This window comes from Asterias rubens, chromosome 2, assembly GCF_902459465.1.
Source record: "Asterias rubens chromosome 2, eAstRub1.3, whole genome shotgun sequence".
In the NCBI taxonomy this organism is placed as follows: Eukaryota; Metazoa; Echinodermata; class Asteroidea; order Forcipulatida; family Asteriidae; genus Asterias; species Asterias rubens.
The window spans coordinates 22,536,567-22,654,500 of NC_047063.1; the positions used below are offsets into that span (position 1 = coordinate 22,536,567).

Consider the following 117,934-nt stretch of genomic DNA (forward strand, 5'->3'; position numbering starts at 1 on the left):
TGCTAATGCCAGGCATGCAACTGCCCATTGAAAAAAAAAAAGAGGAAACTTTTCACAGGCACAAGGCAAGTGCGGAGCTAGGCAGCCGAAACGCCACGGGATAGGATACCCACAATGGTAGAAAATCATGAGGTTTATAATGCTCTTAGGTGCAGTTTTAGGCTTATTTTACATGATTGTAGTTGTACACTGTTAATGCCAGGCATATATTAGGCTAAATAAAAAAAAAACGAAATATACGTTTTTTTTTTCACGTTAAAAACAAAATAAAAACGCGGAATTCTGCGGAAACGCGAAAGAGTTGCATGCCTGTAATGCTAAGTACTCCAAAGTCATCCACAGTCTCCTGAATAGATATCAGATAATATTTTGCGGACAACTAAACTTGTTTGTTCTATACCTACATAATGTTTGCGGCTACGCCAAAGTGAGAGCAATTTGAGGAAACGAGGTGAGCATCAAGATGGTGCGCGATGTTGTCTTTTCTGTAATCTGAGACATTTTTGGAAGACAATGTGCGGAATAATCATAGCAAATCGTCTCAACACAATATCAACAGCTCATCACAATCATTGTACATGTACAAAATGGTATCGAACCTGTAACCTGAAACATCTTTGTCTTTCTCGCTAGTTCGACCGTCGAAGTAAAGAGTACACTCTACACCCCCCCCCCCCCCACCACCACTAACATTACTGTTTCTATAGATGTAATGTTAAACAGAAATAAATCACTCTGCTCTCAAGAACTTTCTGGATTAAATAACCTGTTTTAATTATAGATAAGAAATTTAGACACTTATTTGGACAGTTTTTAGTACATAATTAAGAAAGTGTAAGTTTCTACCAAGTTTACATGCGCATTGATTTCATCAAAGCTTGTGTAGTACATCATTACAGAGATAAACAAACTGCAAATACACTGCACATTTGTATGGATTGATTATAACATTTATATTCTCGTGACGAAAAATAAATCGAGGAAAATGTAGAGTATTACGACAGAACAACATAAATGAAATCCAAGTGCATGGTACTGCGTGTTTGTATCAAAGTATTTAAACACAAATATTTAAACATCTTAATTTTTGTAACTGAGAAATTAAATTTACACCTTTGCCCAATCAGTATATTATTAATTAGACTATGTGAAAAGAACCATAATTTTAATTGAATGGGCCTGCTTGAAAATGCTACAGTTATTGTTAATTTTGTCCACTCAATTTGTTTTGTGTTTTTTTAGGCGATATTAGTTTTTTACTCAGTTCTACTACTTTAGAACAACTACATAAAATCACCAATCCTGGAATTCAATTGCATTTTTAAACGAATCTCAATTGTTTGGCGAGTTGACTTGAAATCAAAAAGCCACATACAGACAACTGGAAGAATTACATGTACATGTATGCACATTGTCTGTGGAAAATGTTCTATATTATATTCCCCCTGAAGTATTTGACAAGACAGCCACACGAAGGCCCATAAACCTAATTTCATAGCACTGCTTTGAGTGATAGAAATATTGCTGAAAGGCAGTGGACACTATTGGTAATTACTCAAAATAATTATTAGCATAAAACCTTTCTTGGTGACGAGTAACACTGCTTTGAGTGATAGAAATATTGCTTAAAGGCAGTGGACACTATTGGTAATTACTCAAAATAATTATTAGCATAAAACCTTTCTTGGTGACGAGTAATGGGGGAGAGGTTGATGGTATAGAACATTGTGAGAAAAAGCTCCCTCTGAAGTAGTCGAGAAAGAAGTAGTTTTCCACGAATTTGATTTCGAGACCTCAGATTTAGAACTTGAGGTCTCGAAATCAACCATCTAAATGCATACAACTTGGTGTGACAAGGGTGTTTTCTTCTTTCATTATCTCGCAACTTTGATGATCGATTGAGCTCAAATTTTCACAGGGTAGTTATTTTATGCATATGTTGAGATACACCAACTGCGAAGGCAAGCCTTTGACAATTACCAATAGTGTCCACTGCCTTTAACGATTTCCCATTATTTAAAGCCATTATACACTTTCGGAACAGAAAAAAAAAAAGTTCACAGATTTACAAATAATTGACAGGGTTTACAGAAGGTAATGGTAAAAGACTTCTCTTGAAATATTATTCCATGAAATGCTTTACTTTTTGAGAAAACATTAAAACAATTATCAATTCTCGACAATGAGAATAACTGATTTAAAGTAAACACATGTCATGACAAGGCGAAACGTGCGGAAACAAGGGTGGGTTTTCCCATTATTTTCTCCCAACTCTGATGACCGATTGAGCCTAAATTTCCACAGGTTTGTTATTTTATATAAGTTTTGATACACCAAGTGTGGGCCTTGGACAACACCGTTTACCGAAAGTGTCCACTGGCTTTAAGCAAAAATGAGCAGTCAGGACACCAATCACATACATGTATGGAACATTTGACATTAAATTTTGGCCGGTAACCCGTCTTCTGGTAAGCACATATTTTTGTCAGGCTTGGTAATTTTGTGTGCTAAGCAGCAGCTCAAGAAAATTAGGCCTTAGTATTTGAAAAGCCAACATCTGCTTTCAATTCTGCCAACATTTGCTTTCAATTCTGCCAACATTTGCTTTCAATTCTGCCAACATTTGTTTTCAATAGCATAGCGAGTATTTTGCTTACCAGAAATTGGCATCTTACCAAAACATCATAGTATTAAATTGTGGTGACTGGTACAGTACAGTGACATCACAAACACTGATTCACATCTCTACTTCTTTCTCAAAAACTACGTCATTTCAGAGGGAGCCGTTTCTCACAATGTTTTCTTCTATCAACCTCTCCCCATTACTCGTAATCAAGAAAGGTTTTATGATAATAATTATTATAACCAAAGGCGCCCTTACAAATTTATAAATAACAAAATAGCTTAACTTTTGAAAACAAGCTGCAGAATTCAGTTTTCTCACAAGGGTCATAAAAAGAAAAATTTACTAGAGCAGGACTTGAACCAGCGGACTCTGGATTAACGTGATGGTGCTCAACTGAGCTATCTAGCCCTAAATGCTGTTGATCTCAATGATAGAAGTAATAATTAATTGTAGTCTTCTTTTAAAAATACTACATGTAAACTAACCACTGTTGTTTAACAGTGTGAATAATTAACCCAATTTGCTTGGAGGAATGGAGTAGTTGGAGATCTCAAGTTAACTTATGTAGTCACCTGATGTAAAATTACTAAAACTGTAAACATAACGATCGAATGAATTATCAAGATCTTATAATGGTCTACTTGAGACCATGTGACTAGGTTTTGGAAAGATACGTACACTACTATTCATTTGCAAACATTGGATGAAATTAAGCTAGTCGAGACGAAGTAAAGCGTCAAGTTCCTCGGTAGCACATCAGCTTCTTATTCTGCCTCCTCGTTGATGATAACAGACGAAATAACAATCAGAGAGAAGGGGAGACAAGAACAGTGTCATGAAACAGTGACGAGGCAGTTGTTCGAAAACCACTTGACAATATTGAAGAGACGTTATTCTTGAAATCAATGGCTGGAAAGTTTTTACCTGCAATAATCAAAGCTTGAGGTCAACTCCAGATGGATGGATTGATCAAGGGTTAAATGACTATCACAAATAAGCAGTGTGTAGCTCAACGAAGTTTCTGAACACCGACATGAGAGCTTTGAGAAGTCTTTGCGGGAACTTTGGAACTTTGTCTGTAACCTGCAGTGTGTTCACCATCAAACTTAAACGAGGAAACTATGGAAATGTTTGGGGACCGATCAGCGTGGTCATCTTTAGCATGGTGGAAACATCAAAAATAGGAGACAGTTTTTAGTTGGTTTAGTTATTTGAAATGCCAAGATTTTGATGAAGGATTTTATGGACGAAAAAAACCCTTTTCCTGCATCATCAATGTACATGGACTTATTCAATTTATCAAATATCCCAATTCATCAGCCGGTCACTGATCACTAGCACTACAAATTCTTTATGTACAAATCAATTGAGTTAAGCTCGCAGAAACACAAGCAAGAACCGTGAAGAAATCTTTCATAAAATGCCGAGTTAGTTTCCAGTGTCGTTGACATTGTGCGTTGAAATTGAAACATCATTGGATGGGATGGGATGGATGTAGGGTCGATCCATGTCCATTCAACTGTCTTTTCAAGTTCAATCTTGGAATGGATTCTGTCTGGCTCTTTTTCACTCGCTGTCTCGCTCGGTCATTCCAAAAGAACATGCAAGATGGAGTCATGTCCATAGGTAGTTCTTCTGGTAGTTCTTGCTGTGTACTCAAATAAAAGTTAATTCTTGGTCCAGTTCAGTGGTTAGGTGGTGGTGGCCATGCAAGCCAGCCGATGGGATGGGGGAGCCATCAGCCAGTCGATGGGGAGTTACGCCTCCAGCCGGCCACCGCCATCTCTCCCATAGCTCAACGTTACAGATTACCACCAGATCTCTTCCGGGCGTAGCACCCTAAACAAGCGCAAATCCCAAGGATACCGAATATTAGCCCAAATATGAGGGCTATGGCATCGCCTGCATCAAATGCAGAGACGACAGGGAGGCACATTACCATCATTATAAAAGCGAGTTGCCATGTTTCAGCCATTTTCACGGATAGTTTTTTCACTTCGTTGTGTGAAAAATCGCAATTACTGTGCAATTAATCGCTAAATACGTAGAGTAGTCCGGTTTACGATCCGTAATTACAGATGGTAGATCTGAGGCGAGAAACAGACGGAACTCGTGATGAGCAGGACAAATAGACTGGTACTTTGGGAAAGTGTACAAGTATAGGGGCATACGCTGTATGTTACCAGCTAGGCTTACCAGCTGGACCTAATGGAGGGCGCGCTTCAGTTTCTCGGCGTGAAATCTGGGAAGGCACTAAATAGTTTACTCCACAGCGGTTCGGCCCATCGGAGAATACCCGAGCGAGAATGACCTTATGACGTCATTTTGCATATGCTTGCATCTTTTAGACATGAAAATATTAACAACCAGGTCCTAGTGGTTAGTCCACTCTTATGTAACAACTTCCCAAACCTGCTGCTACAAATGTACTTGAATAAAGAGGTCTGAAGCAGTACTTGCATCTTTTAGATATAGACATGAAATCATTAACAACCAGGTCCTAGTGGTTAGTCCACAACTCCCCAAACCTGCTGCGTGGGGGATCGTTGCGAACCGTGCCGGAATGTTCCGAGAGCACACGAAAAGTTCCGAACCGCTGTAGAGGTTAGTTTTTAGTGGGAATGTGCCTGGGTGATGCACAACCCTAATGTTTAGTGTTAACTACAAAATAAATTTCAAAATTTCTCAGCCTCTTGAAAACTAATTAGATTTCTTTTAAATTTTTGGTAAGTCAACCATTTAGAACTTTTGCTAATAACCGCCCCACCCCAAAAATGTGTTTTTTCTCCCAAGTTAAATTCCCAGCGAGACAAGACAGGACAAATCCGATCTTCTCAAAAATTGAAACACAGAACCCCTGGTTTGTGATACTGATAGATTTTTTAAATTTATATTACACAATTTTGTTAATTGCATGACCACGAAAACATTATTCAAAAGTAACTGTGGGTTTAAAAAAATAAAATAATAGCCAATAGGCCAAATGAAATCACAGGAAAGCCGGGAATTTTTTTTTACTTAGTTATTAAACTATTTCAAGATCTTTTTACATGATATCAGCACAACGGTTGTTTTACACATGGTCTTGTATTTGTAGAAAAAACATTACTTAAAAAAATACTTACAGTCAGAGTAAAAAACATTGTACATTGAGTTACAGGCAGTGGACACTATTGGTAATTACTCAAAATAAATATATTAGCATAAAACTGATTTGAAAGGGCGTTGTTTAATGCCTTTTAGGTTGAAATATACATGCTTTGATGCTTTACCATCACAGCATACAAGTCTGGCAAAGGTCTGGTTTAACAAAAATATTACCGATGACAGACGTCACCAAACACACTTTTACTAGATGACGTAATCATGCTCTTTTGACAGTTTTTGCAATTTGAATCATTTATTACAAATCTGGCAAACAAAGCAATTGTAATATTAGTTTTTTAATCCAGGCTTTTACTCCCGCAAACCAAACACTCGAGTTCTTTAAATCGATAGTGTTACATTTTCTTTTCTCAATTGTTAGCCAAGCATAACCTGTGTGCATGCATGATGTTTGAAAAACAGTAAGCGGAAAATGGTGATCATAAGCACAGAGTTTGGTGGTTAAGAGTTCAGTTAAATCCACTCGTACTACTACTAACTAGATCAGACATCAAACCACCGACCAAGTCACATGACAATGGACTCTAAAAATACAGTCATGAACTCAAGAAACTAACAAATCAAACAATCCTTTTACAAGTTTTTACATTTATTCAACTTTTTAATTGAACTTTTGGTGATAAGCAATTCAGCTGAACATTATTTGCCTTAAAAAAGAAAGGAGATGTTGATACCACTCATCTTATATACCGCCCTCTATTGACAAGTTATAGTGGAAATCTTTGCAGCACCATATCTCAAGAAGTACACGACCAATTTTTAAACTCATTGGGGCATGGAGATTAATTTTGAAAACCTTGACCTCACCTTCCGGGTCAACCGGAAGTGAGACCATATCTCAAGAAATATACAACCTATTTTCAATTGTTTCAGTTATAGACTCCTTGGTCATTTTAGCACATGATCCAAGCAAAAGAACACGGAACAGCTTTGTGTTTGTTCACAAACACCTAATGTCTAGTTTATTATTATTACTAATTGTTAACATATTATTAATATTAATATTATTTTTTTTTTTTGGGGGGGGGGGGGGGCAAATGAAAGAAATTACACGTGACATTGGCGCAATAAACGCAGGAGAGGGTTGAAATTTGTATTAATTGAAGGCTCATGAAATGTTATCAACACGGACACGCATCTATGTATAGACAATAGGTGTCGGAATATACGTGTGTAACCAATAGTGTCCACTGCCTTTAATAGTGACATGAGTTAGAATTACTCATCAATCAATTAGGGGAGCCGTTTCTCACAAAGTTTTTTTTTTTACCATCAACAGCTCCCCCATTACTCGTTACCAAGTAAGGTTTTGGAGAAACAAAATAATTTTAATTACCAACATGACCACTACCTTTAATAATTTGCGTACTTTATTATTTAAAAAATTTTTATTTTATTTTCTGCCTTCATTATTGTGCCTTGTGTAATTTTACTGTTTTTGTTTAAAGGCAGTGGACACTATTGGTAATTACTCAAAATTATTATCATCATACAACCTTTTCTTGATTACGAGTAATGGGAGAGGTTGATAGACTCAAGTATAAAACATTGTGAGAAACAGCTCCCTCTGAAGTGACGCAGTTTTCGAGAAGAAGTAATTTTCCACGAATTTGATTTCGAGACATCAAGTTTAGAATTCGAGGTCTCGAAATCAAGCATCACAAAGCACACAACTTCGTGTGACAAGGGTGTTTTTTTTTTCACTATTATCTCGCAACTTTGACGACCGATTGAGCCCAAATTTTCACCGGTTAACTTATTCATATGTTGTGATACACCAACTGTGCAGACTAGTCTTTGACAATTACCAATAGTGTCAACTGCATTTCATTTTTTTTGTATTAGCTTCCCTGTTTATCTTTTTGACTTGATGCACAAAATGTCCCCAATTCAGCCTTTGGCTACCATGATACACTTTTAATGAATATATGAATGAATGAATGAATGAATGAATGAATGGACGAATGAATGAATGAGAAACATCTTATTACTATCTTTAAATAAACAGGGTTTGAAAATAGCTGGTGATATAACAACTATTGTCCCACTCTACTAACACCAACCTTTCCTGTAAAAATAGTTGGTGGTCTTTCAACGTTCCGACCTAGCAGTCTTTCTTGAACACTTGTCTCTGAGAAAGACTCTACACTAGGCTCGTCAGGTCCTGCAACAGCCGTCTCAATTTTCTCACCACTTTTCTTAAAAGATGTTAATTTTGCATCGAGAATAATATACAACATAATTTGTTTTTACCCTTACACCGATTTGTATTAAAGACACTGGACACTATTGGTAATTGTCAAAGACTAGTCTTCACAGTTGGTGTATCTCAACATATGCATAAAATATCAAACCGGTGAAAATTTGAGCTCAATCGGTCGTCAAAGTTGCGAGATATTACTGACAGAAAAAACACCCTTGTCGCACCACGGTCACACGAAGTTGTGTGCTTTCAGATGCTTGATTGATTTCGAGACCTCGAAATCAACTCGTGGAAAATTACTTCTTTCTCGAAAACTACGTCACTTCAGAGGGAGCCGTTTCTCACAATGTTTTATACTATCAACCTCTCCCCATAACTCGTAATCAAGAAGGGTTTTATGAAAATAATTATTTTGAGTAATTACCATTAGTGTCTACTGCCTTTAAGCACTGTACAACTTGGTACTTTTCCCGAGTTCTGTGAAAAAAAGATTGACAGACTCCCTCTTAACCCTTCATCACATGATAATAATAATAATAATAAAGAACACTTAATTGAGCGCCGGTATCCGCCTCAGGAAGGCGCTCATGGCGCTTGAGGAGAGAACATGAGCACTGCCCTTCTTTCCATTTCTCAACAATGCAAAGTTACAAGCTCTGGATATACATATATTTATACTTGATATTCTTATTTAATAGTTTTTTTTATCAATCTGTTTTTTGCTTAGTTTTATAAACTTCTTAGTGTTTTTGTTTGTACTGTTTGAATCAAGGCAAGTTTTAACTTCCCCAGTGAGGGATAATAAAGTTCTTATCTTATCCTATCATTTCTTATTTTACATAATATATATATATAATTAAACGTTAACCAATTAATTCTAATAACTCAGGTCTTGCATTTTTTGCTTGACCAGCTACTAAAGGCCCATCAGCTGCCAATATTACCTCCCCACAATTTTTACAAGCCCTTGTAATATTGATTGGTGATACTGATACTGCATATATTCAGATTGTGGTAACACTATAGGCCTTTTGACTAAAATGCCCACTTCACTAAAAAAACGCACAGTAACATTGACCACAAAATGGCGCATCCAAGATTATTCTGATGATGACGTCAGGTGAATCGGGTCAATATCTCCTTGAACGACTCTACACCATGGTGTTACTAGGCACTACCTAAACACATTGATACCTCACCATGCTATGCCTCAAAACACAGACACTGATACCAACACAGAAAAAAAATGCCGTTTCAAGGCAGGCAGTAAACTTTTGACCAGAAGCAAGTTTGGCCAGGTTCGAACTAACAGCTGGCATGGCTGGGCTGGACTAGTCTGGACATACAGGTCTTGATTTTCAGAGAGAAATCCACAAGACCGAAGGGTTTGTAGCTCAAAATAATAACTGGACCAAAATTGTTTGAACAAGACCAGTATCACAATGAAAGAAAGTGACTGAATCTTGGCAACATGCATTTAAACAAACTATGGCCCTTTTTCAAAACCACTGCTTCGGACTTGGATTCGACTTGGATTCGACTTAGGCTAGCTTGGCTCCACGGTTGTTTTTGGCGCAATCATTAAGGGCTTCAGACGAGAGAACACAGAGCCTGAAGCTGAATTCAAAGTCAAAGCCGTGGATTCAAAAAGGGCCTATGACATCTGTGATGACGTTTTGTCTGTCTTTTGAGGTTACTCTCAATAGAACAAAGACCCAAGGTCGACATTTTAACATCTGTTTCTGTTCAAGATATTAAAGTGAGGTACATGTATAGTTATTCAATTGAAAGAGCACAAGACCGCCGAAACAATCCAATCTAAAGTCCACTTGCCCAGCAATGAAACCAGTGGCCTTGGGCCTGCGGTCCAGTGCAACCTTCAAGCCCTGCTGGATCAAAACGCAATCGGCCTTTTTGAGATGTGGCGGACACAATGCTACAACACTGTAAGGTTTGGGTAAATTTGTGTGTATACACCCAAACCAAACAGTACACTCCTATAACGTCCGCCATACCTGAAAAAGGCTTATGACACATAGGATGCCCACAGTAAACACTCTCAGCAACAGCTGCATCCATATCTACAGCCGTAGCCACTGATTTGTCCTACACCCCGGCTTGTGCTGTGTCATCAATTTTCGAACAGTGTACATTTTGCACGGTGTTTCCAACATCAAGCGGAGACCTGAAGCCGGAGCCAAAGCTACGGTTTAAAGAAAGCCCTAGGATTCTTGACAGTTGTTTTGTTGGTTCAGTCCAGTTGCGGATTTCTCTGATGTAGACCCATTGCACAACGCGCAGCGCACTTGCACGCGCAAAAGGATGGTAAACATGTTAACATCATAGATATAGAACAGAATAACTAGATCTGCCGCGCGTACATACGCGGGTTCTGGCATGGGGGTCATCTCCTGAGTACATTTTCTGTGCAATGCCGTCAGCACGTGACTTTTTGCCGTCAGCACGTGACATTTAGCGCGCCAAAGGCCTATCTCCCGTGTTCATTTCCGCGCATTGCCTTTCGAACGTGAAATTTTTACCGCGTCCATGGCGTACAAAAACTTTTGCTCACAGGCAATGGCGCGTATGTACGTGCGATCTAGTTATTTTAATTCTATATCTATGGTTAACATGTGGATTGGCGCGTAAACATGTGTAGTGTCCTTTTGTGCAAATTTTAACCCCCAAAATGGCAGACAGGAGACGTGCCTGTGTGCGCGCTGCATGTTGTGCAGTGGGGTCTATAGCAAAGCTAGTCTGAGCAGTTCAATTAATGGAAGTGATGCTCTCACTGTCACTAAATTCTAGAATCTGAAATAAAAGCAGATGGCAATCATTAATTGTGGAGTGTGGTCGAGCAAGGTTTATTTCAAGTTTTATTTAGTTTTCACAGCACATTGAGCTTTTACAAGCAATAATATGTATACAAGTTTCAATATTATAACAGTTTAACAAGTAGGTTTTTATGCTAATACATTTTATTTACCAAGCATGTCCAGTGCCTTTAAAACCATGACTCAAGGTAGTCGTAGTTTTAACTATAGCACGATTAAAAGTAGCCAATATTTGTTTTATAGCACAGCCAAAACACATATTTTGCCTAGGCGCAAATGGTAATGTACATTGGTTGCTAAGGGTGTAGTACATGTAAATTTCTAGTGAAAATAAGACATATCATGTGACCCTCCACAAAACAATCAAAATCTATCTACTTACGTCACAATTCTCAGTTTCTAAGTGTAGCTTAGTCAGTCCAGTCAGGTCCTCCAGATAGTGGGGTTGGTTGAAAGCACGCAGCAGGAATTCAAATCCTTCTGTCTCGTAGTGTCTTAGTACAGTGGAGGAGCAAGCTGTACACATGTCAAATGCGAAGCTGGATGGAAGGAGGCTATGGTAGCGAGAGAGAAATCCACGAATCTGGTACGGGGGAAAACCATAGAGTTATATATAAGAACTAGAGGGTGCTTCGTGCACAAACGCCACGGGACTGCAAGATGACAAGCGCGTCATTCTGCACGCGCGTTGAATATGAAAAACACGTTTGAGGTTTTTTTTATTGAACGCTCACGCGATGCTGTTTGTTCAACTTACAAAATGGCAGCACAAACACACGCTGTTACAAGCTCTATGAAATCTGGCCCTTGGCCCATGTTCAAATAGCAAGTAAAAGGTACTTTATAGGGAAGGTACACGTTTGGTAATTACTCAAAACAAATATTAACTTAAAAACTGACTTGGTAACGAGCATTGGAAAGCTGTTGATAGTATAAAACATTGTGGGAAACGACTCGCTCTGCGGTAGCGTAGTTTTTGACAAAGAGGTATTTTCTCACTAAAATAATAAAAGACTTCTAGCTAGAAGTCTTTTATTCCTATCTGAAAGCACACAAATTCGTCCAACAAGGGTATTTTTTCTTTCATAATTTTCTCGCAACTCCGATGACCAATTGAGCTCAAATTTTCACAGGTTTGTTATTTTATGCTTATGTTGAGACACACCAAGTGAGAACACTGGTCTTTGACAATAACCAATAGTGTCCAGTGCTTTTAACTTTCAAGTGCTTACAGTAAGCAATTGTCTGAGCAACGCCAGGGTTTAATGCGCAGCCTGGCCAAACAATTCACTAGTAAGACTGTGAAGCAGAAATAATGTGCGTATTTGGTGGTTACCACTCTGACTGTAGCTGTCACCAAGTATGTTGCACCCTAAGTGCATTTCTTGATCTAAACCCCCCCCCCCACTCCATAATATCCCGTATTCGTAACTGCCAAAGCCTGAAACCCTTCTCCCAACAGTAGTCTGGGGCTTGCTTCACCACCTTACTGGAATGCCCTCCTTACCTGGTGTGGTACTAGACCCAGAGGAGAGATTAGAGATGTAGTCAGGTGATCATCTTTTGCACTGGTGTCTGCTGATGCATAACCCCTGTAACAACATAACACAGCATTTCAGTAATATGGATTTCAATCCTGTTATTCATTGTACAATAATGCACATTATTATGTTGGTGAACTACCCAAGTTATACAGTAGCATGAGATATGAAATATATTTTGTGCACAATCTGCAGATAAATTACAACATTTTGGTGTAAGGTGAAGCAAAATGCTTTTGCACCTTAACATAATGGACAAACAAACATTCAACCAGGGAAACGTAACAGGACAAAGGACAAATGAAGCAAGAAAGACAAGACAAGGCCAACACAACTTACAAGTTACACCTGTTTATTAGCTTATGAATAAGATTCAAGGAACTGAGTTCTAAGGGCATCTCAAAGCACTTCGAACATTAGTGCCCCTGGCCATTGAATTAATTCCTTAAACAATCTCAGCTCCCTGGGGAGTATACAGCCTGTGCAACAAATATGTGCTACACGGCTAAATCAATCACAAGAACCATCTCGGCCCTAATTTACCCCTGGGTGGAGAGAAGCAATCATAGTTAAGTATCTTGTTCAGGGACACAAGTATCATGACTGGGACTCGAACCCCTGCTCGTCACAAATTAGCTTACCCTTGTGGGTGTTGCAATAAGCTGACCAATAGCTCTACTACCAGTGCAGCTGCTACCATAGACAGACCTGGTCTAGAGACAGTACACTGCTGGTCCAATGTCCGATCCTTGGTCGACTGGTAAAATGACAGTGGGGTGGAATAAATTGTTATCAATATAAATCAACAAGCAGGGCCTAATTTCATAGTGATGCTTAACAGTAAGCAAATTTTCATGCTAAGTGTAGCAGAAAAAAATTGTTCAAGCATAAGCGTATTTCACGTATTTTAGCATAAGCGTATTTTGCATAAGCATATGTGGAAGTGTCGTGGCCGAGCGGTTAAGAGCACCGAATTCAAACTCTGGGGTTTCTGATCAGCAGAGTGTGGGTTCGAATCCCCAGCCGCGACACCTATGTCCTTAAGCAAGACGCTTAACCATTGCTTCGTCCTTTTGGATGGGACGTAAAGCCGTTGGTCCCATGTGTTGTGTAACGCATGTAAAAGAACCCAGCGCACTTTTCGAAAAGAGAAGGGGTTCGCCCCGGTGTTCCTGGCTGTGGCTGCTGTATGCCCCGTAGCACCTTGTAAACCCTTATAAGGTGCTAAATAATTGGGTCTCAAAATTCATCACTGCAATTACCTATCTTTCTGAAAGTTTGTATATACTAGGCGCCTTGAGTACCTTGTTTGGTAGATACGTGCGCTATATAAGACTTCGATATTATTATTATTATTATTCACAGGTTAGCATGAAAAACAGGTGGCCATCTTGCGCGTTCACCATGGATTTGCATTGTGACGTCATTCGTTCCTGTGCAGTGTACATAAGCACCGGAAGGTTAGCATGCACTTCCATGTGCTAACGGATAGCAGTGCTACATGGGATGGAAATCGCACAGAAGGCACAAAATCAGCTGTTAAGCAGCTCTATTGGGCCCTTGTCTTGAAGGTCCCTCTTGAAGGGGCACCATGGTAGAGGGCACCCCTATCAGGAAAATCTAACTTTGTATTGGAACGTTGTAGGTGCTATGGGTTATTTTGAGGAACTAACAACATTTAATAAGGAAGACCGCCAGTAAAGATAAAACTTCAGTATCCCTCACTTGGACACTTATAAATGGCCTCAACAAAGAACTGTAAGTAGATACAATACTAACGATTAGTAGCGAAAGGTTACAACTTTAAAAGATAGCCCAGTTGGTAGAGCGCCGACAAATTAATCCGGAGGTCGTTGGTTCAAATCCCACTCCAGTCACTAGAAGCTACGCTGGTAAAGCAGAATGCACTATCTTCCCAAAATGTTATCATGGTGAAGTGCCTTGCTCCAGGGCACAAGTGTCATGACTTGAAGCCCAAACTCTGCTGCTGACAACACTAGACTGCTAGAACGCTCGGGCCAGACACGCCCCCCCCCCCCCCCAATAAGAGGTTGTTTTGGCTGTTGGAGCTTAGCCACATGTTCCTTGTAGACATCTCCATGAAATTAGTCCCAGTGTTGTCAAAACATACTTACATCCCCGGGGGCAACCACGTCATTGCAGAAATAGCAACCCAACATCTCTCCTGGAATACAGTTAAGCGATGGTGCGCTGTCTGCTCCACCGGAGGATGCTGCTGATGCACCAGCGGCAACATTCTCATCAGAGCCATCTTTTGGCGGTTTGAGACCGTGTCTGACAACCATGTACGTGTCGAAGCCCAGCGCTGCATTCATGACCATCTGTTGCAAAAATTAGCAAAAATGGAGTAGAAATTATCCAAAAACAACATTTTGCTTCAGGTCGACAGCACATATAAGTATCACACCTAATTTTTAAAGGTGACATGTTTGGTAATTGTCAAAGACCAGTATGCACCCAAGGTATATACTGTACAAACATAATGTATGCATACAATAACAAATCTGTGAAAATTTGGGCTCATCTGGTCCCATCAAAGTCGTAAGAAAATAATGAAATAATAAATAACCATGTTGCACAAGTTTGTGTACTTTCAGATGCCTGAGAAAGGTTTCAGGCCTGGAAGTCTCTTTTAGATTCAATTATTTTAGTGAGAAATTACCTCCTTCTCAAAACTATGATACTTATTAGGTTTTATGAAATTGGGCCCTATAGGCAAGTGGGCCTATCGAGTAAGGTTTTTCGACAAATAAGTCAATAATAAACTTCCAAGTAGAATGTTTTTAACCCTTTAAAAGGATACTGTTGGTCTTTAGACATTAGAATAGTCTTTGTACTGCAAAATTCAAGTCTCTTCTCAAAACTTATCTTATGTCACAGGTTTTCAATGACTAATTTTGTTGTGTCTGTTTTGCTTTGTGTTATGTTTTGTTTTTGTTTTGTTTTTGTTTTGTTTTTGGTTTTACTGTGCCTTGAACACCAGCAGGGTGGATATGTGCGCATTACAAGTCTTATATATTATTATTATTATCCCATGATTTTTCTCTCAATGTTTGGTTATTTCACTTATATTTGGTGATTAGGTACCATACCAAATCATGTTAGTTACTTTGCCCGTTGCGCATCCATGTAACACCGAAAGAAAAATGTGATTCTAAGGGAAAACCTGAGGAAGGATACGGCTGTGCCTCATAGCTGCTTGGAGTGTCACAGGTCTAGGGGTCAAGTCCCAATGAGGACCATTTGATTTTTCTCTCATCCCAGGTTTAGCAAATTGTGGGTCGCATTTAAAGATGGAGTATGTCTTTAGCAACGGATAGCTGTTGATAGTATAAAACATTGTGAAAAACGACTCCCTCTGAAGTAACATGGTACAACAAATTTGTGCAACAAAGGTGTTTTTCTTTCATTCTTTTCTTGCAACTTTGATGATCAATTGAGCCAAAATGTTCACAGAATGCAATTGCTGGGTCAGGCCTGATCTTCACGAGGGCAATGAAGGCGTGTCCCTCCATGTCCCCCTGGTCGATGCCTCGGTGCCCTTGAAATGTTCCAGTAGAAGTGTACAATTTCCTCATAGGGCGCCCTTTACCGAGAGAAAATGCCTTGGTGTCGTTACCCTTTCAAAAACGAAGCAAACAGGCGAGCTGTGGACACACCTAGAGAGAATACTGGTCTTTGACATTAACCAAACGTGTCCAGTGCCTTTATTGATATAAAAAGTTTTCACAAAGTGAAATATGCATACCTTTCTTTTGCTTGCACCAATGACAGTTGGTAACCAGCGACTTTCTCTGGTGTCCATGAGGAGGAACACGACATCATGTGCATCGATCAACTCCTCCAGCTTTGCTACATCTTCCTTGGTTTGCTTAAGAATCTCCTCTGTAATTAACACACAACCATCAACCAGGGCCCAATAAGTCGTTTGTGAGTTAGATTTGAATAATACCCAGGCCCAACTTCATAGCGCTGCTTAACGGTAAGCACATTTTCGTGCTTACTGCAGCAGAAAAATTTGTGCAAGCGTGTTTCATAGTTTAGCAGAAAAATTAGGCAGCCATGAATTGCGCATTCACTATGGATAATGCATTGTGATGTCATTTAATTTACTGCAGTAACACGAGTAAGCACCAAAAAAGTTAGCACGCATTTCAGGTGCTTTTTGTTAGCAGCGCTATGAAATAGAAATCGCACAGTAAGCACAAAATCGGCCGCTAAGCAGCTCTATGAAATTGGTTTGGTTAATATAACAGATGCTGTGTTTTGTTTTCTTCATTTACCTGATGAGCCGATTGCGTGTCCAGGCATTGGAATGGATAAGGAGAGCCCTGTTGCATTCTGCAGTGGAAATAAATAAAGGAATGTTACTGTCCACTTAACAGTTATCCACTTATTAATCCACAAAGAATCAGGCCTTGAACTTCCATAATTTTGTATAGACCTTATGCACATAACATAATTTGAGTAGGGCGCCCTCGTCTACATGTAGATGTCAAAAGGTAGCTCATTTGCCCATCCTGCGCGCCGCGCGTGCATAGATGTGCGTTAGCCATTGTTGAGTCATCGTTTTACCTCCTAGATGGCGGCGTAATGACCTTGCAGAGGGCACCACAGCAAAATCACAGGGCACCACAGCAATTTGAGGTGAATGCCGTGGGTTATTTCGAGGTCTGGAGCAAAGTTCGTCCACTACAGGGTTATAGCCTTTTGTCAAACCCCTCAATGTTGGTATTTCCGTTGCTGCCATTGTGAACCAAACCAGCTTTGACCTACAATATCATTGTGCCATCTTACAATGCTCCAAATTTTAGAGTTACAAGGCCTTGGTCCTGGGTTCGAATCCCACCCGTATAATATGCCTGTGATTTTTGTTCACAGAACTTGGGAGTATACCAAGTATACAGTGCACATCCATGTAAGGGCAGGGTAAAACCAAATTAATATTCCTATTCCCCAGTGCAAATTTAACAACTATTTAATCTGAACTGCTCTGTTGTCAAGGGTGTTTTGAAAGGAAAGTGCACATCCTGACTCATGACAGATATTACTCTAAAGTTATTCCTGAATACGACTTACCACTCCAGGAAAGATTAACTTCAGTCTATTGGCAGCAGTCTGTGCCTTGGGTTTGCCGCCCTCTAGTGAGTCTTCAAACTCAAAGAGACTCTGCCTGACTGGGTTCGAGTACGACACGTTGGAGTTATCCACCAAAGTGATGGTCCGCACACCCCAACCCTGGGTCATGTGCATAATGCAAAAGGCGTCATGTATGATTGGCAAAGTGAAAATGTAAAGAAATAGAACACTGTTTTTTTTTTATTATAAAGTCGCCATTGGTTATTGCAGCGAGCAGTGAGTTGGGAAAACGTTTATACCTCACTTGCAATGTTTATTTGATACTTTTTTCGAAGCTAATAAGCTTTGCTGATGTTGAAGAGATAGATTGGCAAAAATTGAAAAAAAAAAAAAAATTGTTGTATATTTTCTAACTGGAAATTCTGAGTCCATGAGTAATAACTGCCTTAACGACTATGTCAATCGGGAATGTCTGTGAGTAGAACCTGATTGGCTCCCCCACCCACTCCCCTATGAGCTCTAACAAATATATTGCCGAAATAGAGAGACTAACAACACACGGCACAGAGCACAGGAACAAAAAATCGGAGAGTTAACCCTAAAATTTATTTATAAATACCCGGTTAGTTTCCCTTGTAGCTTATTACTTTGGAAAACAAAAATGTATTTTTTTGTTATACAAGAAATATGTAAACAGTTCCTCAATCAAATTTACTGGAATCTTGTGGTCTGGGAGACAGAGTGTTAGAACCCTGGCATGGTAGGTGCTATGTCTGAAGTTCACACTCACCATGAGGCATCTGGCCACATTGCAGCCGAGGGTTCCGGATCCCAGCAGAAGGCACTTCGTCTGGGCTACCTTATCCAGATCAAGCGAGGGCAGCAAGCGCCATCTCATCAGCTTCAGATTTAGATCTACTGACGACTCTGCCAGTCTGAAAGATATGAGTAGAATATTGCAATCCTCTACACTTGGGCGGTCTCATTTGGGCAATCTGTTTGAATGTTTCTTTTCATACTTTAAAGGAACGTTACAGAATTAAAAATTGCGAAGATCACAGATTTACATAAAACTTACAAGGTGTAATGATATGATAGTAGAAAACATCCCTTGAAACATTTCTGTCGGAAATCGCATATTTGATGAGTAATAAATAATCTAATTTCGTGTTTGGAGTTTACAGCTCAGTGAGCGTTTTATTCATTTTTGTTTTGGCATCGATGCAATGCAAAATTTGTAATCGGTTTTTCACTATTCTCTCGTGACCCAGATGGCCGATCGATCTCAAACTTCTACAGGTTTGTCAGTTTATGTATATGATGGATTACATAAAGTGCTCACATTGCCAGCAACTGTTGTTAGAAAAAAACAATTCTGTAATGTTCCTATAAGAAAGTGCTTATTCTGGAAGCCTAAAGTGTAAGAAAACTGTAGACCACTAAGGCGGTTTCATTAAGGCAATCTGTTTGATTGTAAGCCTTCTCTTTATGCTTTAAGAAACAACTTTTTTTGTTTATCAAAGCCTACAAATTACAAAACTGAAGTACATGCAACAAGCATTCCCGTCGAACCTCAGTAACAGATTGAAAAGTTTTATTGTTGGAGAACAAATCACGAGATATACAAAGGCAATATAACACAAGTGAACAGTTTGCAAGCTCAAGTAAAGGTGGACAGATGGACTTTGTGCCGTGATAATTTAGTAAACATACTTTGTTGGGTCCATACTGGCGCTGAGGTCAACTTTTCGTGGCGCCATCTTGTTCTTGTTCTTTTCCCATCCAACGCATTTAGGACATTCTGAGTGGAGAGATAAAAAACGAATAATAGCCAATCAGCATGAGGATAGCTTAACTGCTCTATAATATAATATATTTATAATTTATTTTAAATATATTTTCACAGTCGTTCATGGTGGTCTGTTTCTGTTCCCTATTTTATTTTACTTAATCTTCAAAGTATGCTTTAATTTTCTTTCCTAAGATGATTCTATTTTAATTGTTAACTTTGTACATATCAGATTGTTTTTATATAGGCTATATGAATATTTCTTATTGTTCTTTTTTGGTATCCTTTCCTGTAATTGGCGGTTCGTCCGCTGTTGGTTTGGTCAATAAATATATAAATATATATATAAATAAGCGCACTGCTGGGTTATTTTATGCGAATTATACATCAAGTTGTTATCAAGCCATTTTGTGGCAAGTAGAGCTGTCAAAGAGCACCAGACTCAAGCTCTGGTGTTGTTGATCAGCAGAGTGTGGATTTGAGTCCCGGTCAGGGATACCAACTTAAGTTCAAATCCCTTCATGTTATTTCTGTTAATCTATTTGATTCTTCTTCAGGAAATAACGGCGGGCCCTTTCACACTTGAACCACTTCACCCCTGATTCACCCCAGCAAATGGGCAAACTCCAGGGAATAGCCACCCCTTAATCTGAAGTAGGGGTAATAGTTAAAACTCCAGGGTATTCTTGAAATGTACGGCCGGAACCACGTGGAATAGAGGACTTAGGTGGGAACAGTGCGAAAGTGCGGCGGGGGTAACCATGGGGTAAAAAACTCCTACAGCCTCCCGAGGGTTGTATTCCTCGAGGATAAGATATCAATAAACTGGGCAAATTTTTAAATGGTTTTTGGGGTTGAACAAAGAATTGACTAGAGTGAGATTTGAACCAACGAACCAGCGCTCTACCAACTTAGCTATCTAGCCCTAAATTGGCAGTCTCCCTATTTGTCAGTATCCGTGTTTGGGGGTGCCAGTCAGAAGCCATACAACCGTTCTGAAACAAAAAAGTCGCATCTCCTTAAGGTGACCCGTTAATCCGGAGGTCGTCGGTTGGAATCCCACTCTCTAGTCAATTCTTTGTTTAACCCCCAAAAAACTCAAGGATAAGAGATGCAGGGTGAAAAGGGCTCAAGATGTACCGGACAAAGACTTGATTGACGGCAGCTGGATGTCTAACACCAGACTATGATCTGTGCTACGGACTCCCTCCCTAGTCCTATCTCTCAAACATAACACTTGGAGGCTTGGAAGCTCATCAGCCCTGCAAAATTCATAAAAAAAAGATAGAAGCATTATGAAGAAAATATGAAAGGATGGAACATGTTTATTCTCTTTAAAAACCGTTACAAATTAAATCTGTAATAATGGAACGATGTTATACTCTGTTATGAACAAAATCTGTACCGCTGGAACAATTTTATACTGGGGAGATTGTTCCTTTTTACATGCTGGACCATGGGAAAACTCTCTTGAGCTTGGGATTGTAAAAACTCACAGGACTCGATACGTACTGAGTATACAGTGCTAACATACACCGGTGTATGGGTTAAAACCAAAATTATGCACATTTAACATATGTTTGTTCAGTCTTGGCTTTAAAAGTACCGTCATTAGCAAGAGTTCCAATTCTGTGCGCAAGGAGTTTTTCTGACAGATTAGGTATATGGTGCACTACAAATGGCATTGTTTTTATTAGTAAAGAACTATTACAAATGTAATGTGCAATAATGAAACAATGTTATACCAAAGAACTATTATAAATAAACTATTGTACTAACAGAAAGCTGTTGCACTATGCTCGATTTATCGCAAAATGACGTCACTTGAAGCAGGCCAAGACGACAATACTTACCAGTGGTATGCTGCCAAACACAAGAAGTTTCTTAGCGGCCATCCTGGGTACTGATCCAGAGTGCATGGGTCGCAAAAACCAAGCATCACCTGCATATAATATTACCATAATATTTACATAAGTTTTAAAATTAGTAAGTTGTAACCCTGACCAAACTGTGTTTTTTTAGGTTGAACACAATTACATATGGCCAGAGATCATTTTCATACATCATCGCTCCAGAACTCTGGAACCGGCTTCCAACACATGTTAGGAATGCAACTTAAAGGATTCACTTAAAGAGTTCACTTAAAGGATTCGGGTACTTTTTCAAAATGTCAACAGATTTTCATTAAACTTAATACACAGTTTGAAGACAATGATAGTTGAACACTTCCCTTCAAATATTACTTACTGAGGTGCTGTAGTTTTTGAGAAATGAGTAAAACAAGTCATAATTTTTATTTTTGTTCCCCCAGTAAGACAAAAATTATTTTAGCATGTAAATCGTACTAACCAGTTATGATACCATACCATAACCGGTTAATACGTTTTTTACATGCTGAAACTGAGATGAAAATTATTTTTGTTTTACTCATTTCTTAAAAACTACACCACCTACATGTACATGTAAGTAATATTTCAAGGGAATCTTTCCACTATCTTTATTTTCAAACTGTGTAAGTTTAATGGAAATCTGTGGATATTGTGTGTTGTGTTACATAGACCCTATACAAACCAATCTGCTGAGCATGTGACTTTAAAACATTTCTCCTGCCAGTTGTTTTCACTTCATCTCAAGAACTTATAGTCATGCGTTTTTGTACAATAATGTATTAAAGAATTGTTGACGTTCTTTAAAGTAGGATTTGAAACTTTGCATGGTGGAAATAGGATAAAGTAAGGTTTGCGGTAACACCATGTAATGAAAAAATGATAATCTGTAAATGAGTTGGGGTGGTTCTGAAAAGAACCGTTGGTTTCAACTTGACGTTTTAATCAGTATGCTCTGGTCTTCTTCTGGAGTAAGTTGTACTCTGATGCTGCATGCTGCTTTAGTACTAATGATGCAGATCAGCTTTGGGATGCATGCCTCAGTTTCATGCCTGTACAGTGCATTGGGGTCTTGCTATAGACGGAATGCGCTTTACAATAATTTATTATTAATATTAGGTTACAAGTGTATTTTGCTTCACAAAGTATTATTTCTATATTGTATTGTGTAATTTTGATTTACATTTTGTATTACACGCGTACCTGTGACTTGTCTGAGAGCAAGTCCCAGTCACTGAGTTGAAACACTGTGAGGAGATCATCTTTCTTCTGCACCAGGAAGAATGCCAGCCCTTTGTGATTGTCCACAACTGCATCGTACGACTCCTGCAAAGACTGAATCTACAAACAAAATGATAGGAACATTGATAATACCTAGGAGTTTTTTGTTCTAAAATGCCGAAAAAAGGGGAAAAAAATTGCTCAACATTAAGAAATGTAGCCACTGCTTCCCAATAAAATAATAAAAAAATAAAAAAAATTGAAGAACACATTGTAGACAAACATGGATAGAGGTGAGTCTTAAGAGCTTTACGAAATATACATGTAAATAACGGATTCCATAATGACAGGAGGAAGATTGTTCCAACTCATTGATCAAGCTACACTAAATGCTCTGTCATAGCTTTGTTTGCTCAAACGCCCTCACGCAGTCAAAAACACAGCAAATTGATGTGTTGCTGTGCCATGAGCATCTCAACATGCCTAACATGGCATGTCGTAGCCGAGACGTTAAGGTCACCAGACTCAAGCTCTGGTATTTCTGATAAGCAGAGTGTGGGTTCGAGAGTCATGACACTTCGGATGGGACGTAAAGCCGTTGGTCCCGTGCGTTGTGTTATGCACGTAAAAGATCCCAGTAACACTTATCGCTCTGAGAAGGCGTTCACTCAGGTGTTCTGGCAGTGGCTGTTGAATGCGCCAAATAATACCTTGTTAACCCTTAAAAGGTGTCGAAATTGGGTATCAAAATTCAATAACCTATTACCTGTTGTTCATTGAAGCATTGGTTAAGATGCCGAGTCTGATTGATGACAACGTTTTCTGGACTGCAAAGCGCCGGGAAGGCAAACCAGAACAAAAAGTGGTACTTCTTAAGGTCCTGAATAAGCAAAAGAAAAATACATGTAGTAAACTGAGGGACCTTGTCAAATTTAGTAACTGTAAGATGAGTCTTATGCGGTAAGAACTGACTCCGCGGTTAGGACTTATGATCCTAAAAGCTAAAGTAGTAGTCCAAGCCAATTTTCTGTACCTTCCGCCCGGGTAGTAGTTAAAAAGCAGGAACGTTCTTTACAGAATTGAGAAGTCTCCTGAACTCTCCAATAAATCTACTGCGCAGCAGCATAGAATCAAGAAAGACAGTTCTCTAAAGAACAAACTCTACCTGTCAAGTACATTGTAGATACACATATGGTGTTACCACACAACAAATATAAATTGTTACCTCACCATGCAATGCCTCAAATCATAAGATGAATCTTACCGCATAAGTCAACAGTAGAAACCTAGACAGCAGTGAGGGATCAGAGATTGCTGCTCCAGACGTGATATCTCTCCAGATCTAATGGAATCAAAATCAATTTTTTTTAGTAAATTATTATTTTACACTTAAAGGCACTGTACACATTTGGCAATTACTCAAAATATATATTAGCATAAAGCCTTACTTGGTAACAAGCAACGGAGAGCTGTTAATAGTATAAAACATTGTGAGACCCAACTTCCTCTGAAGTAGTTTTTGACAAAGAGGTAATTTCTCACTAAAATAATAAAATACTTCTTGCTGGAGCCTTTTATTTCTATCTGAAAGCCGATGTTTAGTACAACAAGGATGTTTTTTCTTTCATCATTTTCTTGCAACTTCAATGTCCAATTGATCAGTTCAAATTTTCACAGGCTTGTTATTTTACGCATATGTTGGGATACACCAGGCGAGAATACTGGTCTTTGGCAATTGCCAAACATGTTCAGTGCCTTTAACTCACACAGTTTGAAGATAATGATGGCAGAACGCTTCCCTTAAAATATTACTTGCTGAGGGGCGGAAGTTTGTGAGAAATGAGTAAAACAAGTCACAAACATTAAATTTTAGCATGTAAAACATATTTTCGTGACATTGTGTAGTTACTCCTCCCCCTAAAAACTACAGCACATCAGCAAGTAATATTTTAAGGTCAGCTTTCTACTATCTTCATCTTTATAAAAAAAAATTAATGTAAATCTGGGGGCGTTGTGTTTTGTGTTGCAAAAAAAAAACAAGAATCCTTTAAGTGATTTTTTATTTTAAAGTTGGCATGAGATTACCAACAATAATTTGTACACTATTAGTTTTTTGGGAATGATAAAGAAAACATGGCGGTCATGTATGGGGCTTTGGACTTGCCCTAAAGTTAACCCATGTCAAAATAGGCAGCTACGACTGTGGCAGGCTCTGGTCTTGACACTTGCCCCCTTGACCAAGGCACTTAGACATAATTGCTTTTGTAAAACATTGGGAAGGTACATGTCATGCAATCTGCTCTACCACCAGCCTGCCGTTGATTTCACAAAGAGTTAGGACTCGTCTTATCCAACTTGTCCTAACTTAGGATTAATCTTAAGGTCTGCATGCTACAGTGCAGGGTTGGGACTCTTCCTATAAGTCACAAGATTAATCCTGAGTTAGGAAGAGTTTTGTGAAATCGACGGCAGGCTCCTAGTAGATGAGTACTCTATGACTGCCTTCGTACAGACTGTGAAGGGCAAAACATTGTTTCAGCCCCAGGAGTAGGTTTACAAAGTGCAAAGCCAAAAGCAGTTAAGAGTTTCCCCATAAGACATAATAAACCTTATTGATCTTCAAAAGAAGAAATTTCATTGCTCACACAAGTTTTTTAAAAACAGGCAGATACAAAACTAGCACGAGATACAACACACAAGGAGTTAAGACTAAAAAAACATGACAGGCCACGTATATACAATTAAAAAATATATATATATAAACTTGAAGTGGCCGTCTGGCCTTCTGATGTTACGCCATCTCTCACTGCCTGTTATCATAACAAAATGAAATTAAAATGGATCACCAAGTCAACATGCTTTAAACCATATGATGGCCTTAGCAACCGCTATAGCCACACAAGGTGATTTGGGCATGGCCTAAGCCTATTTCCCAATGAACTCACCAAGTCTGCTGCCCTCTCCAGCTCAGACTTCTTGTCGCATGACTTGAACGCATCTATTGTGTTCAAGTTGAGCAGGGTGCCACAAGACGGGAAACAATGAGGAGGACATTCCGCTGGCCTGAATGAAAACAAAAGAAAATGGAATGCGAGGAATGTGGTAACCCCCTTTACTATAATATCGTGCATTTTCTACTTCTTCTCCTATTCTTTACATATATCTACAACTAAATATTTATAGAGCGCCTTTACATCAAGATCAAAGCGCTAAAAAGAGCAAAACCAATGGAACTATAAATACAACAAATTACATCTGCTACAAGTGAGTTTTGAGAGATTGTTTGAACAAAGGCAAAGAGTGACAATTTCTGATGCGTACTGGGAGGTTGTTCTATATTCGCGGAGCAATAAAGGAGAAAGTCCGGTTGTGAGCAGATGAGAGTGTTCTGGGCCCAATTTCATAGAGCTGCTAAGCACACAAATTTGCTTAGCATGAAATTTCATCCTTGTTAAAAACAGGATTACCAAGGATAAACTGCTGAATACCAGTAACAAACAATATGCAAAAAATGGAAATTTGGTTGGTAATCCTGTTTTTATCAAGGAAGAAATTTCATGCTAAGCAAATTTTTGTGCTTAGCAGCTCTATGAAATTGGGCCCTGATGGTTGGGTATTCGGTTAGGTGCGTGTTGTCAGAAGCTGATCGCAAGCTTCTTTGAACAAACTCCCCCGCAACATCAAAGACGCGCAAACTCAGGATATATTCAAACGCCTTCTCACATGTCTCAAAACTCACTTGTTAAACTCTAACTTTAATTGAGACCGATTCACCAATTGAGCTGAAATTTTCATAGGTTTGTTATTTTGTGCATACGTTGAGATACAGCAAGTGAGGAGACTGGTCTTTGACAATTACCAATAGTGTCCAGTGTCTTTAACTTACTCATCAAATGAGTTGAAATCCAAACTTGTTCTTGATGGAAGTCCATCTGGGTCTCCTGAACAAAAAAAAAGAACATAGCATCCAATATGGTGAGGTATCTATATTGAGAACACAGATGTCAGACCAGGACACAAACCCACAATCTGCAGATCAGAAACTTGAATCCAGTGCGCTTGACCACTTGGCCATGGCACACCATAAGCTTTTGGCCTGCAAGCAACCTCAATTTTGTTTTGAAAAGTAAAAATACACAAATAAATGCTATTGCTGAACGTTTTGCTATTGATAACTGCGACAAAAGGTACAGTAGATATATAAGACATGGTATTTTGGCTGGTTTTCTGGTAAGCAAATTGTTAGTGCTAAGCTATTTTTTGTGATTACCATTGTAGTAATATCCATTGATTTGCTTGGGTGTATCATCAAGTTTATACACCTCCAACTTCTTCCTCGTCAGTCTGTGCCAGAATCCAACATCGAGGGCGCTACTGAACGGGGCAAACTGCAGCTGTTTGGGTGTACTGTCTTTGCCGTCTGAGTTTGCCATTGTGGCACCTATCTAGCTTACTCTACAGATAAAAACAAATATTCTTTTATAATTTTATAAGCATTATGATTGTAAGACTTAGTAAATTGAATGTTTTCTACATTGTAGTTAAGTACTAATACTACTAGGGGGCCGATTTCACAAAGAATCAAAAATTCAAATTCATCGCAAGATGAATTTCCAGTATCACCATAGTGATTTGTGATATCACACTTTACTTACATAGCAAATTTGATTGATTTGCAGATTTACGATCAATCTTAGATCTTTTTGGAATCGGCTCCAGTCTACATTAGCCTACTCATGTACAAATTACTAGACCTAGTAATCAGTATAACTGGGGCGCTGTACTCCTTTTTTCAAAATTTTTTCATTACCAGTCGTACTACTGGGGCGCTGTTCTACTTTTCCTCCCGACGGCCGTCGGGAGAAGGGTTACGTTATCGCAACTTCTTTTTTCGCTGCTCTCCTTTTTTCAAAATTTTGTCATTAGGCCATGAGATAGATTTGCGTCCGGGCATTTTTGAAATGACGTGAGGCTTTTTTTCACTTTTCATTGTTTTTCACACGAAGATGAGCAATCTTCAAATTGCGCAAACTGGAGCTCAATACACAAATTTGCTTATTCTGCATAGTGCAAATTAAAAATTGCGCAGAATATTTTTGCAAAAATTTGTTGATTGTGCTCGACAGATGAACGACAGCAGATGCGTAAAATGCGTAAATATAACCTTTTACCCTTGTTCAATGATTTGAACTTGAACATTGTGATGCAGAGTCTTTTTTGTGAAAATAATGAAATTTTGTGAAAATAATGAAATCTATCATTTTCATTCTCACGGCCTTATCACAAAATTTCGAAAAAAAGGATGACCAAATTTCAAAAAAAGGAGTAGCGCCCGGCCCCAATGACTGGGTCTTACACATTAAAAAGTACAATTTTAAAGACCTGCTTGAACGAAAATGTCAACTTTGCTGAATTCCACTTAACCTAAAATATTTTCGATGAATAAGGAAATCGAGTCATATGATTATAAATAGGTTTCAATTTTACATTAAAATGGTGAACAAGTGCATTATAAACAAGTAAAAATACAATTTCTGTTGAAAACGTTCCGCTCAGGTAGCTGTTTAATAAAATAATAATGTTTTTTTTTTAAAGTTCCATGGGCCTATACTATGATACATACATGTATATCCTGACAAAAATGTATTTTTTACCAAGTCCAAACAAAACAAAAGGAATTCACCTATCCTGCCACCACTTTTTAATTCATTTTTACTAAGAAGGAATCTCACATTGTGTCATTTGGGAACATTTGTTTGAGTAAACTTAGTAGACACTAATTTATTTCATAAAATCTTAAACTTTATTAATATTAATTATTATGATTTTAATTATTATTAAAAAAAAAAAGACATAAATAATTTTAACAAACTGAAAATGAAATTGAGGATAACATTCCATATGGCGCCACCACTTTTTCACTAATTTTTACAAAAAAGGATATCTCATTGAGGTAAATAATTAGATACTATATTATTTCATATCGAATGAAAAAGTGGTGGCGCCATACGGAAACTTTTCCGAAATTGAATTTGAAAAAGTGGTGACTTCTTGTTGCAGCTTGCTCATTGCTGACTTTTGGACTTGATTGAGCATGTTCTCCGCTGTGACACAGTGTCACAGCAGTGCAGTTTAGTGGGGGTGGGGCTAAATAAAAGTGCTGGCACTTTGGGTTGGCAGGATGAGGATACGGACGACAGACGGATGGTGGAGTTGAGGTCAGTGACAGTGTCGTGTGCAGTCCTTACTGTAAAAGCTTGGGTTTCTGTGTCGCGTAATGCTGTCATTCACTGCATATCTTGATCGTACAATAAACCAAAAATAACAAGCAGCCGAGATTCACTTACCCTAAAACCAAAACTGAGGACGATCAAAAGAAAAACAAGACGGGCGCAGCCATTTTAAAACCTTTCAAGTGCTCGTCCCCCCATTGGTGTATGAGTGCTACTCATCAATGTGTTAACTTTGTGGGGACGATGTGATAGTGTATACAAATTAGAACGAAGTTGAAATTCATTCGGTGGGGAATTTGCTCAACCCCGTAATAATATGATGTGAAAAAAAATGCAACACTCCGAGGGGACGAGTTAGTCACAAAACTCCACCCGTAATCAAGTCTGGTACCCTGCGTTCATAACCGGTAATCTAGCCTAGATCATTTGATCGTGTGGTACCGGTAAATTTGTTTAAACGTTGCCCCAGCGAGGATGACGTCAATTTATTATCTCAACACATACACACACATACGACATAGGCACAGGACCACAGGATGCGATTGTTTACAGAAAGAAACGAAAGAGGCTCCGAAGTTTGCAAAACTCGACATGGCATGTGCCAGTTTTACCTAGAATGAAGACAACACTAGCTGTTTACAAGGTGAGGGGATCCAGGTGAGGTTAGTCTATAGATTTTTCAGTTATTGTCAAATTAAATAATAGCTGTTCGGGCAGGCCACAAACAAATGAATAATTTTGTTTAACTTAATTAATAATTGATTGGAAACCAGTCATCTCGCCCCTCCAAACTTAAGTCGCCCCCAACAAAGTTTCCAAGTTTGCGCCTAGCAAAAAGTAAAGTGCTTTGTCATTTTGTCAAATGATCTTTATATTTTTTTAATTTGTGTATACTGTATATTTCTATTTTTATATGGAGCTGATCTGGGCCCAATTTCATGGCCCTGCTTACCGCCATATTCTGCGCTTATGATCGTGATTCCCCGCTTACGTGCAAGCGGCCGAATTTCTGCGCTAGCCTTGTAAGCGTAGAATGCCTAGTAACATGGAGTACACACGCGCAGAAGCCTAAATTCGCCGCTAACCCGTGAAATACGCTTGCCGTAAGCACAGAATTCCCTGCTTACGGTAAGCAGAGCCATGAAATTGGGCCAGCGATCTACTGTCGTAATTGCCTGAAAAAATGAAAGAATGATTGAAGTTTTTTTAATTGAATTAAATTGAATTGAAATTTGGCATCTTGAAATGTGATAAGATATTCCACCCATGATGTCGAGTGAGTCAACACATAGATAAAAATGCAAAGACTTGCATTACATTCTGTTTCTACACTAGATAAAAAAAAAATAAAAAAACTTGCACTTTATTAGAAAAGAACTAACAAACAACAAGTAAAATAAGTTCCAACTTGAACTTTGAATAACTTTGGAATAAAATGTTTCCTTTGAAGGTGTTGTTCTTTGGTATACAGTTTGTATTTTTTTTAATGTAAAATGTTTGCTGTTTGTTTTTTATTCAGAATAGGTTATAAATGACATTCAAGTTGTTAAAATGTTTTTGTATGTTTTTAACATTAAAAAAAAAGAAAAATCTGGAAGGTCAATTGTAGTCAGGGCTAAATTTTTGGTAGGCCAGGTTGGAAGACAGGGGTTTACTCTTAGTAGAACTACAATGTATGATGAGATGCGTTCCGCTATTGTCTCCAATATGTGTTATCATATCTCACAACACAAGCGTTTAGTTTTTACCTTTTTATTTGTGCTTTTGAAATGTTTTGTTTAAATCAAATCTCGCCAAAATTAGGCTCTATGTGTTCATTGAACTCTCAAAACTTACACGTGGGATCCAGAAAATCCACTCCGCAAACTCAAAACTGCAAAGTTCCAATACAATTTTACATTTTCCACGTTGGAAGTGCGCCTCCGCAAGAGGAAAATTGCTGTGCCCCTTCAAGGATGAAATTCAAGGGCTGCAAATGATACTGCTATGCTTGGTCAAAATCAAATTCGTGGAAAATTCCTTCTTTCTCTTGGCTTGATATATTTATATGCAACAGTCATGATTATTAAACAACTCATTTTGCCCCGATCAAAAATACAGTAAAAAGGGATTTTAATATCCAAGACATCGCCATGGGGATGGAAGAAGAGTTTGAAGCCATCTTTAATCTTCTTGACCCAAGTTGCCGTGGTTACATTGACTCTGAGCAGCTTCAGGAGTTCCACAAAGCGTTTTACTTCACGCCAATAAATGCTGATCAAGTGGAAGCAACAATACATCAGGTAATATTACACACACAAAAAACAAAGAAAAACAATAGTTGTAAACTTGTCGGTACAACCATGTATACAATTCTTTTAGAGGGAGTGTTGGCTCTGAAAAGGGGTTGTGATCTCTAAGTTTCGACCTGTATACTCTGCTCTTCTGCTGTACATGTTTGCATACTCCTGAAGACGGGCAGAATAAACTGATTGAACGTCGAGACAACACTGCTCCAAAAGAGGCTTTACACAATGTACCTGAGCTGCAAGTTTACCATTTACAGTTACTTTTTATAGTATACTTGTATTCTATAGTATTCTATGGCATGGATATTCTAATACAGGTGTGTAATGGGGGAGACAGATGTCCTAAATTCTGCTTTCTCGATGTCCTGTTTGAGCTTGAGAGACGTCGGACCATCGAGGAGAGAGCCTGGTGGGACTTCCAAGCCCTGGATTTCCGCGGGGGACACCGCATCCCGCTCAGAGACGCCCTGGTCCTCATGAAGGCCACGCACCAGGACAAGTTCACCATGATGACCTGGCAGATGTTCATGGAGTCTAGAGAGATGTCCAACGACGACGTCACTTTCAACGAGATTCGGATTTGGCTGTGTAACCCTCCGCTTCAGGCGGCTGAGGAATGTGGGCTGAGGGACATTGTCGCTGCAGGGGAACAACTGAGCCGGGCGAGGAGGAAATCAGATTTCCAGAGTTATAAGGACTTTGCTGCTCTGCAGGTAAGAGATTCTATCAAACGTAACTTATTGTGTACTTTATTGTTGTTTAACCCTTTTAGCCCAATGGCGACTGAAGTCAAGAAAAGTAACGCAAAACAAAAACCCACTCAACATGCTCAATCTCGAGCACAATAATAATAATAATAATAATAATGGGCATTTATAACGCGCTGGTATCCATCCTTAAGATGCTAATGTGACAAATTAGAAGACGAGAATGTTGATCATCGTTGGGTGAGTCTTGAAAGAAGTTTGGAACAAAGCTTGTGATGGAGAAAGTTTAGTATTAATCAGTAAGTTGTTCCTTAATGAAGGGGTAGTAAAAAAAATGATCGCTAATCCCATGATGTTTTGGCCTGGGGTTACTTGTTAAAAAGGCAACTATAAAGCTGTAGTTTTGTCCATGTTCACCCATGAATATTGCTGTAAAAACCAAGTCCAAGTATAAAATGTATGAATAATGGCGCCAGTTTGTGTGAAGTGGGCGATGCATACACCAAAAAACACTAAATTACTTCACATTGTATGTCTTTGAGTCTTTAAAGCCATTATACACTTTCGGTACAGAAAAAAAAAAAAAGTTCACAGATTTACAAATAATTTACAGGGTTTACAGAAGGTAATGGTGAAAGACTTCTCTTGAAATATTGTTCCATGAAATGCTTTACTTTTTGAGAAAACATTAAAACAATATAAATTCTCGTTCGCGAGAATTACAGATTTATTTTAAACACATGTCATGACACGGTGAAACGCGCGGAAACAAAAATGGGTTTTCCCGTTATTTTCTCCCGACTCCGATGACCGATTGAACCTAAATTTTCACAGGTTTGTTATTTTATATATAAGTTGTGATACACGAAGTGTGGGACTTGGACAATACTGTTTACCGAAAGGGTATAATGTCTTTAAGGCACTGGACACTATTGGTAAATACTCAAAATATTTTTTAGCATAAAACTTACTTGGTGACTAGTAATGGAGAGCTGTTGATATCATAAAATATTGTGAGAAACGGCTCCCTCTGAAGTACGTAACGTAGTTTTTGAGAAAGAAGTAATTTTCCATGAATTCGATTTTCGAGACCCAAATTCAAGCATCTCAACTTTGTGATGGGAGTTTCATTCATATCTCGCACCTTCGATGACTAATTGAGCTCAAATTTTCACAGGTTTGTTATTTTGTGCATACTCTGAGATACACCAAGTGGGCTGGTCTTTGACAATTACCAATAGTGTCCAGTGTCTCAATGCATTTTTGTTTTTGTTTACAACAGGAGGATGATTTTTCCCAGACCCTAGAGGCTCAGAACAGGCACCAGTATCAAGATCAGTTCCGCAGAAAGTCCAGACGCAAGCTCAACAGGTTAGTGAAGTTAAAGATATCTGATTGGTAATCACTATTGCCAATACAAACTTGGTTAGAAGCAGATTTTGGTAGTTTAAAGCATTTTGAGAACCATTTCACTTCAAACTATATGTGGTTATGGAAAAGACATCTTCCACAAATTAAATCTGAGAAACAATTATACTGTAGTCAGGTACATTTCTCAGAATGTGTGTTCCAATTATGGATTTTCTTCCTTTGTAGACATACCTGTACATTGTAATGGCTTTGGATATTCAGTGATAGCTCAGAAAGCCTACAACCTTTTGAAATGAAATTTTCACAGGTTATAGTACTTTTAAAACAATCAAACTTCCAAACGCCAAAAGTATACTTAGCCTTTAGGAGCTTGTGAACACCTATTGCTCCCATTTCATTAAGATTTTACATTAAATTTTCATTTTCATTGATGCAAGAATATAAAAATGGTCTGTTGCTGAATCTATTTGTCACAGATGGGTGAACCTTGGGGTCGAGGCGTTGATCTTTGACGATGGCCAGGACTACGAGGTAGATTATAAGATGCGGAATCGCGTCACTGTCCAAGACCTTATGGAGGCACTGGAACAAAAATATGACATCCTCAGGGAGAAGCTGCTCTGGGAGGCTGTCAAGAAACATATCGGTGAGTCAAGTGGTAGTGTTCTCAGTCACTTTAAACATTATTTATGGGTGCATTCGATAAGCTTTTCCCTGTGGTGACCCTGCCGGGGCTCACTTGGGTGAGCCCCTGACTAGAGCTAATGGCATGGTCACCCACCCTCTCGTGGTGACGTCGTGCACCTCGGGCCAGCCCCAAGTGATCCCGTTCCACAAGCAGGGCACTTGGGGCTGACCCAGGTGAGCCCCTTGAATGACATCAAAGCTATTCGACCGTACCAGGGGCAGACCGGGGTCGACCCGAGGAAGCTAATCGAACACACCCATTGTGTCAGTGCAACCCGAGTTAGAAAGTGCCAACATATTTTGCTTAGAGTATCACAGGCGAAGACACAATCGCCGGCGAGAAACAATATTTTTTGCATGAAGTGTCTCTCGTGCAAGATACAACGATGTTACAGAATGGAGATACGATGTTGTACTGGCATATGAGGTTTTGTTGATTTGAGTTCTGCATTCTGTTTTCACAAAGAAGCTTTGTGCTGGAGGGTTACGGTAAAACCTGCTTTTAGGGCCCATTTTCAAAGAGTTGCTGAAGCGAAACAAAAAGCTGCTTTAAGCACAACAAAATGAAGCTATTTAAGCACAACAAAGTTATGCTTACCAGAATAAGTCTACCAGCCAAAATACCATGTCACTTGTACCATCTGTGACCGGTATCCTGCTCATTTTTGCTTAGCGTAATTTTTTTTTTATGCTTAGCTACGTTTCCTACTTGTTTTCAATTTTTTGTTATTGACATATTGCCTATCACATGGCCGGACGGTCACTTTTTAGATGAAGGTATTGGCATCATCCACTAGGAGCAATGCACTACCTTTGTTTACGTAGGTGTATTTGCAGCTCTATAAAATTGGTCCCTGATCACCATTGATCAATTTTTAGTTTTCACGAAGGCAGCTTTGAAAAAAGAAAGGGTTATTAATGATAACAAAATTGTGTCAAATATTATTTACTTCTAGATATTTTAATTGTATTTTTATGTCTTTGTTGTCAAGGTGTGTCCATCTGGTCGTCAATGTCCGAAGGCGAGCAACAGGAGCAAGTCCTCCGCGTCCAGATGAAGGAGCACCACCTGAGACGCACTAAGGACCTGGAGCAGATTCAACGTCTCGTCATCTCCTACCAGCATTACGACTCTCGCCTCGTTGCCATGATGGGATGCTTACGCAGCGAGTTTGAACGCCAGGCCATGGACCATCAGAGCAAAGTGGCCATGCTTCAGGCCGACGGCAAGACGGAGGATGAGATTTATGAGATATTTTCAAACGAGAATGCTCAGAAAGTGCAAGGTAGTTAATTGTCTTCACCACTGAAAAAACGCATTGCTATGTTTTATGAATTTGTGTTTCAAGGAGTTGTGCCCATATATGTAGCACAACTACAGAAGCTTTCAACAAAATAAAACAGCCGCGTTTAATGCATCAATCATGGATGTAGAAATAGAAGGAAGAAAAAATTAGACTATATACACCATGTACAGTGTGTGAATTGAGTTTATTGCTCCGTTTAAGAAAGGTTCAAAGTATCCAGGTGTCATGGGTTTCTGGCAAGATGGCTACTTGGTTAGAATTCTTAGATGTTGGGCATATGACAGTATAACACACCCCATCCCCTTGAAGCACAAACACTTAATAACATTCTGTTTTCCCCATTTCAGACCGGCCATGTTTGGTTCCATGAGATAAGAAACCCAGCTGTTTATTTTGTCTTTAATGTAGACATTCAATTATGTTTCTCGCGGTAAACAAAGTTGGGGATCGAAAATATGTGTTGGTTGAAAACATACCAGACGGTAGAAGATGGTGTGTGGCTGAACAACAACTACAAGTAAGATCAATTTCATAAACTAACTCGTGCCATACTACTACACTACAACGTTACACTTAGTACAGCCGCTTCCAATTCAGGGACAAATCTACCAGCTACATTGTACTAATATGATGCTAGTCCTGGTGTTATAATGAACCGCAAGACAACGGGCCAAGGAACCCCTCCTCTCCTCGCAGTTGTCAACACCGTACCGACCGAGCGAGGCTTGTCCGGCACCGGTGTAGCCGTATACCGTCAGGCAGCGCATTCAGACCCCTTACATCATAGCTAACATACACCACGCTCCCGACACTGCTAAAGCACATGTACAGTACATGTATACATACAGCTAGCTTACAGCGTACACACACATGGATGCGGCATGATTGCTAGCAGTAATACGTCACTCTCAATCGCGCCTGTGATTGGCCAATGTTTAGACTGACACGCCCATATCATGCATGCCTTTTTATCGGATTTCCAATAAAATGCTACAAACTCATCAAGGCTGCTGTTTGAGCCACACGCACGAGGTTGAAGACACGACCGTACTCATGATTACGCTATACTGTTCTCGCTGTACAATGTACTGCACAAACAATGTATACATGTTCGTGTGCTCTGCGTGCAGTTTTTGTTGCCGAATTGTGCTGCGCACCGGGCCAACAGCCTTGAATCAAGGCTAGTGCTAGCTGTGTAAGCGTAGAATGCCTAGTAATGGGATGTATGCAAGCGCAGAAGCCATACTTCCCCGCTCACCCGTGAAAGATACGCTTCAGGTAAGCATGGAGTTACCTGCTTCCGTAAGCGCCGATTCTTTGCTTACAGTAAGCAGAGCCATGAAATTGGGTCCAGTATTCTCAATTGGTGTATCCCAGATATCAATTTTAAAAAACCAAGTGAAGCTGACCTGGTTGATTGTAATAAAATTTCCCTTGTGGTTTATTATTTGATATAAATGACTTATAATGTTAACACTTTATTGACATCGTCAGGGGCAACAACCTGCGGGCAGCTCCTCATCGATCTCCACAAGAGACACGAGAAAGAGCGCGAATTCCTCCTCTCCGTTCTCAAAATGGGAAACCGGAGGGCGTTGACCTCGGCAGAGATGATCACCGAGTACTCGTCACTGGCCGCAGAGCAGCTGATTGCTTCGTATGAAGGGGAGTCGTTTGAGTATTCATCAATGGCAACTGGACTCGCTGAACGTCCACAGCAGTATATAACCTCTAGGTAAATTACACTAATAACCTGAGCCTAATTTTATGGAGTTGCTTAAACAGGGGCTACAGGATAATCTCAATATTTTAACTATTACCTTTTTTTGGCCAAATAAACATCGTAGATACAGGTTATAACCATTTTATGCTAAAAACTTGCATTTAGTAATAAATAATTCAAGTCAAAAGTGCACTTCTCCGCACGGCTTTTCAGCCGAGAGTCAAAACCTGCTTATCTATGCTAATGATATGCAATGACCCCTTGACGTCATTGGCGCAATTTCCCAATAGGGTTTGTGCACAGTTCTCCAGCTTTGGCCAATTGAGGGCGCTATTTTCCATATCAAATAGCCGCCGATGACTTCCGAGTCCTTTGTCGCACTGGTTTGTTTGACCTCGCGTTTTTCAGAATTTGGGCTTGGAGTGTTTCGTATGCATACCGCCCACATGCGCCCGCGCAGTTTGACATGGTGTACTTTGAGTGTTAAACATGCGATTAAAACGCAGCAAACAGCCGTAGATAGATCGATCTCATGATGACAACAGTTTAAAAATAGCACATGGTCCACATAAGAAAAAAATGATGTAAAGTTTAAAGGTTGAAAGTCATTTCACAATCAAACAACGCATGTAGGTGCTTTTTCTCTGTGTGGAGCGGTACGTTTTCTCTGTGTGGGTGGACCGTGTTGGGGATGTACCACGTACTACGCGCGCATGTACACAGTAATGGCAGTCTCCTGCTTGTTTTGCATCAAACTTTCTGGCGTTTTTACATACGGAATACCTCGATTTGAAAGGATTTTACAAAGGATTTTAGGTACAGAAGGTATCTGTGGGTAATAGAGGCGTTCGTTTTAATTTCTAAAGGTATGTTGTGATTATTTTCAACCACTTTTCGTAGCGTTGTTTTCCTGGCGGACAACAGTAAAGTTGAGAAAACTTTCCACGCAAACAACAAACCTTCACTTCATATGCAAACAACGATTTCAAATTTTTGTTGATCTCTCTATGTTTCCAACCTGAAATCTTGAATTTGGTGAGTCAAACAAAGCAACTGTGAAAATCATTCCAAAGATAATTTCATCCTCTACGAAATAAACTCAATTTGTAACACAAGAAAATAATCACACCGACAGTTATCCAACGATTTCTGGATACGGCCGGAAATCGATTGAATTTTCATGGCGCACTGAGGAGCGTGTGACGTTATGTTTAATATTGCGTGCGTGCTAGTACATAGGCTAAAGGGTTAACTGCCAGAACTTTAATTCAGTGCTTGTTTAATGACAGCTTTGATAGTGACAGAGATCTGGAGGAGTTGCTGGCCCTGGAGAGATTGCACCAGAGGAAGGGTAAGAAACCACCGAAGGTGACCGACGATGACGGCCATCTGATCGGCAAGAATCGAGGTGTGGTGGCGTGGCAGGTGGAAGTAGTCAGGCAGCTCCTGAAGAAACACAACTATGAAAGAGAGGTAAAGAGAATTTTTTTTTGATTTAAATTTTTTTTTAGTGTATCTCTAATAGTTTTTTTGTTAAGGAGAAATTTATAAATAACACATATAGAAAGCTCTGTACATGGCCTGTTAAAAAGGAACGATTTGAGACGTTTGTAGATAGTACTGTCAATTTTACATATTAAAGACACTGGACACTAGTGGTAATTGTCAAAGACCAGTCTTCTTACTTGGTGTACATGTATCTCAACATATGCATAAAATAACAAACCTGTGAACAATTTAGCTCAATTGGTCGTTGAAGTTGCGAGATAATAATGAAAGAAAAAACACCCTTGTCACACAAAGTTGTGTGCTTTCAGATGCTTGATTTCGAGACCTCAAAATCTAATTCTGAGGTCTTGAAATCAAATTCGTGGAAAATTACTTTACTACGTTACTTCAGAAGGAGTCGTTTCTCACAATGTTTTCTATTATCAACAGCTCTCCATTACTTGTTTCCAAGTCTCTGTTCTTTTTGTCTGTCCATTCGTTCTTGTCCCCATTCATTGTCTGTCCCAAGGCATCCCTACATAAGCCTCGGCTTCCGATGATGCCCCCATACTCTATTTATTTATTTTTCTCTGCCTCATTAAATAGCTTTGTTTATTGGTTATTCCATTAAGAAAAAAAAATTGTTTGTACTGTTTTCATGAAGTATGGAAATAAATGTAAGTTTGAATGAATGAACAATGCTGACAATTAACATACTAAAGAGAGCCCTGGTCCTTTTGGTTGGTAAGTTCTTTGCAACAGCTAATTCTATTTTCTCAAATTACATACTGCTAACAAAATAAATTTGTACTTTTTTGTTAGCAATTAATCCGACCCCTGCACAAGCAAGATTTAAATTAATGAATATTCGTTTTCCAGATTATTATTTATCTTCTCCAAGGCAAGGAGAGCTCTACCTGGCTCTCTGTCGCCCGGAGGAAAAACCAGGAACAGCGAGAGGATCGACTGAAGGAGCTGAGAAGCCAACGATCCAACTGGCGCAAGAGCCCCTCAGAGCACCTCGTATCTAAGCGGGCGGTCCATCTGAAAATCTTACTGGAAGGAACGGGACTCTATCATGAGAACAGGTGGGTTTCATTTTACATGCGTACATACAACAGAGCATTTGTAAAGCCCCTTTTCATCGAGATCAAAGTGCTGAAAGAACAAAACTAAAGGTACTAAACTACAACAAATGACATCTGATACAAATGGGTTTGAATAATGGCAAAGAGTTACAATTTCTGATGCATACTGGGAGGATGTTCCATATTTGGGGAGAAAGTCCGGTTGTGAGGAGATGAGATTTTCAGAGACATCAACCACAGTGCTCCTTTCAGAGCAGTGACTGACTCTATACTGAAACCTTTGAATTCCTATAAATACACCAATATGTCTCTCACTCTTCAGGTTTCTGACGATGACTAGAGCCGGCTTGTGGAAGTATTGGGACCATTCAAAAACTTACTCTCCCTCTTTTTCACAGAGCCCGGAAAAGTACTTTTTTTTTGTTGATAAACAAACTAAGCTTGTTGGCAGTGACGGCCCATTGTTTAGTAAAACACCCAATCGTGTTAACAGATACTTCTGCAAACTTGTGATTAAATAAAATATCTCCCATGATTGGTTGTTTGTTTAAAAAAAAATGCAACACTTTGTTTGAATATTTGTATACAATTTTTACAAACAGTAGCTATCTTTTTTTGTTTTGCATTGATGGCTTTCCATATATTTTTCAACCTCGGTTGGCAGAAACTTTGGCTGTGACGTTGCCATGGAAAAGTCTACAAAGAATATAAGTGGTTTAATAAATGGAATTTTGCATCGGGGATAAAGAATATTGATCTCGATTTTACCCATATACCCATTTACCCCGATTAGCACTGTATACTCAGGTCTATATCTGATGCATTGCTTACATCACTTAAACGTCATTTTTGTTTGCTTCTTCCATGTTCAGGCGCAGTGATATGAGGGGTGGACATAACTTCACAGACAACCAAGTCTCAGCGTGTGTGTTGGCCGATCTACAGCAGAAACAATCCCAAGAAGTAGAGAGTGTACTTGTTGAGATGCAGACCATGGTAAGACATCAAATACAATTGATTGATTAGAACACCGGGGGATTGATATTTTTAAACATAAGGAGGGGCAATTCACAAGAAGTCAACGCTAACAATTTTTTGCTGGCATTTTCAAGCCTTCGCAGGGTGAACCAACATTTCTGAAGGTAGGGAAAATGTTAAAAGACTTTCAGTCAATGGCAATGAATGATTATGTAGCTGGATGTGGTGACGTGGGCTTAAACAAAAGTCATGATTACATGTTTGTCATGTTTGTGTGGAGGACTTTCCACTCAATCCTGTTCTATAGAGACCCCAACCACCATACATGTAGCATGGCTTGTGATGGACAAGTGCCTCCCTCTCCCTCATTCATCTCTCTTTTTTCCATCATTCTCGGCCTGCCTTGGCCGTGCGGATAAGATTACCGGACTCAAGCTTTGATGTTTCTAATTGTGAAACTTTTGTCCTGAGGCAAGACATTTAGCACTGATTGCTGCGTCCTTCGGATAGGACGTAAATCGTAGATCCCTTGTGTTGTGTAATGTACGTAAAATAACCTGGTGGTTGATTTCTCAAAGATAGTCCTAACCTACATTAGTCCTAGGAGTTATTAACAACTTACCGCTTGTCCTAAGTTAGGATGGGTAGCTGATCGTCCTAACTCAAAATAAGACTATAGTCTTAACTCTTTGTGAAATCCAACCCAGTGCACTTTTTGAAAAGAGAAAGGGTTTTTGGTGTTCCTGGTTTGATTGGCTGCATATTGCGCCACACAGCACCTTGCAACAAAGGAAAATGGTCTCATACTTCAACAACATAGCTCCACATACCTTGTTGGAAAAATGTTGAATGTTGGAGTGCCTTGAGCGTCACAGAGTGACAGATTTGAGTGATATATATTTCAATTTCCTTCAGACGGCTGAAGTTTTAAAGGAACTGTGGAAACGAGAACATAGAGCCAGGGTTGAAGAATGGCTAGACAATGTTTCATCGGTCCTTCTCTCAACCTTTGAACTCAGCGCTGAAGAGCAGGAATTGGTGCAAGCTTTAGAAGATAAATACGATGTTTTGAGGTAAGTAATACTAATACGATCCTATAAGCCAAAGTGGTAGTCCAGTCTATTTTCTATACCATCCGCCCTGGTAATAGTTAAAAAGCAGGACAGTTCTTTTCAGAACTGAGAAGTCTCCTGAACCTCCGATTATCTACTCCGCGGCAGTAGAATAAAGCAAGACAGTTCTCTAAGAACAACTCTACCTGGCAAGTAGATACACACATGGTGTTACCGCAAACCAAATATATATTAATACTAATATAAATAACAACTAGTTTTTATGTAGTGCTTGGTTAACGGTTGTCCCAAAGCGCTTATCATTGTTTATGTCAAGACAAGTTTTGAATTTTTTTGTTTTACCCATTTATGTAATTATGGGTTTACAAGTTGCTGCGGCACACTCAGCAGCCACTGCCAGACCAGAAATGTTGGGGCAAACCCCTTTTCTTTGTCTATTAAGCAACACTGGGGACCTGTGGCTTTATGTAAAATCGAATCATTAATCAATCATGGTCAAGTTTCTTGATTAATAACAGGTCCTGGACCATAAAGAGTGAGTAGGTATACACATTCAAACCTAAAACGAAAGAGTCAACGGTTTGGGTCCACAGTTGGAAAACGTGGACAAAACAAATGGGAGCTATTGCCCAAAAGTATAAACAAAGGGGGACAATAGGAGGTCCACGGTTGCTTGTGTTGGAATACCAAATTCATTCCAATCTTCTAGTTTATAGTATGTTGATTTCCTAAACCTGACAGTTATTGTGACGTGGGTGTTTTTCTACTGGTATAAACTTTAAAATTAATTTTGGCTGGAACAAAAACAAATCACAAATGTCTAGAACCGAATTTGAACCTGAGACGTCTGGGTTAACTTGCCGGCGCTCTACCAACTAAGCTATCTAGCCCTTTGTTGGAGGTCTCCCTATGTTGTCGAAAGCTGTGCTCAAGGGTGCCAGTCAGAAGCCATACTTTATCCCTTTAAAAACCAATCACTTCTGTATAATCATCAAAAAACGCCTAGACATAAATCACATTTTTAATAAAAAAATTCCAGTGAAAATGTCAATAAGAAATAACATGAAATAGAAAACATGGAAAATGTAGTTTTTGTTTAGAAATTGGGATACTAGGTTAAAATTCTACATTTGGAAATTCATATCAGGATTACCTTTCCTTTAACTTCTTTACATGTACATGTACACTGTGTACATGTATGTGACCTGCCGTCGATTTCACAAAGGGTTAGGACTTGTCTTATCTCGAGTTAGGACGAGTAACTCGTCCTAACTTAGGATTAATCTTAAGGTCTGCATGCTAGAGTGCAGGGTTGGGACTCGTCTTAAGTCATAAGATTAGTCTTAACTTGTGGCTGCTATGGTCTCTTAAAGGGCTCAGATCAGTGAGCTTTACACGTACTATCCCCTCCCCGTCCTGCTATTCACCAGCTCCACGCTTTGTCTTAAAGAATTTCCTTTTTTTTTTCCAAACAGGGATAAGATGTTGACAGAGCTACTGATGAAGGAGTTTGGGGAGTCTGCTTGGCGATCGATGTCTGAACAGGAACGACAACGTCTCTTGATGAAGAAGAAACTTGAGGAGAGACGTTTGAGACGAGAGGGGAAGATGGATGAGCTGTCTCGTCTCCTAGGGGACTCTGAGAAGGTCAGGGGTCACTATTCATCGAGAATATCTCAAAATCGCGACCTCCTTTTGAGATGAAATTTTTGCTTTACTTTACTGTGTTTTTTTTTTTTTTTTTTTTTTAAATTTACATGAGATTTAAACAATAGAACGTTTTAAAAAAACAACTGTAAACTTTGCCTATAGCTCATGATTTTACCAATTACTTCCCATGACAGGACAGCAAACGTCTCCAGAAGCTAATGGGGAAGAATCGTGAAGAGTATGAGAAGCAGTTGGCAGCTCGTTTAGCTCGAAGGGAACGTCGTCGCGCCATGGGGCTGGACTCAGATGACTCTGAAGATGATTCTGGTACGTTTTTCTCGTCTAATCTATCCGATTCTTTTTTTATAACTTTTGCTGTAGATCTTGACATGTGGATAAAGGGTTCACTTGCACCCTGGGCCCAATTTCATAGATCTGATCAAGTAGAACATACTGCTTAAAGGCAAAGTCGCTAAGTGCGCTACATTCTTAGCAGCACAGGCTGTATACTCCCACAGGAGCTATGTCTAATTTAGCTTAGTGCACTACATACTTGTAGTACATTGTAGCAATGGCTGATGCTCCCATTGGAACTGAGATAGTTAAAGGAATGAAATATATTGCCTAGTTTGACCAGGATTAACAATGTTTGAAGCGTAATGATTATTCTTTGGAGTTGCACTACTCGAAATTATTATTTTTATTGTTATTATTGACACATGAAACTATTCCTGAGTAATTTCACCATCTTTTCTGCAAGCAATGTTCAAATCATGTTTCCCTGAAGTTTGAATCGATTATTCTTTACTCGCCATCTCAAAATCAGATTCTGATGATGCTGGGGGTAGCAGCACCAACATCTTCAAGGACCTCCAGGGTCGTTTCGACGATGACATGGACGCTCTGATGGCAATGCTTCGTCAACAGCAAGGTCGTGAGATGAGCGAGAAGGAGCGTCAAGCTCTTCTCCTGCGACTGAGGCGAGAGAAGAGACGAGCGGCGATGGAGGATAACTTTGATGAAGCTGCTCTCCTTCTCGGACTGTCCGAGAGAAACAGACTCAACATGGAAGAGAAGTAAGTTTTAGTTTACTTCAAATCATTTAAAAAAAAACAATGACAAATTTTTAACTTTCATCTGAATTCAGACCTTTTTAAAGTCAGCCAGCTAAATAAAAGCTGAAATGAATCAAGTTGTGCTCTTTATTCTCTTTCTCTAGCGCCAATGATACCGTCTCCAAAGCTCCTTGGAATCTATGAGCCGAGGGGTTATTCAAAGGTGGACATGCCACCATTTCAATCAGTGTACCTCATAATATCCGGATACCAGTTTCAGACTTTTTGTCAGCAGTGACTCAGTTGGTTGCCATTTTATGAAACTCATTATCTGGAGTATTGACAAAGCTATTCAGTTTAAATAATTTCAAATATCTGCTCATTCCCTGAAGTTCTTTGTATTTTGCTGTGGGACCAATGCCCACTATCATGACTATCAGATATACCGGGCTCATCCCAATAACTTTGCACAATAATTTTTTGCAGAATGAAGGCAGACCGAGAGCGTCAGTTACTTCTCGCGAAGGAGCGTTTGGCAAACCGTAGACGTCGTAAAGCCAATGGTGAAGAGGAGAACCAGAACTATGAAGAGTCTCCCACACCTGCTGATGGTACAGTTTGTAACTCATCGTTCTATTACATTCCAGCGAGAAACTAGTCGCTTAAACTTCTATCCCTTCATGGATTGGGGCAGTATCAACCAGTGCTGTTACCACTGCGACTGGGCTCTTACTACCAGGCTGTCAGAACTGTGGCTGTGCTCTAACAATCATGACTGTGCTGTCACAACGGTGACTGTGCTTTCACAACTGTGTCTGTACTATCACAACCGTGACTGTGCTTTCACATTATTTTGTGACTGTGCTGTCACAGCTGTGACTGTGCTGTTACAACCATGACTGTACTCTGTGCTATTACAACTGTGACTGTCCTCTCACAACTGTGACTTTGCTGTCACATTTGTGACAATGCTCTCACAACAGTGAATGTGCTATCACAATGGTGACTAAGCTCAAACAATCATGACAGTGCTCTCACTATCGTGACTGTGCTTAACATTCTGCTTAGGAAAACCGTCACAGTAACATTATTCTGGTAGTCCAAATTGTTATGTTTTAAAGGATTTTAGTAACACAAAACACAATGTCAACAGATTTACATTAAACTTACACCATTTGAAGATAATGATAGTAGAAAGCGTACCTCAAAATATTAGTTGCTGAGGTGCTGTAGTTTTTGAGAAATGAGTAAAACAATGTCATGAAAATACATATTTTTAAAAGCTAAAATAATTTTCCTCTCACGATAAATGAGACGAAAATTACTTCTAATTGACATTATTTTACTCATTTCTCAAAAACTACAGCACCTCAGCAAATAATTTTTTCAGGGAAGCTTTCTACCATCACTATCTTCAAACTTTTTAAGTTTAATGTAAATCTGTGGACATTGTGTTTTTTTTGTCTTCCAAAAGAACCCAGACCCTTTAAAAACAAATCAAACTCTGGATATACGTATAAACCCAACTTTGTGTTTTAATACCTTTCAGGGGATATGGAAGGCTGGCGTGAATCCGTCTTGACGGAGATGGAGAGCAAACACGTTCGTGAGAGAGAACTCCTCCTGAGCATCTTGACTGACGAAGGTAGCGATGACTTGAGGGAAGCTGCCAATATGATGGCACAGGGACCGAGGCAAGAAAGACTTCAGGATCTTAAAGATGCAGCGGAGAAACTCAACCCTGACCGCAAAGGTAGAAATTGTTGCGTTATTTGAAGCTGTCATAAAATCAATATTTCAAGAGCAGTGAGGTTTACACCTGCGTAGTTGTCCTTCAAATACTCTAAATTAATCACTGGTGGGTTTTTGGGACGCGACTTTTAGTTTCAAATTTGAAGTTTAAATTGAAAAGGGAAACTGAGTTGGTAAATTTGAAATCTCAACTGTAATTGTTTTAATGCTGAATAAGAAACTATGTTGTCAAGGAGGATATTCAAGTACTTTCTTATTTTTTCACTGCATGAAAAACGTTTTTAGGGAATGTTCCAGTGGGCCATTGTACAATCCAAATTGTTTGGGGGAGTGTATCCCTACATGAGGGTGAGATTGCCCCTTCTTGTTGGTACTTTTTAAAGGCACTGGACACCTTTGGTAAGTTACCAAAAGAAAGTCTTCTCACTTGGTGAATCCCGATACATGCATAAAATAACAAATATGTGAAAATTGCAAGAAAATAATGGGAAAAAAACCCACCCTTGTTGCATAAGTTTGTATGCTGTTAGATGCCTGAGAAAGGCTTCAGGCCTGAAGTCTTTCTCGGATTAAAATATTTTAGTGAGAAATTACCTCTCTCAAAAACTACATTACTTCAGAGGGAGTCGTTTCTCACGATGTCTTATACTATCAAATGCTCTCCGTTACTGGTTACCAAGTAAGTTGTTGTGCTAATGTATACTTTGAGATCAATTAGGAGTTTGGAGATACAACACATGTAGGTGGCAGCTGACTTTAGTTACATTGTTCTTGATAAGTTGGCAAGCTCAAAAACTATGTAAACAATAGAAATATTTCTCACAAGTCTGCTGTCACCTAGCATTCCAAAGTCTTCCAATGAATCCAGTGCCTTTAAAAACAACTTCCTCCTGATTGACCTTCAGAGGAGAGCGAGGGACGGAGAGATATCCTTGAGGAGGCCGGAGCCATCAAGAGCGTCTTGAGAAGGATGAGCCTGAAGAGGAAGAGTCAAGGACAAGAGGTCGTCGTTGATCAAGTCATTACGAGTCTCCTTGCGGACCTTCAGGAGGAACAAGAGAAGGAGAGCGAGGTGATCTTGTCCGGCCTCGTGGAAATGGTAAGTGTAGTCAGTTTCTTCCATGCAGGATATTTTTCCCACTGAGATTCAGTTTTTTGGTCCTTGGATTTATTTTTTTTTTAAATGTGATTAGGGTGCCGGATATGGGCATTAAAACCTTCACCATGCGCACATGTCGGTCAGCCCTTTTTTCCTAGGACCAAATGTTATGTCTGTCGTTTTGAAAAAATGTTGTGGACTTAATTCTTTTTTTTTGTTTCCCTGATGCAAAATTAACATATTTTGTTTGCGGTAACACCATGTATAAACTTGCCAGGTAAAACATGTAGCGAACGTGAAGGAACCAAGAACACTTGTGTGAGAGAAGGGGTTCGCATCAGTGTTTCTTAAATGGTTTTCTTCAGATTAAGCCGTCTCCTTTCAAGGTGCTATAAAAATGGGTCTCATAGGCCAAACATGAGGTATTTGACCTTGAAATAAGACGCTTTTAGACTCAATAGATCAAGTGCCATAAAATAGTGATGTTTTGTTTTATTGTCACACACAAACACACATCTACAGTGAAGTGCACTTTCCTCTTGCATGTCTAAAAATATTGAAATTTACACATTGACTAAATTAAAACGTGCGGAACTGGAACCATGTGTACACAATTACTAATAATAATCAGCACATCAGTAATCAACAGTACAATGTAGCAGGGATATTCTCTGAAGTCAACAATAAATTCCTTAGTCTCTGGAAATTTTTAAATTATTGTCGTGATGCCATTGAACTAAATAATTGATATCCTTACGATTTGAGGATTCATCCTTACAAAATAACTCCATAGTGCAGCATCAAACAATTATGAACAGAATTTGTTGCACAGTCGTGCGGAACTTATTAATATTAGTATTATTAATTATTAGAAATAACTCAACCTAATACTATCAAAATTTTATGAACAGAATTTGTTGCACAGTCGTGCGGAACTTATTAATATTAGTATTATTAATTATTAGAAATAACTCAAGCTAATACTATCAAAATTTTATGAACAGAATTTGTTGCACAGTCGTGCTGAACTTATTATTATTAGTTTTATTAATGAAGTCATCAGAGCTGTTGAGTGAAAATGGCATTTGTCATCTGTGGAGCGTGTTAAAGCCTAGGGGTTAAGAGCAAAGGATTCAAACTCTGGTGTTTCTGATCAGTAGAGTGTGGGTTCGAGTCCCAGTTGTAACACCCTAAGCAAGACACTTAACCATGATGCTTTTTCCTTTGGATGGGACATAAAGCCGTTGGTCCTGTGTGTTGTGTAATGCACGTAAAAGTACCCACACAGTGCACTTATTGAAAAGAGAAGGGGTTCGACCGGTGATCCTAATTTCATTTGCAGCATACATGTATAATGTTGCACCACATCTTGTAAACCATTACACGGTGCTAAAGGATCCGGTCTCATAATTGAACCTTGGTCATGAACATGTACCTTACAGGAAAATACTGTATGTTTAAACTCCTTCAAAGTGAATATGTGAAGGTAATGCCACTATTACTATTATTATTATTATTATAATTGAGAAACACGGTTTAGTTGAATGATGCACAGCATGAATCCAATTTGATCAGTAACATGTGACAAGAGCGAGGACTCTACATTCTTTGGTGCCTTAATTAAACACTCCACAGGTAAGACCCAAGTTTGTGGATGTTTGGTCCAACCATGCCGAATTGAAACAAGGGCCTTGGAGTACAGATGTATTCTACTTCGGGTGTGTATCTTGGTTTTAAAAGCTTTACACTGTACAATCTGTAATAATCTTAATGGTATCTCTCTAAATTTGTTTTGAGCATACCGCCGAAAAGGTATGTGAATCAGCATGCAATTCAAGTGTATCGATCAGATACGCTAGCTTGTGCGAGGGGTGTACCCTGCTTTCTTTTTTTTTAGAAGGAAGTTAAGTACTGCAACATTCAGTAACTGAAAGGAACTTTCTTTTTCGGTTGTCTAACAGTTTGTGTTTTTAAATCTTAATAGGCCTATACCTAAGAGTTAAAACAGATATTAAGCAGCTGAATAATTTTTTTAAATAAACACATTCAATAGTTTTAGGTGGTTACTTGAATCTCTCAGCTTATATATGTGGTCTAAGCTAAGTGCTAAACACATTTAGGAATAAATATTAATTATTATTATTATTTTTTTAATGACAACAATGTTTACATCCTGGGGCCAATTTCATAGAGCTGCTTTTAAAGGCACAAAATTTGCTTAAGCACGAAAATAGTTTGCTTATTTTAGAAATGTTACTGGCCACAATTCAATGCTGTAAACATTGTTTGTGACTGGTATTTAGTTGCTGTTTACTTAGCATAACAATTGTGTGGAGTGCTTGGCTGGTAATCTGATTTTAGGAAGAATTTTGTTGCTTAAGCAGCTCTATGAAATTGGCTCCCTGTTCGAGCGACTTTTGTTTTTGGGAGCCTTTGTTGTTTTGCCACAAGTTTGAAAGAACCATTATTGAAACAACCTTAAAGGTAAAAATTATTCAGGTGCTCTGTACACAATAAAACACACAGTGTCTATTGTACATGGGTGCCAGACTACATTGTAAATCCCTGTCTTGTCGAAGTATGGTCTCGCGCAGTGGTACAATGTAAACATAATGGCTAGAAAACGCAGCTAGGCCAGCAACATTAGTATTTTCACAAATTACATATCTGGTTATATTGTAACACTCAATCTGACGTTTTACAATGCATACGTATATATACATGCCTGCTCTACGAAGTTGTTTAGCAAACCTAGTATAAAGCCAACAAAAAAACCTCTAAAAAGGTGACAGCTCTTTAATTTTGCAACACTTAAACCTACTTTACACAATTGTTGTTGATATCACAATCTAAAAATGGAATTTTTGCACATAAATTTAATTGTATACATTGATATTTATTTAGGATCAAAAGAACTGAATAGTTCCCAATACCAAAGGTATATCCTGCTTTAAAACTTTATTTTTCATTTAGTACAATTATTTAAGTCAGCAGAACTTCTCGTATTTTTAGGGAGCATGTCTTTAAGGAGTATTCATCACCTTTCCAGGTTTCCCACTCTAAGCCTTGTGCTGCTTCCACTGGACTCTGATGGTAGTATTTGCCATTCAGATGAGAATCAAAACATTTTTGAAACCACCATGCTCCTTCAACATCTTGTGCACAACTTCCACTTACTTTAATATCATTGTCCTGATCCTTAGTACTAAAGGACTGGCCATTGTGGATTTCCATTGAATCCCCTGGTGAATTGTAAGCTTTATAGGAACCGACATGGAGAGTGTACTTATCACCTGATACAGCAAACTCATCATAACTTGCCCAAGCTGTGTTTCCGTCCCAATCAGCCATATCTACCCTTAGTTGCCATTGTCCTGTTTCAGTAAGGTCACGTAGGATATCATTACCCAGCCAGAACTCTGTGGAGAGATCACCAAACCCAGATTGGTATTCAGCCCAAGTACGGTAAAAGTCAACTGAACCATCTTGTCTCCTCTGGAACAAAATCCAGCCGCCTCCATCCGTCTCCATATCACAGTAGACCTGCACCCCATCTGTCTTGGCGGCAGGGTAGATAGTGTAGATGCCGCTCTCATGGTGACCACCCTGGTATAATTCCAGACAACTACTAAATTTGGCTGATTCTGGTGCCGAAAGGGAAGGAGTTTCCAAGTTGTCATCATAGTAGGCAACTCCTTGCAGCTCAATGAAGTCATCAGGGCTTTGAGATCGAGTAGCATTGCTCAACTGACAAACATGGCTGCATGTGTAGTAGTTGAATGATGCACAGTGTGGATCCATAGAGCAGTCTCGCCCACAGATCACAGGAGATGATACAGTCTTCCATTCAAACACATGATTCACTAATGCACGGTTACTTGCCTTGTTGAAAGTTTCATTGAACACTTTGGGGCACTCATTAGTGCAACTCTCTACAATGAAAACAACCATGACGACAGCTTTGAAGGTTTCCATTACGAAGGTAAATCTGAAAGATGTCATATCTTGTAAAGTTATCTTCACTTGGTGTTGATCTTTAACTCAATGTCAGTTACAGATACAGCTTTTACCATCTGGTGAGGTACGAAGCAGAGACTCTTATGGCCACAGCGAGGACTGCACTTCACTATGCCTTGATTAAGCACTTTATTGTCTTTTAAAGGATTGAAGTAAAGTGTAGTCTTATATTATCACAGGTTCTGCAATATTCAGTGACTGAAGGCGTCTTCCTTTCCGCTGAAGTCTTAATTGGTTTTCATTATTAATTAACTTCTGAGAGCAAGCTATCTATTCTAAGTGGCTAACTGCGGAGTATTGCTAACGACACTACACTAGATAATGCATGATGGTAATAAAGAGCTTTAACATGTTTAACTAGGTCTCGTCTAAGTGGTCTACTGCATGAAACACGAGGTCATATGGCTAAAGTGCCGAATTAATTGGAAGGTTCTGTAGAGGTTTGGCAGTGACAGAAAATTAATGGCAATTGAAAAAGCTTAGCAGCTTTGGATACGTAGTTAATGCATTCTGAGAAACCTTCACTTCGAAGTATATTGCGATTATGAAACGGATATAAATTTTTATCCCAAAAATTGAACAATAAGGGAATAAAAGGGTTGCGACTAGTTCTTTCATGGCCGTTTAAAACCTTGCAGGGTCGAATTGTTGTGTGATAAAGGCTTGAGCCGAAGGTGAGGGCCATTATCATACGGCAATTAGACCCGGTCGGTGTTAAACGACAGTGGAAGAACCAGTAGTATACCCTTTTATTTAAACATTAAGTGAAAAACACCAACCCCTCTAAATTGGGGGCAGCTCTATGCAAAACTCCAACCTACCTATACATGTACATGGAAGTAGGTTGGAGTTTTGCATAAATTGGAAACACCACTGGTTTGATTGGCAACCAAGTTTCTGTTGATTGTTTATAAAGTCCACTTCACAATGGGTGTCTTGTTTATCTGCTCGTTTTTGTCTTGACTGACTTGTCTTGGACAGTTTATTATTGGTGTGTTCGATTAGCTTCCCTGGGTCGACCCCAGTCTGCCCCCGGTACAGTTTTATAGCTTTGACATCATTCTGTGGGCTCACCTGGGTCAGCCCTGAGTGCCCTGCTTGTGGAATGGGTCACTTTTGGGCTGGTCCGAGGTGCTGTTGTCACCACGAAAGCGGTGGGTGATTGTTCGATTAGCTCTTGTCAAGGGCTTATCTGAATGAGCACCCTGTTTTCAGTGTGAATCAATTATCTGTTTTGACAGTAGAATCCTACTCCACTATTTACCAGTTCACTTCTTTTTACACGCTTGATGTAGACAGTTGTGCTTAGGTTACAGAATTTCTCGTATTTTCATGGAGCAATTCTTCAAGGAGTATTGTTCGCTTTTCCAGGTTTCCCACATTAAACCTTGTGGTTTTACCACTTTACTGTGATGGTAGTATTGGCCATTCAGATGAGAATAAGAACAGCTCTGAAACCACCATGCTCCTTTTGTACCTTGTGCACAACTTTCATCCAGTAACATATCATTGTCCTGATCATTGGTACTGAAGGGCTTGCCATTGTGGTATGCCAATGAGTCACCTGGTGAGTTGTAAGCTTTATAGAAACCAACATGGAGAGTGTACTTGTCACCTGATACAGCAAACTCATCATAACTGGCCCAAGCTGTGTTTCCGTCCCAATCAGCCATATCTACCCTTAGTTGCCATTGTCCTGTTTCAGTAAGGTCACGTAGGATATCATTGCCCAGCCAGAACTCAGAGCAGAGGTTTCCAAACCCAGATTGGTATTCAGCCCAAGTACGATAAAAGTCAACTGAACCATCTTGTCTCCTCTGGAACACGATCCAGCCACATCCATCCGTCTCCATATCACAGTAGACCTTCACTCCATCTGTCTTGGCGGCAGGGTAGATAGTGTAGATGCCGCTCTCATGGTGACCACCCTGGTATAATTCCAGACAACTACTAAGTTTGGCTGATTCTGGTGCGGAAAGGGAAGGAGTTTCCAAGTTGTCATCATAGTAGGCAACTCCTTGCAGCTCAATGAAGTCATCAGGGCTTTGAGATCGAGTATCATTGCTCAACTGACAAACATGGCTACATGTGTTGTAGTTGAATGATGCACAGTGTGGATCCATCGAGCAGTCTCGCCCACAGATCACAGGAGATGATACAGTCTTCCATTCAAACACATGATTCACTAATGCACGGTTACTTGCCTTGTTGAAAGTTTCATTGAACACTTTGGGGCACTCATTAGTGCAACTCTCTACAATGAAAACAACCATGACGACAGCTTTGAAGGTTTCCATTACGAAGGTAAATCTGAAAGATGTCATATCTTGTAAAGTTATCTTCACTTGGTGTTGATCTTTAACTCAATGTCAGTTACAGATACAGCTTTTACCATCTGGTGAGGTACGAAGCAGAGACTCTTGTGGCCACAGCGAGGACTGCACTTCACTATGCCTTGATTAAGCACTTTATTGTCTTTTAAAGGATTGAAGTAAAGTGTAGTCTTATATTATCACAGGTTCTGCAATATTCAGTGACTGAAGGCGTCTTCCTTTCCGCTGTAGTCTTAATTGGTTTTCATTATAAATTAACTTCTGAGAGCAAGCTATCTATACTAAGTGGCTAACTGCGGAGTATTGCTAACGACACTACACTAGATAATGCATGATGGTAATAAAGAGCTTTAACATGTTTAACTAGGTCTCGTCTAAGTGGTCTACTGAATGAAACACAAGGTCATATGGCTAAAGTGCCGAATTAATTGGAAGGTTCTGTAGAGGTTTGGCAGTGACAGAAAATTAATGGCAATTAAAAAAGCTTAGCAGCTTTGGATACGTAGTTAATGCATTCTGAGAAACCTTCACTTCGAAGTATATTGCGATTATGAAACGGATATAAATTTTTATCCCAAAAATTGAACAATAAGGGAATAAAAGGGTTGCGACTAGTTCTTTCATGGCCGTTTAAAACCTTGCAGGGTCGAATTGTTGTGTGATAAAGGCTTGAGCCGAAGGTGAGGGCCATTATCATACGGCAATTCGACCCGGTCGGTGTTAAACGACAGTGAAAGAACCAGTAGTATACCCTTTTATTTAAACATTAAGTGAACAACACCAACCCCTCTCAATTGGGGGCAGCTCTATGCAAAACTCCAACCTACCTATACATGTACATGGAAGTAGGTTGGAGTTTTGCATAAATTGGAAACACCACTGGTTTGCTTGGCAACCAAGTTTCTGTTGATTGTTTATAAAGTCCACTTCACAATGGGTGTCTTGTTTATCTGCTCGTTTTTGTCTTGACTGACTTGTCTTGGACAGTTTATTATTGGTGTGTTCGATTAGCTTCTCTGGGTCGACCCCAGTCTGCCCCCGGTACAGTTGTATAGCTTTGACATCATTCTGTGTGCTCACCTGGGTCAGCTCTGAGTGCCCTGTCACTTTTGGGCTGGTCCGAGGTGCATGTTGTCACCACGAAAGCGGTGGGTGATTGTTCGATTAGCTCTTGTCAGGGGCTTATCTGAATGAGCACCCTGTTTTCAGTGTGAATCAATTATCTGTGTTGACAGTAGAATCCTACTCCACTATTTACCAGTTCACTTCTTTTTACACGCTTGATGTAGACAGTTGTGCTTAGGTTACAGAATTTCTCGTATTTTCATGGAGCAATTCTTCAAGGAGTATTGTTCGCTTTTCCAGGTTTCCCACATTAAACCTTGTGGTTTTACCACTTTACTGTGATGGTAGTATTGGCCATTCAGATGAGAATAAGAACAGCTCTGAAACCACCATGCTCCTTTCGCACCTTGTGCACAACTTTCATCCAGTATCATATCATTGTCCTGATCATTGGTACTGAAGGGCTTGCCATTGTGGTATGCCATTGAGTCACCTGGTGAGTTGTAAGCTTTATAGAAACCAACATGGAGAGTGTACTTGTCACCTGATACAGCGAACTCATCATAACTGGCCCAAGCTGTGTTTCCGTCCCAATCAGCCATATCTACCCTTAATCGCCATTGTCCTGACTCAGTAAGGTCACGTAGGATATCATTACCCAGCCAGAACTCAGAGAAGAGATCACCAAACCCAGATTGGTATTCAGCCCAAGTACGGTAAAAGTCAACTGAACCATCTTGTCTCCTCTGGAACACGATCCAGCCACCTCCATCCGTCTCCATATCACAGTAGACCTTCACCCCATCAGTAAAAATGTTTGGGTTCGGATAGATGGTATAGATACCACTTTGATTAATACCAGCTTGGTATAACTCTAAACAACTGCTAACTTGTTCAGAGTACATGGTTGCTGAAAGTGAAGGCGTTTGCAAGTTGTCATCAAAGTAGAAAACTCCTTTCAGCTCATTGAAGTTATTAGAGTTTTGGGCTTGAGTAGCATTGTTCAACTGACAAATATGGCTACACTCATAGTAGTTGAACGATGCACAGTCTGGATCCATCGAGCAGTCTCGCCCACAGATCACAGGAGATGATGCAGTCTTCCAATCAAACACATGATTCATTAGTGCACGGTTACCGGCCATGTTAAAGTTTTTATTGAAGATTTTGGGGCACTCACTTGTGCAACTTTCTACAATTAAAATAACCACGGCAACAGCTTTGAAGGCTTCCATGATGAAGGGAAATCTGAATGATGTCAGATAAAGTAAAGTTATCTTCAACTGATCTTTAACTTAATGTCAGTTACAGATACAGCTTTAACCAACTGGTGCGGCATGAAGCACACACACTCTGTGGCCACAGTGAGAACTGTACCTCGTTTTATGCCAAAATAAGCTCTTATGGTCTTTAGAGGGAGCTACATGTATTGGAAGTAAAGTGTGGTCCTTTATTATTAAAGGCATGCGTTAAGCTGAGGCAATTGTGTTTTTGCTGTACTTAAGGTCGTTTCATTATTAAAGAACTTCTTTTTTTGCCTGTGAAATTAATAAATGAAATGAAATGAAATGAAATGAGAGTAAGCTCTCTATTTCAAGCGGATAATAATTGCTAAGTGTTGCTACAACAGTACATTATGCACGATGGTCACAATAAACAAGTTTAATTATTAACTTATTTGTCTCTGCTAAAGTGGTCTACTTCTTTGAGTCAAGGTTTTTTTTAAAGTGCTGAATTTTTTAAGGAAGTTAATAGTTCCTGTTGTTGAAAATTTGATTGACAGCCAAGTCTGTCAGCTCTTGGTCTTCCATTGTGAGAAAGCTTCGAACAAAGAGTTAGTTAAGCCACCAAAACTTGGAAACTACATCCTTTAATAGTGTGTGAGTTTGTTTCAATGACATTACTCGTAACATGAAACTTAATGGATGAGCAGTCCTTAACTCTCTTGGGCAGTCAGCAACACTACTTGTTTGTTCTTGAACCAATTAAAATTTTTGGTCCAGAGTCCCTTTTAAAATATGGAGTTAACTGGTGTGAGATGGTAAAGAGAAAATGAATGTATTATTCTGGCGACTTTCCTAAGTGGGGTTTTCCCGTAAGTTGTTGTTCCTCTTTGCAAATTAAATCAATATTCAGAGACAATCGATCAGTTCTATTACTCATTAACAATTCTGAAGACACTTCCAAAAGTGAAAGTTTGTCAACCTGAACAGGGGTTAGATTTCAGAAAGAGTTAAGACTAATCTTATCTCTTGTTGGAAAAAGTTACTCGAGTTCTAACTGGGGACGAGCCTTTCATTTGTAATAACTCCTGAAGAGTGCTAGTAGTCCTAAGTTAAGACTATCTTTGTGAAATCTACCCCAGGCTGTGTGTCCTGCCTGGCACTTTCAACCTACCTCCTTGTCGTTATTTGCAGACAACTGACTCCATCAACCCTGGAGATTTGTCTCCAATAGATGAAAGTCAATGCCTCAATCTTTCAAAATTATTCAAGTCCTCTTGATGGTTTGGATCCAGAGGTCAGGTGTAGACACATCGTTATTTATCTTGTAGTTTGGCACTTGGAGTACTTTGGCGCATCAGTCAAACAGGAAGTTGCTAGGCAAATACCCTAAGTTAGTGTTGGCATATGGTCTGGTAGGAAACTGTTTGAGTGGCTATTGACAGATCCGTTGGGATAGAAATATACCATCCCAGTTTTGGTATGGGCTGCTAGTAATGACCCCTGACCCTTTGCCCATAGAGTTGGCTCAAGACGAAGACAGCAATAACAAACACAAGTCGACGCAACTGTTTGGCAACAAAGATGTTTTATTGTACAACATACTCAGCTCCCCAACCACCATCTGTGGTGCCCTTTACACATGTGAGGTCTATGACTCTCATCTCAGTTTGCTACGCGGACATGTGCATAATATGGTTGGGACTTAGACAATACAGGGATCTTGGCCCATGCAGCCGGCACTGCTCGGTTCCACCAAAATGCCCATATCCTATTCGCTCACATGCATATTAGGTAATAGCTTCTTTTTCACTCAATTCAATAGCGCTGTGACATCAATGGACTTGTACTGCCAGCCTTGCTCACTAGGACACACTGGTCTGGTCAGGCCTCAGGATATTTCACAGCCCCAATACAATGTTTGAATGTTGTTGCATGGTTTTGGCAGAGATCTCAAACTGGATTTTTTAACAATGCATTTTTATGTACATGCTTACTTCAAAGTGTAAAATATATATTTAGCAAATCTAAAGCCAATGAAAACCCCTCTAAAATGGGGGCAGCTCTATGCAGCACTTCCCAATGCGGCTGTTACAATAATTGCTAGAACTCCGAAAAACTATACTGAGGGCAGGCACTAATCAACACCCAAACCTCCTTATTGAAAAAAAAAACTGGTTTGATTCCCGCTCGAGTTGTTTGTTAAATATTTGACATCACTAAAAAAATTAAACTAGTTGCAGACGCTACTCAACACCCTTTCCTCCCTTTGGAAACACCACCGGTTTACCACCAATGACATCACTCAAATAACTATAAGGAGGGCAAGCACTACTCAACACCCTGACCTTCCTACTGAGAAAGGCACTGGTTCGATTCCCACTCAAGGAGTCAGTTAAATATTTCACATCACTCAAAAACCTAAACTAATTGCAGGCACTATGCAACACCCTAATCTCCCTATTGAAAATGCCACTGGTTTTACCACCAAAGGTGTCTGTTAAATAATTGACATCACTTTAAAAAAAACTATACTAATTGCAGGCACTATGCAACACCCTAACCTCCCTAATAAAAAAACACTGGTTCGATTGCCACTCGAGTTGTTTGTTAAATATTTGACATCACTAAAAAAATTGAACTAGTTGCAGACACTACTCAACACCCTTTCCTCCCTTTTGGAAACACCACCGGTTTACCACCAATGACATCACTCAAATAACTATAATGAGGGCAAGCACTACTCAACACCCTGACCTTCCTACTGAACAAGGAACTGGTTCGATTCCCACTCAAGGAGTCAGTTAAATATTTCACATCACTCAAAAACCTAAACTAATTGCAGGCACTATGCAACACCCTAATCTCCCTATTGAAAATGCCACTGGTTTTACCACCAAAGGTGTCTGTTAAATAATTGACATCACTTTAAAAAAAACTATACTAATTGCAGGCACTATGCAACACCCTAACCTCCCTAATAAAAAAACACTGGTTCGATTGCCACTCGAGTTGTTTGTTAAATATTTGACATCACTAAAAAAATTGAACTAGTTGCAGACACTACTCAACACCCTTTCCTCCCTTTTGGAAACACCACCGGTTTACCACCAATGACATCACTCAAATAACTATAATGAGGGCAAGCACTACTCAACACCCTGACCTTCCTACTGAACAAGGAACTGGTTCGATTCCCACTCGAGGTGTCAGTTAAATATTTGACATCACTAAAAAACCTATACTAATTGCAGGCACTATGCAACATCCTGATCTCCCTATTGCAAATGCCACTGGTTTTACCACCAAAGGTGTCTGTGAAATAATTGACATCACTAAAAAAAAAAATTATATATATATATACTAATTGCAGGCACTATGCAACACCCAGAGCTGAGCTCCTAGGTCCCAGGTTGGATACACCACTGGTTCTATTCCCAACCATTGTTGCGGTTCAATAACTTCTAAAAAAAACTATACTGAGGGCAGGCTACGCAACACCCTTAATTAACTCCATCTTGAAAACGCCATGAGTTTGATTCCAACTCGAGGTGTCTGTTAAATAATTGATAGGATTGAAAAACATATATACCATAGACCTTCAGGGACATACACTACACAACACCCCACTTTAACTATAGTGATAGCTTTATAAATGTTTGTTTCTCCTTATTCAAGTAAACTATAAAAAAAAAATTAGTTTTTGATGTTGCGAATTAAATCAAATGTTGATGTAGAGACACACTATAGGATCATGGTTAACTATTTACAAGGGGCACGTTGCTTTCAGATTTAGTTTTTGAGGCTCTAAAAAGCGGTTGAAATTTAATGAATATGGTTTTTAAATTTTTTAGAGCACATCATAGTGATTCTCAGGCATAAATATCTCTGGAAATTGTGTTTATGGTATAACTCATGACTGAACATTCGGTCTGCTCTTTTACAGATCCAAATTTTGACTCAACAAAATGGCAGACTGATTGTTCTGCTTGTTTTCTCCAGAGTCATGTTTAATTTTTTTGTATTCATTACTCACAAATTTCCACACACTCTTTGTGTTATTATAGAGTAATTCAAAGATGCACAATTTACTGAGATCTGAAGGCAATATTCCCTAAACTTACTCCGTACTTTCTAGTTAGAGAATTATGCTTTCATTTTACAGAACTTCTCGTATTTTCATGGAGCAGTTTTTTAAGGAGTATTCATTACCTTTCCATGTTTCCCACTCTAAGCCTCGTGGGTTGAATGCTTCACTCCGATGGTAGTAATGGCCATTGAGATCTGACACCGTACATTGTTGAAACCACCACGCTCCTAGAGCAAGTTGTGCACAACTATTTCCCGATAACATATCATTGTCCTGATCCTTAGTACTAAAGGACTGGCCATTGTGGTATCCCATTGAGTCACCTGGTGAGTTGTAAGCTTTATAGAAACCAACACGGAGAGTGTACTTGTCACCCGATACAGCGAACTCATCATAACTGGCCCAAGCTGTGTTTCCATCCCAATCAGCCATATCTACCCTTAATCGCCATTGTCCTGACTCAGTAAGGTCACGTAGTATGTCATTACCCAGCCAGAACTCTGTGGAGAGATCACCAAACCCAGATTGGTATTCAGCCCAAGTACGGTAAAAGTCAACTGAGCCATCTTGTCTCCTCTGAAACACAATCCAGCCTCCTCCATCCGTCTCCATATCACAGTAGACTTGCACACCATCAGTCTTAGCCGCAGGGTAGATAGTGTAGATGCCACTCTGACAGCAAGTGGCCACGTATAACTTCAGACAACTACTAAATTGTGTAGAGTCTGGTGCAGAAAGGGAAGGAGTTTCCAAGTTGTCATCATAGTGGGAAACTCCATGCAGCTCAATGAAGTCATCAGAGCTTTGGCTTTGAGTAGAATTGTTCAACTGACAAACATGGCTACACTCAAAGTAGTTAAACGATGCACAATCTGGATCCATCAAGCAGTATCGCCCACAGATCACAGGAGATGATACAGTCTTCCATTCAAACACATGATTCACTAATGCACGGTTACTTGCCTTGTTGAAAGTTTCATTGAACACTTTGGGGCACTCATTAGTGCAACTCTCTACAATGAAAACAACCATGACAACAGCTTTGAAGGTTTCCATTACAAGGTAAATCTGAAAGATGTCAGATGTTGTAAAGCTATCTTCACTTGGTGTTGATCTTTAACTCAATGTCAGTTACAGATACAGCCTTAACCATCTGGTGAGGTATGAAGCAGAGACTCTTGTGGCCACAGCGAGAACTGCACTTTACTTTATGCCTTGATTAAGCATTGTATTGGTCTTTAAAAGGAACTGAAGTAATGTGTAGCCTTTATCACGTGTTCTGCATTATTCAGTGACTTAAGGCGTCTTCCTTTCCGCTGTAGTCTTAGTTGGTTTCCAATTATTAAGCACATCTGAGAGTAAAATCAAGTCTACTTTAAACAGCTAAGTGCTCAAACAGCTAATGACACTAGATAATGCATGATGGTAAGCACGAGTTTTAATTATTTGCTTAATTGTCTCGGCGTAGTGGTCTCTTCATCAAGGTCAGTAACTGAAGGCAATTTACTTTTTCGCTAAGAGTAGGTTTGATCTTTTTAAATACATCTCAGAGTGAAAACATGTTTATTTTAAGCAGCTAAGTGCAAGTTATAACGACACTAGTTAATGCATAATGGTAATAAAGAGTTTTAATTAGTAACTACTTTGTCTTGGCTAAGTGGTTTACTGCATTAAACTCAAGGTCCTATGGCTAAAGTGCTGAGTTCATTAAAGAGTCTGGGGTACTTTTTGTAGGATACGTTGTCCACAGATTTAGATTAAACCTACTCTTCGAAGATAATGATAATAGAAAGCTTTCCTGAAAATATTACTTGCTGAGGTGCTGCAGTTTTTGAGAAATGAATAAAACAAGTCACGAAAATAATTTTCGTCTCAAAAGATGAAATTTCAGTTAGCATGTAACACGTTTTTACCAGTTACAATCGTGACAGGGTTTTAATTACTCATTTCTGCAAACCTACAGCACCTCAGCAAGTATTATTTTAAAGTAAGCTTTCTATTATCATTATCTTCAAACCATGTAACTTTAATTTCAATCTGTGTACATTGTGTTTTGTGTTAAAAAAAAGTACCAAAATCCTGTAAAGGCGTTGTACACTATTGGTAATACAGTTGTATAGCTTTGACATCATTCTGTGTGCTCACCTGGGTCAGCTCTGAGTGCCCTGTCACTTTTGGGCTGGTCCGAGGTGCATGTTGTCACCACGAAAGCGGTGGGTGATTGTTCGATTAGCTCTTGTCAGGGGCTTATCTGAATGAGCACCCTGTTTTCAGTGTGAATCAATTATCTGTGTTGACAGTAGAATCCTACTCCACTATTTACCAGTTCACTTCTTTTTACACGCTTGATGTAGACAGTTGTGCTTAGGTTACAGAATTTCTCGTATTTTTATGGAGCAATTCTTCAAGGAGTATTGTTCGCTTTTCCAGGTTTCCCACATTAAACCTTGTGGTTTTACCACTTTACTGTGATGGTAGTATTGGCCATTCAGATGAGAATAAGAACAGCTCTGAAACCACCATGCTCCTTTTGTACCTTGTGCACAACTTTCATCCAGTATCATATCATTGTCCTGATCATTGGTACTGAAGGGCTTGCCATTGTGGTATGCCATTGAGTCACCTGGTGAGTTGTAAGCTTTATAGAAACCAACATGGAGAGTGTACTTGTCACCTGATACAGCGAACTCATCATAACTGGCCCAAGCTGTGTTTCCGTCCCAATCAGCCATATCTACCCTTAATCGCCATTGTCCTGACTCAGTAAGGTCACGTAGGATATCATTACCCAGCCAGAACTCAGAGAAGAGATCACCAAACCCAGATTGGTATTCAGCCCAAGTACGGTAAAAGTCAACTGAACCATCTTGTCTCCTCTGGAACACGATCCAGCCACCTCCATCCGTCTCCATATCACAGTAGACCTTCACCCCATCAGTAAAAATGTTTGGGTTCGGATAGATGGTATAGATACCACTTTGATTAATACCAGCTTGGTATAACTCTAAACAACTGCTAACTTGTTCAGAGTACATGGTTGCTGAAAGTGAAGGCGTTTGCAAGTTGTCATCAAAGTAGAAAACTCCTTTCAGCTCAATGAAGTTATTAGAGTTTTGGGCTTGAGTAGCATTGTTCAACTGACAAATATGGCTACACTCATAGTAGTTGAACGATGCACAGTCTGGATCCATCGAGCAGTCTCGCCCACAGATCACAGGAGATGATGCAGTCTTCCAATCAAACACATGATTCATTAGTGCACGGTTACCGGCCATGTTAAAGTTTTTATTGAAGATTTTGGGGCACTCACTTGTGCAACTTTCTACAATTAAAATAACCACGGCAACAGCTTTGAACGCTTCCATGATGAAGGGAAATCTGAATGATGTCAGATAAAGTAAAGTTATCTTCAACTGATCTTTAACTTAATGTCAGTTACAGATACAGCTTTAACCAACTGGTGCGGCATGAAGCACACACACTCTGTGGCCACAGTGAGAACTGTACCTTGTTTTATGCCCAAATAAGCTCTTATGGTCATTATTAAAGAACTTCTGAGAGTAAGCTCTCTATTTCAAGCGAAAAATAGTTGCTAAAACAGTACATTATGCATGATGGTCACAATAAACAAGTTTAATTATTAACTTATTTGTCTCTGCTAAAGTGGTTCACTTCCTTGAGTCAAGGTTTTTTTTAAAGTGCTGAATTTTTTAAGGAAGTAAATAGTTTCTGTTGTTGAAAATTTTATTGACGGCCAAGTCTGTGAGCTCTTGGTCTTCCATTGTGAGAAAGCTTCGAATAAAGAGGTAGTTAAGCCACTAAAACTTGGAAACTACATCGTTTAATAGGGTGTGAGTTTGTTTCAATGACATTGCTCGTAACATGAAACTTAATGGATGGGCAGTCCTAAACTCTCTTGGGCAGTCAGCAACACTACTTGTTTGTTCTTGAACCAATTGAAATTTTAGGTCCAGAGTCTCTTTGGAAATATGGAGTTAACCGGTGTGAGATGGTAAAGAGAAAATGAATGTATTATTCTGGCAACTTTCCTAAGTGGGGTTTTCCCATAAGTTGTTGTTCCTCTTTGCAAATTATTAAAATCAATGTTCAGAGACAATCGATCAGTTCTATTACTCATTAACAATTCTGAAGACACTTCCAAAAGTGAAAGTTTGTCAACCTGAACAAGAGTTAAGACTAATCTTATCTCTTGTTGGAAAAAGTTACCCGAGTTCTAACTTGAGACGAGCCTTTCATTTGTAATAACTCCTGAAGAGTGCTAGTAGTAGACTATCTTTGTGAAATCTACCCCAGGCTGTGTGTCCTGCCTGGCACTTTCAACCTACCTCCTTGTCGTTATTTGCAGACAACTGACTTCATCAACCCTGGAGATTTGTCTCCAACAGATGAAAGTCAATGCCTCAATCTTTCAAAATCATTCAAGTCCTCTTGATGGTTTGGATCCATAGGTCAGGTAGACACATCGTTATTTGTCTTGTAGTTTGGCACTTGGACTACTTTGGCGCATCAGTCAAACAGGAAGTTGCTAGGCAAATACCCTAAGTTAGTGTTGGCATATGGTCTGGTAGGAAACTGTTTGAGTGGCTATTGACAGATCCGTTGGGATAGAAATATACCATCCCAGTTTTGGTATGGGCTGCTAGTATTGACCCCTGACCCTTCGCTCATAGACTTGGCTCAAGACGAAGACAGCAATAACAAACACAAGTCGACGCAACAGTTTGGCAACAAAGATGTTTTATTGTACAACATACTCAGCTCCCCAACCACCATCTGTGGCGCCCTTTACACATGTGAGGTCTATGACTCTCATCTCAGTTTGCTACGCGGACATGTGCATAAGATGATTGGGACTTAGACAATACAGGGATCTTGGCCCATGCAGCTGGCACTGCTCGGTTCCACCAAAATGCCCATATCCTATTCGCTCACATGCATATTAGGTAATAGCTTCTTTTTCACTCAATTCAATAGCGCTGTGACATCAATGGACTTGTACTGCCAGCCTTGCTCACTAGGACACACTGGTCTGGTCAGGCCTCAGGATATTTCACAGCCCCAATACAATGTTTGAATGTTGTTGCATGGTTTTGGCAGAGATCTCAAACTGGATTTTTTAACAATGCATTTTTATGTACATGCTTACTTCAAAGTGTAAAATATATATTTAGCAAATCTAAAGCCAATTAAAACCCCTCTAAAATGGGGGCAGCTCTATGCAGCACTTCCCAATGCGGCTGTTACAATAATTGCTAGAACTCCGAAAAACTATACTGAGGGCAGGCACTAATCAACACCCAAACCTCCTTATTGAAAAAAAACTGGTTTGATTCCCGCTCGCGTTGTTTGTTAAATATTTGACATCACTAGAAAAATTGAAGTAGTTGCAGACACTACTCAACACCATTTCCTCCCTTTTGGAAACACCACTGGCTTTACCACCAATGACATCACTCAAATAACTATAATGAGGGCAAGCACTACTCAACACCCTGACCTTCCTACTGAACAAGGCACTGGTTCGATTCCCACTCAAGGAGTCAGTTAAATATTTCACATCACTCAAAAACCTAAACTAATTGCAGGCACTATGCACCACCCTAATCTCCCTATTGCAAATGCCACTGGTTTTACCACCAAAGGTGTCTGTTAAATAATTGACATCACTTTAAAAAAAACTATACTAATTGCAGGCACTATGCAACACCCTAACCTCCCTAATAAAAAAACACTGGTTCGATTGCCACTCGAGTTGTTTGTTAAATATTTGACATCACTAAAAAAATTGAACTAGTTGCAGACACTACTCAACACCCTTTCCTCCCTTTTGGAAACACCACCGGTTTTACCACCAATGACATCACTCAAATAACTATAAGGAGGGCAAGCACTACTCAACACCCTGACCTTCCTACTGAGAAAGGCACTGGTTCGATTCCCACTCGAGGTGTCAGTTAAATATTTGACATCACTAAAAAACCTAAACTAATTGCAGGCACTATGCAACATCCTGATCTCCCTATTGAAAATGCCACTGGTTTTACCACCAAAGGTGTCTGTGAAATAATTGACATCACTAAAAAAAAAACCATCTATATATATATATTAATTGCAGGCACTATGCAACACCCAGAGCTGAGCTCCTAGGTCCCAGGTTGGATACACCACTGGTTCTATTCCCAACCATTGTTGCGGTTCAATAACTTCTAAAAAAACCTATACTGAGGGCAGGCTACGCAACACCCTTAATTAACTCCATCTTGAAAACGCCATGAGTTTGATTCCAACTCGAGGTGTCTGTTAAATAATTGATAGGATTGAAAAACATATATACCATAGACCTTCAGGGACATACACTACACAACACCCCAGCTTAACTATATGGATAGCTTTATAAATGTTTGTTTCTCCTTATTCAAGTAAAAAAAAAAAAAAAGTTTTTGATGTTGCGAATTAAATCAAATGTTGATGTAGAGACACACTATAGGATCATGGTTAACTATTTACAAGGGGCACGTTGCTTTCAGATTTAGTTTTTGAGGCTCTAAAAAGCGGTTGAAATTTAATGAATATGGTTTTTAAATTTTTTAGAGCACATCATAGTGATTCTCAGGCATAAATATCCCTGGAAATTGTGTTTATGGTATAACTCATGACTGAACATTCGGTCTGCTCTTTTACAGATCCAAATTTTGACTCAACAAAATGGCAGACTGATTGTTCTGCTTGTTTTCTCCAGAGTCATGTTTAATTTTTTTGTATTCATTACTCACAAATTTCCACACACTCTTTGTGTTATTATAGAGTAATTCAAAGATGCACAATTTTGTGAGATCTGAAGGCAATATTCCCTAAACTTACTCCATACTTTCTAGTTAGAGAATTATGCTTTCATTTTACAGGACTTCTCGTATTTTCATGGAGCAGTTTTTTAAGGAGTAGTCATCACCTTTCCATGTTTCCCACTCTAAGCCTCATCGGTTGAATGCTTCACTCCGATGGTAGTAATGGCCATTGAGATCTGACTCCGTACATTGTTGAAACCACCACGCTCCTAGAGCAAGTTGTGCACAACTATTTCCCGATGACATATCATTGTCCTGATCCTTAGTACTAAAGGACTGGCCATTGTGGTATGCCATTGAGTCACCTGGTGAATTGTAAGCTTTATAGAAACCAACACGGAGAGTGTACTTGTCACCTGATACAGCGAACTCATCATAACTGGCCCAAGCTGTGTTTCCGTCCCAATCAGCCATATCTACCCTTAATCGCCATTGTCCTGACTCAGTAAGGTCACGTAGTATGTCATTACCCAGCCAGAACTCTGTGGAGAGATCACCAAACCCAGATTGGTATTCAGCCCAAGTACGGTAAAAGTCAACTGAGCCATCTTGTCTCCTCTGAAACACAATCCAGCCTCCTCCATCCGTCTCCATATCACAGTAGACTTGCACACCATCAGTCTTAGCCGAAGGGTAGATAGTGTAGATGCCACTCTGACAGCAAGTGGCCACGTATAACTTCAGACAACTACTAAATTGTGTAGAGTCTGGTGCAGAAAGGGAAGGAGTTTCCAAGTTGTCATCATAGTGGGAAACTCCATGCAGCTCAATGAAGTCATCAGAGCTTTGGCTTTGAGTAGAATTGTTCAACTGACAAACATGGCTACACTCAAAGTAGTTAAACGATGCACAATCTGGATCCATCAAGCAGTATCGCCCACAGATCACAGGAGATGATACAGTCTTCCATTCAAACACATGATTCACTAATGCACGGTTACTTGCCTTGTTGAAAGTTTCATTGAACACTTTGGGGCACTCATTAGTGCAACTCTCTACAATGAAAACAACCATGACAACAGCTTTGAAGGTTTCCATTACAAGGTAAATCTGAAAGATGTCAGATGTTGTAAAGCTATCTTCACTTGGTGTTGATCTTTAACTCAATGTCAGTTACAGATACAGCCTTAACCATCTGGTGAGGTATGAAGCAGGGACTCTTGTGGCCACAGCGAGAACTGCACTTTACTTTATGCCTTGATTAAGCATTGTATTGGTCTTTAAAAGGAACTGAAGTAATGTGTAGCCTTTATCACGTGTTCTGCATTATTCAGTGACTTAAGGCGTCTTCCTTTCCGCTGTAGTCTTAGTTGGTTTCCAATTATTAAGCACATCTGAGAGTAAAATCAAGTCTACTTTAAACAGCTAAGTGCTCAAACAGCTAATGACACTAGATAATGCATGATGGTAAGCACGAGTTTTAATTATTTGCTTAATTGTCTCGGCGTAGTGGTCTCTTCATCAAGGTCAGTAACTGAAGGCAATTTACTTTTTCGCTAAGAGTAGGTTTGATCTTTTTAAATACATCTCAGAGTGAAAACATGTTTATTTTAAGCAGCTAAGTGCAAGTTATAACGACACTAGTTAATGCATAATGGTAATAAAGAGTTTTAATTAGTAACTACTTTGTCTTGGCTAAGTGGTTTACTGCATTAAACTCAAGGTCCTATGGCTAAAGTGCTGAGTTCATTAAAGAGTCTGGGGTACTTTTTGTAGGATACGTTGTCCACAGATTTAGATTAAACCTACTCTTCGAAGATAATGATAATAGAAAGCTTTCCTGAAAATATTACTTGCTGAGGTGCTGCAGTTTTTGAGAAATGAATAAAACAAGTCACGAAAATAATTTTCGTCTCAAAAGATGAAATTTCAGTTAGCATGTAACACGTTTTTACCAGTTACAATCGTGACAGGGTTTTAATTACTCATTTCTGCAAACCTACAGCACCTCAGCAAGTATTATTTTAAAGTAAGCTTTCTATTATCATTATCTTCAAACCATGTAACTTTAATTTCAATCTGTGTACATTGTGTTTTGTGTTAAAAAAAAGTACCAAAATCCTGTAAAGGCATTGGACACTATTGGTAATTCCTCAAAATAATTATGAGCATAAAACCCCACTTGGTAAAGAGTAATGGGGAGCTTTTGTCAGTAAAAACATTGTGAGAAAGGGCTCCCTCTGAAGTAACATTGTTTTCGAGAAAGAAGTAATTTTACACGCATTTGATTTCGAGACCTCAGATTTGGTCTCGAAATCAAGCATCTAAAAGAACACAACTTTGGTGACAAGGGTGTTTTTTCTTTCATTGATCTCGCGACTTCGATGACCGATTGAGCTGAAATTTTCACAGGTTTGTTATTTTATGCATACGTTGAGATACAGCAAGTGAGAAGACTGGTCTTTGACAATTACCAATAGTGTTCACTGTCTTTAAGGAATATGCTTTAAAATATTTTAAGGTTTCTAGCCAAGGCATGCAGCTATTGGTAGTCTAAAAGTAGAGCAGTTATATTCACTTGGTCTTTATCTTTAACCAGATGTCAGGTACTTAACCATATAATGTTGATGAGTCTTTGAGAAACTCTGTGGCCGCAGTGAGGACTGTACTTCCTGTAACTTATTCGACTGTGCACTAACCCTTCTTGAGCCCTAATGGAGCAATAGTCAACTTTGCACAATACCCTGCTTGAGCCCCAATGGTGACTTTAGTCAACTGTGTGCACTTCACTCTGCTTGAGCCCCAATGGTGACTTTAGTCAACTGTGTGCACTTAACTGCTTGAGGCCCAATGGTGACTTTAGTCAACTGTGCACAATACCCTGCTTGAGCCCTTATGGTGACTTGAGTCAACTGTGTGCACTTAACTCTGCTTGAGCCCCAATGGTGACTTTAGTGAACTGTGCACTATACCCTGCTTGAGACCAATGGTGACTTTAGTCAACTGTGCACTTTACCCTGCTTGAGCCCCAATGGTGACTTTACATGTACATGTCGTTGTCTGTGCACTATACCCTGCTTGAGCCCCAATGGTGACTTTACATGTACATGTCGTTGTCTGTGCACTTTACCCTGCTTGAGCCCCAATGGTGACTTTACATGTACATGTCGTTGTCTGTGCACTATACCCTGCTTGAGCCCCAATGGTGACTTTACATGTACATGTCGTTGTCTGTGCACTTTACCCTGCTTGAGCCCCAATGGTGACTTTACATGTACATGTCGTTGTCTGTGCACTATACACTGCTTGAGCCCCAATGGTGACTTTAGTCAACTGTGCACTATACCCTGCTTGAGCCCCAATGGTGACTTTAGTCAACTGTGCACTATTCCCTGCTTGAGCCCCAATGGTGACTTTAGTCAACTGTGCACTATACCCTGCTTGAGCCCCAATGGTGACTTTAGTCAACTGTGCACTTTACCCTGCTTGAGCCCCAATGGTGACTTTAGTCAACTGTGCACTATACCCTGCTTGAGCCCCAATGGTGACTTTAGTCAACTGTGCACTTTACCCTGCTTGAGCTCCGAGTAACAGGACTTATTGATCAAAATCTTCAAAGGTCTTCTCACTATTTGTTTCACAAAAAGAAGTTTAACATAAATTTTCTAAGTGAATCATTCATTTGTAAATTTTAATAAATGTTTTTAAATTTATACACATTTTTCTTTAAATGACGTTTTGTTCATTATGAATATGAAAATGCAGTTATTACCTATTAGTTCTGAGCAGGTGATGTTTCGAACAGTAACTTATAATAAAAACAATAATAAGACTTGTAATGCGCACATGTCCACCCTGCTGGGTGTTCAAGGCGCAGTAAAACCAAAAACAAAACAAAGAAAAACAGACACAACAAAATTAGTCCTCTGTGACATAAGATAAGTTTTGAGAAAAGATTTTAATTTTGTGGTACAAAGACAAGATCTACCTGTCACCCCATGAGTGAGGAGACTTGAGTTCAATGAGGAGAATTTGATCGAATGAACACATTTTTGGGGGCTTGGGTAGTTATGAGGCAGTAAGTATAATGAATGTTTATTGCAGCAATAAGCGCTAAATCGTCTTAGGCAAAAGCAGTGTATATGGACTGTGACAAGTTAGGCAAGTTAATGGTTTTGTTAAATTATACGGAAGGAAAATTTGTGTTTATTTTATTTTGCTGCTATTTGAAAAAAAATATTGCTAAAAAGCTTCACAAATGAAAAGACAAATGGAAATTGTTGTTGTCGTGGCCGAGTTGTCAAATGTGTGAGGCTCTGAGGCTGAAGTAAAGGATCCATTAGGGAATAAATATTTTAGTTATATTTGTTCACACTGTAGAAGAAATTTCTCCGGTTAACCCCTTCCGTTTGGGCAACTTTTGTCAATGGCCTCTCTTCTTTAACACTGGTTGGTGACTTGTTTTATTTATATATAAAAAATTATTTGAGCAAGCACTGAAGAAACTCCTTGCCTAGTGCATGTTTCCTTTAAGAGCTATGACAAATCCAACCTTCAGCTCCTCTGAGTCATTTCTCACATTTATTTTGTCTTCTTTTATAACCACTTACCAAGAGTGACTTTTAGCCTTGATATGGGCAAACTTGCATAACGAAAGTTAACAGTTTTTCTTTTTTTTTTTGCTGATAGTTGAAAAATTCTTGCTAAAAAGCTTCACAGATAAAAAGACTAACGGGACATTTGTTTGTCATGGCTGAGTTGTCAAATGTAGAGAATAAATAGTTTAGTTACATTTTGCACACACCGTAGAAGGAACATTTTCAACTCTGGTTAACCCCTTCCTTTTTGGCAACTTTTGTCAATGGCCTCTCATATTAATCACTGTTTGGTGACTTGTTTATTTGGAAAACTTTTTTATTTGAGCAAGCAATAAGAAAACATTGATCTCAATTTGCTTATGGGTGTACTTCGACTCCACAAAATCAAAAGATTAGACTCAATGTCAGCTTTTTTACAGACAAGATTTTTGAACATAATTTGTTTTTTCCTTAAACCAAAGTGTGTAAGCACGGTTTATTGAATAAAACATTAAAATAAATTATTGGTAGGATCTCATCATGATTCCTTGACTGTTTTTTTTTTACAGAGCGAGGAGGAGTTGTCCAAGCTACGTTTGAAGCAGGTCTGGGAAGCCAAAGCAAACATCGGCAAGAATCTGCTCCTTGTCTTCACTCAGTACGAAGGAGCCGCAGAGGATGATGACATCTTGAAGGTCAGTATAGACCGTATCCAATAACCCCTTTGTTGCTATGAAAGTGGTCATCTCGTAGGGCGCTAGGCGCTGCATGCCTAAACGCGTTCATCATTGAAGCACGCAGCGTTCCTTGCCTGATTTCTACGGCACGCGAGTGCACACGTACACACGCACACGATGACAGACATCATATTGTGGGGCAGGTGCTTGAATGGTGACGTCATATTGGACTCGGTCTATTAAGGACACGAATTGGACAGATCTACGTATCCTGCCACCACTTTTGCACACTCATTGTTGCCCAAAAGGAACATCTCTTTTGAGTTAATTAGATACTAAATAATTTCATAACGAAAACAAAAAAAATGATAGCAGGATATGGACATTTTTCCAAAGAACTCATAGAATTACCAGGAAAATTTTTTATTTAGTAAAAATTGTTGGGACGAGTGGTCTTGTGCATCGTACTCTGATGGCCAAAGTCACTAGAGTTTGGGTTCAATTTCTGGTCATGCCACTTATATGTCATTGAGCATGATACTTTATTGTTTCCCTTTAAACCCAGGTGAAGAGATGAAAATCTGTGAGGTCTGAGAAAGTGTTGCAATGGAACTTTTCCCTAGTGCTTAAATTTATTTATATACTGGTATATTAAAAACATTTTGAATTTTTATTACAATATTAAAACAAACAAAATAATAAGTTAAAGGATTTGGGTACTTTTTGTAACACAAAACACAATGTCCACAGACTTACATTAAGCTTACACAGTTTGCAGTTTGAAGATAATGATAGTAGAGAGCTTCCCTTAAAATATGACTAGCTGAAGGTGCTGTAGTTTTTGAGAAATGAGTAAAACAGTGTCACGAAAATATGTTTTACATGCTGAAATAGTTTTCGTAATGAGAGACAAAAATTATTTTTGTGACTTGTTTTACTCATTTCTCAAAACCTACAGCACCTCAGCAAGTAATATATTTGAGGGAAGCTTTCTATCATCATTATTTGCAAACCGTGTGAGTTTGATGTAAATCTGTGGACATTGGGTTTTGTGTCCTACAAAAAGCACCCAGACCCTTCAAAGGCAAAAAGTTCAAGTAAAAGAATCATACTCTCAGTATAAGCAGCCTGGAGTTGTACGCTCCACAGGGAGTTAAGGAGGTTAAGGGAGGTGTGTGACCCATGAACCGGATAATAATGTTGTGAAACACCTTGATTAAGCTACTAGGTTATGTGCGCTATGTACTTGTATATAAGAACAAAGTTTTAGTTTGTTGTAGTTGCATTTGTTCAGTATTGACATGATTGACTGACATTCAACTGAATGTACACATATTTGTACTGAAGATTCCAATTCCCCAAAAATTAATCAGTAATGAAAATGAAGTCTCACGTTTTATATCCAATCCTTGGACTCATCCTATAGGCCCTCGATAAGAAGTACGACACCTTAAAGGACAAGCTCCTTGTAGACGTCTTGAGGAATCAGCTTGGGGAAGCAGAATGGGCCAGGATGAACGAGCAAGACAGACAGAAGAAACTCTTGGAGCTGAAACGAGAAGAGATGAAATTACGTAAAGAAGGTGCAGTAGGTCCTAAAACAGCCGGTTCATACTTCCTGCGAATGCGAAGCGAATGTTGACGTCACAAATTCGCAACAAATAATTCACAGCAGTTCAACTCTGCTCAACTCACTTGCGAATATCACTGTGAAAGGAATGTTGTGACGTCAAATTCACGTCGCATTCGCATTCGCAGGAAGTATGAACCAGGCTTCACTCTGGCAGTGACAAAATAGTTCAGAGAGTGTCTTGAGAGACACTCTCTTAAAACAACCACAGATAGACTGTTTCACTGAGTTACATGTAGGAGAAACTGTGGTTAAGGAGCCTCCAGACTAAGTTCGGGTGATACAATTGTGTTACATTCTGTAGAGTCTGTGTGAGACTGCCTGATGAAGGCTTTGATTGAATGAAATGAAGAACGTATCTTTGTGGGACTCCTGCCATCGACTCTTTTACAGGCTCACTCTGGACAATGACAAAAAGAGTTCAGCTTGACTTGATGTAACTATACAGACTGTTTGAGTTGGAAGCAGATCTCCTGAAGGCTAAGGCTAAGGCTTTGATGTTGGTTATTTTGAAGAAACTAGGTTGGGTCAAGATCAGTTTGGAAATATTGTGGTTAGGCCTGTGACTTTCAATGTTTTGAAAAAGCACTTTGCAAGATCATCTCGATTAGGAAATTCATTGCAGTACTTCATTTAAACCTTGATTCACTGATATTGCAATTAAAAACTACTGACCCGATGTCATAATGATTTAAGAACTGGTATTGCAATTTTCAATAAAATTGTGATGTCGCCCAAGCTTACTCCAGACCATTTAACCCATGGTTTAAAGGCACTGGACACTATTGGTAATTACTCAAAATAACTGTTAGCATAAATACTTACTTGGTAACAAGCAATGGAGAGCTGTTGATTGTGAGAAACGACTCCCTCTGAAGTAATGTAGTTTTTGAGAAAGAAGTAATTTTCTACTAGAATATTTGAATTTGATTTCGAGACCATAGAATTAGATTTTGAGGTCCCAAAATCAAGCATCTGAAAGCACACAACTTCAGGTGACAAGGAAGTTTCTCTTCCATTATTATCTCGCAACTTCAACAACCAATTGAGTCCAAATTTTCACAAGTTTGTGATACACCAAGTGAGAAAACTGGTCTTTGACTGACAATTACTGAAGGTGTCCAGTGTCTTTAAACATAAAAAAATAAATAATAACTAACACAAATTTGTCTTTTCGTTCTCCTGTCTTTGCTTCTTTTCGTTTTACAGATATATAAAAAACTTTTTAGTCTGTCTCATTCGCTAGCTAAATACTGTTTCTCCCTCATCCTACCTTTAGTTTTGTCTTTTGTGTTTTTATCCTTTAGTGGTTCAATCAGCCCTTTCCCTCCCCCTCTTCCTTTGTCACACAAAAAAAAAAAATTATGAATTGTTCTTGTTTTTTCCTTATTGTGCAGGTAAGATGGACCTACTCGCTGTACTCCTGAGCGATAATGACAAGGCCGAGACAGATCTACGGAAACTGATGGGAGACAGTCGGCAGGACTATGAGGAAAAACTAAGAAAGAGAATGGAGAAAAGGAGGAAGAGGATCAGTGAAGGTAACCTCAGGTTTTAGTCTTCTAGATCCGATAAGTGTAGGTCTTTAAAGGTTAAAAAGGTCTGGGAACACTATCATATACGTGTATAGAGTTTCATGTTTCAAGGTGATTTTGTTGAAGCAGCTTAGGCCACGTAAAAAAAAAAAAAAAAAATGTTGATCGTCCTTTTTTTTCTTCGTATGAGGGTGGGAGGTTTTTTTTTTATTAAAGTTTTGTTGACAGGCCAAATATGAAATCAAGAATAAAGAAATCATCACAATCACTATAAAAAGAGGGTTTGTGTGTATTTGATGTTTCCAATAGTTTTGTCAAACAAATTTAACTCCTAGATGACATTTTCTGTAAACTTTTTCAAATAACTAAGCACAGTGTAGCCCAAGTAAATATTTGAAGAATTGTTCTTGAATTGCAAACATGAATAAAAACCTTCTTCAAACATCTTTTCAAACCTGTACATTTTGAAAAAGAATATCATTGAAAAGGCTGTTTTTTTATGATTAAAAAAAATGGAGTCAGGGTGGGTTTGAACAGTCGGGTGGGGATGATCAACAATTATTTTTTTATGTGGTAAGGGTTAAGTGTCAAAACCAGGATTCGAACCCGATTTATCTGCTGCTGATGACAATAAAACTTGGGTTTGGTAAACTAGACCAGGACATGCCACAACAATAATAAGAAACACTTTTAACGCGCTGGTATCCATGAAGTATTGGATTGGGAAACCGAATACAAATATACCGATATAACAATAAAAGCATAAATGTAGTACAAATCAAAAACAGCATATAAACATCTGCCAGTACAAAAAATAGTGTATGAAACCACAAGCCAAACTATTGTTTTGGAAGAGATGGGTTTTGAGATGAAGTTTGAAATCCTTAAGGGCGAACATACTCGTGAGTGGGAGCAGATTCCAAAGGGAAGGGCCAGCATGAGAAAAGAATTTACCCCCCCCCCCCCCAAAGAACTGTGTGCGCTAGGGGGACGACTACATGTAATATTGAAGAATCAGATAAATGAAAGTCTGATAATTTAAACAAATGTGAAAGCTTGTCTGGCAAAATATAATGATAACTACTGTGAGATGCCCGTAAAAAGCGCTTTGAATAAGATGTAGTTATCATTTATCTTCTATTCTTTTCTTTTAAGGAGGAAATCTTGATGACATGGATAAAGAGTTATCCGAAGATGAATCCGACCCGTCCGAAGCGTCCAATCCTCTGGATGACCTCCAGAAGCGCTACGACAACGAGCGCGAGGTCCTCGTGATGAGACTGAACAGCACGGACGCTGAGTACCTCAGCGAGAAGGAACGGCAGGCAGAGCTGATGAGACTCAGGCTGGAGCTACGCATGGCAAGGGGAGAGCAGAACTTCATGGCAGCGGCGCTTGCCATTGGGCTGGCCGAGCGGAACCAAACTGCCGCATCAGAGAGGTGAGGATGTTTTAGTGCTGGAATTTATCAATTGGCTTCTTCAACAACTTTTGTCTGACAGTCCAGTTTTTCTATTCTGATTTTCCGTGCTGAACACCTTCATGTTAGCCCAAATGTTGTTTCAACACTCAACAATTTTAGCATAGCTTTCTTAGAAAAAAAACAGGTTACCACCAAAATGTTATGTGTTCTACATTACTTATGACTGATACCCTGCATATATTCCAGCGCATTATTTTTCAGCTAGTTTTCCTGTTTTAATGGTTTTGATGCTTTTGTACACCAGTGTTTTTGCCATTACATGAACCCCATTCACTGTGAATGGAGATGTATGTAATACAATTTGCCTGTTTCAGCTTCATTAGTCGCCAAGTTTTTGAGAAAAAAAGTATAAATCACATAGCAATGTTTTCAGAAGAGTCGTGTAAACCTGTTGTCAGACTAAACCATCTTTCATCTAACTGAGAAAACATCTATTTTTGTGAACAACTTTTACCCCTTTCTCAAAAGTTACTGCACCTCATCAGCAAGTATTATTTTGAGGGCAGCTTACTACCATCATTATCTTCAATGTGAATCTGTGGACATTTGGGTTCTGTGCCATACAATAATCAAACCTTTTAAAGACTCTTGACACTATTGGTAAAGAGTAGCCTTCACAGTTGTTTTATCTCAACATATGCATAAAATAACTAACCTGTGAAAATTTGAGCTCAATAGGTCATCAAAGTTGCGAGACAATAATGAAAGAAAAAAACGCCCTTGTCAAACGAAGTTGTGTGCTTTCAGATGCTTGATTTCGAGACCTCAATTTTTGAACTGAGGTCTCGAAATCAAATTTGTGGAAAAATACTTCTTTCTCAAAAACTACTCCACTTCAGAGGGAGCTGTTTCTCGCATTGTTTATATTACCAAACTTTCCCCATTACTCATTACCAAGTAGGGTTTTATGCTAATAATTATTTTGAGTAATTGCCTATGGTGTCCACTGCCGTTAGACAGCTTTATGACTAAGGGTCCTTGTAATTTGTCTTGATGGATGCAGATTGAAGAATGACAGAAAGAGGCAAGAGATTTTAGCGAAGCAGCGAATCGAGGCGATGAGAAAGAGACGAGCTATGGGAACAATCCAAGAGGAATCAAGTGACATCGTCACGGACAATGATGATAGAAATTCCATGCAGGTAGATAATAATAACAATAATAAATTCTATTAATTTTGGTTTTTACCCATACACCGATGTGTGTTAGCACTGTATACTCAGTACTTTCCCGAGTCCTGTGAAAAAAATATCACAGGCATGTTACTCGGGTGGGATTCGAACCCACGACCCTTGCAATTCTAGAGCAGTGTCTTACCAACTAGACTACCGAGGTTGCCCGGCAGCTAGATGCAGTTCGAATCCTATGTTTTGGCAGCGGGTACCGCAACGATATAATAGATGTTAAATTTGCATCGGGGATAAAGAATATTAATTTTGGTTTTTACCCATACACCGATGTGTGTTAGCACTGTATACACAGTACTTTCCCGAGTCCTGTGAAAAAATATCACAGGCATGTTACTCGGGTGGGATTCGAACCCACGACCCTTGCAATTCTAGAGCAGTGTCTTACCAACTAGACTACCGAGGTTGCCCGGCAGCTAGATGCAGTTCGAATCCTATGTTTTGGCAGCGGGTACCGCAACGATATAATAGATGTTAAATTTGCATCGGGGATAAAGAATATTAATTTTGGTTTTTACCCATACACCGATGTGTGTTAGCACTGTATACTCAGTACTTTCCCGAGTCCTGTGAAAAAAAATATCACAGGCATGTTACTCGGGTGGGATTCGAACCCACGACCCTTGCAATTCTAGAGCAGTGTCTTACCAACTAGACTACCGAGGTTGCCCGGCAGCTAGATGCAGTTCGAATCCTATGTTTTGGCAGCGGGTACCGCAACGATATAATAGATGTTAAATTTGCATCGGGGATAAAGAATATTAATTTTGGTTTTTTACCCATACACCGATGTGTGTTAGCACTGTATACTCAGTACTTTCCCGAGTCCTGTGAAAAAATATCACAGGCATGTTACTCGGGTGGGATTCGAACCCACGACCCTTGCAATTCTATAGAGCAGTGTCTTACCAACTAGACTACCGAGGTTGCCCGGCAGCTAGATGCAGTTCGAATCCTATGTTTTGGCAGCGGGTACCGCAACGATATAATAGATGTTAAATTTGCATCGGGGATAAAGAATATTAATTTTGGTTTTTACCCATACACCGATGTGTGTTAGCACTGTATACTCAGTACTTTCCCGAGTCCTGTGAAAAAATATCACAGGCATGTTACTCGGGTGGGATTCGAACCCACGACCCTTGCAATTCTAGAGCAGTGTCTTACCAACTAGACTACCGAGGTTGCCCGGCAGCTAGATGCAGTTCGAATCCTATGTTTTGGCAGCGGGTACCGCAACGATATAATAGATGTTAAATTTGCATCGGGGATAAAGAATATTAATTTTGGTTTTTACCCATACACCGATGTGTGTTAGCACTGTATACTCAGTACTTTCCCGAGTCCTGTGAAAAAATATCACAGGCATGTTACTCGGGTGGGATTCGAACCCACGACCCTTGCAATTCTAGAGCAGTGTCTTACCAACTAGACTACCGAGGTTGCCCGGCAGCTAGATGCAGTTCGAATCCTATGTTTTGGCAGCGGGTACCGCAACGATATAATAGATGTTAAATTTGCATCGGGGATAAAGAATATTAATTTTGGTTTTTACCCATACACCGATGTGTGTTAGCACTGTATACTCAGTACTTTCCCGAGTCCTGTGAAAAAATATCACACAGGCATGTTACTCGGGTGGGATTCGAACCCACGACCCTTGCAATTCTAGAGCAGTGTCTTACCAACTAGACTACCGAGGTTGCCCGGCAGCTAGATGCAGTTCGAATCCTATGTTTTGGCAGCGGGTACCGCAACGATATAATAGATGTTAAATTTGCATCGGGGATAAAGAATATTAATTTTGGTTTTTACCCATACACCGATGTGTGTTAGCACTGTATACTCAGTACTTTCCCGAGTCCTGTGAAAAAATATCACAGGCATGTTACTCGGGTGGGATTCGAACCCACGACCCTTGCAATTCTAGAGCAGTGTCTTACCAACTAGACTACCGAGGTTGCCCGGCAGCTAGATGCAGTTCGAATCCTATGTTTTGGCAGCGGGTACCGCAACGATATAATAGATGTTAAATTTGCATCGGGGATATGACGTTGTACTGAGTATACAGTGCTAACACACATCGGTGTATGGGTAAAAACCAAAATTAATATTCTTTATCCCCGATGCAAATTTAACATCTATTATATCGTTGCGGTACCCGCTGCCAAAACATAGGATTCGAACTGCATCTAGCTGCCGGGCAACCTCGGTAGTCTAGTTGGTAAGACACTGCTCTAGAATTGCAAGGGTCGTGGGTTCGAATCCCACCCGAGTAACATGCCTGTGATATTTTTTCACAGGACTCGGGAAAGTACTGAGTATACAGTGCTAACACACATCGGTGTATGGGTAAAAACCAAAATTAATATTCTTTATCCCCGATGCAAATTTAACATCTATTATATCGTTGCGGTACCCGCTGCCAAAACATAGGATTCGAACTGCATCTAGCTGCCGGGCAACCTCGGTAGTCTAGTTGGTAAGACACTGCTCTAGAATTGCAAGGGTCGTGGGTTCGAATCCCACCCGAGTAACATGCCTGTGTGATATTTTTTCACAGGACTCGGGAAAGTACTGAGTATACAGTGCTAACACACATCGGTGTATGGGTAAAAACCAAAATTAATATTCTTTATCCCCGATGCAAATTTAACATCTATTATATCGTTGCGGTACCCGCTGCCAAAACATAGGATTCGAACTGCATCTAGCTGCCGGGCAACCTCGGTAGTCTAGTTGGTAAGACACTGCTCTAGAATTGCAAGGGTCGTGGGTTCGAATCCCACCCGAGTAACATGCCTGTGATATTTTTTCACAGGACTCGGGAAAGTACTGAGTATACAGTGCTAACACACATCGGTGTATGGGTAAAAACCAAAATTAATATTCTTTATCCCCGATGCAAATTTAACATCTATTATATCGTTGCGGTACCCGCTGCCAAAACATAGGATTCGAACTGCATCTAGCTGCCGGGCAACCTCGGTAGTCTAGTTGGTAAGACACTGCTCTATAGAATTGCAAGGGTCGTGGGTTCGAATCCCACCCGAGTAACATTCCTGTGATATTTTTTCACAGGACTCGGGAAAGTACTGAGTATACAGTGCTAACACACATCGGTGTATGGGTAAAAAACCAAAATTAATATTCTTTATCCCCGATGCAAATTTAACATCTATAATAATAAATTCACTTATAAATCGCAGTATTGCTGAATAACAACCTCAAAGCAGTGTGTGCAAAAACAAAGCATGATAAAAAGACAAAAGTCTAAAGCAGAACTTTGTTAAAAAGATACACCATTACTACAGGAAAATATACAATAATAAATAATGGCACACTCTTAAGGTGTAAAACATTAAGGGTGTATAATATAATATAAGTGTGTATAATAGGGGTATAAAAGAAGGGGTAAAATATTGGTAAACAGAACAGGCAAATGACAATAGTAGAAAAGTTGTTTAAAAGAATTACCAAATGACATCTAGAGCTTATAAATAAAATTAGCATTGCTCGCTGGTCCTGCCAGCAATAATGAGAAGTTACAAATATTCACTCGCAACGTCATTTGTAAAAATACTGTTTGATGACATTAAATGACATTTGAAAACTTCCAATGTTGCACTGAACTACAAATGATAAAACATTGCTTTCCGCGCTGATTTTTATTTTCGTATTAAAAAGTTTGATAATACCAGATATTGAATTTTAGCTTATTACACTTTTCCCGCCCACTAGTTTTTTTCACTAAGCACTCCATCTAAAACAAACCTGTTAAATTTTTATACAGGTTAAGTATCGAGTATAAAGTGCCTACTTGACTCAGTGTAAGCGTAAAAACCAAATAATATTCTTTACCACTGATGCAAGTTTAACATTCATATTTCAAGAAGCAAGCATTTTTCAGGAGGATGAGCACTGGTGCAAATGATGAAGAGGTACTAAGCTTTCAGATTAAAGCGAAACATTTTGTTTTTCATAACAACCGATCCTATGAATTGCTTTTTATTTCTCAAGGACGCAGTCATCCGCTCTATAGAGAAGAAACATCGTCTTGAGAGAGAGGCTTTGTTTGAACTCCTCCAGAAGGAGTACGGTGAAGATGACGTGTTGATAGCCGAGAACATGACCCCAGAGCAGCGGCAAGAAGTCCTACAAAAGCTGATGGAGAAACGGCGAAACATGGATATAGGTGAGAAAATTTGGAAACGGGAGTTTGTACCACTTTTATGAGGGTGTTCTGTGTTTGATTTTGCAGCTATATGGCTATGACTTTGACTGTATTGCTGTACCATCATGCATTGATGGGATGTCCCGATAGCAACACCCTTAGCAACAGTCAGAGCCGTAGAAGTAGCTGCCAATTCAGATCCAGCCACATGCGTGTCCAGGCAACACTCTTCCTCAAAAAGAAGTGTTCTGAGTTTTTTTACATGCACTACCAACCCTAGTACAGGATACTTATATTGTACAGCTTAATAGGCACAGCAATTATAGACTGAAATTTTTTTTTACTCAATGCTCAAGGGCAGTTAAGTGCCATGACTGGTAATTGTACCATCTCTCTACTGTTCAGAAATACCAAAGCTTGGGTCCCGTACTCTACACCGTTCAGCCACTCAGAATGCAGAGCTTGACCCATTGTTTCTTGTTCACATACATGTAGCAACCACCCTAGTTTAATTGATACTTGATACTGGATTCATAGTCATCCATGACCTATGTTTACATTCAAACCGCCCTCTGTTGACAAAACACTATACACGTCATGTTTCGCCGGTCAAAAAGACGCGTAGTCATGGATGGTAAGATTGTATGTACTTTCTAGCTGGCTGCCAAAACACAAAGGTTTTGCCCGGCGGTATGCGCGCGAATCATATTATGGTTTTCGAGTGACGTCAGAGGTCACATCGTCTATAAGCAAAACTTGCTGTCCCTATCTAAGGGTACAGTGCAGTCTACGTGCTACTAGTTACAAGAGGTGATAAATGAATTGGAAGAAAAAAAAGTACAAAAGAAGAAAGAGACATGTACTTTACCACAACTGCTTTTTGTCCTGTAGATTGGACACCCCTGTGTACACCTCTGAGTGTACCCAGTGATTTGACACTTGGGCCCAATTTCAATGAGCTGGTTATAAGCAGAAACATTTTCATAGCGCTGGCTTAGCGACCGATTTTGTGCTTACTGTGCAATTTCTTTTTCATAGTGCTGCTAACCGTAAGCACACGAAAAGGCACGCTCACCTACCGGTGCTTACCGCACGGAAATAAATGACGTCACAATGCAAATCCAAGGTAAACGCGCAATATGGCCGCCCAATTTTTCTGTACTGAAATTTTTCTGCTATGAAATTTGGCCCAGGACATCAGTCACAAACTTTACATGTGACATGATACACACATGTAGTTAGGCTGGTAACCTTATTCTTAACCTCTCCAGAAGACGATCAGAGCATACTGATCAAAACATTGGGTTGAAACCAACGGTTCTTTTCAGAACCACCCCAACTCATTCAGAGATAGTCAATACATGGGGTACTGTTACCGCAAACTTTTCCATATCTTTTTTTCCACCATGCAAAATTTCAATTCTTCTAACCTTATTCTGGTATTCAAAGTTTAGTGTGCTTAGCTACTTTATGTGCTCAAGCAGCTATATAAGATTGGGCCCATCTTGCAATCAGCAGCGAGTACTGCAAACAACGAAGTGGATGTAAAGAAAATTTATTTAATGTTGTGATTCTTTACATGCTTTTTTTTAAGGCGATAAAACAGAGCATCGAGCTTTGCTTGGGGAGGCATCCGTAGTCAAGACAGCGGGACGGACACATCTGCTGCAGAAGGAATCTAAAGATGTTACTATAAATAGAGATGATGTCATCGTTACCATCATGGCTGACTTGCAGCAGCAACAGGCTAAAGAATGTGAAGCAGTGTGTAGTCTCTTACCAGATAAGGTACATACAAGACATGTCTTAGTGCTTTAGAGGAACACTGTGTGCCTTGCACCGACTGACTAAGTAAAACCACGGAAAGCTGGGGATAGCTCATTCTCCATAGCTGCCCCTCGCCTATGGAATGAGCTCCCCGCGGGTCTGAGAGAGGTGATCTCGTTGCCTGTATTCAAAAGCCTCCTCAAGACATTTCTTTTCCCTCACCCATCCTAGTTTGTTTGTTTTTCTTTTGTTTTGTTGCCATAGTCTCATGTAAAGCGCTCTGTTCTCCGTAGAGCGCTATATAAATGTTTCATATTAATATTATTTATTATTATTAAACCATGTCTTAGATACAAATATACAGCTCAACGAAGTCCCCCGATTGGTGCTTCAGAGAGCTGTGTGCCTTGCAGCGAGTAAAACCATGTCTCAGATACAAATACAGTTCAACAGAAATCCACCTAAAATATTTTAATCAGAGAAGTGTCATCCAACTACATGTACCTTTCAGGGCCTAATTTTATAAAGCCTGTAAGCACACAAACTTGCTAAGCACAGAAAAGCATTGCTTAACAGAACCATGATACCAGCCAAACTTCCATTAGGTTTACATTGTTGTGACAGGTTCCCCACTCAATTTGTGATTAGCAAATAAATATGTTAAGCAGTATTTGTTGCTTAACAGCTTATGAAACTCGAGCCTGGATTCATTTTTGACAATACCCCTAAGTGCTGTTTTAGAAAAGAAACAACAAAGTTGGAAGTTTGCACAATCTAGCTAATGAAAATTTTTATTTCAAATGTAGTCTGTTGGACACTAGTACAAGCCTATCAAAAGGAGTAAAACAGAAACATTTAAAGATTTCAAAGACTCGGTGGTCAAGGTCTCTACGTGAGTCCTGTGGATTCACATAATCTAAATCCTCCAATCGTTACAAACGTTTCTTTTCTTTTGAAAAGGATTTAAAGTCCCTGGTCCACGTGCAGCAGCAAAACATTGAGGATCAGAAGAAGGAACGCAACGAGAATGTTGCTGTTGTGCTGACCACGGCGGACCTGAGCAAGAAGGCTGGTGAGGAAGAGCTAGTGGACGCCCTGCAAGGAAAGTTTGACGCTCTAAAAGATCAGATTCTGGCAGAGGCACTGATGAACCAGGTGAGAATAATAATAAAAATAATAATAATAATAATGACAAGTTCTTATATAGCGCATTTCACAATAATAATAATAAAATCCACAAAGGGCTCAGGGCGTTATTACAAAGAAACTCAACAAAAATCACAAAAAAAACCAGATTAAATACAGATTAAATACAACAGAAAGGATCTATCGACATGAGGTGTGTTCTGAGAGATGTTTTGAAAGAGTGAAAGAGGTGGATGTTTTTATGTGAAGGGAGGTAGTTGATTTTAGAGATGTGGTGCTGCGACAGAAAGAGATCTGTCCCCAAGTACGATTAGACATGATTTCTTGCTCCGAAGGCTTTTTCATTCACAATATCAACCTCTACCCTCGCAGGTACCCCTGGGGTGAAGAGAATCCATTTCATTAAAGTGTCTTGCTTAAGGACACAAGTGTCACGATCCGGATTCCAACCCACACTGTGGTGACTCTTAGCAAAGACTTGAATGCATTGCTCTTTACCACTCGGCCACATGTTACACTCTACGATTAGAAGATTATTTCATCAAGGCATAATCATTTGGTTTTACCAATTCCCTGATGTGTTTATTTAAGCACTGTATACTCAGTACTTTATCAAGATGAAGATAATCAAAGGCATACATGTATATTATTACTTTGGTGGGATTTTATCCTGTATTTGTTAAAGCCATTGGACCCTTTCGGTTCAGAAAAAAAAAAAAAAGTTCACCGATTTACAAATAACTTACAGGGTTTACAGAAGGCAATGGTGGAAGACTTCTCTTGAAATATTATTCCATGAAATGCTTTACTTTTTGAGAAAACAGCAAAACAATATAAATTCTCGTTAACGAGAATTGCGGATTTATTTTAAACACATGTCATGACACGGCGAAACGCGCGGAAACAAGGGTGGGTTTTTCCGTTGTTTTCTCCCGACTCCGATGACCGATTGAGCCTAAATTTTCACAGGCTTGTTATTTGATATAGAAGTTGTGGTACACAAAGTGTGGGCCTTGGACAACACTGTTTACCGAAAGGGTCCAATGGCTTTAAATGTACCATTTTTAAAACATTTTGTGAGTTGCGTGAGTAGTGGCCAAGCGGTACGTAGACTTGAGTTCTAAGTGATATGCTGAGTGACTAAGTTTTGAGTCCCAGTTGTTACTCTTGAGTCCTTAAGTAAGACACTTGACCAATTCATAGGTTTCTATGAATTGGGCATTCCAAAGGGCTATGAACTTGGGCCTACTTTCATATTGGTAGTTACATACACTATACTAGACTGGTATTATTATTGCTAGTTTTAAAATCAAATTTTCACTTGATTTGAATTTGAGAAATGTTTTTTACTAAAGATACTCCCGTATTTGAAAGATGACTACTGTAAGAAGTTAGTTTATCCTAAAATAGGGCTTGGGGAAAACTCTTAAAGTGTCTGGGTACTTTTTGTAGGACACAAAACAAAATGTTCACAGATTTACATTAAACTCACACAGTTTGAAAAAAATGATAGTTGAAAGCTTCCCTTAAAATATTACTTGCTGAGGTGCTTTAGTTTTTTTGAGAAATGAGTAAAACAAGTCACAAAAATAATTTTCATCCCTAACGACGAAAAGTATTTTAAGAGTGTAGTGGTTTAATGTCAACCAGTGGACATTGTGTTTTGCATTACAAAAAGAACCCAAATCTTTGAAGTAACCAAAATACAACTTAGCAGTCTTTGATAAAATGCCATTTTGGGGTTTACTTTTCCTGCTTTTCTTCATCACTGATCGAAACGTCGAGTTGAAACCAACGGTTCTTTTCAGAACCACCCCAACTCATTAGAGACAGTCATTACATGGTGTACCGCAAACCTTTCTATATGGTATTTCCACCATGCAAAGTTTCAAATCCTACTAATCATTTTCTTAGCTTAGCAATTTTTAACCAGCTTGATGGAACTGGTCCCTGGTCACAGATTCATTTCCAAAATGATTTGTTTATTTCTATGGTGTGAATTCCTTTAGATCGGTGAAGCAGAGTGGGCGCGTCTCTCTGAGAAAGAGCGGCAGGTTCGTCTGATCAAACTGCGACTGGAGGAACGCCGTCTCCGTAAAGACGGCAAGTATGATGAGGCGGCAGCATTGCTGGGTGATGCCATTGCTTCCCAGAATGCACTGGAACTGTTGCTAGGGGATACCAAGAAGCAACAGGAGGAGAAGTTGAAGGAGAGGCTTGAGAAAAGGAAGCAGAGAATGGCACAGGGTGAGTACAAAAATTAGAAGGATTTTCTGATACGTATCTTTTGGAGGAGAAATCCCTTTTTGGTAATGAAGTATAATATAAAACTTAGAACCAAGTGTTAGGGAAATGTTTTCTCTTGCAATGCATGTTTTCTTGAGGGAAATTTTTATGAGAACAACTTGTTGCACTTCTCAAGTTCATTAAAAGCAGTCTTTTTGGCTTTCGGATAAAAGCTACACAATTTCTTTTTCAGTATCATTATCAAAGTATGACACTACTTGTGGGTTTGATCAAATTTATGCATTAGGGCTTGTAAAAAAACACATTAGAACAAATACGCAGATCAGAATAGTTTTTTTCTTCATCCGTAGGCATGAGCAAGGAGGAGGCAGACCGTCTTGAGCAGGAGGAGATCGAACAAGAAGAGGAAGAACTGAGAAAGAACAAGCCAAAGAATATTCTAGATCAGCTTGACAATCGCCTTGATGCGGTGAGTAGAAGTCTCTTTCCAAGAATGATGTAAATTCTTTGCTCGGTGTGCACTGGGGTGGATTTCACAAAGGTAGTCCTAACTTAGGAATAGTCCTAGGCAATGCTAAGATATAGCACTGGTCCTAAGTTAGGATGAGTTACTGGTCCTAACTTAGGACTGGTCCTATCTCTTAGCATTGCCTAGGACTAGTCCTAAGTTAGGTCTACCTTTGTGAAATCCACCCCTGGGCTTTTATATAGCAAGTTTTTAAAGTTCAGTACACAAATTTGAGTTTTTAACATATGGTGCATGTGGTGTTTTTCCTTGGCCGGACCAGATTTTGAAGTTTTGTCTCTATTTTATATTTTGCTTGTTGTACAGTTTTTGTGCTGTTGTCGTATATATCCGTTGTCTTTATTTAAATTTGGCTGTTTTTCTATTTTTCATATTAATCAATATGTTTTTATATAAATATTTTATACTTATACATTTTTAAAATTTTAATGTGTATGTAGTTGATGGGCACCTCTGGAAAACTGTGTTTTACCATGTTTACTGAGAGGTTTCCCCAGGGTAAAGAAGAAATAAATAAATAAATAAATAATACAGCGCCATTAAATCTGGACTGACGAATAAAATATAAAAAACATCTTCTCACTGGGCCATTTTATACAATGTATCATTCCTTAAGCCATGCTCAGCTCCCTGAGGGGTGTTCCGCATGTGCTGCTAAGTTTGAAGCGCACCGAGCTAGATTAATTACCTCTAGGTGAAGAGAAGCAGTTCAGTGTCTTGCTCCAGGACACATGTCATGTATACAAATGTCTCTGGGGGATAGACTTGAGTATTATGTAAGAAACTTTTGTTGTTATTTTGTATTTATGTTACTCGTCACCAGGAGAGAGATGCTCTTCTCGCCAGTATGAGAGATGCCAACGACCGCCTCATGAGCGAGAAAGAGCGTCAGCGGGAGTTGGCTCGTCTTAGGAGAGATCAGAGGAAGGCAAGAAGGGAGCACAAGTTTGATGCAGCGGCCTTGGCGATGGGGTTGACCAAACAGGCTCAAGATGCTGAAGACTTGTAAGTTTTTTTGGTTTTTTTTTTTTTTGGGGGGGGACATTATTATTACAAAATGTTCATCTGAATTTCCTGGGTAATTTGCTTGTCTATAGTGTGTATAAGGTTTTAAGATTTGGTGCCTGCTTCCATTGTTTAATTCAGACACGAGAAGGAGAGGCGAAGGCAGGAGCAGCTTGCCCGAGAGCGGCTCGCCCAGCGTCGTAAGAGCAAGGAGGAGAGGATGAGAGCAAGGGACGCCCAGGGTCCTATCCCACTCCCTGAAGATGAAGACAATGATGTAGCTATGCAAGAGGTTGTGGTGCAGGAGATGGAGGTGAAACATGAAGCAGAGAGAGATCTCCTTATTGAGGTACATATAGGAGTCAAGATGATTGGCAAAGAGCATTGTGGCGTGTCATGGCTGAGCGGTCTAGTTGCCCAAGGAGTGGGCGCCAACTGGGAAAGTGCCTGTGGGAAAGTTTGACTGCTCAACTCAGTTCAGTGTAACCAGGTAGCCCTCACCTTGAAGTGCCCATCATCCTTGTGATGTTAGATGATACCTCTTTAAAAAAAAAGTAAATTGAATTCATCACTCGTTTCTAAATTTGCCATGAAGATGTCTTTGCTGTAAGTCTTCAAGTGTTTTTGTAATTTGGTTCTACCCTTTGTTTGCCGTGGTTGCATGGGTGGGGGCCATCGGTTAAGGTGCCATCTGGATGGTTACAAGTGCTGTAGAAGTCGTTGTCATTGATTGATTAAATTAATTTATAATTGATTAACTCATTGATTGATATGATATTGCAAGTAAGGATCACAATATCACTGAGCCGATATAAGTTATCACACAAGCGCGAGTGGAATACGGAAAAATATAGCGTTTCTGCGTCCCGGCCGAGTTGGATATGGGATGCAGAAGCGCGCGTGTGATAACGAATTTATCTTCCAGTCTCACTTGCAACGTGCAAAATTTAAAACTTCAGGGCGTTATTTCATGCGCCGTTATTTCACGCGCACAAAGTTTAGAATGTAATTTTTGCACTGTCCGTATACGGAGCTGGACAAAATGACATTTCACAATACGCACTGTGTAATAAAAACAGAGGAAGTAGGATATAAAACAGAGGTTGTAGCATATGTGTTTTTATCCCCCTAGTAGTTCGAGCATCTGATTGGTGGATTTAGCGCGTACTGGAAGATAATGATTTGTTGTACATACATGTAGAAAATGGCTTTTGGTGGCTACGCTATCATTAAAGTGGCCACTATTGGTAATTACTCAAAATAATTATTTGCCTAAAACCTGACTTGGTAACAAGTAATCAAGGTAATGGGGAGCTGCTGTTAATATAAAACATCGTGAGAAACTGCTCCCTCTGAAGTAACGTATGGTTATTTGAGAAAGAAGGAATTTCCATGAATTTGATTTCGAGACCTCAGATCACTATTATGTTGCAACTTTGCTGACCAACTGAGCTCAAATTTTCACTGGTTTGTTATTTGATGCATATGTTGAGATACACCAAGTGAGAAGACTGGTCTTTGACAATTGCCATTAACAAAGTCCAAGTAATCATGGCATTTTCAAAATCAACAGCTGATGCAGGGGCAAGAGAACAGCAGCTATCGCTCCAACGCTAAGCAGATGACGGAAGACAATCGTCAGAAGAGACTGAAAGAACTGAAGGGAGCACGCCAGGAATGGAGAGACAGCGGCCCCACTAAGGAGAATATGAAAGACCAAATTGATATATTTAATGTAAGCAGTTTGTTAACTCGTTTGGTGCCAGCATTTAAAAGAAAATGTTTTTAGGGTAACAGCTCTGAGGCTTTGTTTAGGTTTTCACAATTCTGTAAAAGAAAATTCAAACAAAAGTGTTAACTCACTTAACTAAATGTACCTTGTGTTATGGCCCACTAAGGAGAATATGAAAGACCAAATTGATATATTTTATGTAGGTAATATAAATCAGTTTGTAAACTCTTTTGGTGCCAGCATTTTTCGTTTATGTTTTGATGGCAACAATTCCTAGGTTTTTTTTCTTAGGTTTTCATAACTCTGTAAAAAAAAATTAACAAAAGTCTGAATCACAAATCTAAATGTAGCTTGTGTTATGGCCCACTAAGGAGAATTTGAAAGACCAAACTCATATATAAAATGTAAAAAAGAAATCGGTCTTTCAACTCTTTCGGTGCCAGCGGTTTTTGAGTAGAACACCTTTATTAAGTTTTAGAAGTTTAGTTGTTACATTTCTTCTCAAACTAGTGAAGATTACTACCCATTTTCAGGATTTATAGAATTACACCAAAGATGTATAAGCCAATAATAAAGCAATTTTTACCTTTAAATTTTTTAAAGAAATGCTACATCATCAGTTTTTCAAAAGAGCCAAATAATTTTTCTTTCCTTGAACAGAAAGCTACATCTCTGACGTTAGAGAGCCATCTTGACGATGAGAGGAAGATCAAAGGAGACGCAGCGAAAGAGGGCGACATTCAGGTAGCCCTACTGGCCAACCTGCAAGAACAGCAAGAGAATGAAGCCGCACTTCTCCTAAATGACCTCGGGTCAAAGGTCAGCATCTCTAAGTTAGGTTTCTTCTTATTAAAAAGAACTGAAAAAGAAAAAAGGAACTGACATGTTATTGAGTAAAACCACTTTTTCCCCTACCCTGTTCATAAATTGGATGTTAGTTCCACTGAGAGCCATGCCCACTTCACACAAACTGGCTTTAACATTTACCAGAGGCCCATAGGAAATGCAATGTTGAGCAAGGGTTTCATTAAGAATTTGCGTATGCACAAAATAATTTGTGGACCTGCCTTCCATTACTGCTTGTGATAATTATCAGTTCTGTCATAAGAAATGCTATTGAATGACAATTTGTTTGTCCAAATGACACACAAGCGTATGCCAGCTTTGCGCCCAGAAGTAGCTCGACAATGTATTATAGCAGATGCTCTTGTTTATAGTTATTGATTAACCAATAGGATAAATCTCACTTTAAAAGAAAACCTAAAGCTCAAAGGCCACAGTGATCCCTCTCTTAGCCTATTATAAGAGTGCATAATTCCCTAGGTCGAAGGCGCAATCACTATTAAAGTTTCAAGTGTTCCTCAAAGAGATATCACAGTTATTATATATTGACTTTGTTAACTAAGAAGTGTTTGTCAGTCCTATGGGTAGTTTTTTTTTTCTCCACTGAGAGCAGGTTTTCTTTATTTTCTAGCATTGCGAACCCCAAAAGTGAATTGTGTCTTAAGACTCCTAGCACTTTTACCTCTATGAAACACTTGCTATCAGTTCAATTAGATAAATAATCAAATATTTGATCCATAATATCTTTTATTTCCTTTTTTTCCCTTTAGTCCGCTACTACCCTGAAGCAATTGAAGCAGGTACAGTTCATCGCTAGGACCAATGGTTGGAACGACAACGTCGCCGGGACGGTGCTGGTCACTAAGTCTGACTCATCGGAGGTCACTGAAGAGCAACTCATTAAAGCCCTTGAGGTCAAGTACGACACTCTCAGGGATAAACTACTCAGTGAGGTCAGTAAAACACCAGGGCCCAATTTCATAATGCTGCTTAAAGGCACTGGACACTACCGGTAATTACTCAAAATAAATGTTAGCATAAAAACTTACTTGGTAACAAGTAATGAAGAGCTGTTATTAGTATAAAACATTGTAAGAATTGACTCCCTTTGAAGTAATAAATGTAGTTTTTGAGGAAGAAGTTATCTCTCAGTAAAATATTTGAATTGATTTGAGACCTCACGTTCAATCACACATGAGGTCTCGATATCAAGAATCTGAAAGTACACAACTTCGTGTGACAAGGGTGTATTTTCTTCCATTTTCTCCCAACTTCGAGGACCAATTGAGCTCATATTTTCCCAGGTTCGTTATTTTGTGCATATGTTGAGATACACTAAGTGTAAAGACTGGTCTTCGACAATTACCAAAAGCGTCCAGTGACTTCAACACTAAGCAAATTTTGTGCCTACTGCGTCAGAAAGGTTCGCTAAGGTGCAAGCGTATTTCACAGGTTAGCAGAAAAATTAGGCGGCCATATTGCGCATTCACCATGGATTTGCATTGTGACGTCAGGCACCAGAATGTTAGCATGCCTTTTCGTGTGCTCATACGTTTGGCAGCGCTATGAAATGGCAATCGCGTAGTAAGCACACAATTTGCTGTAAAGCAGCGCTATCATAAAGCATGTAAGCACAAAAACTTGCGAAGCACCAAAAAGTATTGCTTAACAAAAACAGGTAACTATTCAAAATTACACTAAGTTTACAATAATGGACTCAGGTGCCCCACTCACTCGATTTTGGTCCAGCAGAGAAATATTTTCAAGCAGTATTTTCTGCTAGAAAAAGCTTCATGAAATTGGGCCCAAACCGTTTTTATTTTAGTTTGGGTTTTCAAAAACCAATTTAAATTTGTTGATGCAAAAGTTAACAAAATGTGCACAACAGACATAAGCAAGGCAATGAACAGAATCCAAAATAGAAGGCTCTTAAAAAAAGAGCTCTGATTTTAAAAAACAAAATTGTTTACAATTTCAATCTAAATTTTTGGGGTCAAATTGGCTGAAAACCAGATTATAAGAACGTCATCATTAATCGTCATAGGCTGCTGCCCACTTCTCCTTAGTTGTGTGGTTGGTGCAGGAGCGATTTTGCCTCGCTGTAGGGGGTAGCTGCAGTTAGGTTAGCCATGCTGAGGCCACTCCACCTGGTGAGTCTGTTTTGCGGAGTTTTGGTCTTCCGATCATAAGACGACTAGTATATTTGAAAGAGTGGATTTGATTTAGAGTTTATTTGTGTATCATTAAAGGCCCTAATGAAGCAAGTCGGGGAAGCAGACTGGGCTCGCCTGTCTGAGAGGGAGCGCCAAGCCAAACTGATGAAGCTGAAGCTACAAGAGCGGAAGCTGAGACAAGAAGGGAAGTATGATGAGGCATCTGCACTGCTCAGCCAAGGGATCAAAGATCAACAAGGTAAAGGAAATCTTAAACTTTAGGGTGTCATGGTCAAGTTGTTTAGAGTATTGAATTCAAGTTCTGTTGATTTAGTCATCGGGGGAGTCGGAGTGTGGGTTCGAATCCCGGTTGTTACCCTTGTGTCCTTGAGCAAGACAATTCACTATAGGCATGATGGTAGAGGTTGATGTGTTTGGAAAATCCTTTGGCGCGCCCTGGTAACTCAGGCTGTATATACTCCCAAGGAGCTGAGAAAGATTACATGACTGTTATTTGCCCAATGACCAGGGAACTATATATTGAAAAGTGCATTGGTATATTATTTTTTAGAATACGCTAGATAAAATTTATTTATTTTTATTTATTGTTTTTGCTTGGTAAGCAATTTGCAATAGCTAATTATATTTTCTCTTTTTTGAAATTGTTGCATAGAGCTTGCCAAGCTCCTCGGCAGCACCAAATCCGAGCAGGAGGAGCGTCTGAAACGGCGTCTTGAGCGTAGAAAGGTGCTGAAGGAGGAGAGGGCTAAGGAGGGTCTCTCCATCGACGATGAGACCCTCGATGAGATGGTTGAGAAAGAGGAGAAGAGACGAGACTTCCTGGAGGAGCGGAAGAAAAAAAGGGTAAGGGAAAACTTTTGGTTCTTGCAGAGAGTTTCAGATTATATCATTGATATCTGAAATTGGCAGGCTTGTTGCACTTTTCAAGCGGGACTCCAAGGTCAAGTTAAGTTTTGTGATGCATAAGAACAAATAAGACCCATTTCTCTTTGAGAAAATTAGATGAAAATTTATAGATGGTTGCTTTTGCTCATGGAGACTGCTTAAAAGTGTTTGCTTAGTACCAGCCCTCGTGTGGAACTCATGTTTCTTGGGCATGCACACTCACTCCATATGCCAGATCAAATTATTTGCCATATAAACACCTTCTTGTTGGAAGATCGCGCCAGGAAGGCAACACTTGATTTAATAATAATAATAATAATATAATAATAAAATTTAAAATATTGAAACATTGAAAGCATGCTGCAAGCAGACCAAGTCGCAACAATTGCCCAAAATGGCAGTCATCGGATGAAATTTGTATTTGCCTGCTCAGCAGCCGGAAGAATGATGAGGATGTTTTTTTTCCTACTCATTCTTCTCCCCAGAATGTCCTAGAGGACTTGAACTCCCACTTTGAAGATGAGCGAGAGGCACTTCTGGCAGCCTTGAGGGGCCAAGACGCCAGCCTGAACAGTGAGAGGGAACGTCAGCTAGCTCTCGCTAAGCTACGTCGTGACCAGCGCAAACTCCAGATGGAGGATAAGTTCGATACGGCGGCCCTCCTCTTCAGCATGGCGCAGCAGCAAGAGAAGAATCGCGATGCAAAGTGAGTGTCGTTTGTTTTGCTTTTTGGAGAATTAAAATATCGCCCAACTCAATGCCATTCAGGGTGAAGGCTTGTTAAGGAAAATATATAAAATTTAAAGTGGGAGAAGATATTTTTGGTATCTTTAACTGTAAGATGGTGGGAAAACACGATACAAATACATGTAGAAGTTCCAAAGTGCAACTCACACAAACTGTGTTTCTCAAAAGAAAGAAATGGGCAATAACTTGATCTCCTGCTAGTTTTGAAGAAAGTTCAGGAACATCGGAAGATATTGAACCTGAGGAAAAAAAGAAGATGACGAAGAAACTCAGAAGAACTGAAAATGCTGTTTGAAGTTGTGTTTCTACAAATCAATTGGCAACCATTTTATCTCCCGCTAGTGTTGAAGAAAGTTCAGGACCATCGGAAGATCTCCAACCTGAGGAAGAAAGATGATGAAGAAGAAACTCAGAAGAACTAAAAAACGCTGTTTGAATTTGTGTTTCTCCAAATAATGAGCAATAATTTTATCTCCTGCTAGTTTGAAGAAAGATCATGAGCGCCAGAAGATCCTTGCTCGGGAGCGAATTGCAAACTTGAGGAAAAAGAAGATGGAGTCTCATGCAAAGACGACGTCCGATATGAGCCAGGAGGACCTGGTGGAGAGATTGCGTCTTGAGGAGGAAGAGAATGCTAAGGTGGATGCAGTGGCCTTCACTCAGAAAGATGGTAAATATAGTTATAGTTCATTGACCATAGTTCATGAACAATAACTCAAATCGCCCAAAATCCCACTCAGAAAGTGGCCTGACTTTGTAAGATGTGGTACTGCAGGGCCAAATAACAAATGCAAACCAGCATTGCTTTGATAAAAACAAACTTTGACCCTACCTTTAAAAGCTTTTTGAAATAAAGATAAACTAAACAATTCCCTAATGGCATGAGGAAGTTTACCCTAAGTCAATCATACAGCTTACTTAATGCTTCATTTTGCTTGATCGTATCACATATTTTGTGAGAGTTTGTCGTTAATTTCTAGGGACCCTGCTTTGTTTCAGACGGTGTTGCGTTACACACAACCATTTTGGATGAGGTGGAGAAGAAACACGGCACGGAGAGAGACGTCTTACTGGAGCTGGTAGAGGAAGCTAAGAGGAACACAGAGGAAGTCTCAAGGGTGTCGCAACTTACTGATGAGGTATGGAGGAAGAAAATTTGTCTTTATAATTCGCCAAAGTTGTAAATGTACTATCTAAATGGTGTTTGAAGCTTAGCATGTTGTGAAAAATAAGAAGTTACCATGAATAGTTAACAGTGAACTTGCAAGTACAACCACGAAAATATCTCTTTTGAAATATAAAAGAGATATTATAGTTGGTTGTACCCATAAGTTTACTATTTAGTATTTACGTATGTTTTTTTTTTTATGTACTATTTTTGTTATGTATTCCGAAAGCAGCTTAATCCTAGATGTAGAATTTGCTCAAAAGAGGCCATTATCACAAGAGGCCATTATCACGAGGCCATTATCACTCAAGAAATATTGTTGACTTTGGGATGTACCGAGGCAACACAAATCAGCAAGATCTTAACAGGGCTGGGACCGATTTCACAAAGCAATAAAATCCATTACAAGACAAATTTCCAGTATTTCCATAGTGATTTGTTTTGTGACATCACACTTTACTCATTACTTAGAAACAACAACTGATTTGCAGTTAAGATCAATCTTAGCTTTTTGTGAAACCGGCCACAGGGCACTTAAGGTTCAAAACGCAAAAAGGATTAGCGTGTGTGATGAGAACCCCATTCTGATTGTGGTCATTTAGAGGTTGTACAGATGGCCGGGGTAGAGCTGACAAAATGGTCTCGCAAAGTGTTCATGTTTTATATGTTCAACCACAAACATGAAATAACGAACCTTTGAAAATGTAGGCTTAATCCATGTGATTTTTGCAGTTCATAAAATGTGTTCAGTTGATTTTGGAGCATGGAGTTGATTGGGTTAATTAAGAGTGGTCTCCAAAGTCATTGTTCATCAACAAAAACTTTTAGTTTTAAGCAAAGATTTGTGCTTGTAGATTTTGGTTTGCTTTTCCATGTTTGTAATTTGCACCTTAGCTAAACCTTTAAAAGCATAGGCTTTAATCCATGTGGTTTGTGCAGCTCATTAAATATGTTTAGTAGCATTTGGAGCATGGAGTTGATTGTAGATTTTGGTTTACTTTTCCATGTTTGTACCCATTTTGCACCTTAAGCCATATTCATCATATGTAATTGAAATTAACACACCAATAGCACTGAGCCAAAGATGTGCATACAGGAACTCTGTCATACATGTAGGTGCAAGGCCAATCCAAAGCAGATATGTTATTTTCACTGACGCTTCCGTTGATGTCTTTAGGAACTGATTAGTGAGCTGAGGATTGCCTCAACCAGCTGGGACGAGCGGGAGAAACTGGCTCGAACCATCAGCAGTGGGAATCTAGACGCCATCGCTGAGTTACAACGACAGAAGAGACAGGCTCTTAGAGGTGCTCTTCTCCTCAAGATGGAAGGTTAGTGAAGATGGAACCTGCAGGTTATACGAAATTTTCCTTTTTCCTCTTCTGTCTAGCTTGCCCCATATATCTCTTTTGTGTGTAATTTTATTGAACTTGTGGCAAGAAATAAAATATTGAATGAAATAAGAAAACAGGTCTACAATTTCATCTTTGAGCGTTGAGATTACATTTAACACCAACATGACCATGGCCAAGTCACAAGCTAACAGAGGCCATTGAATGGGCACCAAGGCCAAGACCAGGGGCAGCAGAGGCCATTGAATGGGCACCAAGGCCAAGACCAGGGGCAACAGAGGCCATTGAATGGGCACCAAGGCCAAGACCAGGGGCAACAGAGGCCATTGAATGGGCACCAAGGCCAAGACCAGGGGCAACAGAGGCCATGGCTTCAAAGTAATTACAGGCCTTGAGAATTGATACAAAATTTGTCAATTAAACTTTCCTCTCTGAAATGCTATCAAAGTTAAGAAAACTTCCCTTTTATTACTCCAAAATCAACATTGCTTATTTCAGTTGATACAGATGATTCAAAAGTTTCTTGTGGCGGTGTCACAGCTGAGCGATCAAGTGCACCAGACTCAAGTTCTAGTTTCCTGATATGTGAGGGTTTGAGTCTCGGTCTTGATACTTGTGTCCTTAAGCAAGGCACTTAACCATTATTGTATGATTTAAAATAAATTAAAGCATTATTCCACTAAACACACCTGGGGAGACTGTTCTTTTTCACATGATGGACCATCTCTTTGGAATGCTCTTCCAACGATCCTTAGGCTAAGAGGCACTCTCTCCAGCTTCAAAACAAACTTGAATACTCACTTGTTCAGTCTTGGCTTCAAGTCCTGTCATTAGCAGAGTTCTTTTTCTCTGCGCAAGAAGTGTCTTTCTGACAGATTTGTGCTTCACAAATGTCTATTATTATTATTGTTATTTCAGACCAGCGTCGTAGCTTGAGCATAACGACAAAGCTACAATCAATTGAGGAGATTATTGAAGAGGTGTCGGTAACGTTGCTGGCCGAGCTCCAACAGAAGCAGACGTCTGAGAATAAAGCACTCAATAAAATCCTCTCATCGCAAGAGGTATGAAATTAAGTTGTTTCTCAGGGGTTTATTTTATTTATTTATTTATTTCCAGGCATCACACAAACAGTACATACAGGGAAATAACATTACAGAGAACAATCAGAGACTACAGAGAACAATCCTGCGGATAACCAAAAAGGGGATCCAGACAAAAACAACCTACAAAGGGGTTGGAAATAAAACAGGGGTGTGTGTTTCCAAATCATCCTCAATTATGCTATTACTGCAAGACGGCTCATAATTTGTGTTCTTACGCAAAACTTCATACTTTTTTCAGTAACTAGCCAGAAGGGCCAGCTCGTCATTTCACAAGTCCGTCAGCTTTTGATTATCGAATAATAAACCACAAGGGAAACTGACCAGATAAATTTGAACTAACTCGAGATTGAATAAAGAGAAATTTAAGAGCCTCCCAAGTTTTTATTACAGAATTGGGTTTTGCTAACAAAACAGTTGCTGACAGCGTAAGCACTTTATGTAGTCCACCATATACGAAAACTGACAAATCTGTAGAGTTTAGACATCGATTGGCCATCTGGGTCACGAGAAAATAGTGAAAAACCGAGTACACATTTTGCATGACATGAATTCAAAAACAAGAATGAACTCCAAAAGGAAATTAGTTTTATTTATTTCTCACCAAATATGACATTTCAGAAAGAAATATTTTAAGGGATGTTTTCTACTATCACCATCAGTGGACCGTGTAAGTTTTATTTTAATCTGTGATCTTAGACAAGTTGTTTTCTTACCAAATCTGTGACGTTCCTTTATTAAGGTTCTAAATATACTTTAATTCCTTCCTCCCTGTAAGGATCCTGACATGCCAAAAGCAGACGACGCCCTGATCAAGCAGCTCATCGCCAGTCAGCGCACGGCGAGACGAGAGTTACAGCTCAAGAACCTGGAGGCGGTGATCTTCAGTCTCGGAAACGTCAACGAGGAAGATGAGCTGAGGATGGAGGAAGAGAGCAGACAAGAAGACAAACAGATGAAGGAACTAGAAGAGAAGATGCAACAAGAAAAACAGGAGCTTCAAGAAAAAGGTATTTCCTTCATTTTCAGAACCTGAATAATTAATAAAGTACTATGTACATGTACATTAAAAGTTTTGTTATTTTAATTATGGTTGTTTTATTGTCACATAAAAACATAATTAATACCAAGCATGCAATGTTTCAGCTGATCGGCTGATTTTCAGTTTTTCTTCTTGTTCAAAACAGTGTCATAGAAAACTGAAAACACTACGCCAATTACCTCTTTTTTTGGCATTTAGAAAGTTGCATGTTTGTTGACAGTGAAATACATTTTCGTTTGGCGTGGCAAAAATGTTAAAAATACACAATAACGCGCTATGTCTGCCATAAGCGCCACTCCTGGTGCCACAATATCAAAGTTTATGGAGCTTGTTAAGAATGTTTTATGAGATGAAGCCACCATACTAAAACACCTTTTTTGATATCTGCATCAAAGCCAACTAAATTTAAAATGATTAATTTTTTAGATTTTGTACTCTCGGTTTACCTTCTCCTAACATATTGGGATGCCAAACAAATATAAACCAGTTTTCTTGTGATTTGTTTTCCCATGTATGTTATTAGCGGAAAGCGGTAAGTTGCCTTTTAAGAATTTAGTCATCCTGTGTGTGTGTGTGTTGGTGGGGGGGGGGGGGGTCTAGTGGAGGGGTTGTCTATCTGTTAAAACCAAGGACTTTATCAAAAGGGAACTGGGTGTTTTTGACAGAGCAAAAACATACTCCAATATACCCCTTGCGTATGATTTCACTTTCTCAATAAGCGCCCCAATTGGGGCCATATAGGAGGCAAAACATTAGGTGATAGCCGTTTCCTGGTGCACTAAAAGGTGTCGAGAGTCGCACCAAATCCAATTTTGAATTAAGTACATGAAAAGTTTTACGTCTGAAACAGTTTGGAGAGACTGGACGTGCTAGAAGTCGAAAGATCGGCTGTTCCTGGTGCATTGTGTGCGGGACCTCAGCATCACTGTACTGTATGCTATGCAAGGGGTCTTTGCGGACGTCTCTATTAAGAAAGCTTGCACCCATTTCAGACAGGCGCTCCAGAGTCGTGCCGAACCAAATTCTGAATTAAGTACATGAAAAGTTTGACATCCGAAACAGTTACATGTAGGAGCGAAAAATTGCAGTCGTCTGGAACAAGGCCTTGGTCCCAGACATGGATCTTGTCATGAGTCGAGCCAATGTAAATGTTATGTTACTGTAAGTTCACCTGTCTGAAACCAAAATTTATTTGTGTCGACCTACAGTTGCTCCTCATCTATTTGCTCTTGTGCGACTCTGGGCGGGCTTGTCTGAAACTGAATGTAACTCCAATCAATGGGAGACCAAAGAGAAGACCTTGATTTAAAGGGTCAACAAACTTGTTGTTTGTCTGTGTACATGATGCATCCTCATCACTTCAAACATTTAGGAGCACTTTATTAGAATATCATGTTTTTTTGTTCTTTGAGTGAGGAATGTTTTTCATTTAGTAATGGTGTGCGTTTCTTTTGTTTTTCCATTTTTTGTTTGTTCCTTGACGTTTGATTTCCTGCATAAATTTAAAAATCAGTTTTTAGTGTGTGATTTTGTTTTGATTTTTGTCAGTGGTTGTCACAATAAAATGTTTCCCCATGTAATAACAACCACAACCGAACAGTATGAATTTATTTTCTTAATATCCACATCTCGAAAAATCATACATCACATTCACTCATTTATACTTTTTTTGTCAAAAAAGGGAAAGTTGTTTCAATCAACTTGTTAGTTTTTTTTTTTAACTAGTCCACCAAGCTACCAGAGAATGTTAAGCGGGTGACAAATTTTAACTCTGTTGGGCTTTTGAATGTTCAACAAGTTTTTGTTTGTGTTTTAATAAGTTCAGACTACCAGTACAAGTATGGCTTTTGAAAATAAAAAAAATTACATTTCTTTCATGAAAAATGCAAGTGTGATATTTAAACTAATTATTGGTAACTCAAATATGACTGTTCACCTTTTCTTGCGCAAATATAATAATCAGTGGTGTGGTAGATTTCGTCAAGCATTTTTTTGTTTTTAGCCAAACTAAACACTTGTTGTGCATGTACAACCTGAGTTCTAATACTGAGTAGCAACTGGTACAGTGTGTGCATATGTAGCTAAAAGTCGTTAGGTGAGAAGTATACAATTATGGAGTACAACGAATGCATTTCTTTTAGTGATTTTCCAAAATTGATTTACTTTGTTTCCAGTAAAAGCTGGACAGGAGGGGATTAATGCAGATGCTTTGCTGGCTGAACTGGAGGCACAACATGCTGCTGCAAGAAAGGTAAAGATATCGTTTGAAAATGTAAGATGAAGAAAGCTGATCAGGCTGGGTGAAGAGAGGTTGTTTTGGTTGGCGTAGTGGTATCTCTGCTGAGTCCTTGCACCTCTAATAAGATCCCAGCTCAAATCATGCCGGGGGCTCAGTGGTGATTGGGTTTTCAGTCCCTACCTGACTGTCAGGATTTTCCCTGGAATAATTCTCTGGGGTTATCTTCATTAGGGTTGGCCTTTACTTCTTCTATTTCTACTTGGATATAAGACCATGATAAGACAGAGCGTAAAGCCGAGGGACTGCTTGTCCATGAGCGGTGCAGGGGTGCATTTACACAAAGTGCAAGTAAAAAAGACTCACTGCTTTAGCAAGACCATTAACCATTATTGCCACGTCCTTCGTATGGAACAAAAAAAACGTTGATCCTGTGTGTTGTGAATGCTTGTAAGAGAACCCACGTACACTTATTGTTAAGAGAAGGGGTTCACCTCGGTGTTTCTGGCAGTAGTGGCTGCGGAGTGATGTGCAGCAATGTCTTGTAAATCCTTATAAGCTGGTCTCACAAATGATAAAAACTTCAAAACCTTTTGAGAAAGACTCTGCTAGGGTTGAAACGTCATCAGGCTATGGATTTCTTTTTGCATTTGTATTATTTTAAGGACATGTGGGATTTACTTGACTTTTCCTGCGTCCTTTGATTTCAGGCAATGCAAGAACAACTGCAGAGGCAGAAGCGCATGATGAGAGAGAAGCTCGCAAACAGGCGTCAGAAACAAGAGGATAAAGAGTATGAGGAAGATGCGGCCCTGGCGCTGATCCAGAACGCTGAGAAGATGCTCAGTAAGAGAGATGAAGATGCCCAGATGATGAAAGAGAAACAAACAAGTCTGGTTAGTTCAATTCACTTCAACCAAATATTACCATTTTCCAGTCAGGGAGGGGGAGGCAGTCTTACCTCATAGCTGCTAAGAAACCCTTGTCTTCCTATTTGAAAAAGACGAGGAACATTTAAAGGCAGTGGACACCATTGGTAATTGTCAAAGACCAGTCTTCTCACTTGATGTATCTTATTGTATGCATACAATTTAAAAACCTGTAAAAATTTTAGCTCAATTGGTCGTGCGAGATCATAATGGAAGAAAAAACACCCAAGTGTGATGAGATGCTTGATTTTGAGACCTCAAAATCTAAATCTGAGGTCTCGAAATCAAATCTGTGGAAATTACTTCTTTCTCGAAAAATGTGTTACCTCAGAGGGAGCTGTTTCTCACAATTCTTTAAACTATCAACAGCTCTCTTTTGCTCATTACCAAGTTTGTTTTTATGCCAAAAATTATTTTGAGCAATTACCAATAGTGGGTGCGTTCGTTTAGCTTCCCTGGGTTGACCCCGCATTGCTCACTCGGGTGAGACCCTGACAAGAGCTAATCGAACGATCACACTCGCCCTCTCGTGGTGACGGCTTGCACCTCAGGTCACCCCCAAGTGACCCACTCCACAAACAGGGCACTGGGGGCTGACCCGGGTGAGCCCTGTCAAAGCTATTTGAACAGACCGAGACAGACCAGGGTCGACCCAGGGAAGCTAAACGAAAGCACCCAGGGTCCACTGCCTTTAAATGATGTGGGGTTGAACAAAGAAAAACTTATGTGACGGTGCTCCACCAACTGAGACCGCTGGCTCAGTTGGTGGAGCGCCGTCATGTTAATCCAGAGGTCATTGGTTCAAATCCACCTGTAGTAAATTTGTCTTTGTTCAACCTAAAATCAAATCAATGCAGGCATGAAATTCTTCCTACCTTAGTCTGAGTTCCGATTGGAAAAATCTCAAAAGTTTGATGACATTTTGTTTTGATGTAGATGAGAGAGAGGTTAGCCCAGAGGAGGAAGCAGAGACATGAGGCTGAGCTGGCTAAGGAGGAGGAAGAGAAACAGAAACAAGAGATTGGAGTCGAAACCAAGAAACCCAAGTCCGCCTCCGCTGCTAAGAATACCCCTTTGGTAGGTTCCAACAAAGTTGTCTTTGTCAATTTCCTTAGACTTTTTCAGCATTTTTCTTTTACCATGTGGAGCACCATCCCATGTGGGGACATTTTATTTGCCCTTTTTTGTTTTGTTCTTGCTCTACATAAGATATCTTAAGTGAGTCCACCCTCTGAAAATACTGATTTTTGAAGGATTTTGTATTGGTGATATTTCTTCTTCTTGATTTAGCCGAGTAGCAAATATTTAATGTTGCACAAGGCTGTATACTCCCCACCAGGGAGCTGAGATGGTTTAAGGAGTGAATTAAGGCCCAGTGACCATGGATAAAAAAGGGGAAGCGCTATGGGACGCCTTCCGGGTGTGAAAAGCGCTATATAAAAACTGGCTATTATTATTATTATTATTATTATTATTATTATTATTATTATTATTATTATTATTATTATTATTATTATTATTATTATTATTATTAGCCTCCAGGGTTTGGGTTGCAGCGAGAGAAGACAGTGATTGATGTGGAGGTCTCGGAGGAGACGAAACAAGCCCTCTTCAAGTCACTGGTACGGGAACACACCAAGGCACAGCTCCAGGTTGAAAAAGAACAAGAGAAACAGACCGAACAGGTAATTTTTTTTTTTTTTTTCAGTTCAGATGTGGTGAAGGCAGTGCACACTTTTGGTATTTACTAAAAATAATTATTAGCATAAAACCTTACTTAGTAACGAGTAATGGGAAGCTGTTGATAGAACATTTTGAGAAACGGCTCCCTCTGAAGAAACGTAGTTTTTGAGAAAGAAGTAATTTCCCATGAATTTGATTTTGAGACCTCACGATTAGATTTTGAGGTCTCGAAATCAAGCATCTGAAAGCACACAACTTCGTGTGACAGGGGTGTTTTTTCTTTCATTATTGTCTCGCAACCTCGAAGACCAATTGAGCTCAAATTTTCACAGGTTTGCTATTTTATGCATACATGTATGTTAAGATACACCAAGTGAGAAGACTGGTCTTTGACAATTACCAGTGTCTTTAAAAAACAAATGATGGAATTTAAAATTCGCATTTGCATTGTTTATCAAAATAATGTATGGAGGAAATTGTTATCAAAATAAATTTGAAAATAACGTTGGCAAAAATCCTCAAGTTTGTGGGAGTAGTTTTGCTCGATTTTGGCCGCAAAAAAAAATAGTTTGAAAAGCTAATTTCACTACTTTTTTCCCCCTGCAGTTGAAACAACGCCTTAAGCAGCGCAAATCCCGCTACCAAGATGCTGCCACCATGCTACTTGGATTGGGTGAACGACAGAAAACAATGGTTGAAAAGACTAACAAGGTAAGCTTTCTACCAAATCATTCAAGGTGCACAACTAACTCATCAACTTCCGTTTGAGTTTTTTCATAACTTTTACATCCATTTGTTAGTGATTGCAAGGCACCGCCGTACCTCAAGGAACTTCTCTCAACTTATACCACTTAATCTTAGATCTTGTCTTTGTATCATAAAATTCAAATCTCTTCTCAAAACTTATCTTATGTCACAGGTTTTTAAGAACTAATTAGTTTTCAAGGACTAATTTAGTAGCCCACCCTGCTGTGAGTTCAAGGTGCAGTAGAACAAAAAACAAAGGGGAAACAACAAATTAGTTTTGAGAGTAGATTTGAATTGTGTGGTGCAAAGAAAAGCTCTATTAGTTAACAATAATTGACATTCTTTTTAATATTTTATGACATAAATTTCTATATGATTTTATATGTATGATATTTTGCAACAGTTTGTAGGAAATTTTGTCTCAATTCAAATTTTATTGCCTTTTTAGGAGGAGCGCGATCGTCAGATCGGCATGGTGAGAGAGCGCATTCAGAAGGTGCGCTTTGAGCGTACACAGACGATGAAACTCAAGAAGGACCTCAACGCCACAGCCTTCAAGGATATAGTACCAGCGGAGACAGAGGACAAAGATGAGAAAATGGCACAACTCGCTGCCAAGATGCAGCAAAAGTTCATGAGCGATGAGGAAGATATTAGAAAGGGACACAAAAGGGTAAGAATATTTTGTATTTATTTTAACTTACTAACAACAAGAACCTCTTTATAATCTGGACCTGATTTCACAGAGCTGATTGCAAAACTAGCTAAGCGCAGAAAAATTATGCTTAACAGAATAAGATTATCAAGTGAGATACCATGTCACATATACAATCTGGTTACTGGTATCCTGCTTACTTTTTCTTAACAGGCAATTTTAGAGCAATATTTTCTGCTTAAGCAGCTCAATGAAATTGGGTCCTAGATGCTAGAAGAAGGAATGGTTTAAACCCTAAACTGACCCAAGTCCTCCAACAACTCCTAATTGGAATGATTGATGGACTTGGTAGACTACAGGTTGTCATTGGCGGTTTGGCCACCAAACTTGTGTCCGAGACCAAGCAATTGGGTTTTGTGTCAACATAGAATGGAGTATTTTGAAGAATTACTAGGTGCCTCGTTCCAAAAGTATGTGGGGGGGGGGGGGGGTAGGGATAATGTTTTTAATTACTTTCCCAGACATTTTTGTTTGAAAATAAAATTGTTTTATAGCAGTAAAGTTTTCCTGACAGTAAGACTCAAAATTCATTCTGAACATGGAATCGTCTTTGGACTGAGTGAGCCATTGATTACACAGGACCTTTGAGTTTAATAAAATAATAATAAGAACAGTATTTATAAAGCGCCAAATTGCCAAAGGATACAAGGCGCAGAGAAAGAAGGGGGAAAAGACAGAACAAAGAAAAAGATGACCAGCTACCAAGAGGGAAAAAGGTGGGTTTTGAGAGTATGTTATGAAGGCTGGGACACTGTTAGAGCTTCGGGTCAGGGTAGGAAAAGAATTCCATAGTCGGGGATCAGCAATTGAAAATGCCCTGTCACCTGCAAGTTTATGGGTTTTGTGAACTGAAAGGGATTTACCAGTAGAGAAGAGTGCAGAGAATAAGAAGATGTCTGGAGTGAAAGGAGAGAGGAGAGATAATCTGGGGCACAGTGATTTATGTGTGTGGACCATTGTACGGAATTGAATGCATTGGGCAACTGGAAGCCATGAGTGTAATTGCTTTTATGTAAGTTTGATTTAGTACAATGAAATACAAGATTATCATTTGCAACTTTCAGTACCAAAGCTGGCACACTTAGTGTGCAATTAAACCGAAACTCTTCCATTTTATTGTAAAAACAAAAACTTTTTGTAATTGAAATTGAACTCCATTAAGTCTTTCTCACACATGGGATCTGCAAGTCAAGTGTTTCAAAGTTCATCGCAAAAATCCTCAAAGAAAACAGACCATACAAACAAACCAAAAAATCCTTTTGCATTCACTTTTGGCTTATGATGGAGCAAAAACTGTGGGTTTGGTTTCGTGGTGGAATAATATTACATTGTTGATCGACATATACAAAGGGTCACTGATAAATAACTGGAAGGGAACAGTGGGGGAAAACCAGGCTGATAGTCTTGTTATACCATGTAAAATTTTCCAAATAAAAATAGTCAATGGGCTGTTTAAAAAAGCAAGAGCTTTCATCTTCTGAAGGTGTATTCGAACTTAAAACATAATCAATGCGATCTTAAAACAGTTTTCTTAACAAGGTATAACTATAGTTTTCTTAGACTGACGACAACTTCATCTCCTTCTTTTTAGGGGTTAGATAACACTTTTTCGGTTGTATAGGCCATCTTGTTTAAGGGGCAGCTTTGTTTATTTTGAACATTTTTCCTTGTGTGACTTGGCACGCGCCTGTGTGGAAGGTACATGAAAAAAGGGTACATGTTCGAAATCTGCTCCTTAGAACAAGATGTTGCAAGTAACCGCAAAAAAGTGCTTGTTGTTTTCCCTCGATGACCTCATTCAATTTCTCCACAGCTGTCACGTTACAGTATCGTGGAAACGACCATGCCTCCTCTGCCATTTTTAGACGCGATAAGAAAAAAACGGGTAACGTCAAACTCTGAACTACAGAACTGCCGATTATTGCTAACTCCTCCGCAATAATAAAAATCAACGCATTTTATTGCGTGTGATATGTATGCATTTAACCAAGCTGCATGCTCAAAATATTGTTTGCTGCTTAAAGAAATGGTTGCTGAAATCGCTAATTTAAACTGCTAGTAAAGTAGGTTTGGAATGTTCGATGATTGGAGTATCCTAGTCAAGGATCAGTGAAGTAGGCCGAGAAACTCCGCTAACCAACAATTGGGAAATTCTTGCATTTGACAATGCTTTTAAGAATCCACTTGCCTTTTTCCCCCCTACCATGGCATTTTCTTGCCAGTTAGACCAAAGAGGTAGACATTTCTACCTACATGGTTAGACTGATTTAAAAAAGGAAATGATCTATATGGAGGGGAAGTAACAGCTCCACATTTCACAAATCGCTGAAACTGTTATGTGATTGCTAAAAGTTGGGTATCTTTTTCTCAAGAGGTCCCTTACTCGGCTTTAGCTTTAAACGGCAAAAATAAACATTGGTGATTTGCTGTTGCAACGTTTACTAACGAGGCTTGTCTTTTTTTGGCTTCGACTGAAAAGAGAGATCATAGTTGTCTTTGTGTTGTTTGGCTCGATGGACAGTGGTAAACTTAAGGACAAGTTTCAAACAATTTTGTTTATTCTTCCCCAAGTTGTCCGATTTGCTTGTAGACGATGATGATGAATCACTTTACTCCTATTGACAGGTAAAACAAAACAGAAGAAGTAAAAATGAACTGTGTGCACAGCGACTGCTCTATATTCCGACATCCCTTTTATTCCGACAACCCATGTGCCGACAACCCCCTCGTGATACACATGCTAGGGATAGGGTTAGGGATAGGACAATACACTACGGCTGTCGGAACATTTTTGGGGTGTCGGATTATTTAGGGGTGTCATAATATAGGGGTGTCGCAACAATGGTGTGGAAAGTAATTGTACACATACATTGTACTACACCTTTTCTTGTGGCACAGAGTTTGTGTATGTGACACACCTTCTTGAATGATTAACACAGCGTACTATTTGCACGCCCCTATTTTATAGACGCTCCATTAACCGTTTTTTTTTTTCACCTCTTGGGTCCACAAAACATAGAGTAGTGCCTAAGTCAGTGCCTAATCAGTATTGTATTGCGCACTTATGACAAACCCTGTACCCAATTTTTCAGTTCACTTATGGAAAATCCTGTTCTTCCACACTGTAAAAAAACACTGTGTGGATGCGTTAGTCCACATAATGTTTTAAGTCCCTAAATTATCTGGACCTCTTTTGTTCTCAGATCTACACTTTGTAAGAGCGTTGTAACAGGTGCACACAATGGAGTGAAAAAGACTTTTTGAGTGAATGAATCATATTTCAAGGGAGTAAAATAATAGTCGAGAGAAGGAAATAATATTTATGGGGAACAAAGTAACAAAAACAAAATGGGCTCTGCAGGATTGAGCGCTCGGATGTAGCCAATAAGTGACCATATAATGACCTGCTTTATCTCCCACTTTTTTCCCTTTCTTTTTCTCTTAGACTATTATTGGACCAGAGCTGAATTGAAGTGTTTGAATCTTTAAACAATATCTTAAACTCAAAAACATTGTGTGACCTTTTACTTGTATTTTATCTCTGTTCCACATACTCTTTCTTGATGGCTGTTCTTGAATTATATATTTTTTTTAAAGGTTAGTATCTTCTACAATACTTTTTATCTTTCTAACATACTTCAATAATGATCTAGAATTAACCCTTAAGCAAAATTGCAGTTCTAACTCGGAACAATGGGATGCCGTAACATTGAAACATAGTGTGTAGCCTGAGCACTGTGACCCGTTGGCCTGAAGATACATGTACCCATTTAGAGAAGATGATTAAAGACACGGGACACTATTTGTAATCACTCAAAATAATTATGAGCATCAAACCTTACTTGGTAACGAGTAATGGGGAGAGGCTGGTAGTATAAAACATTGTGACAATTACCAATAGTGTCCAGGGGTGGATTTCACAAAGATAGTCCTAACTTAGGACTAGTCCTAGGCAATGCTAAGAGATAGGACTGGTCCTAAATTAGGACCAGTAACTCATCCTAACTTAGGACTGGTCCTATCTCTTAGCACTGCGTAGGACTAGTCCCAAGTACTACCTTTGTGAAATCCACCCCAGTGTCTTTAAGGATTGTTAGTTTTAGATATGGGAGGAAACTTTATGAACCAATGCAGTGTACCTTATCTCCTATCGCACATCTATCTTTGTTACCGGTTTGACCTCAATGCACATCTTTTATTGTTAGGAGTTGGGTTCTATCAGTGAAGAGTCACCGGTAAGTCTCTTTGTGTGTTAGAAGGGTTTCTCTACAGTGCATGATAACTTCATCACTTCTAATAATGGGTCTTCCAAAGTTTTCAATATTATTTTCATGGTCAAATAAACATGACTAGGGTCTGAGACCATGTTGTATTTGAAATGTGTGTACAATGTGATTTTCCTTATTTCTTGCTTTTTTATAATTGTTGTTTTTCTTCCCGTTAATGTTCTGTCTTGTGCTATTGTAACTTGTTTGTTGTACCTTGTATTTAGGTCGAATAAATAATAAAAATAATAATAATAATAATGGTAATAATTGGTTCTAATTACATAGTTCAAATGTCCTAGTAGCTAATGTAGATAGAACAATATCATTCCTGTTTACTTAATTACCACTCCTCAAACTTTCTCACTTTCCTGGGAAACAAAAAAAGCCATGCTTAGATTAGCGCTAAGGGGTTAAATCCAACACAACATTGTCTCAACCCGACCAGATATACACCTGGGCTTAGTGAAGCAAATGTGGCTATTTATAAGCATTTTGCTCAAGGACATAAGTGTCATGACCGGGAGTCGAACCCACACACCGATGATTCAACAACCAGAGATCAAGTTTGATGCAGTTAACTGCTCAACATAGTGTGCATCAACCTTGAAAGAAAAACAAACTACTTTTTTTTCTATTTTGAGAGAAGGGGGGGGGGTGGTCCTCAAACATGTCAAAAGTAGTACTCTCCAAGCGACCTGAATAGTATTGGAAATTTACAACACTCTATCACCTCCCTGATTTTGTGACCTGCAGCTTCATTTCGTCATTTAAGCAGAAACGTGTTACCAGTCCAAATGACATAGAGTTTTCCATTGATGAGACTGGCGTCCTGCTAGTTTGTTGCCGACCAAAGAAATTTGTTAGCACTATCTTCTGCTTATTACAGCTTTGTCCAATTTCCTAAACTTGTTTAATAGCAGTAAATTGAGCTCGGCATATTAAGGAAAATCTCAATCAAAAGTAGGAACTGTCAAGTAGGCCCCATTTTCTGGGATATATTGTTACCCTTAACCCTGCATGGAAACTGTTTCTTTTATGTTTATTTCTTTACATTTTTATTATGTATCTTCTCTAAGTGGAGACTTGAGGCGATAGAGGGCGCCCACTCTTTTTTCATTTTTACTGTTGCCGAGATCAGAAAAAGACCAGCACTTAGGAAGTTCAACTGGAGTGATTTGTTTGCTTTTAGTTTTCTATTGTGGAACTTAATTTCTTAATTTTGTGAATATTGTAGATCTGACTGTGTTTTGTAACCCCGCCTCTGCCTTTTTCCAACATTCTCCCTTTCTGACTCTTATATATTTTTTCTTCCCAAAGTTTTTGTTTGTGGTTGACTGAACAGATGGGTGTACCCTATGTTACATTTAATTTTATTTTCATTATTGGGTTTTATTTTAAAAGCAGTATACAGTACTAGAGCTAGAAAGATCTTCACCCTATAGTGATAGTGTGTCACTCATATCAGACCTTATAAAAACTAACAAATGCTGTAGTTAATTTGTTTGTTACGGGCATACATTATAAACCAGCCCCTCTCTACAACATTCCATTACGGGATAAAAAAGGCTTCCCAAAAAAGTTCTTTGGTGGATTTTAATTAGATGGTGGTGTGAGTGTAAAATGGTGAACTAACATTTCCAATGCTTCTAATTATAACGACATACTAATATGCTCATTTTATGACTTCAATTTTTATGTTGATTTGATTTGATTTCTTTGCTTTGCATCACTTTATGTTCATTTGATTTTGACTGTATTTCTTTGATGTAAACTGAGTGTAAACAGAAATACTTTGAAGAAGTATAATTCAAGCTAACCAGCTGTTGAGGATGAGTCAAGAAAACTCTCCATTGAGACACCGTCTTTAAAATGTACCTCATAATTATTTACAAAGATGAACAACTTTTTTAAAAGGGGTGGAGTCAAAAACCTTACAAATGAAGCAGTTTAAGGACACATGGACAAAAGTAGGAAGCAATATTCTGAATAACGTAAAGGCACACAGACACCCTTTGGTAATTGTCATAAACCTGTTTTCTCACTCGGTGTATCCCAACATACTCATAAAACAACAAACCTGTGAGAATCCGCAACAATGATAATAAAATAATAATGAAGATTTAGTTTTTTTGTGCTTTCAGATGCATAATAAAATACTTCGGCTGAAGTATTTTATTATTCGAGTGAGAAACAACCTCTTTCTCAAAGAAATCGCTCCATTGAGTTTTTTGTTTGTGCTTTCAGATGCATAATAAAATACTTCGGCTGAAGTATTTTATTATTCGAGTGAGAAACAACCTCTTTCTCAAAGAAATCGCTCCATTGAGTTTTTTTTTTGTGCTTTCATATGCATAATAGAATACTTCGGCTGAAGTATTTTATTATTTGAGTGAGAAACAACCTCTTTCTCAAAGAAATCTCTCCGTTGAGAGACTGTCTTTAACATATACCACATAAATATTTACAAAGATGAAAAACTGTTTTTTAAAAGCGTGGGGAAAAAACCTTACAAATGAAGCAGTTTAAGGACACATTGAAAAAAGTAGGAAGCAATATTTTTTTATAACTTAGAGGCACAAGACACCCTTTGGTAATTGTCATAAACCTGTTTTCTCACTCGGTGTATCCCAACATATTCATAAAACAACAAACCTGTGAGAATCTGCAACAAAGATAATAAAATAAAAATGAACATTTTGTTTTTTTGTGCTTTCAGATGCATAATAAAATACTGAAGTATTTTATTATTCGAGAGAGAAACAACCTCTTTCTCAAAGAAATATCTCCATTGAGATTTTTTTGTGTGCTTTCAGATGCATAATAAAATACCTCGGCTGAAGTATTTTATTATTTGAGTGAGAAACAACCTCTTTCTCAAATAGTGCATTACTTCAGAGGGAGCCAATTCTCACAATGTTTTCTACTATCAACAGCTCTCCATTGCTCATTACTAAGTTGGTTTTTATGCTAACAATTGTTTTTAGTAATTACCAATAGTGTCCATACGTGCCTTTAAGGACACATTAAGCTAAGAAGAAAGGGAGAAAGCAGGAAGCAAAACAGTTTGTGATTACTTAGTTTTAAAAATGTTGGACTCTTCCTTTCTCTAACCACACCTCCATAGAAAACAGCAATTTTTTTATAAGTGTCACCTTTTGTCACCTCTCCTCAGGCTGTGGCACCAGATGACGACGACGATGACAATGACATGCCAGACGCCCCTAAGACTCCTATAAAGAAGAAACCAGTTTCCATCGATCACGTCCCGTCCACCAAGAAACTGGACGCCAAGGAGCGCCAGAATCTGATCAAGGAGAAGCTTGCCAAGAGGAAGATCAACCGCAGAGGAAGTAGTCTGGTAGCCGCGGCCGATATGGACACCCTGTCTCATATGATACAGCAGAGGAAAGCTGAAGGACCTGATGAATTGGCGGAGGAACTTACAATGTCTTGAGGAGAACACCATTCTCATCCTGCATCTTCAAGCTTTCTTACATGTACAGGGGCCGATTTCACAAGGAGCTTGAAAAGCGTTTGAAACCGTTTGATATGAAATGCATATGGTTAGATAAATAATTTAAAAGTAGAATATAATGATTCACACAAACATGCCTCAGAATTTCACGGTTTTCCTTTTACGTTGCAAAGAAACACGGTCGGTCATTTATGGGAGTCAAAAATTAAACTGATCTAAACAGAGTTTTACAGTGCAGTTTCATATCAGGCAAAATTGTCAAGCACAATAACAGTTTTAGCTGTAATAGTCTCCACTTGCTGAGAAAACACAACAAAATGTTTAGCATTTTCTCAAGAATGTAAAATCTGTCCACGTTTAGTAAATTCACCCATTCCAAAGTTGTTGTATTTTTTTTTCTTAACTGATTAATTATCTTGGAAAGATTGATACAAGGCAAGTCACTTGTGAAAGCCTCAGTTGAATACACATCATCTTCCTTTACTGTGCAGGTTTTGACATCACCTTGCGGGCCTATAATGTTAACTGTGCCCCAATTATAGCAGTCAATATTTCTTTTATATACCGAATAAAGATTCTTCTAATCAACAACCCTGACTACCAAAGGCCCAATGTGATGTCAAGACCATGACTATATGCCCGAAGCGAGGCTGAGGGCATAGCCATGGTTTTGACATCACCTTGGGGGCCTATAATGTTAACTGTGCCCCAATTATAGCAGTCAATATTTCTTTTATATACCGAATAAAGATTCTTCTAATCAACAACCCTGAAGAAAGGTTGCGTTGGACGCGGAACGCTAGCCGTACATGTACATATCAGACAGTACACACGAGCAACCTATTTGCGACTGTTATTATCAGGGCGGGCACAGTCAATTGACTATGCTCCGGGCATAGTCAACTATGACGTCATCTTGATAGAAAAAGGGGGGGGGGGCACAGCTATTTCAAAAACTCCATTTTTACCAATCAGATAAGAGGATTCCATTTATTATGAGGTATATAAAGTCTACTATTCACAAGAATGTTGAATCCGTCCACGTTTAGCAAAGTGACAGTTAGCAAATTCACGCACTCCGATGTTTTATAGTTTTTTCTGAATATTATTATGTCTGAATAGTTATGATTAGATTTGTGATATATTTTTATTTTTTTGTATTTTTAGAAGAAAAAAAACCCAATGATAATTCAAAATGAGAAGGTAGTTTACTCATGAACGAACTTGTTGTTGATTTGATAGAAAATATCAGTAGTTTTGTAAAGGGTTCATACCCATGATTGATTTATCTTGATGTCTTCCTGATGCAGAGTCCTGATGCAACATACTGGTGCTGTCTATGGGGGGCCATTTGATAATTAATTAACCCTTTAGCATTTGACATGTTTTTACCATTGTTCATAGAAATTAGATGTAAACCATAGAAAGTGTTTCCAAACTCTGTACATGTATATGGTTTACATACCAGTAGGTCTATACATGTAGTAATATTTTATACTTTTTAAATATCGCAAACCATAAACATGCCGTAATAATTTTTTTTATAAATCATGGTTTGTAAAGAAAAGCGAATCATCATAAAACATGGTTCATAACTCACGATTTATAAACCAGGATAAATGAGGCATTTTAAAGCGCACTTATGACTCCCAAAATGGCGCAACCAAAATGTATCATAAGTGATGTTGTCAATGCTCATTGAGCTGCTTTAAAGGGACTGTGACATCATGAACCATGGAGCAATAAACTAGACTCCATGCATGAACAAAGCAGACCACGAGTGGCTCAGTACATGGATTTATAAATTCTCACCCATTAAAAACACAGGCTTGGTTTCAAGACCTTCGCATGGATTATTTCTTAGGCTTGCTACTATGGGCAGCGCACTGAATCGCTCGCTGGCTATGCGTTAGTTTATTCTCACTACTCAATGGTCTGTGCACCCGTATCACCCGTACGATTTGCTTAAAGGCAGTGGACACTATTGGTAAATACTCAAAATAATTATAAGCATAAAACCTTACTTGGTAACAAGTAATAGGGAGAGGTTGATGGTATAAAACATTGTTTATTGTTAGAAACGGGTCCCTCTGAAGTGACATAGTTTTTGAGAAAGAAGTAATTTTCCACGATATTGATTTTGAGACATCAAGTTTAGAATTTGAGGTCTCGAAATCAAGCACATGAAAGCACGCAACTTCATGTGACAAGGGTGTTTTTTCTTTCATTATTATCTTGCAACTTCCGATTAAGCTCAAATTTTCACAGGTTGGTTATTTTATATTGTTACGATCCAAATTCCTAAAGGCCAGAGACTTCGAAAAATAGCCCCGCCCTAAAAGTAGTCAAACAGACCAGCATAATACGAAACAGCAAGTATGTTCAATTAAATTTAATATAAACCATTACGTAAACAAAAATAAGGCAATACAAAAAGGCAGTTAACCAGTTGTGACATGAATTGAATAAAAACGGGGGGCGAGCAGCCCAGGCAAAATAGGGTTGAAGACCCAACAGCCTCTGAAATACCTCGACTCTCTCGCAGAGAGCTGAAGACCAGTGTTCGCCTATTCTGATGAAAATGTCCCCGTAGATTGTTGTCCTTCCAAGGTACGCGATGTGATGAAGCCCGGTGTGGAAAAATGGTCGGCCCCCTCGGTGCTCTCTGCTTTCGTACCGTCGTTGCTTCACGCAACCGGTACAACAAAGTCCGACGACCGCAGCTCGAAGGAAAAGAAAACTCACACAGTACCCAAGTCACGAGTATGTGTGTCGTAAAGTTCGACGCTCTCGGGAAGTCACAACCCCGCCTCGTCGACGTGCAAACTCCTCGTCATTGAAGAGCCACCGCAGCCTACTGCATGGTTTCGGCAGCGACGAAATTTACTGGAGGCTTCACGGATTGATCCGTGCAGGAACGGCGAAACTAACACATGTCGAACTAAAAATGCCGCTCCAACGTGGGCAAACTGAAGAAATAAAAATGTGAGGGACGAGGATGGCCGCAATCCTTCCTTAAGTAGCGATTCCTGAATTCTCAGCATTCTCCAAACTCTGCGAATTCCAATATTCTGTTCATGTCTGCAAAACAGGTGTTTGTGTGGCGCACGAAGAAAAGTTCCAACCGATTAATGTATGTGTGCTCGCCCCACTAAGGAAATCTATAACATTCTACACGTATAGTATTAAATACTTTAATAAAGAAACATTACTCCATTGTTACTGTAATCCTAACGCTTATTTACAAAACCGGATATTTACTCTGGACCATTTACTCTGGACCATGACAATATGTTGAGATACAACAAGTGAGAAGACTGGTCTTTGACAATTACCAATAGTGTCCACTGTCTTTAAGTCTGTTCTGAGATTTCGTTTTCCAGGTCAACCAAAATGAAATAGAGAAGAAAAGCTCGCCCTGTGTTACCATGTGTTACGTTACATTTATGTACGTTACATTATGTTGCATAACATATGAGAGTGATCTTGTTGTCTAAGAGTACAGTCAACCATAATGAAATCAAGAAGAAAAGTGTGCGCTGATAAAAATAACATGACAAATCATATGTTATGTTACATTAGAATTTCACATTTTGAGTATTTTAATAAAAAGGCGATCAACTCTTGTATACATGAACAAATCAGTGGACAGTATAATGTCCAGGGTTGAGAGCCATTACTAAAGAAAAAGTCTGAAACTTGGATACAAATTCAAAGGTATGTTGAAATGATGGCATTTCTACCTTTTGGTAACCCCTGGGGTTATAGATTCCAAGAGGCTTTTGGAAACAGCATCCAAAGCACCAGAGAAGTAGACAAACAATTGGTTTTCACCTGGCAGACATAAAAAGTATGAATTCAGCCAAAAGTCTGATTAATCTCATCCCTGAATGTCCTTTTTATAGAACATTTGTTATCCTCCGAAAACAAAGGGTAAAAGACTGCCATTTCAATGTTTTGTAGAGTCGAGTTTTGTATAGAACATTTGTTATCCTCCGAAAACAAAGGGTAAAAGACTGCCATTTCAATGTTTCGTAGAGTCGAGTTTTATATAGAACATTTGTTATCCTCCGAAAACAAAGGGTAAAAGACTGCCATTTCAATGTTTCGTAGAGTCGAGTTTTATATAGAACATTTGTTATCCTCCGAAAACAAAGGGTAAAAGACTGCCATTTCAATGTTTCGTAGAGTCGAGTTTTATATAGAACATTTGTTATCCTCCGAAAACAAAGGGTAAAAGACTGCCATTTCAATGTTTCGTAGAGTCGAGTTGTGTTCATCATTTTATAGTGTTTGTACTATTTTAAATGTAGAGAAAGCTATATATTTTAAGGAAACTAATTGTATATTTTGTGTGAAATCAATCTAGAATAAATTGCTCAATAAAATTTATTTAATCTTAACGTTAAACAAGGTTGCCGTTAATGCGGATTGTTTTTCCGAAAAGGCTTAAATTGTGTGGGAGATCATCCACACACTTTTT

At 39.1% G+C, this 117,934-nt stretch overlaps 2 protein-coding genes across 5 annotated transcripts; one reads left to right on the forward strand and one right to left on the reverse strand.

The window, feature by feature from the left end:
* Positions 1-10,544: 10,544 nt before the first annotated feature.
* LOC117306901 (ubiquitin-like modifier-activating enzyme ATG7) lies at positions 10,545-28,792 on the reverse strand. 3 transcript variants are annotated; one of them, XM_033791468.1, is made up of 19 exons: positions 28,713-28,792; positions 26,636-26,820; positions 26,252-26,306; positions 25,311-25,428; positions 23,630-23,707; positions 23,132-23,245; positions 22,348-22,485; positions 21,112-21,200; positions 20,399-20,520; positions 19,183-19,270; positions 18,260-18,404; positions 17,470-17,628; positions 16,674-16,731; positions 16,139-16,275; positions 14,505-14,711; positions 13,011-13,126; positions 12,336-12,420; positions 11,211-11,411; positions 10,545-10,805 (listed from the first exon to the last, which is right to left on the reverse strand). In XM_033791468.1, the coding sequence occupies exons 2-19, from the start codon at positions 26,796-26,798 to the stop codon at positions 10,761-10,763; spliced, it is 2,118 nt and encodes a 705-aa protein (XP_033647359.1). In that variant the 5' UTR covers positions 26,799-26,820; positions 28,713-28,792; the 3' UTR covers positions 10,545-10,760. The 3 variants fall into 3 exon arrangements, with proteins under 3 accessions (XP_033647359.1, XP_033647360.1, XP_033647361.1); XM_033791469.1 differs by lacking the exon at positions 28,713-28,792 and adding an exon at positions 28,614-28,689; XM_033791470.1 differs by lacking the exon at positions 17,470-17,628.
* Positions 28,793-29,136: 344 nt separating this feature from the next.
* LOC117306845 (trichohyalin-like) lies at positions 29,137-113,537 on the forward strand. 2 transcript variants are annotated; one of them, XM_033791395.1, is made up of 49 exons: positions 29,137-29,260; positions 30,699-30,880; positions 31,204-31,599; positions 32,876-32,964; positions 33,441-33,610; positions 34,644-34,937; positions 36,453-36,693; positions 37,971-38,154; positions 39,049-39,257; positions 40,130-40,253; positions 41,151-41,308; positions 42,784-42,955; positions 43,153-43,285; positions 43,785-44,034; positions 44,500-44,624; positions 45,563-45,766; positions 46,671-46,864; positions 71,545-71,670; positions 73,079-73,235; positions 74,680-74,823; positions 75,973-76,258; positions 77,304-77,442; positions 81,508-81,682; positions 83,256-83,449; positions 84,389-84,583; positions 86,584-86,821; positions 87,172-87,290; positions 88,171-88,352; positions 88,494-88,701; positions 89,926-90,087; positions 90,745-90,903; positions 91,698-91,880; positions 93,177-93,339; positions 93,754-93,944; positions 94,472-94,692; positions 95,216-95,403; positions 95,733-95,872; positions 97,079-97,232; positions 98,172-98,317; positions 99,135-99,366; positions 100,178-100,183; positions 101,573-101,649; positions 102,345-102,530; positions 103,500-103,640; positions 104,099-104,248; positions 104,853-104,957; positions 105,442-105,666; positions 107,522-107,593; positions 113,149-113,537. In XM_033791395.1, exons 2-49 carry the CDS (start codon positions 30,731-30,733, stop codon positions 113,428-113,430), a joined length of 8,439 nt encoding a protein of 2,812 aa, XP_033647286.1. In that variant the 5' UTR covers positions 29,137-29,260; positions 30,699-30,730; the 3' UTR covers positions 113,431-113,537. The 2 variants fall into 2 exon arrangements, with proteins under 2 accessions (XP_033647286.1, XP_033647287.1); XM_033791396.1 differs by lacking the exon at positions 107,522-107,593 and adding an exon at positions 109,914-109,943.
* The last annotated feature ends 4,397 nt before the right edge of the window (positions 113,538-117,934 follow it).

What these genes read in the sequence shown, in the direction of transcription:
- LOC117306901 (XM_033791468.1), bottom strand. Translation starts at nt 26,798, where the DNA reads ATGGCAAACTCAGACGGCAAAGACAGTACACCCAAACAGCTGCAGTTT. An exon ending in AGTTAATCTTTCCTGGAGTG is followed by an intron (nt 16,732 to 17,469) that starts GTAAGTCGTATT and finishes TTTCCACTGCAG; the next exon opens with AATGCAACAGGGCTCTCCTT. An exon ending in TGGGTCTAGTACCACACCAG is followed by an intron (nt 11,412 to 12,335) that starts GTAAGGAGGGCA and finishes CCCCCGTACCAG; the next exon opens with ATTCGTGGATTTCTCTCTCG.
- LOC117306845 (XM_033791395.1), top strand. Translation starts at nt 30,731, where the DNA reads ATGGGGATGGAAGAAGAGTTTGAAGCCATCTTTAATCTTCTTGACCCA. An exon ending in GAGGAAGAGGATCAGTGAAG is followed by an intron (nt 74,824 to 75,972) that starts GTAACCTCAGGT and finishes TTTTCTTTTAAG; the next exon opens with GAGGAAATCTTGATGACATG. An exon ending in GCTCAAGATGCTGAAGACTT is followed by an intron (nt 88,353 to 88,493) that starts GTAAGTTTTTTT and finishes TGTTTAATTCAG; the next exon opens with ACACGAGAAGGAGAGGCGAA.